This window comes from Numenius arquata, chromosome 9 (genome assembly GCF_964106895.1).
Source record: "Numenius arquata chromosome 9, bNumArq3.hap1.1, whole genome shotgun sequence".
NCBI lineage: Eukaryota > Metazoa > Chordata > Aves > Charadriiformes > Scolopacidae > Numenius > Numenius arquata.
The window spans coordinates 61,018,943-61,158,585 of NC_133584.1; the positions used below are offsets into that span (position 1 = coordinate 61,018,943).

The 139,643-nt window shown below is 52.6% G+C and overlaps 4 protein-coding genes across 6 annotated transcripts in view; 2 read left to right on the forward strand and 2 right to left on the reverse strand.

Moving 5' to 3' along the window:
* Positions 1 to 11,622: 11,622 nt before the first annotated feature.
* Positions 11,623 to 16,553, reverse strand: CIMIP2C (ciliary microtubule inner protein 2C). The gene is made up of 3 exons (XM_074153989.1): positions 16,419 to 16,553; positions 15,522 to 15,634; positions 11,623 to 11,767 (listed from the first exon to the last, which is right to left on the reverse strand). Exons 1-3 carry the CDS (start codon positions 16,551 to 16,553, stop codon positions 11,623 to 11,625), a joined length of 393 nt encoding a protein of 130 aa, XP_074010090.1.
* Positions 16,554 to 24,368: 7,815 nt separating this feature from the next.
* Positions 24,369 to 106,779, forward strand: OTOF (otoferlin). Of its 3 annotated transcripts, XM_074153966.1 has the most exons (48): positions 24,369 to 24,447; positions 30,326 to 30,384; positions 34,045 to 34,133; positions 44,790 to 44,889; positions 49,458 to 49,669; positions 61,689 to 61,718; positions 67,287 to 67,301; positions 67,576 to 67,649; positions 70,599 to 70,725; positions 71,174 to 71,228; positions 72,713 to 72,844; positions 73,300 to 73,362; positions 74,320 to 74,404; positions 75,413 to 75,572; positions 76,841 to 77,027; positions 77,643 to 77,829; positions 78,530 to 78,753; positions 79,050 to 79,158; positions 79,633 to 79,816; positions 81,075 to 81,195; positions 81,770 to 81,870; positions 82,335 to 82,425; positions 83,661 to 83,777; positions 85,325 to 85,477; positions 85,955 to 86,144; positions 86,508 to 86,632; positions 87,172 to 87,306; positions 87,773 to 87,934; positions 88,544 to 88,663; positions 89,766 to 89,927; positions 90,220 to 90,382; positions 91,376 to 91,446; positions 93,104 to 93,133; positions 93,760 to 93,903; positions 94,834 to 94,900; positions 96,843 to 96,967; positions 97,739 to 97,873; positions 98,476 to 98,613; positions 99,862 to 99,989; positions 100,179 to 100,349; positions 100,888 to 101,048; positions 101,744 to 101,886; positions 102,377 to 102,465; positions 104,051 to 104,149; positions 105,007 to 105,248; positions 105,619 to 105,797; positions 105,952 to 106,052; positions 106,599 to 106,779. In XM_074153966.1, exons 1-48 carry the CDS (start codon positions 24,369 to 24,371, stop codon positions 106,777 to 106,779), a joined length of 6,015 nt encoding a protein of 2,004 aa, XP_074010067.1. The 3 variants fall into 3 exon arrangements, with proteins under 3 accessions (XP_074010067.1, XP_074010066.1, XP_074010068.1); XM_074153965.1 differs by lacking the exons at positions 61,689 to 61,718; positions 67,287 to 67,301 and having other exon boundaries at positions 91,316 to 91,446; XM_074153967.1 differs by lacking the exons at positions 61,689 to 61,718; positions 67,287 to 67,301.
* A 7,400-nt stretch (positions 106,780 to 114,179) lies between these two features.
* Positions 114,180 to 121,481, forward strand: LOC141468787 (interferon-induced very large GTPase 1-like). The gene has a single exon (XM_074153963.1). The coding sequence runs from the start codon at positions 114,180 to 114,182 to the stop codon at positions 121,479 to 121,481; it is 7,302 nt and encodes a 2,433-aa protein (XP_074010064.1).
* A 7,979-nt stretch (positions 121,482 to 129,460) lies between these two features.
* Positions 129,461 to 139,643, reverse strand: part of SELENOI (selenoprotein I) — a 10,301-nt gene continuing 118 nt past the window's right edge. Inside the window, exons 2-9 of the mRNA XM_074153986.1 lie at positions 139,305 to 139,413; positions 137,131 to 137,205; positions 136,411 to 136,673; positions 134,891 to 134,999; positions 133,526 to 133,574; positions 132,790 to 132,970; positions 131,863 to 132,045; positions 129,461 to 129,526 (exon numbers count right to left, since the gene is read on the reverse strand). Coding sequence (XP_074010087.1) covers positions 129,461 to 129,526; positions 131,863 to 132,045; positions 132,790 to 132,970; positions 133,526 to 133,574; positions 134,891 to 134,999; positions 136,411 to 136,673; positions 137,131 to 137,205; positions 139,305 to 139,413 — 1,035 coding nt within the window. The remainder of the gene's footprint in view (positions 129,527 to 131,862; positions 132,046 to 132,789; positions 132,971 to 133,525; positions 133,575 to 134,890; positions 135,000 to 136,410; positions 136,674 to 137,130; positions 137,206 to 139,304; positions 139,414 to 139,643) is intronic.

Sequence of the window (139,643 nt, forward strand, 5' to 3'; positions counted from 1 at the left end):
CCCTCATCCCACTCCAGCCATGGAGCAAATCAAACTGCGCTGGGACGTCTCCCTCCTGCTCGTCTCAGGCGGGATTTTTCTGGGATATTTATGATCTTCAGAAAAAAATATATTGTTTCTCCTGGCAGGTAAAAACTGAGCCACCTTGCCTTTTCTACAACCAGAAAGAGTCTCTTGTTGGGACTCATCCAGGTTTCCTCCTGACGTCAAGAGCATCCATCACCTGTCCGGAACATAAAATATGGGAAACCATACAAAGGCAAACATCCAGGCTGGAAACACGCTCCTCTGTCCCAAGGAACAGCTGAAAAAGTCAGAAGGAAAAAGATTGAGTTGTGCTTAAGGAATCAAACAATTGCTCTGGAGGATTTAATTAAAATCCAGGAACTAAATATCTTTAGATATGCTGTCAGTCTGAATTACACTGAGTGTCTTTGACTTTCACATGTTTAATTAAAGTTCCTTGCGTGATGGGCTGCACAAATCTCACGGCTCAACTTTACAAGCTCCTGGAACAAATGCTTTAAGAGTGAAGAGCTCTTGGAGGCATTAAAAGTTAAAAGAAAAGTGAAAAAATGGGAAGGAAGAGTGGGGTGGAGGGGTGTGTTTTGGGGAGGTTCTTTGCTTTCTGGATATTGATTGATATCAATGGACCCCGGACCATACCCACCCCCCCGGCTTCCTGATGAGATTTGGGGGAGATGCCCCATTCCCACATCCCCATCGGATGCTGCACTTGTGTTTCAGCTGGGACAGAGTTAATTTTCTTTCTAGTCCTTGCTGTGTTTTCATATTGTGGTACAAAAGGAATGTCGATAGCGTACACTGTTGTAGTTTGTTGCCAGGCGATGTTGATATTTTTCCAGGACTTTTTTTTCAGCTTCACAGAGGAGCTGAGAAGGAGCATAGACAGAAGGACGGAATGGCCAATGGAATATTCTGTACCCTAGAAATTATGCTCGGAATATAAATGGGGTTAGCCGGGAGGGTGAGTACTCGGTGTCACTGCTTGGGATGGCACCAATTCATCAATTTACTGGGTAGTGAGAGTGACTTGTGTCTTGTCTATTCTTTTGCCATTATTATTATTATTATTATTATTATTATTATTATTATGCTATTTTCCTTTTCTGATGTCGTTCTACTAAACTGTCATTATCTCAATCCACAAATTGTTTTTTTTTTCCATAGAATCATATAATCCTAGAATGGTTTGGGTTGGAAGGGACCTTTAAAGCCCCCCCAGTGCCACCCCCTGCCCTGGGCAGGGACACCTCCCACCAGAGCAGGTTGCTCCAAGCCCCATCCAACCTGGCCTTGAACCCCTCCAGGGATGGGGGGTGACTCCCTTTCTCCTCCTTTTCTCCCTCTTCTCCCTACCCTTCTGGGGGAGGGAAAAGGGGGGTAAGTGAGGGGCTGTGTGATCCTACGTGCCATCTGGGGTTAAACCGTGAGAATTTGGTACTCTCTGACCACGGTGTCCACATCCCTTCACCCCAAGAGCCCCGTGGTGAGGTGGCAGCAGGGACAGGGACAGGCAGCATCACCATCCTGCCCTCCCGAAGCCCTCCTGGGCTGGGAGAGAGCAACAGATGAAGTTGTTTATTCAGGGCCAAGGTGCTGGTGCCAGGCAGTGCCCACTCAGTGCCCCACCATTTTTGAGGGGAAAAAAACACATTTAAACCAAACTCAGTGATGCCAAAACCAGCTGGGCCAGGCGCCAGGTGGCTTTCCCCCCGTGCCCGCTGTCACCACGGTCACCCCCGCCGCTGCTTGAGAGCCCGTAATAATGACCCTGTGTTTTAACATCCCTTCCCGCTGTTTTCGCCTTCCCCACTTGACATTTGGAGTTATGTAAACACACCCAAACGGGGCAGACTTTGTGCTTTTTCTTTCCACTTCAACGGCACCGCTAAGATCACCCCCGCAACGGCGGCGGCCAGTGGCATCTCAGCCAGGAGCATTGCCAGCCTGGCACGACTGTGCCTCCCCCCAAAATGCCCTGCATCCCCCCAAAACACCCTGCCTCCTCCCCTGCTTCCCCCCAGCATCCTCCTCCATGGGTGGGAGCATCCCCATCCCCAGCCCTGCTGCTCAGGGAATTCTTGCCCCGAAAAGCAGATTTCCTCTGGGGAAGGCTCACTTGGAGCATCCCGAGGCTGGGCTTTTTCTGGCTGGGGGGAGAGAGGAAAACATTCAGTCCTGATCCATTCCCAATGGGCAATGCCTCTTGGTTCACTGATTATTTTTTTTTGCAGCCCCTTCCCAGAGGCCAGGAATCGTGCTGGTTCTTAGCGATGAGCTTCTCCTGATGTGATAATTAATTTATTTTTTTTTCTAGCAGAGGGCAGCTCTGCTGCGCCGTGCACCACCACGAGCACAGATGCCTCCTACACAGTCACCCCCCGGCCAGATTGTACATCTCCCTGCTTTGCTGCACCCTCTGAAATCATCAAATCATCAAATCGTAGAATAGTTTGGGTGGGAAGGGACCTTAAAAACCATCCAGTGCCACCCCCTGCCCTGGGCAGGGACACCTCCCACCAGAACAGGTTGCTCCAAGCCCCGTCCAACCTGGCCTTCAACCCCTCCAGGGATGGGGCAGCCACAGCTTCTCTGGGCAACCTGGGCCAGGCTCTCACCACCCTCACACCAAAGAACTTCTTCCCCACATCTCATCTCCATCTCTCCTCTTTCAGTGTCAAACCCTTCCCCCTCGTCCTGTGGCTCCCCTCCCTCATCAAGTCTCCCTGGTCTTGTCTAGACCATGCTTTTGCCAGGAAAGGTTGGACCAGGTGATCCTTGAGGTCCCTTCCAACCTGGGGTTCTATGATTCTACCATTCTGTGATTCCATGATTAATTTGGGGTGCTGGCCTCAAGGATGCCTTGCAGCTCTCTCCCTCCTCCCCAGCAGAAATCTTCCACCCTTGGGAAACCAAACCAGCCCCCCTCAAGGCGAAAGGACAGGCTCTGAGCATCCTCCACTTCTTATTTATTCCTGCAGCATCCCCGGCATGGAGTGAGGGGGAGACGGCCAGAGTCTCGTCTGGCTGCACGTCTGCCATGGATCATTTCAGATGAGCGCTTTAGCATTTCGGGAGGGCTATAAAACGTTCCAGCCAGCCTCTCCCTGGGGCTGCCGCTGCAGTCATTAACCCTCCGAGCAGGCAATAAAGAAGACACAGCCGTGCGTGTTCCCCTAATAGCAGGAGGGAGGCAGCTCGGGCTCCCCGCCTCGGTTGCCAATGCAGATAACCCACCCAGCCCCAAGCACCCCAGCTCCACCAGGGAAGGGCTCTGGTTTGCCTTCGTACAACTGGATTTTGCACAGAGAGGGGGGGGGCAGAGAAGATTGTTGTTTTTTGTTTTTTTTTTTTTCATGTTGGGAGTCGGAAAACAAACGCTTTATTGTTATTACGGATCATTTGTTTTATGCAAATCTCCAACAGCCCTGCCTAACACCAGGCGTGCTTGGTGGTGCTGGCTGGCTGCAAAGGCAATAAAACACATCTCCCAGCCCAAACCAGCTCCAGTCTAAACACGGGAAGGTGGGGGCAAAGCCAGTGTCACCGGCTCAGGGAGTGGAGGGAGGAGACGGAGCAGGGAAAGATTAAACAAGTTGTCAAAGATGGTAAAAGAACATCAGATCGATCCTGTAAACATCCACCTGCCCTGCTTCCGCAGCCAGGAAAACACGGCGGGGGCTGTCAGGGTGGGTGCAGACCTGGGTTAACCCTTGCCAGGTTAAACAGTGCCAAACGATGCCTGGGCTGGTGTCTAGGGGGGACACCACTTTGAGGAGGGGTCTGGGATGGGATCTGGGAGCAGATGGAGTGGGGAAGGGGCAGGGAGAGGAGGTTTCCCAGGGGCAGAAAAGAAGGAGGAGGAGAAGGAGGAAGAGGAGGAGGAGGAGCGGGGCTTGCTCGGAGCTAATCTGGGTCTGGACAAAATCAACCTGTGTTTGAAAAACACTGAGCCTGACTTAATTAATGGGAGACACTGGAGGGTGGGAAGAGGGCAGTAAACAACCCTGTCATTTATCCCTGACGTCTCTGCTGCGGTGGATCACAGAATCACGGAATGGTTTGAGTGGGAAGGGACCTTTAAAGACCATCTAGTCCAACCCCCTGCCATGAACAGGGACATCTTCAACTAGACCAGGTTGCTCAAAGCCCTGTCCAACCTGGCCTGGAATGTTTTCAGGGATGGGGCATCCCACACCTCTCTGGACAACGTATGATGAAGAAGATGAAGGGTTTTCCTTCCCTTTTTCCACTTGCTTTCTCCCCATGTTTGTGTGAAGGGCAGGAATCTCTGCCAGTATTCAGGGTATACTCAGATTTTCCAGGCAGGTTTGACCAAGAACCACAGCAGATGCTGTGAAAGCCACTTAGATGAGCTGGGGCATCCTCCTGTGGCTCTAGAGATGCTTGGAGGCCAGCAGATAAAGTGAGCATGGGTGGGCACGGGTCCTCCTCCCAGCAGCTCACAGGTGACGTGGCTTCCAGGTGACAGCAGCTTCCATCAGTGCTCACAGGTGACATGGAAAAGTGGCACCAAGTGGGCTGGGACACCCCAAACCCAGCCTGCAACTTGGCAAGATGAAGAAGGAGCTCCCACTGGGTGAGCTGAGATGAGCAGCTCCTCACCTCATCCTGTTCAAGAGCAGCCACCCCTTCAATGTGGCCAACACAGCACCCCAGGATGGTGGCATGCACGCTCTGGTCCCCAAACAACAGCCACAAGGATGCATCCAATCCCATGTAGACCTCTTTGCCATGAAACCTCGCTCAGGGTAGAGGAACACCTTCACTTGCAGCTTGGAGGAGCTGGTGTCCCCTTCCCTAGAGCTGCAGGAGAGTTCTTGGGATGTCCCTTAGGTTTAATGTGGATTTCAACTCTCTTTGTGTGTGTTGGTGTGTTGGTGACGCTCACGCTGTCCCCGTCAGTGGGCGATTCTTCTCCATCAGCACTGTGACCATGTCCCTGTTCCTCCTCCTACATCCAGTGGTGGATCCCACCAGCCAACAGTGCAGTTCCTGGACCTGGGAATCACAGGGTGCTCCCGGTGACACCAGGGTCACCTTTGAGGTGGTGGCCCTCGAGTTTCTGCTGTGGCAGCGCACCTTGGAGCTCCCTGGCGTGTTTTAACGACTGACGACATTGTACCAGCTACGCACCACCTTATATAGCCCTCCCTGACACTTTGGATTTTATCCCTTCATCATCATTTTGATGGTTGGAGCTTTTCCAGCCAAGTGAAATTCTCCCGGAAAATGCGGTCCCTGGAGCTCCACGTTTCGCTACGTTTTTTTTTCCCAGTATCTCAGGTTCAGTGAACTTTTACTGGTTCCTGGGGCTCTGCTTGGCCTCTCTGCAGAGCATCCCGGGATGGGGGACCTTCTCCTACCACCTCCACCTCCAAGCCATAAATCCAGCTTGGCTCCAGTGGTCCTTGCAGGGCAGGGCACTGGGTCCCTGCTGAGGGTGCCCTGGACCACCAGCTCCTCCACCCAGGTGTTGTAGAAAAAAAATTAGTGGAAATTTAGCACCATTCATGGTTTAAATATGAACAGCCAGAGTGGACAAGGCCTATAGATGGTGGCGTGTCAACTGTAACCATCCCGTTAAAACACGCCAGATGGCTAATTACAGAACCAGCTGAAACCTGAACTAAGAGATGGATGTCATAGAAGGTGACCACGTAGCAACTGCTTAGAAACAAAACAGCAAACGAATCAAACCAATAACAAGCAAGAAGACCCCAGACCCCAATATTACTCTTGGTCCCAATCATGGCATGAGGGGTGGGGAACTTCCATTGTAAGGGTATAATTGCCTGGGCATCTCTTTGTTTGGGGTCCTTCTTTGGAGATACCCGGATCTGGAGCTATTAATAAAAAGTATTTTCACAAAGGAATCCAGGAAGTTGTGGAAACAGGGAGTCAAGCCCCATGATGGTGGCTGGCACGTGGGATTTCCATAACAGGACCCCCCAGCAGGTTTCTCATGTCTCTCATGGGGTCTACAGGTAGCCCCCAACACCACCACCTCCTCAGGGACCTCCTTGGGATGAGCCTAGTGGGGCTTCCCGGGGGGGCGGGGAACTCAGCACGGGCAGGTGTCAAGAATGGTCTTTAAGGTCCATTCCCACCCAAACCATTCTGTGGTTTGATGTCCTCGTGGCACCAGCAATGGGATAAAACACGAGCGGAGATGCAGAGAGGCAAATTTCATGTCCAGCTGGGAAACCAGCCCAAAGGACTGGGGGTCCCATAACCCACCTTCTGCCTGAGGTGACCACTGAGCACAGTTTGTGAGCTGCTGGTGCCCTCTAAAGGGAGAAGCGCAGGGGAAAAAAGTCCCAGCAGGCTTGTCCCCAAGACAGACACCCCACTGCAAGACAGATGTCTTCTGCTTTGGAAACACAGCAGGGATTTGGTTAGTGGGGGGGGTGTCTCCTTCCACCAGCAGCATCACCCCAGCACCCTGGTCTTGACCCTGTGAGATGCCAGGGCTGCAGAGCAAAGGGACCTGACTATCGCAGTCCTGATGAGCCGCAGAAACCCTGAGAGAGGTTTTAAGGATATAAATTTGAGGTGGTTTTAATTTGCTGCTTCTTCTAGGGAGAGTTTTTACAGCTCCAAATGGCCAAAAAAAAATTTAGTGTATTTCATCAGGATGGTGTTATTCCTCAGCCCCCCAAGATTGCCAGCCTGCTGGTGTGGTCAGCCCATCTGCTGCAGCCCCAAACCCCTGTGCCATGAGGGAAACACCAGAAAACAGGGCCGTTTGCTGGATCTGTGCCACTTGGGAAGAGGGAGGAGAGATGCTCCCACCCTCCTGGGCTGATGGAGAGCAGATATCATGGGTGTGAGACCTCCAGGGAGGGGGCATGGGCTGAAAAAGCCCATAATTCACCCTAATGCTCCAGCTGCAGTGGGGAAAGCTGGGCAAGGTGATGCTGCAGGACGTTGGCCTTCCTCTACCTTCAATATTTCCTATTAAAGACATTGGGAAACGTGGCGAGGATGGAATGCACCCTCGGGAGGGTTTAGGTGCTCACACACTGCAAACATCTTCATTTCTCCTTGTGCTCCAGGGCTGCTGGAAGGGGGAAACACCAGAACTGCCTGTTCAAAACATCTCCTGGAAGGGCCAAGGAGTTCTCAGTGCCTTCACGAGGGAGGTGGAGGGGAGAAGAAGCCAGGAAAGCCATTGAAGCTGCTCTTGCCTCCGTTAGACAGGACACAATAATTGCCAGCTTGGTTTAAAGCTTGGAAAACCCACCTCGATGTTCTCAAGAAGGTTTCTTCACCACGGGATACTTTTGAAATTTGTTTTTATTCGCTTTCCTGTACTTCATCCCTGCAGGGTGTGTTCAGGCAACCCTCTTTTCACTCCTGCCAGGCACTGGACCTGCACCATCCTCTCCGGACACCATGGTCCTGCACTTGAGGATGTGCCAGGCAGGAACAAAGCTTGCCCCGGGATAAAAATAGTCCCCATGGCGGGTATTTTCGGTAAGATCACGTCCCCTGCCAGCTCCCTGCTGGGCAGCCCTTCCTGGGGTCGTGGTGAGGGACAAGTCATCTCCTGGGGACGTGGTTTGGTAACCGCTGGGCTCCCTGACTGCTGCCACCATGGATGGGTGAGAAGAGGGAGAGGTTTCCCCAGGATGGTGTGTGGGATCCCCCAGATAAACAGGTTTGGGAGCACAAAAGGCAAAACTCATATGGCTTTGAGAGATGGCAGCCCAGAAAGCCCCCTGCACCCTGGGCTGCATCCCCAGCAGGGTGCGGGGGGGGATTCTGCCCCTCTGCTCCGCTCTGGGGAGACCCCCCAGTGCTGCCTCCAGCTCTGGGGTCACCAACATCAGAAGGACATGGACCTGTTGGAGTGGGGCCAGAGGAGGCCACAGAGATGCTGGGAGGGCTGGAGCCCCTCTGCTGGGAGGACAGGCTGAGAGAGTTGGGGGGGTTCAGCCTGGAGAAGAGAAGGCTCCGCGGAGACCTTGGAGCCCCTTCCAGTCCCTCAAGGGGCTCCAGGAAAGCTGGGGGGGACTCTTGATGAGGGAGGGGAGCCATAGGACGAGGGGGAACGGTAACTTCCCAAGGATTAGGAGGCCTTACGTGAGAGAAGGTGATTAAGGAACACGTGTATGGTACCTGTCATGCTTTAAGATCATAATTAGTGTACTCTTTCAAGGTATTAATATCTAACACGCTTGTGGTTTGTGTTAGGACATTCCAAGAATCACTTGTAGGTTGTAATAGTGTGTCCCATTAATTACTTTTTAAGCTCCAAAAGTGCATTCCTCCTTCAGATCCATAGAACCCACAATAGGTATTGGACCTGGGAGTGAAGTCCAAATAAATTCTTAGTTTGAACCTTACAGTGAAGCCTCTCTCTTCTCGCCCTCACAGATGGCGAACCACCTTGTAGGGTTTGGTGCTCTGACCACACCGTGCAGGAATTAAAGACCAGGGTTTTCTCTATGTGCCAGGGCATCTGGAAGGATGAGTTCTTCTTGGAAGTCTCGGCCAGAGCCAAGAAATGAAGAGAGATTTGTTTGCAGCACCGGCTTTGATGTGCAGGGGAGCTGCGGGGAGCTTCAAGGACAGGGTTATGGAACTCCTCCAGCATCTGCAGGGAGGGGGCTGGTGGTGTTGAGGGACTCAGGCTGAGGGTGAGGAGCTGCACAGGGGGCTCACAAGGGTGTTGAAAGGTGATAAAAAGGCAAAAACCATCCTCACTTGGCATCTAAAAATGTTGGATTCCGAGTTGGCCGCGCTCCACAGCCATCAAGGAAGGAGGATTTGGGCTCAGACACCCCAGGATGGGAGCTGTGAGCTGGGGAGAGCAGGCACGGGGTCTCCATGAACCCCAGAAGCCTCCACTAAACCCACCAGAGAGCTCCTGTGAGGGGGGTGAGGGCTGAGATACCCACAGCCCCCCTCTGCCGCCCAGGTAGGGTAGGCAGCTGCTCCGTTCCCATCCTTTTCAGTGCCTAAAAGCAATTTCCAGCATGAGACCCTGGACCTGCAAGGGGTGACCCCTGTGAGCTGCTGATCCCCACCCAGCCTGGGTCTCCAAATTAAAGATCTTGAACCTCTTCTTTAATTCAGGGGTCCATCGTATGACACAGCACCCCAACATGGACCTCCCTGGGACAGCAGCCACATCAGGGACAGCCTGCAAAGGGGGGCAAATGAAATTTGGTGGAAATGATGCCACTAGGGAATTTTTGTCTTCTAGTCCAAATAAATAGATGTCTCCTGGTGTTTGGCCTTTGCACCACTGGCACAAAGCGAGTTTCTTCACCTGGTCCGGTGGGAGGTGTCCCTGCCCAGGGCAGGGGGTTGGAACTGGATGATCTTTAAGGTGGTTCCACCCAAACCATTCTGTAATTCTATGGTTCTTCCTCATGGCTGCTGGATACGTCCTCCCTCCCCTGTACATGCTCCCTGGTTGATCTTGGCCAAGGAACAAGCCCTAAAAAGAGTGCACAGCTCTGTCTGACTGCGAGTGGTGACCCGACTGGAGTTTAAAGTGATTTTAGAAATGCACTTAAAAAACAGAAGGACTTTCCTTGGTGTGTTAAACCCGAGCTTTTGAAGGGCAGCAATACTTAGCCCCCATCAGCTGGATGGAACGTGCTGGCCGGGGAGTCAGGAGTAGATGAGTTTAAAAGGGTTATTTCGCTTCAGGTGTCAGCGAGTGGAGGGAAAAAAAAATCAATAAAAAGCTGCTAAAACCCCATCTCTGGGTTTCCAAAATAGCTGCTGCAAAGAACCCCTTGTTTCTGGCGTATTTTTGTGTTTTGAATCGGGAATGGGAACCAGACAGGAGAATGGGGTTGCAGAGGGGCGAGGACATGAGTCTTCTCCTGTCCCCCCGTCTCCTGCCTCTGCCTCCCTCCCAGCAGGGCAGGAGATGGAGCTCTGGTGCAGAAGAGGGGTCAGGGCCCCTTCTCCAGCCCCATGGGCAAAGGACACAGGCTGGCACCCAGGGAAATGCTCTTCAGTGGTAACCAGATGTCTCATTCTTGCACGGGAGCTCGCTGGTGGCCCAAAGGTGCCAGACCCTTCATGGATGGGTGGCACACAGGGGCAGGGCCCCCAGTTGTCACCACCAGTGACAGACCTTGTCCGTGCCCTACCACATCACCCACTTCCCAAATCACTGGAGGAAAAAATATCTTCTCAAATAAATTAAACGTTGCCTCTTGCCCATGCTGGGACACTGTTCTACCAACCCTGCTGTGGCTTAACCCATCCTAATGTGCTCTTCAGGGAGCACGAGCCCCTCCAGAGGATGAAGGAATTAAGGTCCCCTTCCTCCCGGCAAAGCACCCCCTCCCCAGCCTCAATGTCCCTGTAGTCAGTCATCCTCAGAGTAGTTTTCTTCCACTGGTTTCTCCAGCAGCTTCTTGAAACCATGGTGAATTTTTCTGCGTGCAGCAGCCTGGGAAGGGGAGCCCCATGGTTGAGAAGATTCACCCCATTGGGTTTGCTTTGAGCCTAACAAGTGGTAACCTCCCGGGGTGTTGTTCTGCTCTTGTGTGGGTTGAGAGAGTGGACAACCAACCCCACCGACCTTCTGCACTGGCCCCCCAACCTCTCTTTTCCAGGCTGATGGGCTCTGGCTTGCATGGCTGTTTCTTGCAGGGATGCTCTGTGGACTTCCAACTGCTCTGATGTCCTTCTCTAAATCCTCTCCTGCTCCAGCATCTCCTGGAGGCAGGACAGCCCTGTCATGCACAGGCAGACAGGGAGGTCTACCCCCTGTTGGCCTCCAATGCTGCCTGCTCTCGTCTCCACTCTTCTCTTAATTATTCGTGCAGGCTGATTTGCTTTTTTGACCACTGCCAGCCACCCACCTGCTGGAAACCCATGGTCTGGTTGCTGGGTGGTACGGCTGGGCTGGGACCCTGTGAGTCATTCAGCAGCATCTTCCTTAGAGACCCTCCTGCAGCCTTGTCTTGGTTACCCTGGAGGATTTCATGCCATCCACAAGCTCTTAGAATGGTTTGGGTCGGAAGAAACCTTAAAACCACCCAGTGCCACCCCCTGCCCTGGGAAGGGACACCTCCCACCACAACAGGTTGCTGCAAGACCCCTCCAACCTGGCCTTCAACCCCTCCAGGGATGGGGCAGCCACAGCTTCTCTGGGCAACCTGGGCCAGGCTCTCACCACCCCCACAGCAAAGAACTTCTTCCCCACATCTCATCTCCATCTCTCCTCTTTCAGTGTCAAACCCTTCCCCCTCGTCCTGTGGCTCCCCTCCCTCATCAAGAGTCCCTTGTGACCCCATCTGAGGTTACTGGTGACTACACTGAAGTCTGTGTGCTCTTCCCCACCATCACAATGCTGCAGCAACCCCTCCAGCCCAAGTGAGAGGGTCCTGGGTGACCTTACCTCATGGCAGGAAAGGCTGCCTGGTGGGCAGTTGTCCCCTCACCTTGGAGGCCACAAAGACCATCCCTGCCATGTGTGGGCAGGTCCCCATGGCACACAGAGCCCAAGACAGCATTCAGCTCCCTTGCCTTTATTTTCCCGTTGTTTCTCTCCCGGCTGGAAAATAAGGTTTCCACCGAGGGCAGGGTGGACACCGTGGCTTAGGCTCGGCACTCGAAAAAGCTGTCTCGCATGGCTCTTTCCTTCGAGGGGACCCTCTTCCCTGAGGGGAAGGTCTGGTAGGCCCGCAGGTTCGTCGGTGACAATCGCAGCAAATGCCAGCGGGTCTTTGCACTGAGGGGTGGGCTGGGGAGGAGAAGAGCATCAAGGATAGTTACAGAGGTGGAGGCAGAAGTAAGGAGGCTCAGGCAGGGGTTCCAGAGGTGCAGGCATGCCTTTGGACCTAGGGGTGTGCTCCAAGATCACACTGGCACCCTTCACCCCAACAGAGCCGCAGAAGCTGGTGAGCTTGCAACGTTGTCCCCCCAAGAAGACATGTTCGATCTGACTTTGCACTGGGCTAATGCAACCCCAAGGCTCCCGATTCCCACCTCCATGGGCCAAAGCCAATGGTGTGAGGTTCAACACGGCCAAGTGCTGGGTCCTGCACTTGGGTCACACCAATCCCATGGATGCTCCAGGCTTGGGAAGAGTGTCTGGAGCTGCCCCGTGGAAAAGGACCTTGAAGGTGTTGGTTGACAGCCGGCTGAATATGAGCCAGCACTGTGCCCAGGTGGACAAGAAGGCCAAAAACATCCTGGCCTATACCACCAATAGTGTGGCCAGCAGGAGTGGGACATTGATGGTCCCCCTGTCCTGGGCACTGGTGAGGCCCCACCTCGAGGGCTGTGTCGAGTTTTGGGCCCCTCATGACAGGAAAGACCTTGAGGTGCTGGAGTGTGTCCAGAGAAGGGCAACGGAGCTGGTGAGGGGTCTGGAGACCAAGTCTTGTGAGGAGCGGCTGAGGGAGCTGGGGTTGTTCAGCCTGGAGAAAAGGAGGCTGAGGAGAGACCTTCTCACTCTCTACAACTCCCTGAAAGGAGGGTGTAGCCAGGGGGGGTCGGTCTCTTCTCCCAAGGAACAGGCGATGGGAGAAGACGAAACAGCCTCAAGTTGCCAGGGGAGGTTTAGGATGGATATTGGGGAAAATGTCTTCATGGAAAGTGTTGTCAAGCTTTGGAAGAGGCTGCCCAGGGCAGTGGTGGAGTCTCCATCCCTGGTGGTATTTAAAAGACAGGCAGACGTGGCGCTGAGGGACATGGGTCAGTGGTGGTTTGGGCAGTGCTGGGTTGATGGTTGGACTCGATGATCTGAAAGGTCCCTTCCAACCCAGAAATTCTGTGATTCCTGCTGGCTCTGCTGGCTCCTGAGTCCCAAATGTCACCCAAAGCCTTGTCCTCGGGGATTGCACAGGCACAGGCATCACTCACCACCAAGTGCAAGGAAAAGAAATTAGAATTGGGAGATTTTTGCCTGTGCCATGTCCAGAGCTGCTGCTGCAAGGCCAAGGGGTGCTCTCCTCTTTGCAAACACTACTGACCTCCAGGCCACAAAGGTTAATGCAGAAGCAGCTCCACATATTGGCAATACCCAGGTGGGTTCAGTCACAGATCTGCATGAGGAAGGACCCTGGGGATGAGGAAGTGTTTGAAGGGACAGAAGGACGGTAGAGATTCCTTCCAAGGCCACAACTGCTTGTGCCCCTTTGGGGACACGTTGCCTGACCCTCCAGAAGCTGGCCAAAGTCAAATCACTTCCATGGGGATGGGTCAGGGAGCAGTGAGGACCTCAGCAGCAAGGAGCAGGGGTGCATAGCAGCAAGTCAGGGTGAGGATCAGGTCTGGAGATGGTGGTGAGGGTCAGACCCAGCCCAAGGGCTACTCAGCAGTGAGGTAGGTCTAAGGTCAAGCCCAGACCCATGTCCGGGTTGAAGTGGAGGAGGTCCAAGCCTGGGTGCAGAGCCAGCTGTGGTTCAGCTGCAAAGGTGGGGGCTGGTGGTAAATCTGGAGCTTAAAAAAAGTTCCCAAAGGAATGGAGGTGCTCGCCATCACCTCCAGCTTTGCTCACAACAGCTTTTATCAGCCAGGGCTGACCTTGCCCTGTGCCAGCTAAATTCCTGGAAGGGGGATGCGCTCGTGGCCCTGACAGCATCTGGTTTGCTCCATCCCCTTCCATCTGTCCTCCTCGTCCCACACGTTTCTCCCCCTTGCCATGAGACCTGCCCTGGGTGAAGGACAGCCTCCCCCACCCCTGCTTATTTCTCACAGGCAGCCGAGGGTTGATAAGAAGGCGTGAGATAGTCACAACACTCAGCCAGGATGAAACCTTCCATGTCCATCAATTTAACCCTCCATGGGCTCATTTAAGCAGCTTCTCTGAGCTCCACACAAAAAACTTTGCAGATTCATGGGCTTCCAGGGCTGGCCATAGCTCACAGCTTGTCTGTGACATCCCCTCAAGGAAGGTCCAGCAGCCTGCTGGGCTGTGCAAGCTAGACAGTTGTCCATGGGGCAGAGGGAGCACCCAGCCCCCCTGGGCAGTGTCTCCAGTGCTGTGGCTGGTCCGAGGCTCCCCCATGCAAGGAAGACATGGACATGCTGCAGCAAGGGCCACCGAGATGGGCCAGAGCACATGATGTGGACACCACCTGGAGCCCTGTGTCCAGCTCTGGGACCTCAGCACAAAAGAGACATGGACCTGTTGGAGCAGGGCCAGAGGAGGCCACAGAGATGCTGGGAGGGCTGGAGCCCCTCTGCTGGGAGGACAGGCTGAGAGAGTTGGCGGGGTTCAGCCTGGAGAAGAGAAGGCTCCGCGGAGACCTTGGAGCCCCTTCCAGTCCCTCAAGGGGCTCCAGGAAAGCTGGGGAGGGACTCTTGATGAGGGAGGGGAGCCCTAGGACGAGGGGGAAGGGTTTGAGACTGAAAGACGGGAGATTTATCTGAAGTCCTCTGAAGGTGACTAAAGGCTTTTTTTTTTTTACACTCCTGTTGAGCCACAGGGATATAGCACTAGAGGGCACCCACGTATTTCTGCTGGCGGCGGCTCCCACCACAGCTCAGCTCCCGGCCCTGGGCTGGCAGCTCTGTGGGTGCACTTTCAGCCCCATTTCGGGTCCAGTCAAATTACCGCAGGAGACCAGTGCTGTGCTCGGAGCTCCAGGCGAGAGGGAATTTTGGATGCCAGGTATAACTGGCGTTGGTTGAGAGTGATACATCCCTCTGATGGCTCCCCTGGTCCCCGGCGGGCTGAGCAGGGTGCTGGGGGCTGTCAGTGTTGTGGGTGTCCATCCAAAAAGGTAGTGGGATATTATCCCAGGCTGCGTCACAGAGCATCCCAGGTGGTAATGCACAGCCCATGGCTGTGGAATTAGGTGGTCTCTGTTGGTTTTAGAAACATAGAATCATAGAATGGTTTGGGTGGGAAGGGACCTTAAAGACCATCCAGTGCCACCCCCTGCCCTGGGCAGGGACACCTCCCACCACACCAGCTTGCTCCAAGCCCCCTCCAACGTGGCCTTCAACCCCTCCAGGGATGGGGCAGCCACAGCTTCTCTGGGCAACCTGGGCCAGGCTCTCACCACCCTCACAGCAAAGAACTTCTTCCCCACATCTCATCTCCATCTCCCCTCTTTCAGTGTCAAACCCTTCCCCCTCCTCCTACGGCTCTCCTCCCTCATCCAGAGTCCCTCCCCAGCTTTCCTGGAGCCCTTGAGGGACTGGAAGGGGCTCCAAGGTCTCCGCGGAGCCTTCTCTTCTCCAGGCTGAACCCCCCCAAGTCTCTCAGCCTGTCCTCCCAGCAGAGGGGCTCCAGCCCTCAGAATGAGATGCCCCCTTTCCAAAACCTGGAGCTGGGCTGGGGCATGCTGCCCACCTACCTTTCCCTTTCAGGTTATTCTGGTTTATTCTGCTCTCGTTTTTTCTGAGGACAGAAGGTTTGGGTGAAGAGGGGAAGGAGGATCAGCTGTGGGGCTGGCTCTCCCCTACACCTCTCTGTTTTCATCCCACCAGCCCAAGCCTTTGGGAATTGGGTGCCACCATGTCCTGGGGACATCGGTACTCACAGGTCGAGCGGATGAGGATATCTGTCCTTTTCCTTCACAGGCAGCACAAAGTAGGGAACAATCTGCAACATCCCACTCTTGTCCCGGTAAAAATCACGGTGCTGCTGGCTCAGCTGCAGATAAAGACAAATATCCCAGTGGTTCAGCCTGAGCTCAGTGCTCTGAATCTTGTTGGCAGCAGGATTTTGCAGGGGTGACCATTGCAAGCACAAGGCCATCACCTCCCCGCTCTATCCATGGAGAAATGCTGGCCACAGCCGTGGTCCTCAGCTGCCCTCACACACTGGGGATGCTGCCCTAACCGGGAAAATTAATAATCATAGACTCATGGAATTGTCCAGGTTGGGAAGGACCTTTCAGGTCATTGAGTCCAACCATCAACCCAACACTGACAAACCCACCTGTCCCTCAGCACCACGTCTGCCCGGCTTTTAAATCCCTCCAGGGACGACCACTCCACCACTGCCCTGGGCAGCCTCTTCCAAGGCTTCACAACCCTTTTGGGGAAGAAATTTTCCCCAATCTCCATCCTAAACCTCCCCTGGTGCAACTTGAGGCCGTTTCCTCTTGTCCCATGGCCTATTCCTTGGGAGAAGAGACTGACCTCCCCTGGCTACACCCTCCTTTCAGGGAGTTGCAGAGAGCGAGAAGGTCTCCCCTCAGCCTCCTTTTCTCCAGGCTGAACCCCCCCAGCTCCCTACGCCGCTCCTCACAAGACTTTTGCTCCAGACACTCAAGATGCTTGAAGTCAGATGTGGCAGCTGAAGTGCCATCCCTGCCTGCTTGGTTTTGGGCAGGGAGCCTTGCAGGGGAGGGGACATCTGTCTCCAGCCCTCAGTAGCCACCAGGACCTGTGGCCACCCAGGCTTCCCTCCATGGTCTCCCCTCTGTCCTCACCTGGTAAAACCTGCTCAGGACCTGGGATCGGCCACCATCCAGGTTGAAGCGGGTGCGTAGTGGAATGTGTGGGTACAGTTCCTTGTCCTCTGCTTGGTATCCCGTCACGGTGTGGGGAGCTGGGAGGTATCTCATGGTGGCGTTCCTACAGATGTTTCTGAAAGAAAATGCTGGTTTTTATAGAATCATAGAGTGGTTTGGGTGGGAAGGCACCTTAAGGACCATCCAGTTGGGACTGGATGGGCTTTAAGGTCCTCTCCCACCCAAACTGTTCTATGGTTCTGTGTGTGGCCAGTGACCTTGCCCTGCAATGCTGTTCACCTCTACCGGTATCAACAGGCCACAAATCCAAAGCAAAGCAGTAAATAAAGATATCTGATATGTAAATATCCTGTTTCTTGCCACCCTTCACAGTGCTGGGAATATTTGTGTGAACTGCTCCAGGTGCCAGTACTGGGGGATGCGATTTAAGCCCGCGAGCCCCCGTAGAGCCAAGCCCAGCCTGCAGCCCGGGGGCAGGCAGGGAGGAGCCCATCAGCCGGGGCATTTCTCTGCAGCCTGGCTGCCATTTGCTGGTTGCCAGAGCGACTGAAGAAGACGAAAAGCAAGAGGTTGGGCAGCAAACCCTCTTTGGGGGTTAAAGGGGTGAGATGTGAACCGGGACAGGGCTGTCAGCCAGAGCTGAAAATGATGCTCTGAAAAGACCAGAGGAAAAATTTTTTATATATATATATAAAAAATAAATATATATATATTTATCTCCTACAAATATAGCTTTGCCTGGAAGGAAGAAATGGACTCCAGCAGCTCAGAGAGCAGCAGGGAGAGGGATGGACTCCAGCCATGCACAGAACCCCACCATCAAGGAACCTCCAGGTGCAGCTCCTGGCTGCACGGGACACACAGCCCTGGCAGCCAGGGTGGCTTTATATCAGGGGAAATCTGCCAGGGACAGGCATTCTCACCCAGGGCGAGGGTTGCCCGGGGCAAGGGCATCCCCTGGCAGTTTGGACCAGCCCTGGCTGCGGCATGAAATCCGTGGTTACACAAACAAAAGGAGACGTGAAAGAAAACAAGAGAAGAGGGGGAAAAAATGGGTGAAGATGGGAAGGGGCTGGGGGAGACGCTGTACCTGAGAGGGCAGGGGGAAGACAAGCCAAAAATGAATGCGGTTCACTTTGGCAAGAGACATTTGGGGTCCATCGAAGAGAGAAAAAACCCCCCAAAATCCTCCCAGGACTAGAGGAGTGCGTTAGCAGGGAGCACGGGAGATGTCTGCCTCTCTCAAAGGCTGCATGCATTATTCACTGCCCTCCTGCGATACACATGAGGAGGTGAGGAAATCCACCCTCTGCAGCCACCGATAAAAAGGACAACCCGTGACCCATGTAAAACAGCCCGAGGAAACACGAAGAGGTGGGGTTGTGAGGGCAGAGCGGTCAGGAGATGGAGTCTCTGCAGTGCCTGGCTCCTACAGCCCACATTAAATGCAGTTTTGTAAGAGGATGGGGACAGGGTCCATGGGGCAGGGTGCAGGATCCATGAAGGGTACAGGGGTTTTGGAATGGGGTGCAGTATCCACGAAGGGTGCAGGACCCATAAAGGGTGGATGCAATGGAGTGCAGGACCCATGAAGGGAGCAGGATCCATGAAGGGTGCAGGATGCATGGGCCAGGGTCCATGGAGCAGGGTGCAGGACCCATGAGGGGTGCAGGGTTTTTGGGATGGGGTGAAGGATGTATGAAAGGTTCAGGAATTTGGGGCAGGGTGCAGGACCCATGATGGGTGCAATATCCATAGGGCAGGGTGCAGGATCCATGAAAGGTGCAGGACCCATGAAGGATGCAGGGTCCATGGGGCAGGATACAGGACCCATGAATGGTGCAGGGTTTTGGGGCAAGGTGCAGGACCCATGAAGGGTGCAGGGTCCATGAAGGGTGCAGGATCCATGAGGGGTGCAGGGTCCATGGGGCAGGATGAGGGTCCCTGGGGCGCCAATCTGTCCCTGCTCAGCCCCTACCTGCTCTCAGTCCTGTTTGGGCTTTGCAGGGTTCCTGTGCTGCAGCTGCCCCCAGATCTGTCCTGTTGGGCTCTGCCTGCCCCAGCTGGGTCACAAACACCATCACTGGGCAACTGTGGGAGCCTGGCAACACCCCACAGAACCCCCTACACCACCCCCCCCCAGCACCTTTAGATCCCTGGCACAACCCAACACCCTCTCTTGAACATCCCCTGCACCCAGTGCCTGCACCCATCCATCCCTCACCACTGCCCTCACCCCTCCCCAACAATCCCCACACCCCCTGTCCTCCACAAACATCCCCAGATTGGCATTTTTTAGGCTTTTGGGGTTTTTTTCCCCAGCTCCTTGTGTAGGGGGAATAGTGGGTTCTGTTTCTGCCCCAGGAGGGCAACGAGGGACCTGTCCTGCAAAGGCTTTGGGAAGGGTCAGCTACCTACTAAGAACTAAATTTAAAAAAATTGTCTGCATGTTCTATTAAAATAATCCATGTTAAATGATCCTTGTTTGTAAGGGGCACTGGGAGGTGTGGGAATTGGAGAGGCCGTTCTTGATTTGCATCTGAGCCCTGAGATATTTCAAATTAAAAAAAAAAAAAAAAAGAAGAAGAAAAAGAAAAGTGAAGAAAAAGAAAAGTGAAGAAAATAGAAATCCAGGGGCTTTCAGCACCTTCCTCATGTTAGGACGTTACAGTGCCAGCTCTGGGAGTGTCCAGGCCACCTTCTCTCCCAGGTGGGTCATGCAGCAGAGGTGTCTATTGGTCTCACCAGGTTCCTCAGCCTCAGGATTCAGCATTCCCAAAACCCATGGGACATTCCTTTCCTGGAGGATGGATCTGCTGGGGAGTCTATGGGTTAAGTCCTGCATCCCCATCTCAGTGGCCAAGCTCCTGCTGTCGTTTTCTCTAGTTCCCACTGAGATGTGGATTCAGCCACCACGGGACTGGGGAGACACTGGGAGGGCTGGGATCCATCACCGGGAGTTTGCTATGGGTACAGCAGACCCCAGGCAGAAACCCTCATGGCTGGGCTCCTCTCTGTGGGGCAGAGAGATGAGGAAAGCTCAGTTTGCTAATTGTGCCAAATTCAAGAACGTGGGAAAAAATCTCCATGTCAGAATTTAAAAAATAATAATAATAGCAAAAAAAATTCCACTCTTTGAGAGCTGCTGCTTTGCTTCGGGTGCTGAGAAACAAGAGCAGCTCTGGCATTTCAGAAGACGTGAGAAGGTTGTCTGCCTCTCTGCAGGCACCCCCAAGGTTTTCCAACCTATCCTGGGGGATAGAATGGGAAAACAAAGAAAGTAGATGGAAAACAATGCAAAAGGCCAAACGGATTTACCAAAAGTCAGCCCTGCTAAGAATGATTTCTTTGAAAACTGCTGATTTTCTGACTGGGGAAGGGGACTGTCCCTCCTGCAGCTGGGGTTAGGGCAGGGGAGAGGGGCTACTGGTGGGACAGCAGCTCTTGAAGGGGGTGAAGAAGCTGCTGAGGAAGAGAAGAAGGGTTGTGGTGGAGGGAGAGGCAGCTTGAGGAGGAAGGTTCTTGGGGAGCCAAAGGTGGGACCTGCTGCATTCAAGGATTTCTCTAGGGAGAGCGGGTAAAGCTGCTGAGGACGTGCTGGGAGGGTCCCAGACCTGCAAGGAGATGCCACCCAGTGCCAAGCTTGCCCCAGGATGTTTGTGCCCTGGACCATGGCCTGGGGAGATGATGTGGAGCCCCAGGTGCCACCCTGCTCATCCTGGCCTGAGGAGCTGCACTGGTGAGGCCCCACCTCCAGTGCTGTGTCCAGTTTTGGGCCCCTCACGACAAGAAAGACCTTGAGGGGCTGGAGCATGCCCAGAGAAGGGCAACAGAGCTGTCCCCAAAACATGCTGTCCCCAGAGATAATTTTCCCCAAAGCTCATTGTCTCCAAAGCTCATTGTCCCCAAAGCCCACTGTCCCCAAAGAATGACGTTCCCAAAGCAAGTTGCCCCCAAAGCGAAGTCCCCAGAGCTCAGTGTCCCCAGAACACACTGCCTGCAGCCAGCAGGGCACCAGGACCCTCCTCGGGGCTCCGTTGTCCACATCACCAGGCTCTGCCTGCATCCTGCACCCTCCCAGAGTGAGGAGAGCAGGCGGTGGGGTGGGATGTGTTCTGCTGGGACAGCTGATGGCTCCCACAGACAGCCACCTCCCCATCCGTGCCTGGTGGGGGGAACCCCCACTTACTGCCCATTTCATTAAAACCCCAAATTCCTCAAATAGCGTCACTGCTCCAGTCCACAAATGCAATGAAAAGAGGACGGCTGAGGTGTCCGTTAAGGCTTTCTAGCAACCGGAAGGAAATTTGGAGCCGATTATTTGGCACATTTCTTGCAGTTGTGTTACTTGGAAGGAAAAGTGCCACCTTTTGGTGGTGTCATCTCAGCCTGGATCTGCTTGGGCTCTTGGGCACCTGAGGATTTCACACAGCAGCCCCGAATGGCACGAGAAGAGCAACAGAACACGGGAAAATCTACAGCTCTGTAGACGCACACACACACTTACACGATATATTCACATCCCCCATCAGCATCTAAACATCACTGGAAAATCACACCCAGATTTTCCTGCCGATGGAAGGGGCCAAAATCAGCCCCTTTGTCTGGCTCTCAGTCACCACAAAAAAAAAAAACAACAAAACCAAAGCTGAAAAAGAAAAACATGGCAACTTTCTGTAATTAATATGAAAGATTTGAAAAACGGGGAGGCTGATATGATTTTTCCAAGCGTGGGAAGAGAAGAGCTGGGGGAGAAAAGAAAAAAAAATAGAGAAAAAGAGTTAAGAAAAGAAAATTTCAATAATTTTGGACTTAACATTCTGTAGCATCATCATAAGACTATTGCTTCAGCCTGTGCAATTTGGTTTGTTTTAATGGGATACTGGTGCTGTGGGAGGCGCACGCGGAGGGACGGATCCTGCCGTGGCAAGTAGTCCTTTCCCCTTCGCCTTTGGTGTAAAACCGTAGTAAATAAGAGCAATCATCAGTGATTCAGAGGTGGGTGTGTGATTTTATTCACATGGAGCGAGGTGAAAATTGCAGAGACGCTGTGAAAAACTGAAATTAGTGTTTATAATGAGCATTTTCTCATCTTGCTCCGTTAATGGCAGGGAAGCCTCCGTAGACCTCCAGCTGGAGGGAACAGTTGTTATCCCCCTGTTCTGTGATTCCGTGATTCTTTGACAGCCCTTGTGTTCCTGTGGCTTCCCTGCAGCTGGGTTCCTGTGCCGCTCCTGCTCGTCTTCATTACCCAATTTAGGGGTGGAATTGGGTGGATACATCACCAGGGCTGCAAGTGAAGAGCTTCCACCACTTAGAAGAGCATTGAGCTGGAGGTCTCCAGTGATGAGCAGCCAAACTTTGCTGGGCTGTGGCCTCCTGAGAGCATGCTGATGTCCAGCAGCCCAAGGGCAGTGGTTTCTTGTCCTGCTTTCAGCAACTCTGGTCGTCAGACTGCAGTCAGATTTAATGCCACCACATTAAAGTCCCATGTCGATGTCGTCTTCTGTCCCAAGTTCTTCTTTAATGCTTTTCTGTGTCTCTTTGTTTAAGCCTGTGAGTTAAAACCAGGGGTTAGCACTCCCCAAGAGCCCTCCACCTGTACCTTTACAGCAGGAACAGTTAAATCATGTCTGGGATTTCATGCAAAATAAAATCAGGAAAAACAAAGTCACAACCCTCATCAGGTCCTTCAGGCTGGTGCTTTCGTGGTGGCCATTGAGCATTACTCACCTACCACTGTTACAGCTCTACGTGAGCCATCCTACTGCCTCTTGTGAGGAATATCTTCAGTCAACACCCCTTATGCTGGAGTTTTCAAACTTCATTATCCACTTTCTGATATTGAATAAGAGGTTTAAAATTAACTACGTGATGTAGAAGGTGTTTTCTGTCATACTTGTGCTTCTAGGGCAACATGGGTTGCTCTAAAGGTGCCTCCTGGAAACAAATGTTCCTCCTGGAAACGATACCTCCTGGTGTCATTTTCTTGCTATCAAATCAAGTGAATTTGAGAAGTGGAGCTGGGGAAGATGAAAGTGGGGACATCTTCTGCTGGATCACTCTAAAAGATGGGCAGTATGGGACTAAGGGGCTTCATCTGGCTGTTGTGTTCCACCAGAGCTGCTCAATGACAAGGGTCAGAACAGATCTCGGGTTGACGTTCATAGAGCTGCACATTGACTACACAGCAGGGGAGAGCCAAGCACCTCAAAAAGGTCAGGCTACGTTCAAAACTCATGCTGCAAAACCCATGAGAGCTCCAGGATGAACCTCAGAGAAACCCTCATCATCTCCTAACTCCAGCTTTTCAGCAAGACTGAAGGCAGAAGGGTGAAAGGGGTTGCAGAAGCAGCACCAGCCAGGATGGCTCAATGAGAAAGACCAACCAGAGGCAGAGAAATGCTGGTTTAGCAGTATCAGTCACACGGGACCCATCTCTGGCTTCTGCATGGTCTCACCTCCGGAGCTCTTGCATGGCCCCAAGCCCTCATTCACACGATGTGGGCCAAGTTGGGCAAGGCTGCACCTTCCCCTCCCGATATTATCCCAACCCTGCCTTCTCCTGAGCCCCCAGCAACAATCAGCACCCAGGACCCTGCTGTCTTCCCCACCATCTCCTCCGGGCCCTGCTGCCAGGAGGTAATTAAGAACCTAACGAGAAACAGCACACACTGTTAATCCCCACAAGTTTCTTCACTCTCAGGCACTTATGAGTGAGCATAATGATCTTCTCCACTGGCAGGAGGACAGCAATCCAGCCTCCCTAGCAGAACCTGATGTGGTAGATGGAAAAGGATATCTTATTTCTAGTGCTTTATTATCCATTTATGAAGGTTTCACCCTCGCTTCCGTCTCTCTGATGGTGCTAAAGCTCTCCTGGGTTCGCTCTTCACCACAGATGGTTTTTTTTTTCCCGGAAGTGCCCGAGCAGGAAAAGAAGACTTGTGAGGCTGAAAGGCCCTTGTGTCTGTGCTCTTCCTCTTCCCAAATGCATGCCTTAATCATTTTCCTTGAAATAAAGGACAAGTTTGGGGATGGAGGGATGGAGAGCAGCCCTGCAGAGAAGGAGTTGGGGGTTCCTGGGGGAGGGAAAGCTGGCCATGGGCCAGCAATGTGCTCTGGCAGCCCAGAAAGCCCCCCGCACCCTGGGCTGCATCCCCAGCAGCGTGGCCAGCAGGGAGAGGGGGGGGATTCTGCCCCTCTGCTCCGCTCTGGGGAGACCCCCCCCAGTGCTGCCTCCAGCTCTGGGGCCTCAGCACAGGAGAGACATGGACCTGTTGGAGCGGGGCCAGAGGAGGCCACGGAGATGCTGGGAGGGCTGGAGCCCCTCTGCTGGGAGGACAGGCTGAGAGAGTTGGGGGGGTTCAGCCTGGAGAAGAGAAGGCTCCGGGGAGACCTTGGAGCCCCTTCCAGTCCCTCCAGGGGCTCCAGGAAAGCTGGGGAGGGACTCTTGATGAGGGAGGGGAGCCCTAGGACAAGGGGGAAGGGTTTGACACTGGAAGAGGGGAGATGGAGATGAGCTGTGGGGAAGAAGTTCTTTGGTGTGAGGGTGGTGAGAGCCTGGCCCAGGTTGCCCAGAGAAGCTGTGGTTGCCCCATCCCTGGAGGGGTTCAAGGCCAGGTTGGAGGGGGCTTGGAGCAACCTGGTCTGGTTCCCTTCAGGGAAGGGAAGGGGGAGAAATAGGGGGAAAGGGAGGAGAGGGGAGGCGAGAAAAGGAGAGGGGAAGGAGGGAGGGGAGGAATGGGAGGGGAGGGCCGGCCACGCCGCTGCTGAATAACTAATCACTGGGGGTGGCACCGCTCCGCGCACCGGGTTTCGGAGCGCAGCTGGGAGCGCGGCACCGCGCATCGCACCGCATCCCCCCGCGTCCAGCCAGCCCCGCATCGCCCCGCGCCGCCGCGCACCATGGCCCTGCTGCTGCAGCTCCGCACCGTCTCCGGCCTCCGCGGCAGAGCCGACCGCATCGCCAAAGCGGCTTTCCGAGGTACCGGGGACGGGGGCGACGCGGGGGGGCGGGGAGGGAGAGCGGAAACGGGGGATCCCGGCACCGGCTCTGCCCTGGCGCCATCGTGCCTCAGTTTCCCCACCATGCTTGGGTTAGGAAGGAGGGACGTGAGCCTGCCCTTCCCTCTCCCCTCTGTTCCCCCCCCCCCCCCGCCCTGAGCTGCTCTCCTGGGGACCCCTCTGCCTGCCCGCACCCGGTGTGGGACACTGCAGCGCCCCCCGTCACCCCACCACGGGCAGCCCTTGGGAAGGGAGATTCGTCCAGGTGAAGTCCCAGGGTGACAAACCCACCCCCGGGAAAGGGGCTGTGCCCCAGCTGGGGGGAGCTGGGCTTCAGCCCTAGGGTCACGATGCTGTGCCACCAAGAAAGTGTCACTGGAAGGGCCAGGAGGGGAACTTGCCTTGTGCCGGGACCCGGCATCTGCCTGGATTTCTTCTAAGGATGCTGCAGCTTGGCTTTTTCTGCTCGGATCCACCCCAGCTCCAAAGCTTTCTGAGGGAAGCTGCAAAAAAAGAGCAAAAAAAACTCTCCAGGGGTGCACAACCCTGGCAGCTGCCGACCCTTTTCCGAACCCTCCGAGGGCTTGGGGCAGGCTCGGGGTGAGGTCCCTGCGTGGGGCTGGATCCGTCCCCCCGCAGGTGGGAGCCCACTGGTGGGCAGAGGCAGGTGTAGGATGGTTTGGCAGGGATAGCAATTCCCTTCTCCTGTGGGAAAAGCGGGGGAGCAGGTATCTCCATCACCTCCCAGCCAGCACTGCCCGAAGTGGCCCTCCCCACACTGCCTTAGTGACCATAATGTCATTAAAAAAGTGTAATTACCCCCTTATTTCCTTGTCCATGCCTCCCAGCACCAGTCTCTGGGAACAGGTCGTACTCCTGGCCGGCTTGAAGCCCAGAGAGATCCCAGCCCTAAGCTACCCCCTGGGGACACCCCACCACCTCCCTTGGCAGTGGGGAGGGGGCATCTGCAGGAGGACCAAAAGCCACCACAGGTTTTCCCAGTGAGCCTCAGGAGGACCCACATTTCCCATCCTGAGCTTGCCTGGTCCTGAACCCAGCGCACAGTCCCTGTCAGACTGGCAGGATCTGTCCCTTCTCAAGATCTTTGCGCCACCATGAGACCTGATGGTCCGACCCACGGGTGGTGGGAATGGCACCCTCTTTGGGGTCCTGCCTTGTCCCTGTCATGTCCATGAGGGTCCCCATATTCCCATCCCCGTTGTTCTCCCAGGTGTGAGCTGGCTCCTACCCCGTGCGGGATTGCCATCACTGTCACACCGTCCAGGGAGGACGACACTAAACTTCACAGTCATTTCATACAGTCGTAGAATCATAGAACAGTTTAGGTTGGAAGGGACCTTAAAGACCATCCAGGAGCTCTGAGCAACCTGGTCTAGTTGAAGATGTCCCTGATCATGGCAGGGAGGTTGGACTAGATGGCTTTCAAAGGTGGCTTTTCCAACCCAAACTATTCTATGATTTTATGATTCTACGATTCTGTGAACATCCTGGTGTGGATGGTTGGGTTTTGGTGCCACAGTCTCCAGAGGGAAGAGTCTCCTGCCTTTCTCCAGTGCCTCTAGAGGGAACTTTAGACCCCTTTAGTGTGGAGTGTGTTGGTTTTCACCAGCCTGGCCTCCCTCAGTGCTCCTTACAGCAACTGATAGGTCGGGTGTTTTGCTGATACTCCTCAGCGCCCCGGTTTTTCTGGAGCTACTGAGCATTGCAGAGAGGGATGCTCTTCGCTAGTCATGGAATCATGGAATGGTTTGGGTTGGAAGGGACCTTAAAGACCATCCAGTCTAGTTCCAACCCCCTGCCCTAGTGGCAGGGACACCTCCCACCAGACCAGGTTGCTCAAAGCCCTGTCCAACCTGGCCTTGAACCCTCCAGGGATGGAGTCGAGCTACCACCCATCCTCCTCCTGCAGGCAGCACAGCCTGGGGGTTCGGGAAAAGCTCCTCAGGTGAGTGTCTGCTCATTCAGCCAAAATCATCTATTATTGCGCAAAAAGACATTAAAGAAAAGAGTTGGACCCCGGTGTGACAGGCTGCCATGTGCATCCCTGCGGGTGGGCAGCACTCCTGAATGCTGCTCCGCTTCAGCTCAGGTGGGAGACGCATAAATCACAACCTTTGATAAAAGCGTCCCTGAGAGTGACAGCCGTGTGGGATGGCTACGGGAGAACGCTGCTCCTCTTCTCCCAGGGATCCCCGCGCTCCCAGCAGCCCCCACCAGCTATAGCTGCACCATTGGCGTTTAATAGGAGAAACTGAGGCAGGGGCTGAAGCTCCCAGTTCTGGACCCACCGGGGAGAGGTGCCAGGTTATCCGGCTCCCGGTCTGGAAGCGGAAGGGGAGAGGTGGGCTCTGCGAGGCGGCCAACATCCACTCCCACCCCTGAGCATCAGGGACTCATCTCCCACCATCGCCTTGGGTTTGACTCTCCAAACTCCCAGGGGATGCTCCTACCCCTGGAGGTCGAGGTGAGGGGGGGTTTAACTAATGAGATCCCTTGCCTTGATGACCCCCCCCCCAAGTTGTTCACAGGAGATTTGGGGCTGGTTTTGAAGTCCAGTGACCCATAAGGTGCCCATCACTCCCCAGCAGCCACCCTGTGCATGTTCCAGGTTGGCTGAAAAGGGCTCCAACACCCCAAATCTGTTGCTGTTGCAGCTCTCCACCTCTGCCTCTTGGCTCTGCTGGTGAAACTCAACTAGGGAGGAATCTGGCATTTTCTGCAAATCCTTGCTCTTCAGGCAGGCTGCAGGGGAAGAACAGAAAAATAGTGGGTTTTCTCCAGCCTGCCCATTTCGGGGGTGCGTCGTGGCCTGACCGTAAAAGAGTTTTCACTCTTAGACCAGCCTAATTGCATTTGTGAAGGAGAGGACTTGTGCCCTGGTGCAATTAGAGAGCTTGTCAGCTAATTGATCACAGATGGAATTATAAAGAGCTTCTTGGAGAGGCCTCCTCTCTGGATTTTACACATAAATAAGGGAGACCTTTCACGGATATCCCCTGGAGCACCACTGGGCACTGGTGGATAATGATACAGCTGTAATTAAACATGGCCATGATGCTTGCTGATTGGGAGAGGACGGAGTTGGAAGGGTCCCACCGTGTTGGCTTGTCTTAAGCCATGCCCTTAGGAGAAATATTTCAGGTGGCAGATTGTCCCCCTTGGAATGTCTTCTCCCAGACACTGCTTCCATTGTGTGTTCCCATACAGCTGATTCACCCCCTGACCTGTGCACGTCTCCTCGTTAGGTTTGGTCCTGTATCTACGTGAGGGCGCTCTGCAGCCTCCCCTTGAGCCCACACCAAGGCTGAGATGCTGATGTGCCTCTGGCACCTGGTGCCTGTCCCATCACCTGGGAGGCTGTGGGGTCCTAGAATCATTAAAAGTGTTGGAAGGGACCTTAAAGACCATCCAGTGCCACCCCCTGCCCTGGGCAGGGACACCTCCCACCACACCAGCTTGCTCCAAGCCCCCTCCAACCTGGCCTTGAACCCCTCCAGGGATGGGGCAGCCACAGCTTCTCTGGGCAACCTGGGCCAGGCTCTCACCACCCTCACACCAAAGAACTTCTTCCCCACATCTCATCTCCATCTCCCCTCTTTCAGTGTCAAACCCTTCCCCCTTGTCCTAGGGCTCCCCTCCCTGATCCAGAGTCCCTCCCCAGCTTTCCTGGAGCCCCTGGAGGGACTGGAAGGGGCTCCAAGGTCTCCCCGCAGCCTTCTCTTCTCCAGGCTGAACCCCCCAACTCTCTCAGCCTGTCCTCCCAGCAGAGGGGCTCCAGCCCTCCCAGAATCTCTGTGGCCCTACTTCTGGTGGCTTCATCCCAGAAGAGGAGTGGACCCATTCCTATTACGGGCCCCTTCTGTTGGGTGAGGTGGGGTGGGCTGCATCCCACTGCAGCTCCCATCTCACCCCATGGAAAGCAAGGAGGGAACCAGCACTGGAAGGCAGCCAGGGAGGTTCTTAGATCTTCTCCACCCTTACCCAGAGTCACCTGGCATGAAATTAATATAGTGGTGTGCCTAAATCCCTGAGAAACTCGTGCATCCTTGGTGAAGTGATTCAGGGCAGGGCACTGGGAGGGTGGTTTGGGACACAGGATGCACCTCCTGGGTTTGCTTTACCCAGGTCAGATGCAGAAAATGTGACAAAATACTTTTCTGGCTCTCCTTGTGTGATAGTTACACGGAATAGTTACAAGGAACGAGCTATGGGGATGGGGCATCCCCTGCCAAGAGCCGTGCCATCAGAATATCCCAAATTTTTGGTAAAATGAAGTCAAAGTTGACCCCACAGAAGTAAGGGGGTCCCTGGCACCCCCTTTCCCCGATGACACATTGTCTGTGCGATGCTGGTCCCAAACCAGGCTCATGCACTCAGGTTGTTTTTTAATTACCCAGGAGACAGTTTTCCTTTCTGGAAGGGAAAGCCTCAATTGTGATTCAGTGATTAAATATTAGCATTTTTATAAGTTTTCCTCCTGCAGAGTTATGAAGTGGATATTAACTAGAAATATTGGTTTGGGGCGGGGGGGGAGCGTGAGTGGGTAAGGTTATCCTACCGAGAGCTGCGGGAAGCACGGGGCAACCTTTGAGCTGGGGCTCCCTGGGAAAACCTGATTATTTTAATAACTAATGCCCAAGCTTGGCTGCTCTCCCTGGGATTCCCCTCCCCAGCAGCTCCTCTTCTTGTCCTGCTGATGGGAGGCTTTCGAGGCCCCCCTGCCTGCTCAGGCATCGCATCCCGAGCTCCTGGTCCTCCCCAAGTCCCTGCCCCGGGGCAGTGCTGGTGGAGGGATGCTGCCATCGGGGTGGGAACAGGTGGCTGCATCCCTGAGGTTGCTCTGTGTGGACCCTCTGCTCTGTGCAGGAGCTGGGGTGAGTTTTTGGGGGCGACAGCTGGTGCTAAATCTCATCCCTTGGCTTTGAGGACACTTCTGGTGTGTGTAGACCCAAAGCTTGAGGAGCCCCTGTACAACCAATGTAAAAGCCACGGCAGATGCTGCTGCCATCCCCATCCCTGTGCTCTGTTTCATCTGCTCTGCAGTAGATGGGACAAGACTCGAACACAGAACAATTAAATGCACTCATGAAGAACCTTCTTAATTAGTTCTTAAAGCAGGTTAATGTGGTGTTTAGTGCTGGTGTGGGGGAGAAGAAGGTGGATTCAGACTCTTTCCTGGGCTGTGTCCTGTCTGCACCATCTTTGCACACACACACACACACACACACACATCTCATCTCCATCTCCCCTCTTCCAGTGTCAAACCCTTCCCCCTCCTCCTAGGGCTCCCCTCCCTCATCAAGAGTCCCTCCCCATCTCTCCTGGAGCCCCTTGAGGGACTGGAAGGGGTTCGAAGGTCTCCGCGGAGCCTTCTCTTCTCCAGGCTGAACCCCCCCAACTCTCTCAGCCTGTCCTCCCAGCAGAGGGGCTCCAGCCCTCCCAGCATCTCTGTGGCCTCCTCTGGCCCCACTCCAACAGGTCCATGTCTCTCCTGTGCTGAGGCCCCAGAGCTGGAGGCAGCACTGGGGGGTGTCTCCCCAGAGCGGAGCAGAGGGGCAGAATCCCCCCCCTCTCCCTGCTGCCCACGCTGCTGGGGATGCAGCCCAGGGTGGGGGGGGCTTTCTGGGCTGCCAGCGCACATTGCTAGCCCATGGCCAGCTTTCCCTCCCCCAAGAACCCCCAACTCCTTCTCTGCAGGGCTGCTCTCCATCCCTCCATCCCCAGCCTGGATTTGTGCTTGGGATTACTCTAACCCACCTGCAGGACCCTGCACTTGGCCTGGTTGAACTCCATGGTGTTTCACTGCAACCAACCTGTTTCTCCCCTCCCCTCTCCAGGGCTCTCCTTCTACACCCGAGTGCTTGAAAACTGCGAGGATGAGGCCAGGTTTGATGAGGTAAGAGAAGATGTGTTTTCCTCCCGGTGCATCTCCCACATCTGGTTTGTTTTGTTGTGACTGCCTGTCCGGGTGGACGTACCCATTCCCTGATTTAAGTGTGTTGGCATCTTCCTTGTCTGCTCCAGGGTCTCTCCTGGCAGGTTCCAAATGGGTCTCTTGGCTGTGGTCTGGCTGGGGCTCAGGACACAGGGTGTCCCACGGTGTAGGAGCAGCCCTACAGCATTTCCCTTTGGGGTGGTTAATTAGAAAACAGATAAAGAAATTCATGTTGTTTGCACTGAAGTTGCAGGAAAAATTGCTTGTCGCCACTGGGCAAATCCCACTGGATTCTTGGCTCTGCTCGTCCTTGCTTCAAGGGGAAAAAATCCTCTTTCTTTCAAATTCCCGGAGCCTCAGTTATTGGTGCTCAGCCCCCAGTCTCCCCAACTCCATCTGCATCCTTTGGTTCCTTCCAAAGGTGACAAACCGATTCACCTGCTTTGGGTGCCCATCAGGTGATGTGTCAGCCTTCAGTGCTCGGCTTTGGGCTTGGAAAGGGAGGGAGAAGGAATTGAAACCCAAGTTCTGGGTGGTTTTAAAACGCAGCCTTTTCTTAAGCAGTTGCCAGGAAAATATTCGGAGCTGATTGAAATCAGGGCACCCACACAAGCAGGGAATGGAGGTGCTGCTAAGAAGTCGCATTCAGAATGGAAATGTGCTTTCAAAAGGGAATGGATGTTCCCTCCGATTGCTTTGTGTTTCTCATGGAAGAAAACCCGTTCCCAGGGGCTGGAGAACACAAGAGGCTATGAGGAATATTAAGATCTTTAAATTGTTTATCGCTTTCTAACACTTTCCCCACCTTTAGAAAAAATAAGGTTTCATCCTGGTTCCAGGCACGGGATGTTTTTGTGGGGTGATGAATCCTGTGGTGGTCCCAGCCTGCGTGGCCAGAGGCACACCCAGCTGCCCCTGCTCCTTGGTGGCCTTGGCACGGGTTAGTCCTCGCCCCAGGTTTTAGGGGAAAAGCTTAACCTCAGGCTCCCCTAAACTTCCTGGGAGGATGAAGGGGCAGGAGAAGCCCAGGGTGCAGGTGGGGTGGGATCTGCCACCACAACCCCCAGGGTTGCGGGGGGTCGGTGAGGCACAGCGAGGAGGTGGCTGGAGATGTGGCTCCAACCATGTTCCTACAAAACCGAGGCAGCCGGGGGAAGCTGCGGATGCTAATGGGATGCAGATTTCTATAGATCTGCACACGGCAATTTGTTAGTATAATAACTGATTTGAATAACAAACCACGGAGGTGTGCACCGGTGGAGCTGCCTTGTATCTCAAAACCCTTTGTGATTTGAATGAGGAGATCCTTCCCTGCCAGGGCTGAAGGGCTGGAGGCTCCTCTTGCTCTGCCAGGCTTGTTGGGATGCCAGATGCCGGCTGCTGCAAGTGATTGGTGCTGCATAGCGATCGTGGAGCATCCCAGCAGTGCTCTGAGCATCCCAGCAGTGCTCTGAGCATTCCAACCACGCTCTGAGCATCCAAACCAAGCTCTGAGCATCCCAGCCACTGCCCAGGGCAGTGGTGGAGTCGCCATCCCTAGAGGTATTTAAAAGCCGGGCAGACGTGGTGCTGAGAGACATGGGTCAGTGGTGGTTTGGGCAGTGTTGGGTTGATGGTTGGACTCAATGATCTGAAAGGTCTCTTCCAACATAGGAAACCATGATTCTATGTCCTACATGATTTAGGCAAAACCAGAGGATCTGTAACAGAATTCAGATCTGAGCCCCTTTCCAAAGCCCAGTGCCAAGAAACCAGGGACAACACCATGAAGGGATGATTTCTGACAGTGAAAAATGGTGCCCTGTGTTGCATTCCCCAGGATTTTTTGGCAAAACTCTGAATGCTTAAAGCAAATTGCGTTAGTGGCTCAGGACAGGCAGGTCCCTCTGGAGCTGGAGGTGTGCAAGGAGCGCTCCTGGGACAATGGGACAGGTCGCAGAGCACGGCAGATGGACAATGTTCCTCCAAGCCACGCATCACTTGCTGCCCCCCGGGGTTTGCTGCTGATGGGCTGCGGCGTGAACATCCCTGGACGAGCTTCTCGGTGTGGAAAGCTGTCAGCGCGGCTGTCCAGCGGGGATCCGGGGAGGCTTTCTAGGCCACCGCACTTTCCAAATGTGTTATTTTGCTGCCTGATAAAACCTGTAGCCAAGACGGGGGTGCCTACACATCCTTATTTCTGTACCTTATCTTGGGAGCCACACTTGAGCTGGGGGGTCTGCTCAGCGTTGGACTCAATGATCTTAAAGGTCTTTTCCAACCTGAATGATTTTATGATTAGAGAGGACCGAAGTGTAGAGCAGGACTTTGAATCAGAGAATCACAGAATGGTTTGGGTGGGAAGGGACCTTAAAGACCATCCAGTGCCACCCCCTGCCCTGGGCAGGGATACCTCCCACCACACCAGGTTGCTCCACGCTCCCTCCAACCTGGCCTTGAACCCCTCCAGGGATGGGGCAACCACAGCTTCTCGGGGCAACCTGGGCCAGGCTCTCACCACCCTCACAGCAAAGAACTTCTTCCCCACATCTCATCTCAACCTCCCCTGTCAGTGTCAAACCCTTCCCCCTTGTCCTAGGGCTCCCCTCCCTGATCCAGAGTCCCTCCCCAGCTTTCCTGGAGCCCCTTGAGGGACTCATATGCAATGCAAATGGTTGCATTTATCCACCTAGCCAGTACCAGCTGGTGGAGCATCAAAGCAGTGGGCAGGAGTGAGCAGAGAGCAGTGCACATAGTGGAGGGGCAGGGCTGGGTTCCATCCCCACGATGGAGAGCCCAGAGCAAATCCAGCTGCGGGATGCTGGGCCATAAGCAAAATTATATCACTCTCGTGAGGCCATTTCTAGTTCTCTTATCTATTTCATGGTGGTGGTGGGTTTTTTTTTTTTTTTCATTTGCTTCCTTGACTCACTGCAGAAAACTGTAAAAATAGCTTAAAAACGAGTGCTGGCATATTTCTGAAGAGTCACTAATTTCTTCCTGTGAAGTTGCTCGATAAGCACTTCCCTTTCAAGACCCTGAACGTGAGCGACGCAGGGCTCAACCCTGCTGCCTCCACAGCTGGGGCGTCACCTTCCCACCCGGCCATGCCCCACGAGCAGCCTGACCACGGGGTGTGCTTGGCTTCAGGAGCCCACAGGAGACCCCTGCCTTGGAAAACTGAAGGCAGCTCAGGTAGTTTAGCCTGGCAGATGGACTTTTTTTGCCTTGGGAAGTGAAAAAAATAACAGAAATGAAAGTGATTTTTATATATATACATATATATTTTTGATATATCTATAGATGTATAAACGTAAAATGTGTCTCTCTATATAATATATATATAATATATATACACATTTATACAATGTGTATATTCATACAATGTGCATTTATATTCATACCATTCTATTATATGATTCTGTACTATATATATAAAATATTTGGCATCAAGGCACATTCTTCCTGAGACTCCTGTAAAACAGACCTGGCTGCCTTTTTGCTGGGGAAAAGTTAGGCTAGTTAACCCTTTTCCACAGTCATCTGGCTAGTTAGGCTGGTTAACCTTTTCCATGGTCATCTCAGCTCCATCCCCATCACCCTGAAACAAGTCTGACATCTCCCTCCATCCTTTCTCCGCAGACCTTCCGCTGGCCGGTGGCAAGCAACATCGATGGGAACGAGATTCTGGAGATCCAGGTGTTCAACTACAGCAAAGTCTTCACCAACAGGTGAGAGCGTGGTCCATCCTTCCCTCCCACCGCCCCACCAAGTCCTCTCCGGTGGGAAGAGGGTGCTCCTGCTTGAGCAGGAGCCACATCCCTGTTTGGTGTAGAGGTTGGAGGGTAAGGAAGAGTTTGGTGGTGTCTCCTGGGAAGGGCAAGGAAGCTGAGATGCAACATGACATCTCAGTGAGTGAAGATACCAACCACCAGCAACTTGATGGTGGTCAGTGCTGTGTCTATGCCATGGTTCTCCTAAGGTGCTGCCATTTGTTTTAACACAATTTGCATGTGCTTAGGAAAAATGAAGTCTTTTGGTTAATTATCAAGGTGGAAGTTGATACCTAAGTGTCATTCCCCAGCTCTTGCAAATTCTGCAAGTGTTTATTTATCTTATTCTTCTAATTTTTTCTCACATAGATACTCTGGTGGTTGCCAGGACTTAGGTATTCTGTGCAAATTTATGAACATTTTTCAAGGTTTCTTACAGACTAAGTTTTGCCCCCACATTAACAGTGAACACGAGAGAAGGAGAGTTTGTCTGTCCCTTCTGTCAGCCTTAGTGTGTTTCATACCTTTATCCATGCTGTCGCTGCAAAAATATGGGTGCATTTCACAAAAGCATGAAGTGGAACACGTGAATTGTCATACAGAACAATTACACTGACATTAAAGAGGGAAAAGGGTAAAAAGAGCCAAGGAAGGGCTCTTGCTTGTGATTGGGCGTTGCAATAACATTTTTCCCTTGAAATACGGCTCCCCAGCTGGAGCTCAGCAGGGTCTCCTCAACATCTCCCAGGCACATGTTCATGCCAGAGCTTCCTTTAGAGTTGAAAAAATGAGGAGGCAGCCAGATGGCACGCAGGGCAGGCATGCTAAATATACATGTTTCAGATAGTAATTTTTAAATGAGTGGCCTTTTTGCCTGGCTCCAGCACATCCCGCGGTCCCTGCTGCTCTGCCCGGCCACCTCCGCTCTCTCCTGGTTGACTGCTCTGTCAGTCTTCCCGTTATCTGGAAAGTTGATTGTAAGTTATTTTTACATCCCAGTCACCGATGTAGTAGTCATGGGCTTGATAATGAAATTGCTCCGCAGCGCTGTCGTTCAAAGAACATTCTCAGCTGATGCCCCGTTTTTAGAGTTTTTCCATTAATCTGCTCCTATTAGTGTGTAACGCTGATTGCAGGCAGGGCTGAACCAAACATTTTGCGAGAACCTGCTCCTTTCCTGCCGTTACCAAACAAACCGGCTCCGAGGAGGCAAACCGAGCTTGTTTTGACAGACCCTATCTCCTCATAAACCCACCTTGAATCCCATCGATAACACTCCAGTTTTTAATTGCTTGTTCATTGGATCCTGTACAAGCTTTCCTATTCTTTTCCCAGGCTGGCTGCCAGCTCAGCCCCGCTCTCCCCGTTCTCCCTCTACGAACTCTTTGCTGTGCTGGGATTTCTCTGCTATTCCAACTCCATTAAAAATTGATATCGGTGGATCAGAGGCTGCTGGTTCTTTCAGGATGATTATCCACAAACTGCCCCTGGCCTGCAACAACCAACAGAAATATTTATCCAGTGTATTCACCTGCTTTGCACCGTTTCGGGCTGGAACAGCAGCTGCTGCTCCGGTTTCTGGGATGCATTTGCCTTGAAATCACAGAATCAGAGTGATTTGGGTGGGAAGGGACCTTCAAAGGCCATCAAGTCCAACCCCCTGCCATGATCAGGGACACCTCCCACCAGACCAGGTTGTTCAAAGCCCCTCCAACCTGGCCTGGGATGTTTCCAGGGATGGGGCATCCACCACCTCTCTGGGCAACCTGAGCCAGGGTCTCACCACCCTCATTGTGAAAAATTTCTTCCTTACATCTAGTCTGAATCTCCCCTCTTTCAGTTTAAAACCATTACCCTTTGTCCTATTGCTACAGGCCCTGCTAAAAAGTCTGTCCCCATCTTTCTTATAAACTCCCTTTAGGGACTGAAATGCAGAGCTCATCCTCCCCAGTTAGAGTCTCCTCTCACCCCACTGTGGACCACGCTAGACCAGCCCAGGGCAGTGGTGGAGTGTCCAGCACCTCCCTGCAGAGCTTTGCCAGAGTTTAATTACCCATTCTCTCTCTCTCTCTCTCTCTCTACTAAATTAAAAAGCCCTTCATGTTAGAAACAGTTTCCTCATGCTGGCATTTACAGGCAGTGGTAGAATGAACCCCGAAGCCTGTCTGTGGCAGTGGTGCCTTCAGTCTGTCCCTCAGCAATTAAGAGACCCAGCCCAGTGTCCTCTCCTCGCTGCCTGTCTTTGCTTTGGGCCACTGGAGCAGCTCATCGCTGCAGCCCAGCCTATGAAAGGAGCTGGGATCAGAGAGACCCTTCAGCAAACACCAAACAAGACATCTTCCCTGGGAAGCAGGAGCCCAAAAGGGGCTTCATCTCCTCTCACTGCATTGAAGGTGTCCATGGGGAGTTAGGACTCAGCTCAGGTGCCCACATGGATCTCCAGCGCCCTTTAAGTATCCAGCTTCCGGAAAGAAGATCCAAAGAAGATCTGTAGATCCAAAGCTCCCCAGCCCTGTGTTCGTCTCAGACATCTCAGGACATCTGTGTGGCAACAGGTACTCACGTTTAGGTGGTGGAGCTGAGCCCCCAGTGGCTGGAGAGGGGTTTGGGAGAGTCCGGAGCAGCAAGGCATGTCCTGCCCCAGGACTGACAAGCTTTGGGTACAAGGAACTGAGAACTGGCTGTGCCTGAAGGACGGGCTGAAAAGGCTGAAGTTCCCTGAAGCAGAAGACAACCAGAATCCCAAAGGGGGCAATGACGGTTACACCAGGGGAGGTTTAGGATGGTTATTAGGAAAAGTTTCTTCATCAAAAGGGTTGTGAAGCCTTGGAAGAGGCTGCCCAGGGCAGTGGTGGAGTCGCCATCCCTGGAGGGATTTAAAAGCCGGGCAGACATGGCGCTGAGGGACATGGATTAGTGGTGGGTTTGTCAGTGTTGGGTTGATGGTTGGACTCCATGATCTGAAAGGTCTCTTCCAATCTGGACAAATTAAAGCCCAGGGTCACAAGCCAGTGCTGTGGCTACAGCCCATCCTCCTTGCACAGGAATGAGTTCTACGAGGAGGACAGACAGACATAAATCTTGGAGAGGAGCGGGGAGAAGCAGAGCCCTGGCGCTGGTGTTTGGAAAGGTGAGCCATGGTCTCTGTGAATAATTCACAGCCAGCTGATTAGTGCTATTTATCAAAGCCCCAGATAAAGGCGTGACACCTGATGCAGGTCCACCCTGAATAATGGAGGGGGCCAGTGTCCAGACGTGCCCACCCGGCTCACTGAGTTGCTTTTGTTTCCTGCCTCAATGGCCATCAGCATGCAGCTAATTAGCTGGTAAAATAATCCTTTCCTGGCCCAGCCAGGTGCCTCAGCCTCCTTAAAGCAGCTGATTGTGTGCTGGCTCCTCGGAGGGGCTGTGGGCTCCAGGGGATCTCAGCTCTGGGATGGTGGCTGTCCCTGGAGCCATTCCCTGGAGCTCTGCATGTCTGAGTGCCCAAAGAAAGAGGGAGAGCATGGAAGTGGGGAGATAGTTCATGAGGACAACTCAAATGGGATAGACCAGTGGTTCCACCAGCCCAGAAACCTGTGTCCAGCCCCTGACTGGGCAGAGCATCCCCAGGCTGGGACTCTCCAACCCAACCAAGACCCATCCAAACCATCCCAGGGATGCCCTGTCCCAGTGCGGGTGGATGAGTGACAGTGCCACATCCTGCTCATGATTAATTTACTAGCTCAAAATGCTCCACACAAGAGAAGGACCAATAATCATGGGTCCTACACACCTATCCTGCAGACATGAGATGCTTCATCTGATGCCATGTATCCCACCCTGGAAAGCAGGTGGTGAAGCCCAAGAACTGCTGCATGGTGGGATGACCTGGGTAGAAATACCAAGTTCCAACTGGAACTCAACTCATCTCTGTCCTTTCTTTTCTGGTCACCTGGGAAGATGCTACAAAATACCTTCAAGATGGGTGAAAATTCATAGCATGTGGTCCCCCAGTGAAGGGCCCTGGAAGAAGGCATGCGCAGGAGGCAGGTCCACGATGTGAGGTCCCAGATGTGAGTGTGTCTGAGCAGGAGAAGACACTGCGGGACAATGTATGAGTGATGTGAGGTGGAGGACTGTAGGCACAGGAGAGGCAGAGATGCAAGAAGCAAGTGGAGGTGAGACACCAGAGAGGATGGCTGTGTGGTCCAGTGGCCATGGAGCATCATCCCTGAGGCAGGAGGTCCAGTCCCTGCTACTGCCCTGCTGGGACAGCCTGGACAAGCCTCTTCTGGACCACATGTTTTCCTTGTGCATAAAACAAGGACAACACCAGTCAATGACCCCATCCCTTAAGGACGAGGAAGGCTTCACAGAAATGAAGAGCTTTTGCCTTGAGGTGGTTTGTTTCCCTCAGTGTCACCGTTTTCCTCTCCAGGGTGAGCAGCAGTAACTGGATCTGGCCAAAGACCAAAAGCCACGTTACAAACCCGTCGGGTCCCCGACGGGATGGGGGCACAGATAACATCCCCCTGCAGAAAACTGATACCCACAGGGAAGAGTCAGGAGCTGGCTCTCCTTACCTGACAGAGAGACAAAGGGACTAATAGCAAAGGCTTTTAATAAAGCCAGGATAAAAATAGAGCTTTGTTTTGTCCTTTGTGTCCGACTTCTCTGGCAATTAAGATCTTTGCAGAATTCAAGTCTTTTGTATGAAACTGCCTCCAACTTGCAGGAACCAGGGTGCTCACCATTTTATCCACAGAAAATAACCCCCTGCAGAGTCACTGTAGGAAGAATGTAATGAAGAAATTATTAACTCCGGTGCAGTAGGTTTCCCCTCTCATCTGAGTGTCCTCCGTATACAGAGCAGGGCTTGGAGGGGAGATGCCGGGCAGGTAGGATGTTGCAAGAGCTGCCTTTTGCAAACCAGAAGATGCCACGGTTTCCTTGGACCACAGCCAGGCAAGCCTTTCTGCTGCCCATCTCGCTTAGACGTTGTCGGGGTCTGAGTTGCAGCCTTTGGGGCATTGTCAGGGATGCAGGAGATTTGGTTCTCCCCACCCTTGGAGCATCATCAGGGATGCAGGAGATTCAGTTCTCCCCACCCTTGGTGTCTGTGGTACATCTACAGCTGCCTGCTCCACAAGCAGATGTATCATATGATGTTTTTTGTCAGTGTTTGGTTGATGGTTGGACTCGATGATCTGGAAGGTCCCTTCCAACCTGGACAGTTCTATGATTCTATGATCATCTACCTGAAACCTTTCTCCTGCGCGAAGCCCCTTGCAATAGGATGGCTGCAGCAAACAAGTCTGAAGTCTCATTAAGACTTTCTAGCATCAGCTTCCATGGAAGGTAAAAGATAGATGGACAGGGTGTGCTTGGTTATGACCTGAGAGGACAGATGTCACCAGGGGCTAGAACCTGGAGAGGCAGAAGTTTCCATACCTTGTCAGAGACACAAGCTAATCAGCCCAGATGTCTACAAAGGTATCAACTCAGCCTTTCTGTGAGTGATACCATGTCGTACAACTTGTCCAGCTCTGCAGGGCAAGGCTGGCACATGAAAAAAGAGCTGAAATGCTGAGCCCTGTGGAGGAGAGAAGCTGCAGAGACAGAGACGAGCAGAGTCCAGGCTTCCCAGGAGGAACTACAAATCTTCTTGGCTCACTGAGAGCCAGAGTAAGGGGAGAAGGCAGCTGGGACTGCTGGCTCAGCTCAAGTTGAATGTGGCCAGCAAGGGGTGATGGGGCTTGTGTAGTGCAGACTGTGCAGGGGAAGAGGTTTGAGCTCTTTCTTTCATTTCTTTATTACCTCCCGAGGCAGGTTGGATGCTTGGCTCCTAAGTTAAATAATACTTTGCTGGCTTTCAAACTGCTTGCTTTTTGTGACACTGGAAATTCAGATCCTCTGTCTAGAGGTCTGGAGGGGTTTGTGTTTGGGTGCTTTCAAGAGGAGACCCGATCACAACCCAACAACGATGTGCCAAACATGACTTGGTTTGTCACGTGGAGGTCGGCTGTGCGTCTCCTCCTTGCCCCAGCATGTCCCATCCCTCTCTCCTTGCAGAGTTTACGCGTGCTGAGTGTTTTGCCTCAAAGCCTTCCCTTCTTCTGCAGACCTGGGTTGGTAAAATGACCCTTCATGGGTTGCAGTCATTTCCATATAGCTTCTAGATTTCCGCAACTGAAAACCCAAGCCGTCCTTTGCCAAAAGTAGGTTGAAAAGTTGAAAAAAGTTATTTTTTTCCTAGCTATTGCAGTATTTTAAAGAGTTATAACTTCTCTGTCTCCCAGCACAGGAGGATGCATGTGCTGGGACGTACAGCAGGGGCTAAGCTGTGGGCAGCTGGCCTCCAAGAAAGGTTTCTTTGCTGTGGGACTTCCTTACTTCTTACCAGCAACCCACAGCCACAGCTGTCCCTTGGCTTTATGGTGCTTTGCAACCAGGTAGGGCTAGCCGGGAGAGCAGAGAGGTGCGTTTGGAAGCTCCAACACTTGCATTTGTGTACAAACCCGTGTTTGGGCAACACCAATAAATGCAAACCCCTTCCTCTCTCAGCTTATGCAATGAGTGCCCTGGGGCTTGGGCCAAAACAAAGAGCCTTTTCCCCTGACTAGTCAAATTGCAGCTTCACCTGTAATCGCCTGCTCTTTAATTTAAAACTTCCTAAATCACTTTCCTCCTAATTACCCACTTTGCACCCAGCCTGTCAGAGTGTATGCAATTATTATTGTTTTGTAAACATTTGAATAACCTGGTGAAATGCAGGACACAACAGCTCTTCCAGCTCAGCAGCCTCCAGGTCTTAAAAGTTCTTCAGTGAATTAACTTTTTTTTTTCAGCAAACTCTTGCAAAAAAATCCTCATTAAATATAAATGGATTTTCTTTTCACCCTGGAAGACACAAGGAATAGCATAATGAGTGCCAGTCAGCCCTGTCATATTGAAATATATCCTGTCAGGTAACTAATTTGGGGTGAGATTACAGATCTGGTTGCTGAAGTGGTAATTTGGGTATACTTAGACTTCTGCACTTGTGTTTGACTCGGTGCCACGCAATATTTTGATTAAGAGATGAAAAAATTCTGTAGGGAATTTGACATGGCGGGTGCTGGAGGTGTGAATGCACAGGAGCAGAGGTTCCTCACTGGGGACGCTGGCAGCCGGCAGAGCCCTGTGGGGACTAGAGCCTCCTCACCAGGGATGCTGGCAGCCGGCAGAACCCTGTGGGGACCAGATCCTGTCGTGCATCGGTTTGCACTTCCCCAAGTGCAGGGATTGGTCCTGGCTCACAGCACAGTCAAGGATGCCGAGCATGGGAAAGCTGGTATGGAGCTGCTCCAATTGCTTGGCAGCCCAGGAATAACAGAGTTATGTGCTCCGTTGTGGTCCGAAAAACAAAAAAAGAAGTCTAGTTTCAGAGCCCACCGGGTCAGAAAGGTGCTGGAAAAGTGGGGTTGGTCAGAGAGGAGCAGCCAGAGCCATTGAAACCTACCCCGAAGCCATCAGCAGCTCTCTTTGGTTTATCAGTAAAGAAAGGAAGAGGTGGGCTGGTCACAGACCAAGAAGTGGGAATTTGGGGCCCATCACTCTTGGAGCTGACAAATCCACAGAGTTTCATCATCTCAGTAGATTTTAGCTGAGTAGGGCTGAGCCACATGGTCATCTAAGACCCATTGATGGTCCAAACGAGTAGCATCTCCCACGATCGCTTCCTTGAGGAGCCCAGGCATTGGTTGTGTCCCTTGCTGCTTGTTTTGCATTAATTTTGCGTTAATTGAGGGCAGACTGTGCACTGGGCAGGCATTTGGGAGAACTCTCCCTCCCCTCTATGTCTCCAGGTTAGAGACTGTCCCCCCATGCTGTCCCCAAGGACCAGGAGCCCCCAGATCTCCTCCTCCTCCTTTGCAGGTGCCAGGTTGAGTGGGATACCTGCGAGCAAGGTGGTGCTCTGTCTGTAATCTGGGCTGTAGCCACCATGCAGGAGTTTGGAGATGCTGCTTTGGGTTGGGGGGTGTAACCAAAGCTTTGGTGTTTGCAGGTTGTAGTGCCAGGGGGTGGTAAGGCATCCCAGCAGGGGGAAGGAAGCAGGAAGATGCAATGGCTGCTCCTGCCTGCCTTAATTCCCCACACACTATTCCTGGTTTTCTCTCAGACACCCTGGAGTATGATGAGCACTGAAAGTTCTTTTGGGTGGGGAGCAGGTGAGGCTGGAGGTGTGGGTTGTATAATGGTCCAGCATGGTCACTTTTTTTAATTTTTCTTTTTTTTTTTCCTGTTTTATATTAGATTACAATCCTAATTTCAATTCCATGGCTTTATTTGGGTATGACTCAGTTTCTCTATCCATCCTTCTGCCCTATGCAGACATGACCAGGGTCCTTTTCTGTCCTGAGCCCCCAGCTGGGTTGGCCATGGCCAGGCGGGGAAGCTCTCCTCTCTAAACCGCCCTGGGGCTGCCCAGCCCTGGGAAAACCCCTGCCCCTGCATCCCTCTGATGGGCTGGGGGCCACTCATTGGACTGGTCAACCCTGGCCAGCAGTATCTCAGCATGGATGGGTGAGGGATAGTGCCCAGCCAGCACCTAATTCCCAATTTTAGATGGAGCCAACAGCTCCAAGTGGTTCATGAGCAGGAGACCAGCTGTCCCTGAGGTCTTTAACTGCAGGTTGGATCCTCCCTTGGGCAGCTCAGTCTTCATTCCAGTCTCCTGGGCTCTTGCAGCGGCATCCGTCTGCTTACCCCACCCTACCTTGCGAGGGGTGTCTGGAGGTGGGGACCAAGCCAGGACACAGAAGCAGTGATCTTGCCTTTTGTCACTTCCCAGGATCTGATGATGGATGGATGGAGATGCCACCACCCCACCAGAGGCCCTCCCTGGCTGCATGAGCAGAAAGTGCCCAGGGAGCAAACAGCATCTGAGGGCTGATCTAGCAGGGAAGGGAGGAGAGGACTTCATGAGCTGGAGGATGCTCTTAGCAAAGCCAGATGCATGTCTTGGCCTCAAGAGCCCTTTCTTGGACAGTGGGCACTGCATAGTGCCTGGTGGGATTTACTGTCACCCCCACCCACTTCAGGCACACAGATGTCTTCATTGAAAGATGGCACGTGCCACAGGGGCAAAGAGCAAAGCGTGGCATGTCGTGGAGTTGCAGCAGTCCCAGGCTGCCCCGATGCGAGGCTTTGAGTGAGCTCTAAGCACCGAACTGGTCAGGCTGGGTTTGAAACAAGAGATGTCCCTACAGTCTGATAAAATTACGAGTGACCCAGAAAAACTGCCTCTCTTTCCATCAGCAGAAATGCCAGGGAGGGGAGCGGGGCACTTGATGAATTATGAAACACTTGGAAATGAAAGGCTGTGTAGACAAGTGCTGAATATTTCATTCCCTCTTCCTTGGCTCTTGCCTTCCAGGGGAAGTGGGTTGGGAGGAGTCCAAGGAAGGAGCACGTTATCCCAAGCCTAAAACAGGGGCATCTTCCCAATAATTCACACTCTTGCAGACGAGCTGGCCTGAGGTCTGCGAGCAGGGTTGGGGAGTGAAGAAGGACATAAGCCAGCCTGAAAGGGTTGCAAAATGTGCCAAGAGGACGATGAAAGGACCTATATCTCACCTTCTGGAGAGTTGGGCAGAGAGGAACCTAACGAAATTCAACAAGGGCAAATGTAGGGTCCTGCACCTGGGGAGGAATGACCCCCTGCACCAGTAGAGGTTGGGGCTGACCTGCTGGAGGGCAGCTCTGCAGAGAGGGACCTGGTAGTCCCACTGGACAACAAGTTGCCTATAAGCCAGCAACTTGCCCTTGTGGCCAAGAAGGCAAATGGTCTCCTGGGGGGCATTAAAAAGAGCGAGTCCAGAAGGTCTCAGGTTGATCAGCAGGTGGAGGGAGCTGAGCAACCTGGTCTGGTGGGAGGTGTCCCTGCCCAGGGCAGGGGGTGGCACTGGGTGGTCTTTAAGGTCCCTTTCAAGCCAAACCATTCTGTGATTCTATGAACATCCCACCACAGAGTGCGGGGAGCTCTTGTCTCCTGCTCTGAAGTCACGTCTTGATAAATCAGTGCGGCAGTAAAGCAATGCCTTAAGGTTTGCAAAGAAGAAGCTTAATCAGCAGCAGCTTTCCCGCTGGCCCCCGCCGACAGAGCACTGCAGACATATTCCTGGTGTGCTGTCTAATATCCCCGTTGTCATCTGGGATCACAGCGCTGGAGATGACATGCAAGGCAGATGGTGTAAGGCAGCTCCGCTTTCACCGTTTCAGGGCTTTTTCCGTGTCAGGAGTCACTTGTTGATTCATAGCTGGCTCTTCTCAGGCTGGGAAGGTCCCTCTGGTGTAGAACATGAAGAACATAAAGCCGCAGCTCCCTGACAAGCCATGAGCTGGCAAATAAGTAATGACTTTTATTAGAGAGTGCTGGGGTTCTCTGCTCAATGTGGCATCTATTTGGACCTGTAATTTAAGAAATGTGGCTACTTTTGGTACATGGTGCTGCACTCCCTGGTTGCAATAATGAGCCCAGGCAAGAGTCACTAAGAGCAATTAGATGCCTTCATCATAGAATCATGGAATGGTTTGGGTTGGAAGGGACACACCACAGCTCACCTGACCTTTCTCTTCTTTGTTCCGTAGGCTCATTGGCACTTTCCGGATGGTCCTGCAAAAGGTGGTGGAGGAAGGACAGGTAGAGGTGACGGACACGCTCATAGATGACAATAATTCAGCCATTCAGGTAGGTCATGAGGAATAAGTCGTTGCTGCTGCCCTTCAGTCGTTGGTCCCTCTCTCTGTATTTCTGCTGACTCTGTGGAAACAGAGAAGTCTGCGTGGTGACAGAATCACAGAACAGTTTGGGTTGGAAGGAACCTTAAAGATCATCCAGTGCCACCCCCTGCCCTGGGCAGGGACACCTCCCACCAGACCAGGTTGCTCCAAGCCCCCTCCAACCTGGCCTTGAACCCCTCCAGGGATGGGGCAGCCACAGCTTCTCTGGGCAACCTGGGCCAGGCTCTCACCACCCTCACACCAAAGAACTTCTTCCCCACATCTCATCTCCATCTCCCCTCTTTCAGTGTCAAACCTTTCCCCCTCCTCCTAGGGCTCCCCTCCCTCATCAAGAGTCCCTCCCCAGCTTTCCTGGAGCCCCTTGAGGGACTGGAAGGGGCTCCAAGGTCTCCACGGAGCCTTCTCTTCTCCAGGCTGAACCCCCCCAACTCCCTCAGATGCTCCTTACAAGACTTGTGCTCCAGACCCCTCACCAGCTCCGTTGCCCTTCTCTGGACCCGCTCCAGCACCTCAATGTCTTTCTTGAAGTGAGGGGCCCAAAACTGGACCCAGCACTCGAGGTGGGGCCTCACCAGTGCCCAGTACAGGGGGACCATCACTGCCCTACTCCTACTCTTTATACACCTCTGGGGAAAAATCAGGATAAGAAATAGCACCCGCTCTGGGTCTGCACCCCTCATCCAGAGCCCCCCATGCCCAGGGAAAGGCTTCCTCTCTGCAGAGCAGCTCCCCTGTAACTCACTGCGTTTCCATCTGGTTAACGCATCTCGGGGGAGCTGTTTCCCATGGAGACTGAGTTTTATAACACGCTTGGAAATGCAGCTACTTCTGATCTTCTCGGGTATCAAAACCCTGGTGTTTTCATTAAAAAATAAAAACTCAGCTTCCCCCACTCCCCTTTTCTTGTTCCTTTACAAGCTGCTTCCTACACTCAGCATAAAGGAAAAGCGCAATTGCATGCAACCCTCTGTGCTAACAACAAGCAATTAGCAGTGAAAAGACGAATGGTTTCATTAGGAGAAGACAGGAGGTGACTTTTCTGGGGGTAGAGGGAATTAAACCAATAGAAGTACAAGGAAAACAGTCCTGAGGAAGGAGAAAAAATGGAGGGGCTGCAGACCCAGGGTGCAACAATAATTTCAAGGTCAGAAAAAACAGTTCCTGCTGTTCTCTTAGTTTATCAGACTGAGAATTTGCCTGATTAAAGTCCACAGGACCCTCCAAAGGAAGAAAAACTCATGTTTTTAAGACCCTTCAGTAACATAGCAGGGAGAGAGGAAAATCAATGGCTGAAAATTAAATACATACAACTTCCTGATGTCAATAATACTGTCCAGTTTCGGGCCCCTCATCATAAGAGAGACGTTGAGGGGCTGGAGCATGTCCAGAGAAGGGCAACGGAGCTGGTGGGGGGGTCTGGAGACCAAGTCTTGTGAAGAGTATCTGAGGGAGCTGGGGGTGTTCAGCCTGGAGAAAAGGAGGCTGAGGGGAGACCTTCTCGCTCTCTACAACTCCCTGAAAGGAGGGTGTAGCCAGGGGGGGGTCGGTCTCTTCTCCTAAGGAACAGGCGATGGGAGAAGAGGAAATGGCCTCAAGTTGCCAGGGGAGGTTTAGGATGGATATTGGGGAAAATGTCTTCATGGAAAGGGTTGTCAAGCTTTGGAAGAGGCTGCCCAGGGCAGTGGTGGAGTCCCCATCCCTGGAGGGATTTAAAAGCCAGGCAGACATGGTGCTGAGGGACATGGGTCAGTGGTGGTTTGGGCAGCGCTGGGTTGATGGTTGCACTCCATGATCTGAAAGGTCCCTCCCAACCTGGACAATTCTATGATTCTATGTCTCCTCTGTGTCATGACAGTTCTGCTGGAGTTTTTTCAGTTGGTATCCACAGGGTGCTCTGGAAAACACAAATACTGACTCTATTGCTACAAAATCAGGGCAGCCTGGGCAAGGCAGATTTTACAGGAGTGCACATCTCCCGTGGGTAAGACAGTAAATCCTCCCATGTTCTGCACATCCCGTGGTCAGTTGGGGTCAGCTGTCCCATCCATGTCCCCTCCCAACTCTTTGTGCCCCCCAGCCCATCGCTGGTGGGGAGGGATGAGGAGCACAGATGGCCTTGAGAGCTCAACCACCAGTCTTCTAACACCATATCTCATCCCAAGTCCAAACCACAGCACTCCACCAGCCGCTGGCAAGGAAGTCAACCCCATCCCAGGTAAGCCCACAGCAGTTTTGAAGTGTGTCCAGCTCCGGCCATCATCCCCCAGCTCTGGATGAAGGCAGAGGCGCATCTTCACTGCCCTCATTTCTCAGAAAGCACTTTCCATGCGTACTGGCATCTTTCTGTAACCAAATGTGAAGGAAGGGTTGAAATCTGTTTTCCTTTTTCTGGGCTGGCTGAAAAACCTCACTGGCAGCTTCCAGCCAGCCCTAACGTTATTGACTTGCCCGAGCAAAGAGATTGAAAGAGCCAGGAATTGTAAAGCTGGGAGGGATATTACGATTGTGTCTCCTGGCCTCCTACAAGAGAGGCTCAGGGATGTCTCAGAATTTGTTATTATCTCAAGTGGTGAAAACAAACAAAAAAAAAAACCAAATAAAAATATTTTTAAAATGTCCAGTGACAGAGCGATCCTCCAGCCCTTCAGTCAATCATCCCGCTCATTAATCAAGAGTTTTTGTTTCCAGTGTGAATTTCTTTTGGTTTCAGCTTACACCTACTAATTTCCCTTCAAACAAGTGATGGTTTTATTCAGCCCAAACCAAGATCTTTCAGTTTATTACACCCCTAATTTTTCTTTCCTTTTAAAGGATTCTTAAACCTTTAAATACAGTTTAAAAAAAGAGATTTCAAAATCAAATCTTTCACAACAGCATCGAGGTGGTTGGAAAAATGTGAAAAACTGATGTTTCAACTTGGTTCTTTGTCTCTACTCCGCATTTGCCTTTTTCAAACAATCTGAAACAGCTTGGTGAGGTCAGCACAGTGCGGCAAATCGCTTTGATTGATTGACTCAAATTTGTATTTTGCCAAACGAAGAACGAAATCAGTCAAAACCTTCCACAGAGCTGTTTCCAGCTGGGGTTTGAGTCACCCCTTTAGCTGTCATTTGCTAAATGCACAGAATCCTTCCAGGACACCTCTTGTATTTTCCAGCCTTTCCTACCATCCCTCTGAGAAGCTGTGGCTGGAGCGAGTCAAGATGCTTTACCTCCTCTTAAACATATAGCTGAAGAGAAAAAAAAGGAAGATTTTCTAATAATTTTTCCTGCTCCAGTTTCTTAGCATTTTCATTTTGTCCTTGTGACTAAAATCAATTGCCTGTGCATGGAACATAACTCACAATTTCTCCATAGAAGCTGAGTGGAGGTGGAGAAGGGGTTTTTGCTTTTGCTTTGATCTTTGTAGCAGCTGTTTGCCTTTCAAAATAAGGTATGTTTTTAGGAGAGAGTTTTTTTTCTGTCTGCTTTGTCCAAAGCTGTGGTTTTTAGAAGGACTTTGGACATGAGGGCAAAGGTAGTGCCAGCAGTTCCTCTGCAGCAAGATGAACTCTCACATATTTGATCACAGTTTAAATCCAGAGAAAGATATTTTTGGGGAAAAATGTTTGAGAGCTCCAAACCTGAATTTTCTGCAGCAGCTTGGTGCAATCCTGCGAGTGTAAGTGGGAGTTGAGCACATAGAAGAGGGAGAGGACCTTACTCGGTTCATCCAGAAGAAGCTTTAGATCAAGCTTGGACAGACCCAGTGCCAGATCCCTTCCCACAGAATCGTAGAATCACAGAACGGTTTGGGTTGGAAGGGACTCTCCAACTCTCTCAGCCTGTCCTCCCAGCAGAGGGGCTTCAGCCCTCCCAGCATCTCCGTGGCCTCCTCTGGCCCCGCTCCGACAGGTCCATGTCCTTCTTATCTTGGGGGCTCCAGAGCTGGACACAGGTGTGCTGGTCATGGCCAGGCTGGGAGAATCTCTCCCCAAACCAGGATCTATCCAAACATTCCTGGGGATGCCCATCCCTTGCCAAACCCTGCCCTGCCAGGGGATGGGATGGGGCCAGGAAGGAGCAAGGGACCCTGCATCCTTGGGGCTTGGCAGCCCAGGACTTAACAGCAGGGCACAAGCTGATGCACCACAGAGGAAAACTCACCAAGATGACTTGGCTTCATCTGCTTGTGGTGCCTTCAGCTGCTCTGAGGGTTTGTCTGCTGTTCAGGGCTTTTGGTGTCTCTCATATCTGATGTAGCTGGTCTGGGATGTACCAACAACTCCAAGTGATCAGGTCCCTCAGCAGGAGGGAGGCTGCAGCACCATGTCTGAGCAGAGTCGGACCACCTCCTGAAGCCAAAGACCTGCTCTCCAACTCTCTCATGCACTAGGAAAGAAGAGACTGTGGGGTCAGTTAAGGCTCAGAGATCAAGAAGCTGATGCAACAGCTCTTCCTGCCCTTCAGATTTTGCAGGACCTTCCTTCCTGTGCTGCCCCTGGGTGCTGATTGTGTCTTCATTGTGTGTTGCAGACCAGCATCTCCATAGAGATCAGGTACCAGGCTCTGGACGGGACAGTGGGCACGTGGAACGACAAGGAGTTCCTGGAAACACCCAGTGTTCACTCAGAGGGAGATGGCAGGTACCCTTTAGAGACAGACAGCCTCCTCTCTGGCCACCGGCAGGGCTCGGATATCTCCCCAGGCAAATCCAACCAGCAGTCTGCAGAGAGGAGCTTCAGAAGGTAATGTGGTGCTCAGCACTTGGAGATGTGTGATGGCAGTAGGGGTGGGGAGGGCTTGGCTTGTCATGAAAGGTCATCATTGCCCCAGTGCTCCTCTAAGGTTCATCACATATCCCATCCATCAGAAGACCCATTATCACAGCTCAAGGTGTGGAGGGGCTTTAAGCATCCACCCAATGGAGCCAGCAGGTCCCTGGTGCTCCATCACGGCTGCCCAGCATGGAGCTGAACCTTCCAACAAGCACTGAGGTCTGTAGCACGCATCCAATGCTGGAGAGCAATTGTAGTTAAGTACAGATTCAGAAAGGATTAAAGGTCTGACCATCGGTCAGGCCTCATATTGGATGGGATTAGAGCCATGTGTGGAGTGTAGAGCCATGTGTGAGATGTAGAACCATGAGTAGGGTGTAGAGCCATTTGTGGGGTCTTGTATCTTGATGGAGCTCCTGATTCTCCCAGAACTAAGCTGGAGATGTGCTGAGGGGCAAGTGCATCTGCAGCCAGGGGCCGGGGGAGGAGGGCATGTTGGTCACAAAACCACACCAGTGTGGATTCTTCTGGGGTGGAAGGTGACAGTGACAGCACCCTTGACCCAGGTTCATGTGCTGAGGGGCCTCATCAGTGTGCACATCCCATGGCAAGGCAGTTGGCGCAGCAGAGGCTGGAGGAGAAACCAGAGACATTGTGGCACACGGAGGAAGGGATGAGCCCTTGCACCTCCCTTGCAGCATTAACCCTCAATCAAACCCTTGGTTTCTCAAAGGCATTTTCAAACCTCCCTCTACAATGGTCTGTACCTCACCGGGCTTAAATTAAATCCCCTACCAAAGGCAGCACCTGGGCAGGTGAGCCCTGTTTGAACCATCTGAGGGACCCCTCATCCTGTGATGGCAGGTGGGGACACCTCCAGTTCTTCTAAGGGATGCAGTTACCAGCTTTCTATTCATTTAAGAGTCCTTAGCATCACCCTTGTGTCTTTCTAAGCTCATGGGACTTGACACTGGATGAAAACAAGCCCAGGGTCTGTATCCTTCCATTTCTTGACACAAAGCTGCTGTAACCAGTTGCAAACCCAGCCTGGTGACTGGGATGGGTGGAGAGTGATCAGGACTGAAGATGCTGCAGTTCTTCCTTGTCCTATGGCTCCCCTCCCTGATCAGGAGTCCCTCCCCAGCTTTCCTGGAGCCCCATTAGGGACTGGAAGGGGCTCTAAGGTCTCCCTGGAACCTTCTCTTCTCCAGGCTGAACCCCCCCAACTGTCTCAGCCTCTCCTCATAGGAGGACAGTAGCTCTTGAACCCATTGGCCTCTTCCATTTGGAAGACTGGAGACATCAAAGTCCTGAATTTCCTAAAAGTCTCATGGAAAGACATCAGCTGGTAGAGGAGACTCTACGGGTGGGACAGGCAGAGGGTGCAGGCAGCCCAGGCAGATCTGGCTCCTCAGGTCACCCACCGCTCTCCTGGCACGAGGACAGCCCTTGTCCGAGGGCTGCAGTCCCAGTCCCAAAGAGGGACAGCCCTTGTATTTCCGAATCCACTGGGGAGCCTGGCCTGGGGCTGTGAATCCAAATGCACCCCGAGGAATCGGCTGCTTTTCCAGCAGCATTTACATCCCGGGCACCACGGCAGCTGTGCATTCCCCACACTGGCTTCGTGCCACCCGGCAGCATTGGCTTTCTGTCTGGGTTTAGCACTTTATTGTGGCCATATAAGGGCGGAATTTCTTTTTTTTCCCCACTGTGCGAGACTGAGGGAAGATATCCCCAGTCTCCTGCATCACTCCTAGGCAGTTAATTAACTGTGTGAATTGGGCTGAAACCTGTGAGTTTTCAAGCAAATGGGAAGTGCAGATTTGTTTCCCGGCTCAGCGGACCATGATGCTGCTGAACAGGGAAGATGCTGGAGGATTTCCAAGGGGGATGGCAGGGTCTTGTACCAGACACAGCCTCGCAGAGGGCGTTCAGTCTGTCTGTCCACCCCGTATTTTGGGAAATCACCGTCCTGCCTGCACCACATGGACTTTGGAGCATGATGTGAGGGTGGCTTCACTCTCACCGGAGACATAATTAATGCCATGTGGCTGATGCATCACCTGATGATGAGTTGAGGCTCTGGGTTGGGTCTCCAGGGGCTGTAGAGTAGGTCTAAGATGAGAAGTTCCTCTGGAGGGTGAGGACAGACACATTTGGCAGGTGAGATCCCACCCAGGTCTGCTGAGCATCCCTGCCTGGGGGCATGGAGCTGCGCGGTGGCTTAGCAGAAGGGCTTTTTGAGGTCGGTTTGTATGTAGCTGGAGAGATGAAGCAAAAGCACCATTTTATAGAGGCAGCGGGGCTGTTGTGGAGGTTAAATACACTTGTGCCACCCACAAATGGTACCCTGGCACCCATCCTTGCTCTGCGCTTCCCCCGCAGGTCAGCAGCTCTCAGCAGGTGGGAGAGCGGTTCCCAGTGGTCGCAGTTTGGTGAAAGTCCCTTCATATTTGGCTTCGGTTTCTCCTCAAAAAAAAAAAAAAAAAAAATCGCTTTGTGCACAGGGCTTCCACTGAGCGAGGCCATCGGGACCAGCGCTGCCCAGAGAACCATTGTAGCCCCTTCCCCTTGCTTGCCAGCCCCAGCTCACAGGAGCAGGGTGGGCAGCTCTGCGCTGTAGGGAGTGTAGCACACAACTGCTTTAAAGGAGGAGCGGGAGGAGCATCCCTTGGCAGACATGCCAAAAAAAGCAAGGGATGCTGGTCCCACCATCCCAAACTTATGTTTCCTTGTGGGCATTTGTACCAAAACTGTTTTTACCTGCTGCTTTCGTCCCAGGGAGCTTCCCCCCCCCTCTAGTCTGGAGTCATGTCCCACAGCAGGTCATTTTGAGCGCAGGCTTGGCTGTGTCTTGCTGCCCTGCCCTCACCTCTGCCAGCCCCACGGCCCATGGTCATTAATGTCACCACCACCTACTGTTATGATTCCCCAGGAGGGAAAGGGCTGATGTTTTCCATGTCACACCCCCACAGCAGGATGGAAGAGGACGAGATGTATTACCACAGTGAAGATGAACTTCTGGGAGAGGGGGATACCCTTAGCCAGGGATCCCTCAACACGAGGTAGGGAGCCGGTCAGCACCCACTGGTGCTGGTGGCAGTGGGGTTTGCAGTGCTGTGTTGCTCCTGCTGTGTCCCCGGGGATGTCTCACAGGCATTGACCCTGGATTCCCATCTCTTGGCTGCAGGAGAGCTGGTGGGGAGAAGTGATGGAGCAGCTGGAAAAGCATCTTTGGAAAGGATGCTCAGGAGGGGTGGTGGGATGGAGAAAGGGCCTTGGGGTGAGACTGCAGCTGGGGAAATGCCTCGCCTTGGAGGTCCCCTTCCTTCTCCAGGTCCCACCACACATCAGGGACAGCTTTCCCCAGACCCAGAGATCAGCTGTGTCCAGTGCATGGGGAAGAGCTCCAGTTGGTGTGCATGAGGATCTGATTCCTGTTTGCAGTGGCTTTTCTTGCAGTGCGGTGCTGTCAGTTGTCCCCCACCATGTGCCAGGAAGAGTCTGGGGAGGAGCTGCAAAAATGAGAAGTTCAGGTAAAACCCAGGGACCAATCCAATATCTCTGAGAGCAGCTCAGCCAAAGGAAGGAGCATTCTGGGGGGGGGGTCTCCTCAACTCATGTGGGTCCAGTGATGGCAGAAAGTACATGAGGGTGGTTGGTCCTACACACAGCTCTTCTAGGGAGCTTGTTTCTTTTAGTACCTCTCCATGCAGCCTGTCACTGAGTGCCTCAAGCTTATAGAATCATAGAATTGCCCAGGTTGGAAGAGACCTTTCAGATAATTGAGTCCAACCATCAACCCAACACTGACAAACTCACCACTGACCCATGTCCCTCAGCACCACGTCTGCCCGGCTTTTAAATCCCTCCAGGGACGGTGACTCCACCGCTGCCCTGGGCAGCCTCTTCCAAGGCTTGATAACCTTTTCAGTGAAGAAATTTCTCCTAATATCCGTCCTAAACCTCCCCTGGCACAACTTGAGATCCTTTTCTCTTGTCTCATCACCTGTTCCTTGGGAGAAGAGACCGACCCCCACCTCTCTACAACCTCCTTTCAAGTGGTTGTAGAGAGCAAAGCTTGTAGAGAGCAAGCTTCCCACCATCGTGGGAATTTGTGGCCACCTCTGTACTGGTAAACACCTCTGGCAAGTGTCATTAATTAGACAGTGCCAGGCCAAGCACCTGAAGTGCCCATAACATTGATAAATCATTAGGACAGTTTCTGGGAAGGTTTGGGCTACCTAGCACCGTGACCCGAGCCATCCCCAGGCAGAGTCAGGAGGTACAGCAGCCACGGGCCAGTCCCAAAGGGCAGATCAGGAGTTGCCCATCCAAACCCTTTCTTTGTATGGGAAACATCAACATGGGTTTGGCTTCAAAGGCAGGGAGCGTTCCTTTGAACTTTTAATTTCCATAGCGTAGAGGTACATGGCTGTAGAACATGTCCAGTGAGCAGGACTCTCCAGAAGCATGTCTGTTCCTGCTGTGGATGGATCTGGGATGTCTGGGTGCCTGGAGATGAAGGGACAGTTGTGGTGTGCTGACAAGGCTGCTGGATGCCTGGGAGTCCCCCAAAAGCCACTCGGGCCAAGCGCAGAGTAGGAGCCGTCAGGCCATGCGTTAGATGGGGCAATGTCTTCAGCTTCCCGTGGGTACCACTGCTCTGTGCCACACCAACCTTTGGACCTGGCCAAACCAAGGAAGCCAAGTTCAAAGCCAAGTCACTCTCCCACTTTACCTTCAAGGGTTGGGTCGGGTTCAGGGTGAGCTGCTCATTGTTTTGGCACAGAACAGCCAAAAATCAGATTTCTGCAAGGCGGCAGTGAGACATGCTGTAGGGATAAGGAGAGAGGAACCTCAGGTCTGACTGGGAGGGGGTTCATCTCTCATCCCTGGAGATGCTTAAGTACAAGCTGGATGCACATCTGAGGAAGGGTTTGGGGTGACCTGATTCCCCTTGGGGAAGACGTTGGAGTTGAAATCTTCTTGGCAGCCCCTTTGCCTGTAATTCTGTGTGTCTCCACAGTCTGTTTCCAGCCTCTGCATCCCCCTGGGGGGGCTTTGAATCCGAATGAAGGCAGTGGAAAGATCTCCCTGAATTTCCACAGGCTTTCTGTCAGTGTTGTCTCCCTCACAAAGCTGTTTACCTCCTCCCCTGGCTCATTAGGGACATTATTTTGTTATTCAGCTGATTCCCTTTCCTGAGGGGATGCAGAAGGGAGGGGGGAAACAAACAGACCTTGAAATGGGAAAAGCAGCAGCAGCAGCAAGAAGGAATGTATAAATAGCGCTGGGCTTGCCAAGCTCTTCTCAGCCTTTTGCTTGCAGCCTAATAGAGGTGTTGAATCCCCCCCGAGGGTGCCGTGCAGGTTGTTGGCAGGATGGGGCCTGAGTTTGCAAGCTGTGATGTTTGTTTGTATTATGTTGGCCTCGTGTCCCCGCTGGGGGGGGGGGGGGGGGGGGGGAGCTGGTGGGCTTTGGGATAGCTAAAGCCTGGCTTGATGCCCACTGCTCACACACAGCGCTGCAATCAGCCAGGATGGGGCGAGGGCAGGATTTTCCAAGGGAAAAAACAGCTGGTAATTCATCTTACCTCCTTCCAGCAGACACAGCACTGACCCAACACAGGTTTTTTTCCAGCCAAAGCAGCTTTTCTCTTTGAGCAAATTCACCCCAAGCAGAAGGGAGGAGGGGAAGAAGGAGGTCAGGGTGGAGGGGACCAGTTCCCTGAAGCTTAGCTGACCAAATAGCCACAGAAAACCAGTCTGGGTCATGCATGGACCCTTCAGGTGCAGCTAGGAGTGGCATGAATTGAGTTAAGCTTGGATGGATCCAGCCAGTGTTGGGTGGTTGTGGGTTCTCATGCATGGAGTGGTTTGCTGTGATGGTATGTTCTGAAGTTCTTCCCGTACTTCAAAATGCTAACGCAATGGAAGAGCTCTCCATCTTCATATCACTGTGGGTTTTTTTTTTCCTCTCTCTCTGTAAATGCCCCAGCCTTGGAGACGATGCAGAAGAAGAGCAGCACATTAGGTAAATACCCACACCAGCCCTGCTCAGATGGTGGCCCTGAAAGCCAGCCTCTGCAGTGCTGAGGCACGTTCAAAGTCTTGCTCTCCAGAGACAACTTCCAGGCTTAAAAACTCAAAACTTGGAGGCTCAGATCTGTTAAGTCAAGACTTATGTGTTTCACCAGGGTTCATGGGCTAGGAACCTGCTGACCCTACACAGCATCCATATGATGAAGCAAACCAGGGCACTGCGGACGGCACCTTCCCATCTGCCAGGTCGTTAGGATGGTCCCTGGCATGGCTTTGGCTCAGTGTAGGTCTGGGATGTCACAGGGACTATGATATAATAGACCAGGGACCACCTCCAACAGTCTGTGGAGAGAAGGGACTTTACCTGTACAGACACAAGCTGTGTCATGATCAAAGAATGAACCTCAGTCCATTTATTTACCAATATAGACGTACCCTTAGATTTGCTCTGTGGCCAGAAAGAGAGATGAGCACTTCCAGGAGTGGTTCAGAGAGAGCAGAGACCCCACCAGCCTGCCAAAATTTGGGTGGGATAAGGCCATGCATGTCATGGCTCCTGACCACCCTGAAACTGAGACCCCAGGAAGCACCACCTGATAGCTGTTGACCTTGAAATATTCATGGGCAGGACAGAGCTCTGCAGCCAAAAGCAATCTGGTCACGGTGAATTATTGATGGTGTCTTTTCTTGTGCGTGCCCAATGGATCCAAGGTACGTCTGACTGGGTTCAACCCTCTGCCTGCCACTAATTAGCCCCTGGATCACTTGCTCCAAAGCTGGGGTCATTGCCAAGCACTGGAGTTGAACTTGGTGATGAAAATATCCATAGCAGGACGGTGGGAGAGGGAGGACTCCCTTCTTCTGTCAGGCCTGGGCACTTTGATGGTCATCCTGGGCTGGTCAATGGTGCAAACACATTTGCTTGGCACTATTGCTTCTCATGGAGGCTTTCCAGAGCTGCTGTGTCTATGGAGAGGTAGAAATGAGGTAGTGCAGTGAGGTGCATCCCAGCACCATCCTGCATGGCCCTAGGAAGCTCAGCAAGGCTCTTGCCATCATCCCGATCTTCCCAGGTTGCCCCTATAGTCAAAGGAAGGAGGAATCTCCCAAGGGTTGTTTGCCCACATAGGATCTGACTCAGTCTTTAGACGTGTCCGTCTCCATCCTTGGCTCTTGTGGAAGACTGCTGTGGGCAGTTCACAACCTCCCCATCCAAGTAGATAAGGAAGGTTCAAAATTGCTAATTCAAGTGTGGCATTTGGGCACACATCTTAGGGATGTCACATACCGGACCATTGCCTCCATCAGCATAACCAGGCAAGTCCAAAGTCTTTTCCATCTTGAGCAAAGAAAAGTTAAATGATTTCCCAAAGAGATCTCCCCTGTCAGGTTTCCCCCATCCTTTTTGCAACCTTTCCAATGTGCCATTAAATTTGTGGGAAAAAATGCATGCTGAGGACCCTGAAAAGCAATAAAAGGGCTAGGAAAAGGTGTTCAAAGCTGAGTGCTGCGGTGAGTCCTAAGGCAGAGCCTCCAAGAGCCTGAGATATTTCCTGGAAGCCGTTAGGACCTAGATTGACCCCAAACTGTTCCAGTGTAGATCTTCCCCATCTAGCAACAGCAATGGATGGTGCTGGCTGTCCCAGGGTGGTGATGGCTCTTGTGCCCCGTGCCAGAAGTGCAGCTCCTGTCACCAGCTGGGGACAGTGTGAGCTGAGAACCCCAGGCTGGGTGCACACAGCTGAAATTACCGCCCCATCAGCTGCCTTGGAGCACCCAGTGGTGGGGAACTGTGGCTTGGACACACCACCACCCCTCCTGGGAAGGGATGTCCTGGCACTCACCAGGTTCCCTCGCTGCTGGTGGGATGCTTCAAGAAGCCTGACCCTGTTTTTTTTTTTCTCTCTTTCCCTTTGGTGCCTCACTCAGGATTAAGTTTAACGATGGATACAAGTCAGTAGCAAGGTACCAAAATGTCATGACTGGTGGGATCTTGGCGTTTTCTGCGGGGGGTGGTTGCTCTCATCCCAGCCCATCCCGGTCACCCCACATCCCATGAATATGTGACTGTCCAGGCATAAATACACCAAAGATCTGGAATACAGACCAATCTGGTTTAAGCTCCAAATCATCCTTAATTCAAATTAATTTTGAAATCTTGAGCCAGGAGAGCAGAGTATGTGATGAAGCCAATGCTTCATGCACCAGCATCACAACACTGCACCTCAGCAAGTGCAGGACAGCACACACCAGTGCTCTGAAGCTGGGGTTGAAGCCTGCAAGGGAGGAAGAGCTGGAGAGTAGCACATGGGAGGAAGAGCTGTTTGGTAGCATGAGCCCTGTGCTCCGGGAACTTTCTGTGGGACCCAGCCCCACCTGCAGAACTTCTGCACACCACATTAAAAAGGAGAGGCAGGTCCTGTGGTCCCTCTACAGCCAAATCCCACATAATATGACGATGGTCACCCTGTCTGTAGCGCTGGTGGTCTCCCAAAAGCACCATGAATAAGAAAACATCTGTATAAATAAATTTGTCTGGCATGGGTGAGTCTAGGACAATGGTCCCAGCCCCAACCCATCCCTGTAAGTCTGTTTTTCATTGCTGCTGCTCAATGTCTGGGGGGAGGTGGAGAGGATGCAGAAGAAACCTGCAGAAGGGAGCTGGTGCGCCACTGGCAAGCAGGACCTGGGTGGTGGCAAAGAGCTGTGGGACAATGTCTCCTCAGTACGTCGCCACATAGTGCCGGCCAGGGCCAGGGTGAGACCTTGCCCTCTGGTGTGCATTGAATGAATCTTCCCAGCATCAGCGCAGGATGATCCTTCACAGGGGTGGTGGCAGCCATTAGCCGCAGCCCCTGTCCTGGCCAGCTCCCATGGGCCATGGGGGGGTTATGTCTGTTTGGATGGGTTTGTTTCTTCCTCACGTTCATCCTCCTGGTTGCGTCTCTTCCAAACAGCGAAGACCCTGAAGATCCCAGGTACTGGGCATGGAACCCCCATTTTGCTCAAGCCCTTTGGGCATGCTGTGTGCGTGCATGTGACATGCGTAGTGGTGTACTGATCCCTGCATGGCATTTGGACCCAGGGAAAGGTCCTAACAGCTTCCTGCCCTCTTCTTAATGGGGGGCAGAGCTTTCTTGTATTCACCCCATTCCCTCCTCCCCAAAGGGCTTCTTTGTGTTTGGTTTGTTCTCTCCTATGCCCAGCAAGGACACAGTTCCTTCTACTCAGAGGCTTTGAGGATAATATTTGCCTGTCTGCCCATCCATCCATCCACCCACCCATCCATTCATCCCAATGCAGTTCTCACCAATATGTCCATCTGTCCATCAGTCCATCTCAGTACAATCCTATCCATCCATCTCATTGCATTTCTTTCCATCCATCACTGCAATTCTCACCATCCATCCATCCATCCTTCCTTCCTTCCATCCATCCATCCATCCATCCATCCATCCATCCATCCATCTTCCCATCCATCCTACCATGATACCATCTGTCCCTCCATCCTGAAGCAACACTCTTTTTCTGTTGGTTGTTCTCTTGTTTGTTCATACACTCTCTCTTCTCCCTGCTCATTCCAGCCACCACCAGTCCTGTTGCTATCTCTGTACCTGGTTCCCCGGATGCCAGTGGGTTAGGAAGCCCCGTTGCAACACACTCTCCCCCTGGGATGCTTGGGAATTGGCTTTGGTTGACTGGTGCATGCTGCTGAGGGGGTTTTGGAGGGGAGAAGGCGGGCAGGGGTCTTCATCACCGCAGCAGGATGAATCACACCTGAACGAACTGCTCTTTGTGATTGCAGAGCTAAGGCTAAGGGGAAAGAGAAAAGACACCTCGTGCTGCCATTCAGGTACCCTGATTCCCTCCATCCCTGCCTGTGTCCGGGCTCGCTCTCCAGCTCCAGCTTCCATCCCTTGGCAGCAGTGCTACGGCCTCCCCCCGAAACAGCTGCAGGGCAGGACCATAAGGTCCTCTGTGCCAGAAAGAGTGTTCAAGACCAAGTTGCTTGAAGGCATAAAATGAGAGTTCTCCAGTGGTGCCACTAATGGGAAATCTGTGCCCTTTTCAGGCCCCCAAAGCCCAAACCGTGGCTGTCTGGAGTCACAGAGGCAACTTTTGCAGTGGGGGCTGGCATGGAAGGGACAAGGAGGGGAGGGATAAAGAGTAATGTGGTGTTAGCTGCTCCACCAGACCCTTGGAGAGGGACCTCTGGGCATCTCATGTAGTGCAATCACCTCATTCATCCAGGCGATAATGATCTGAGTGCCCAGGACCATGCATTGCTGCATCCAGGAGCCGGGAGAGCAGGGAGATGCAGGAGGAGGGGGACACTCAGAGCACGAGGGCAGCCACAGCTATGTCTATGTCCTTGCATCCCTCATCCACGCCACATTGACAGCAGGGAAACGAACAGGGAAGGGATGCAGGCTCAGGCATCCACCCGAGGATGCTGGTCCCCATCCCGGCATCACCCCGCAGCAGTGTGTCGCTCGGGGAGATGCAGGTGCTGGTCCCTACAAGGATGTTAAGGGCTTCTGTGTTCAGATCCAGCCAAACCAGCTGTGCTCGGGGTGAGGTGGTGATTTGCAGGGAGCTGGGACCACATCCACCAGATGCAGGAGAAAGCACGGAGTGATTTAAATCCTCTTCTGGCACTGGGCAGGGGCACCAGAGCAGCTTTTACAATGCAGATGAACCCGCTGAGCTGCTGGCGTTGGTGTTTGCTAGCTCCCGTGAGGAGCTCAGCTGGTGAGGAAAGGATTTCTGCTGGTTTGCTTGGAGAGCAAGTGTCTGTGCGGGGAGAGAGCAGGGCTGCTCGCTTCAGAAAGCAGCTTCTGGATGGGTTTCCTTGGCTGTTTTCCAGCCCAGGCTCACTCCAAGCTGGTCCCTGCCCATGCTGGGCTAGATGGGAGGACCCTGCTTTTCCCACACTCCCACCCAGTGCAGGGTCCCACCCACTGGAGCTGGTCTTCTGGACTTCACCTCTCTAAAATCCCATCCAGTAACACATCACACAAAAACGTTGGGTTTTTTCTGGGTGGTTTCCCAGCAGCTCAGCACAGAGGGAGCTGGAGCTTCAGGCTCTGAGGCCACGCTCCGGCCCCGTGTCCCCAGCACAGACATATGGCCATGGGCTGAAGTGGAGTAACGAGCTGTAATTAATAACCAGCCCTCCTAATTACTCTCTAGAGCTGGTTAATTGCTTTCTCCTCCCCACTTTGCTGATGCACAATGAGGGAAATTAGCCAGGGAAGAAAGAGTGACTGGGGAGGAAAACAAGGAGGCAGGACCCAAATAGAGAAGTGTGGGAGCCACCAGAGAGGGAAAACAGATTTGAAAAGCCAGAAAGCAGGGATGGAGAAGTTTGCACAGCCAAACAGGGAGGTGAGGAGTCGGTGTTTCCTGCATAGTGTCAGGGCAGGAGGAGGCAGAGTCAGCCTGGGCAGGGATGAGGACCCCCTGATCCAGCCCATCTCCTCCAGCTGAGCCCTCTCTGGAAGCAGGACATGAATCCAGCTTTGTGGGAGGGTAAGGAGGACCGAGAAGCAGCCTTGTCTCCTGTCCCGGCAGCATCCCTGGTCTGTGCACACACAGCTGTACTTATTTTGCTGGCCCCATGCACACATCCAGTGAATGCTCATCACCTCCAGCTCCTCACGCAGGGACCTGTGGTTCCCCTAAGCTCCTCTAGCCTAGCAGAGGGTCATGCAGAGATGTTATCCACCTAAATTACAGATGCGGGCAGGACAGGGGTGTTTGGGGTCAGCCCTGTTGAGGAAGGTTGCCCATGCCCACAGCCTGGGGATGGGATGCTTGGAGCTCTCCTGAGGAGCAGGGAAGCTCCAAGGGAAGAGAAGCCTCTTCTGGTGTTATGGTCTGGTTTGAAGCACACTGAAGCTTATTTGCCTTTTTTTCCCTTGATGTGCGGCCACCGGCTCCAGCAAAGGCAAAGAGAAGATGAAGGAGCACAAGTAGGTTTGATCTCCTTGCTCCTTCTCCTGCTTCTCACTTCCAGCTTTCCTTCCTCGCTCATGTTCTGGCTGATCCCGCACATGGTGTCCTCCCCCTTTCTCTAAGTTTGTCAGCTCTGGAGGAGCTTAGGTCTCTTGGATGGGTGGCCTGAGGTCTCAGACCCTGCAGGGAATATTTATCTACAGCAAAAGCCAAATGTAAAAGACAGGTTTGGAGTGGTCCCTGGACAGCCTGGCCAGGGCTCAGGGCAGGAGAGGGTCTGGACACAGGTCATCAGCACAGGGCTGGGCAAATGGGACTTAGCACCAGCTTCACAGCGCTTGTGCCCATGGGCCATCCGTGCAGACAAGTTTCTTCAGGTCCTGCCTTCCTTTTATCCCCAGCTGCTTGCACTGGTACCAGACCAGAGTGTCCCAGCTCTCTGGCTAAGCAGATCTGCTGAAATTTAAGCTTGAGTCTCTTGCAAGCACAGGCTCATCTCCTGCTCTCCAGGGGATGATCCCTGCAGCCACCGCAGGGCACTTCCCAATCAGGGAGGCCTCTTCTGGCTCATATTTATCCCCAGCTGCATCTGAAGGACCAGTTTATGGCAGTATCTTACTGATGGACCCTCCTGATGAGCAGTGTAAAGCAAGGAGGTGGAGATGAGGTGGGGAAAGGAGAGAAATGCCTTCAAGCAGTCAGCAAGGAGGGGGCAGACTCAAGAAAAAGTGGGAAGAGATCTCCTTGCACCAAACAGCCTGGTCCTTGCTGGCTCCCCTCCCCAGTTTGGCTGTGCTGGGAAGAGGCAGGCTGGATCTGAGGATTGGGGGTCTTCCCTGGGCTTGAGGGGGTGACTCTATGGGGCTGGCAGTGGGGTCTGTCCTCAGTGCAGGTGGGAGAACTGGCAGTCTTGTTAGCTCGAGAGCGATGGAGGCAGCACCCCCCCTGACGGGCATAATTCCTGCAAAGAAACGAGCCATGGAAACTCTGTTCCCTGCTCCCAAGTCCCCAGTAAAAAGCAATGATTAAAATGTCCTTTTTGGCCATGAATAATTAACCGGTAATCTGCAACCTTATCTTTAACTAGAAGCTGGTCAGGGAGAGACTGCTTCCGCTGCCCTGCCTGTGCTTCAAAAACTGCCTTTCCCTCCATGCTCCCCTCCTGGAGAGCCACTCGGGAGAAACTCTAAAGGACAAACCCAAGTGCTTCTGGGAGGATTTGTGCTCCACCATCAACCATTCATCTGCTCAACCCCATATTAGACACTGGAAAATCCAAGGGGGGAGCACTGTGGGAGGCTGGGTGGATACTCTGGTGTCTAATAGAGGTTGAAGCTTGCTTGGAGGCTTGTCCCTACTTGGGAACAGAGTGTAGGTGTTCAGTTCTTCACCCTCAAACTTACAAGACCCCAAGTCTTGACCCTGCTGCCCATCTGGGTTGCAATGTTTGGAGGGGAGGGGGCAGCAGCATCCTCTCCGGTGTCTCAGTTCTTTGGGAAACCAGGCTAAACCCAGGCTTAGGCAAAGTGGGGGGGCTCTTGGTGCCACCGCCCAGCCTGTGTCGGCATCTCAGGTTCACGGGTCCTCATGTAATATTCATCTGGGGACGGTGTCAGCTCTCCACCAGCGCCGGCTTCCCATCTGTGCCGTCGGATGCCCGGCAGGAGCAGCAGAAGGGTTGGCACTACCTTTGTTTAACACTGCAAAGACCTTGCTGTGCCCGGAGAGGAGCTTGGCTGGTGTCCCCATCCCTACTCGGTCCCCACCTGCACGTGGGGCACCAGGATGGCCACCCCACACTAGACGTGCCACTGGCCACTCTCCTGTCTCAGCTGCTCTTCCAGCATCTCCTCCTTGGGGATACCAAGTCCTGGATGGCCAGCGGGTGAAGGTAGTACCCCTGAGGGATGGGAAGGGAAGGGGGGGGTGTATGGGATGTGTCAGTCCTCTTCTGGCTTGGAAAAGGTGACAGATGGGGCTTGGGAAGGGGCTAGGGGTCGAGGGTGAGCCACTGGCATCTGCCTCTGAAGCATCTGGGTTGGCTCCTTCCGCATCCTTCTCTTGCTTCTTCCCTTCTCCTCAGCACATATCAAGTATGCTGAAACTAAGACACACCAAAATCCACTTTCCTTCCTTTTTTTCCCTTTTTTTCCCCCTTCTTTTTTTTTCCCCCTTCTTTTTTTTTCCCCCTTCTTTTTTTTTCCCCCTTCTTTTTTTTCCCCCTTCTTTTTTTTTCCCCCTTCTTTTTTTTCCCCCTTCTTTTTTTTCCCCCTTCTTTTTTTTCCCCCTTCTTTTTTTTCCCCCTTCTTTTTTTTCCCCCTTCTTTTTTTTCCCCCTTCTTTTTTTTCCCCCTTCTTTTTTTTCCCCTTCTTTTTTTTCCCCTTCTTTTTTCCCCTTCTTTTTTCCCCTTCTTTTTTTTCCCTTCTTTTTTTTCCCTTCTTTTTTTTCCCTTCTTTTTTTTCCCTTCTTTTTTTTCCCTTCTTTTTTTTTCCTACTTTTTTTTTTCCCTACTTTTTTTTTCCCTACTTTTTTTTTCCCTACTTTTTTTTTCCCTACTTTTTTTTTCCCTACTTTTTTTTTCCCTACTTTTTTTTTTCCCTACTTTTTTTTTCCCTACTTTTTTTCCCTACTTTTTTTTTTCCCCACTTTTTTTTTTTCCCCTTCTTTTTTTTTCCTCCTTTTTTCCTTTTCTCAGTGACCTCCAAACTCCATTGTTCCCTGGATATTTATCTCCCTGGGACTCCAGTTCACTGCAATAATACCAGTAAGGGCAGTGGTGAAGGAAGGAGGCAGTACCAGATGTGGTAACTGGGGCTGGGAAGAGCAGCAGGGAGGTGTGGCCGGGGTGTGGGCATGGGGACAGCCCCTCAAGTTTTATGTCACTGAGGGACCTTGTGCCCTCTGGACTCTGCTTTCTGAACCAGCTCCGGCTGAGGCTCATCTCATGGAAGTGGTAGAGGCTGTGGGGCTGTTTCCCATTTCTGGGACCTTTTCTGCAGTAAATCTGCCTTTGGGGACACACGAGAAGCTCCTGCCAGCCTCTCCATGCCAGGGATGTCGCCAGCGCCTTCTCTGAGGCTCAGCTGGCAGCGAGAAGTCATCACACCAGGAGGAGATGGGGATGGGGGTGACACCAGCTCCCAAGTGCATCCCCCTGGAAGGAGCTGGGTTAGGCTGGTGCTTCTAGGACAGGTCTTGGTGCATGTTCCTTGGACCAGGTGCTTAATCCCAGTCTTGGCCCAAAACCAGCTTCATGTTTTTATTGATTGGGACATCAGATGCTGTGCTACCCAGGAGTCACCGTGTCCTCACTGCCCATGTGAGGACCTTGTTATTTTGGGTCCTGGTAGAGGACCCAAAGTGTCCTCTAGTGTCCCCAAAGAGCCTCCCGGTGTCTTCCCTGGAGAGTCCTACTGGCTCCATCACCAGTTGCTCTCCTGCTTTGATTTACTTCCCAAGGAACCTCAGAAACTCCCAGCACAGATACAGTGATTTTATTGCTAACCATCTACAAGCCAATTGCCCACCTGCCAACTCTGGGGCTGGTGGGGCTTTTTTTTCCTACATTTTAAATGAATTAATTGGAAAGAAGGGAATGTAATGTAACAGTCCCTGGAGGTGTGCTGTCTTCTGGAGGGGCTGTGAGTCAGCTGGATTTCGCACACTCAGCGGTGGAGAGTGGTCTCAGAGCAGAGTTTCACAGTCTGAGCTGTTATTACAACATTTGCTCATGAAAAAAAAAAGAGTTTGCAAATAGCTTAAAAGTGTTACTTCCTCCCATAGCACCTCAAGGCAAATGTTCCCTGGCAGGACTGCAGGTACGGAAACACAGCCCTCATCTTTCTTCCTTCTGTCCATTGAGAAACTGCCCTTTCACTGAGGATCCCATGAATTAATCACAGCTCCCAGAGACTGCCTTGAGGCCCGAGCATTGCTTTAGTCCCAATTAAACCTCGGCTGTAAATAAATTCCTGTATCTTATGCTGGCCTTCTGCCCTGATCGAATTTCCCCCTCCCTTGGTGAATACATTATCCTCCTATTCTCTTTAATTTTCTTCTCATTTGCTCTGGCTCCATGAGCAGCCCATAAACTTCCACTTGTTATTTAAGACAACAAAAGCATCGGGCTGGCTGCAATGCCAGAATTTCTCTGGTGTGCAAAAAAATCCAAAGGTGCAACTTCATCCTTTGGCCCCGGCCAGAGGTGATCAAAGCTGAGACTGGGGGATCCTGCAGTTTTGATGTTGTCACTGGGCTCATGGGCAGCACATCCCAATCCTGCTGCGTCCAGGGCTGGTGCTGAGCCCCGGATCCCCTGCCCTGGCAGGCAGCTTGGAGGTGAGGTTCAGGCTTGGAGGTGTGGTCCAGGTGTGAAGGTGAAGTCCAGGCTTGGAGGTGTGGTCCAGGCTTGGAGCTGAGGCCCATGCTGGAAGCAGGGTCCAGGCATGAAGTTGAGGTCCATGCTGGAGGTAGGGACCAGGCTTGGAGTTGAGGTCCAGGTGTGAAGGTGCAGTCCAGGCTGGAGGTGCGGTTCCCTGGCGCTTCCAAGCTGGCCCAAGAACATGTCCTTCAAGCCTGCAAGGTTTCTGCAAAGAGCAATGCTTACAGATAATTGGAATTTTCCAGTAAAAAAAAGTCCCCTTCAGCTTTACCACCTTCTGCTTTCAGGACAGTCACAGGCCATTGCCTTCAAGTCTCTCTACAGCTCTTTAACACTAGAACAGGGTTATCGCATGGTCTAACTTGTGCTTCTTGCTGGTGTCAGTTCTGCAGATACTATGGAAGTTTTTTCCTACGGAGGGTTTTGGCTGAGTCTTCAGGCTAAAACTCTGTGTTACATCCAGACTCCATAATTTTCACCAGGATGACTCAGAACCTCTCTCCTCTTTGCAACAGCAATGTGGACTTACCTCCAAATAAGAGGGAATGGCCTCCTGAAAATATCTGCAAGGCCTTACTGTCCTTAACAACCTCTGCCCATTTGCAGGATATGCATTTGAGAGCACTCCCGACTGTGGGGCAGAAATCCTCTCATTTACCAAAGGCTGTACTTGTGTGTATTTGCTGTACGTGAAAATAACAAACACAGGAATCCAGACTGTCCATGCTCTTGTGGTTGGGTGGGCTGATTTCTGAGCTGTAGTGATGGTCCTAGCCCTGCTGAAGCACTTGGAGCTAGAAGATTTACTGCTCAAAACTACCTTGAATTGATGGATATTTTTAGAAAGCAACTGGCAAGCCATTCTCAAACCACTATTTTATCAACCGATCCAGCCCAAACTGCCCTGAGAGGACTTGACCCCAGCCTAAGTTGCAGATGGGGAGCTAAGACCGACCTGGTACTGGTGGTTGCCGCGCTGGAAGAGGAAAAATCGCATTGCTGCAGTGGGCTGCTTGAAAAAACTTAGGATTTTCACATTTTCTGCTGATCTAGGTGAAGAGGTTATCGTTTTTTCACAGCAAGGTGGTGGGGGAGGCGGTCGGATGTTTTAATTTTTAGTAAATGGTTTTAGGTGACTGGGGAGCAACTACAGGAACAGGTCAGGAGGGATGAGACATCTGTGCACGGCAAGGGCCAGCAGAAGAGATGGGACCCATGAGTCAGGGGGAAGAGTTGGTTGTGTTTTCTCCCAAGTTGAGGCATCCCCCGAGACAAAGGAAACGAGACACAAGACTAAAAGGCAGTGCTTTTAGCTGCGACCTTGACTCTGCCCTGTTTGCAGCAGCCTATGCTTGGTCTTTCCGCTGGTGTTTCCTCTCTTGCTTTTCAGCTGTGAAAGGCTCCTCCTCTTCTCACCCCCAAGTCCCAGAAAACAGTATTAAAATGTAGTAATTAGTATTTGTGGTTTTTTTTTTCTTCCTCTCCTCTTCCAGAGCCGGGAAAGGAGTTTTTTCAGCCATGAAGCTTGGCAAGACGCGTCCATCAAAGGATGACCATCGGAAACAAGGTATGTCATTCCAGATAGGAGGTTGTTCCCTTCTCCAGTGCTCCTCTTTGGGTGTCCTCTACATCCCAGGAAAGCACATGAGAGACCCCATAGACTCATAGAATGGTTTGGGTGGGAAGGGACCTTAAAGACCATCCAGTGCCAACCCCTGCCCTGTGCAGGGACACCTCCCACCACACCAGCTTGCTCCAAGCCCCCTCCAACCTGGCCTTGAACCCCTCCAGGGATGGGGCAGCCACAGCTTCTCTGGGCAACCTAGGCCAGGCTCTCACCACCCTCACAGCAAAGAATTTCTTCCCCACATCTCATCTCAATCTCCCTTCTTTCAGTTTATAACCGTTCCCTCTTGTCCTACTGCTACAGGACTTGCTAAAAAAATCTGTCCCCAAAGTGGCTCATGTTGGGCACAGCCAGTCAGTAACTTGTGGATTAGACGAGGAGTGTTGGGTGCTCAGGAGGAGAGCTGGAGAGAGGGGCTCCATGGGGAAATGGGGAGTAGGAACTGATGGAAGGGAGTTTCCTCCTGAAAGCTTGGCCAGATATCACCCACCTTGTGGTGACACCTGAGCATCATGCAGGCACCTTCCAGCTTATTTGGCCAGGTTGGATGGGTCTTTAAGCAACCTGGTCTAGTGGGGGGTGTCCCTGCCCGTGGCAGGGGGGTTGGAACTGGATGATTTTTAAGGTCCCTTCCAACCTAAACCATTCTATGATTTTTAGGGATGATTTCCAAATGTGACAATGGAAAGCCGGGTTTAGCCCTTACTGGGTGCAGGCTGCAGCAGCAGCACCACCAAAGGAAGGGCTCAGCTGCTGCAGGCGCTGAAATCAGATGCCTTTCTGGAAACACACGGGGAGGGTCAGTCGTCGGAAATTCGTCCTTGTTTCCATTCAGACCAAAGGATTGGATTTCAACAGCAAAGAAATGGGGGAATGTTTGCAGGCAAGGACAAAGCGTTGCTTTAGAGAGTGTGTCCAGGGAAATCTCCACTGATTTTCAGCCAGGTTTGAAGATGGGAAAAGGGGAATTTGCCCTGGGACATGAATGTGGGTAGAGGCATTGGCAGCCTGGGGGAAGGCGTGGTGTTGGAACCTGGGTGGTCTCCCTCTCTCCCCAGTGCCTGGACGTTCATCCCATGGTTCAAGCTTCATGTGAGGCCATGGGGAAAGGAGGTGGGATGCAAAGGCAGGAGCAGGATGTGCTGGCAGGTAGTAGAGGGCCTTCAAAGATGGAGATTTACCTGGCAACCACTGGAAACTGTGGTGACACAGCCACTTTATTGCATGGTGTGGTCAGTGCCACACAGCCATGGGGCTCCCTCTTCCACCTTCCCCCTCTTTCCCTGCACTCCCTGGCAGCTGATATGAACATGGCAATTGCTTCTTCCAGTTTCAACTGGAAATGTTCAAGGCCAGGCTGGACGGGGCTTTGAGCAACCTGGTCTAGTGGGAGGTGTCCCTGCCCAGGGCAGGGGGATAGCACTGGATGATCTTCAAGGTCCCTTCCAACCCAAACCATTCTATGATTCTTCCCCAGCTATCCACGTACCTCTGGCTTTCAGACATCCTCCTCTCAGCCTCGGTGCTGTCTCGGTTGTGGATCCTGCCCTTGATGTGGCCAGCTGGTGGTGGGATGGGGTGGGTGGTTGGCATCCTCCCATCAGACTACACGCTGCAGTGCTCATCAAGCTTCCCCAGGGTCAAGTGTTGACTTGCAAGCAAGGGAGGTGCTAGCACAAGGTGTGAGATTGCAACAGCCTTTTCCCAGAGCTTCCCAGGAGGGGCACTACCTGTTGGCCAAGCCAGCATCCCTCTTGTACCATGGGATGGTCTCCTTTAAGCCATCCCATGCAGACTGCTAGTCCTGCTCAGGTCAAACAGACCCACTGAGTCACTGAAAACCAAGCTGGGAGGGTGTTGGTCTCTCTGCCCACCCCCATGATGGTCCTTAGGTCCTGCTTAGGTCCTTCCCTGTTGCTGTGGCTCTGACTCAATCTTGAAAACTCCCAGTGGAGTTGAGGAAACCCTTTCCCCACCCAACCTGCAGCAGTGTGTCTCTCCACCCTGCTGGAAAGCTTTTCCTAACATCCAGCCTTCATCTCCCTCACTTCAGCTGAAGCCCATATTACCTCAGAAAAACAGGCCAGAATATAATTAAAAACCCAATTTCTGGTCTCCTGGAGCATGCCGACCTCCTGGAGCAAGCTACGAGCTTGCCTGGGTTAGTAAAGAGGCAGGGAACTTGTTTCCCAGGAGCACTATGGGTGGATTTGGTGCTACCCCCTGTGCCACCAGAGCAAACCAGTGACCCAACAGTTACACTAGTGGTTTTGGCCCAATATTTTAAAAAAAACATTGCCACTTAGTGGTCATTTCTTGACCAGAGCAAAGGCGGGAGGGGCAGGCAGGACACACACATGGATTGTGCACAAGAAAGGAGAATCTCAGCAGCTTCTTCCAATAGAAATGCAGACCGGTGGACAAGGCAGCTATGTCTCAGTACCCATGGGATCTGGGGGTCTTGACTCTCCCTGCAGCAGTTTTTCTTCTTGGGAAATGACCCCTTTCTCCTACTTTTTCTCTCTACCCGAAAGCTAGATGGTTGGTTGTCTTTGCAACTGCTCTTCTGGCACTTAGAGCTGCAACGCTTGCCCAAATGCTCTTTCAACCCTTGAAGTCTGGGATGTTTGTTATTTTTCCATTTTCTTTTTTGCCCTCACAAAGCGATACGCCGGCAAACTGCCCAGGCGGGATAACATGTCACAGGAGGCAATACCTCTCTTTTTTAATCCCTTTTTAGACCACGTTGTCTGTGACCCGACCTGGTGACTATTGTTCTTTCTATTATCAGGGTGAGGTTGATAGGATGTATTGGTTACCTTTCTCTTTGCCTTTAATTATTCACCAAGTGGAAACAATAAAAGACATTCTTTTGTCTCCTTTATGCAGATGAACCCGCTGTTTTGGAAGCAGAAGACCTGGACCGAAAAGCCATGAGACAGGCATGTGGCCTGGAGCCAGACACCATCTCCTTGGCCTCCGTCACAGCTGTCACCACCAATGTCTCAAATAAAAGGTGAGGTCCAGGCGTGAGCTTGTCCAAGCCAGGAGGTGAGGACACGCTGGCAGACACCCCACAGCCTGGTGTCCCCTGAGGTGGGATATGTTGGAAATCACACTGCCCCACACAGCCAGTGGGTTTTTTTGGCAATACCTGACCTGGTTTGAAGAGCACCAACGTTCAGTGGTGTTTCACAGCCCCCACGGTTTATGTTCCTCAGATTCCAAGAGGGCAGGAGCTTCGAGGGGTGACCCTGAAAATCGTAGAATGGTTAGAGTTGGAAGGCACCTTAAAGCTCATCCAGTTCCAACTCACTGCCATGGGTAGGGACACCTCCTACTAGACCAGGTTGCTCAGAGCCCCATCCAACCTGGTCTTGAACACTTGAAATGCTCTTCAATGGCTCTTGCTTGCAGCAAGTCCATATGTGGTTTGACTGAGGGTTTCTTCTGCCTCTCCAAAGGTCCAAACCTGACATCAAAATGGAGCCAAGTGCTGGGAGGCCGATGGATTACCAGGTAGGTGACAACTCTGTGTCCCCAACCTCGGCTCATGGAGGTGACAACTCAGGGGGTGGAGGGACCCTTTTGCAGGGAACAAGTTCATGATGGATTTCAATGCCCTGCAGTCACGAAGAATGACTTCCCAAAAGCTGGCATTTAAATAGTCGAGCAATTAACTCAAGATTAATAATTAAGGTTTTGCTCTCCATCACATGAAGCTCAGAAAGCCTGAATTAACTTGTGATTGAAACAGGCTGTCTCCAACACATTTCATAGAATCAGAGAATGGCTTGGGTGGGAAGGGACTTTAAAGATCATCCAGTGCCATGCCCTGCCATGAGCAAGGACACCTCCCACCAGACCACGTTGCTCCAAGCCCCTTCCAACCTGGCCTTGAACCCCTCCAGGGATGGGGCAGCCACAGCTTCTCTGGGCAACCTGGGCCAGGCTCTCACCACCCTCACAGCAAAGAACTTCTTCCCCACATCTCATCTCAATCTCCCCTCTTTCAGTGTCAAACCCTTCCCCCTCATCCTACCCAAGAGTTTTCAATGTGCTGGTTAGTGTTCAAAGTTGGTGAGCCCTGGCTGGCCGTAGGCTGCTCACTGGATTTCCTCGAACAGGCTGGTACATGGCTTCTGTTCAGCGATGCTCCGTTCCTGCCACTTTATCTAGAGCTGGAAGAACCGCACATTTAGCTTCCCAAGGCTCAGATGGTCCCTGCTGCTCCCTTTTCTTTTATTAGTTGGTGCCAGCGTGATTCATAAATTGGCTCCTCTTCCCATGTTCACCAAGTCGTGCTGATTCAGCAGCAATTCAGCTTTATGTCCTCACCTCTCAGCACAGCAACACGTTCCTGGGGATATCTCAGAACAATACAAATAATGATTTTTGTTAGAGGTTTATTGCAGAACATTTGCAGCGCCCACTGCAGCCTGAATTTGTGAGGCTTATAGGGAATGAGCGTGCTTGGTTCAGGAGGGGGGAACATAAAGAACATCAAGAGAAGGGGGAAGGCGCAAAACAAATTGCAACCAAGAGGAACACAGAGCCCTCAGAGGCTCTGCTGTCCTTTACCACCTGCCTTTTAGGAGCAATAGAATAGAATAGAACATTTTAGTAGGAAGGGACCTACAATGATCACCTAGTCCAACCCTTTGTACTTTCTAGCAGAAGTGAGTGAAGCCAGATAGGGTCTCACCAACCGAGCTCTGGTCCCCCAGCTTAGCTAAATCCATTTGACTTTCCAGCTCACATGAAGCCCCCCATGCTCTGGGGCTGAAGAAACAGGGATGCCTGGGGTCTTCTGCATCCCACCCCACGTTGCAGCATGCTCAGGCTGGTCCGAGCAGCCTGGTGTCTTTGGTGTGACCAGTAGACCCCAGAGGTGCCACCATTGCACTGAAAATGGCTCAAAAAATGGGAGGTGGGGAAATGGGTTACAGCAGCGAGAGGCATGTGGTGCTGCTCTCAGAAGGTGCCCAAATCCCTCTCCCCAGGTCAGCATCACCATCATCGAGGCCCGGCAGCTGGTTGGGCTCAACATGGACCCTGTGGTCTGTGTGGAGGTTGGAGAGGAGAAGAAATACACGTCCATGAAGGAATCGACCAATTGCCCGTACTACAACGAGGTGAGTCTGTCCTCCAGTGACACTCGTGGCTCCTTGGGGTCTACTTTGCTGTTAGTCAAGTAAATGTAATTTCTTGTCACTTGGCCTTTTTTCTTTATTTCTTCTGTCACCTCTTGTCAGAATAAGATGAAATCTGAAACCACGCAGAAGGAGAAATGAACCCTTTTGCCCTCTGGTATTTTGCAAAAAATGGTTAAAAGTGCACCCACTTGATCTGTGCTAAATTCTTCTCAGTTTTTCTAAGGAGTTAGTGCTTCCTTATAGTTCCTCAGTCTGCAGAGGCTGTCAGTGCTGGGGCTCACACAGGTCCATCTGTGCTGTGACATGTTCTGTAGGATGCTCCTCTGGGCAGTCACCGCTTCTCCAGCTGGAGTGTGCGCCAAAATACTGCCTTTCAACCCAAAAAGAAGCTCACCCCGGCTCTCCTGCCTTCATGACTGCTCTTTCCCTTTCAGTACTTCGTCTTTGATTTCCACGTCCCCCCAGATGTCATGTTTGACAAGATCATCAAGCTGTCCGTAAGTGAACATGGTTGCCTTGTCCTTTTCCTGGGGCTTTGGAGGAAACCAGCCCATTTTGCATATGCACTGATGATGGCTTTGGGGTCCTTGATGTGAGACCCCCCTCGGTCCTACAAGTCCCACCTCTTTTGCAGACCCCCAGTCCCTCTTTCCGTTGCTGAGCTTAACTGCTGGGTCCACACAGCTCCCATCCTGCATTTGCTGTGTCCCTCCCTGGCTGATCTAAACCTGTCTAGGGAGGTGTTTAGACCTGGGGAGAACCAAGACCTTCCCAAGCATTCCAGGGGATCTCCTGGGATATGAGACTGGCAGAGATGTTGTGGAAATTTTTGGAGGACCTTAACGGGGCATCTAGTCTGGTTCTCCGCTCCACAGAAAGATTAAGTCTTTCTAACACCATCCAAAAGGCACTTGAGACCTTAAAGACAGAATTATAGAATCATTCAGGTTGGAAAAGACCCTTAAGATCATTGAGTCCAACTGTTAACCTAACACAGCCATGTCCACCACTAAGTCCTCCACGGAAGAGGGCAATGAACAAGATTTGCCCATTCACTGACCAAAGCACACTAATTAGGAGCATCCATATCTATCCCATGCACAGACCAGCTGTACAATTTCTCCCACAAAGGGAATTAGGTTTCGAGCATCCTAAAGACCCTTTCTTCAGGTAGATGTCCCAGTGTTTGTTGCCGTAGCGGCTGGAAAGCTGCATCTTGTTTCAAAGACTAATTTATTTGCATTTTTTCATATTCAATCCAAGTATACACTTGTTTGCAATGCTGCTGACCCCACCATGCCTCTTAGTGTCCTCATAGAGACCGAGGTCCTACACAGACCAAGGAAAATGCATCAGAGCCTTTCCCATCTGACACCAAACACCTCTGGAAAGAGCCTTATGGCTCCCCAGGCACAGAAAAAAAGTCTTTTTTTTTTTCTCCTCTTGATTTCCAGGTGATCCACTCAAAAAACCTCTTGCGCAGTGGGACTTTGGTAGGCTCCTTCAAGATGGACGTTGGAACTGTTTATACTCAGCCTGGTAGGTAAACACCGTTTGCAACCAGTCCAGCCAAGAAAGGTTGGACCAGATGATCCCTCAGGTCCTTTCCAACCTGGTAGTCAATGATTCTGTGATGATTCTGTGATGATTCTATGTGCTCATTTGCGCCATTGAATAAATGTCCCCGCAAGGTAGCCAGGCAGGCACTAGTTTCCTTGGGTGTTGCTTATCTAGCTTAACTTTAGCATCTTAGATATAAGCAAGTCACTTGGGCTCCTCTGTGGTCAGGAAATAGCACTCAGCACCTCCAGAGAAGGTCGTGCCCCCCATCCTGAAATCAAGGCTGAGATACCCTCTGGGTGTGGTGGTCTCTCTCCACTGACCTGCTGAGGAAGGAAGCCCAAGGTGACTTGCTTAGGCAAGATAGCAACCTTCCAGACAGCTTAAGCTCCAAAATACCTGTGATTTTTTTTTCCCCTTGCTCCTATATGACACCTATTTCAGCACTCTGCCTCTATAAATAAGCCTGAGAGCTAAGATGTAGATGAAACCTCCAGAGTCTGCACTTGAGGGGTTGTCAGCAGATGAGGAGGAGGACCTTAAGGGAGCATCTAGCCTGGTTCTCCGCTCCACAGAAGGATTAAGTCTCTCTAACACCATCCAAAAGGCACCCGAGGCCTTAAAGACTTAGAATCATAGAATCATTCAGGTTGGAAAAGACCCTTAAGATCATCGAGTCCAACTGTGAACCCAACACTGCCAAGTCCACCCCTAATCCGTGTCCCTCAGTACCACGTCTTCCCAGCTTTTAAATACCTCCAGGGATAGAGACTTCCAGTGATGGAGACTCCACCCCACTTCAGACAGTTCATCCCATTGCTTCTTTGTCTTCAACATAAGACACATCTTCCTAATGAGTTTTTCAGGGGGTTCCATCTGAATTCCTCACACCTGAAGATGTCTCTTAAGCATATGGGCAGGTCCCCCCACTCGAGTGGATGCTGTGTCTCATTCTGATAAATGACTGTCATGTCCCCTGGCTTCCAGAGCACCAGTTCTACCACAAATGGGCCATCCTTTCTGACCCTGAGGATCTCACTGCTGGGCTGAAAGGTTACCTGAAGTGTGACATCGCTGTGGTAGGGAAAGGGGACAACATCAAGACGCCACACAAAGCCAATGAGACGGACGAGGATGATATTGAAGGGTAAGGATCTGCAGAGCCAGCTTCACGTAGCCTTGCTTGGGAATGACTTTTCCTGTCCCTTCACTTTGGATTGCGTGATGGGGACAGCAGCATCCCTTCTGGATGAGGCTCACAGCCCTTCTAGCACCCATATTTACCTTGTGCAGTGAAACCAGAGGGACAAAATCAGTTGCTGAAAAGAGAGAACAGGGCAGAACTGGTGCAAATCTAGGCCCTATCAAGTACAAACCAATCATTTCTGTGAGGTCAGACCATTTGCTGGTTGTTGAGTTCTCTATACCACCAGCAGCCTGATGTCAACCAACTTGATGGCCCCACTGTTTACCTAATGCTCCTCTTGGTCCTTGGATGGCATGGGGTATGATGGGGTCTCATCACTTGCTGCCAGAGATGCCTGGATGAGGTTTCCCAGGCTGTGTGGGTGGTCAGGGCTCTCTGAGTCCCCAGAGCATCTAAAAGGCCATGGAAGAAAAATCAGGAGAGTTTAAAACTTAGTTCCAGCTCCAAAACATTTCAGGCTAATTAAATATCTCGAAGTGCAACCACAGGCTTTCAAGTCAACCTCACAGCATCTCACCATGTAGTCAGAATCCCAGACCAGTAGCAAAATACCAGTGCAGCTTTCTTGACTGGCTGGGGGGACCAGTGGGCTCAAGGCACCACCTGAACTGTTTTGGGTCAGTGTTCCATATAGTAGTGGTGATATTTTCCCACTTTTTCACTGACAACTCCAGCAATTCCTCTAGAAATTGTTTTGTTCACAGCCCGCCCCCCCCCCCGGATCTAATTTCTTCCTCCAAGAAGAGGAAATCCAAATATGCCAAGAAAAACAATTTGGTGGAGTTCAAGTCTCCCCCCAAAATAATCACCCCAGTTCCCCTTGTGCCCTGATAAAGAAAAAGGGCTCTTCTAACATCCCATCCTTGTGGCCTGCTTTGGGTGTCAATACTAGGCTGAGTTTAATTGTCCTCTAGACTCCACTGACAATAATGATTCTATTCCTTTAGTTGAATGTGCACTGTCCCAGGGGCACCTTAAGGGGCTCCTCTAAGTTTTTGCTTACAAAACTACCACTCCCCACCCCAAAAGAGGAGGATGGGCAGAAACAGGACAGCCATGAAAGGTGTGGCTGCAGAAATGGTCGTCTTTTCACCTCCGTGGAGCCTGTGCTCAGAAAGTGGGGCAGCTTCTCCCTCTTTGGTAAAGCCTCTCCTGACAAACCTGCCAGTCGCAGCAGCTGTGTCCAAACCTATGTGTTGATGTTGCAGGAATCTCCTCCTCCCAGATGGGGTTCCCCCAGAGAGGCAGTGGGCTCGTTTCTACATCAAGATCTATCGAGCAGAGGGACTGCCCCGTATGAACACCAGCATCATGGCCAACGTGAAGAAGGCTCTCATTGGGGAGAACAAGGACTTGGTAGACCCCTATGTGCAGGTGGTCTTTGCAGGGCAGAAGGTGAGGAAGCTTCATGCAGTTCCAGGGTGACCCTGGGAGGTTATATGAGCGGGACCAGCCATTATGCATATGGCCAGAAATGATCTCAGTTGTTCTGGCATGTAGACGTGGAGATGCATGGCAAAGCTTCCTTGTTCACTATGTTTCCCCTCTTTTGTGCAGACTATGATGGATTTGCAGCACTCTCCAGTTGGGGAAAGGAGCTTAGAATCATTGAATCATAGAATTGTTATAGTTGGAAGAGACCTTTAATATCATTGAGTCCAACCATCAACCCAACACTGACAAACCCACCACTGACCCATGGCCCTCAGCACCACGTCTGCCCGGCTTTGAAATCCCTCCAGGGATGGGGACTCCACCACTGCCCTGGGCAGCCTCTTCCAAGGCTTCACAACCCTTTCCATGAAGAAATTGTTCCCAATTTCCATCCTAAACCTCCCCTGGTGCAATTCAAGGCTGTTTCCTCTTCTCCCATTGCCTGTTCTTGGGAGAGGAGAGTCACAAGCCAGAATGAATGTTTCAGTGGTAATTAGTGAGGGAGGAGTTCAAGTTGTGAGGGATGGCTTGGGAGCTCAAACTCTTGGCAAATATCTATCTCCTCCCACTCGGCAGGGGAAGACATCCGTACAAAAAAGCAGCTATGAGCCTCTCTGGAACGAGCAAATAGTCTTCACAGAAATGTTCCCTCCGTTGTGCAAGCGGATAAAGATCCAGATCCGAGACTCGGACAAAGTCAATGATGTGGCCATTGGTACCCATTTCATTGATTTGCGGAAGATCTCTAATGAAGGAGACAAAGGTAAGGTGGGGGGGCAGGCTGATCTACCTTCTTCATGGTAGAGAGACATCCCTTTGGCAGAGAATTAAGCAAAATAACCTGGCCTCCTTCCCCACCCCTGGAGATAGCTGCTTCTTTGTTCCCAGCTAGAGAGACTTTGATTCACTGCAGTGGTCTTCTGAGGATGCCGAACACACACTCTTTGAAAACCAAGCCCCGTCACAAGCCTCCAGTCCAACACCTGAAAGCAAAGACATCCAAGAACACCTTGCCCTTCCAAAAAAATTTATTGCCATGAATGGATGAATATCTGACAGGGTCCCCCGTTCACACACACATGAACACACCAGCACATGTGGGCAGGAGCAATGTAAAACCAAGGATGGCTCTAGGAAGGGGACTAATGGGTGTTCTTTTGCCTTGACTCTCACTTGGGGTAACTTGCCCAACAGCAGACTCACCTTTGTCTTTGGGCTGGTGCCCTGCGCGGTCCCCATCACTGCCTCCACTGCAAAACTGCCTCCATGCATGTTGCAAACATGCATTTCCAGGTACACACAGGTGCATATTGAAGCCCATGTCACTGTACATATACCAATCCATGAGTGACTTCTTATCCTGAGGCAAAGACATGTCCTCCTCCTTGCCCATCCCCTCCTCCTTGCCCATCCCCTCCTCCTTGCCCATCCCCTTCCTAACGTGCCTGTTTGCTCTGCTGCAGGCTTCCTTCCCACCTTTGGCCCCGCGTGGGTCAACATGTATGGCTCCACTCGGAACTACACCCTGATGGACGAGCACCAAGAGCTGAACGAGGGTCTGGGTGAAGGCGTCTCCTTCCGGGCCAGGCTTTTGATGAGTCTTGCTGTGGAGATCTTGGACACCACCAACCCGGAGATCAACAGCTCCACCGAGGTGCAAGTTGAGCAGGCCACGTCAGTTGCTGATGTAAGTTGCCACTAGCTCTACAGTGGCCAGTGGTGAGTCTTGAGACTTGAGCTTTTTGGGTTTTTTTGTATTTAGTATCACAAACCAAGGATTTAATTTACTGTTGTCCCAAGTGTTCTGGATCCAGCAGCACAATGAAAGCAAATCTTGCAAGGATTGCAGATTTTCTGATCATTCAAATGGTCACCTCTCTTAGGAGTGCTGGGCAGAAGAAATATCTGAGGGAGGGAGGATCCTAAACTTTGAAATGTTTCTCTAGTTGGTGTCCCTCTGGCTGACTGTGATTTCTCCTGCAGAACTGCACTGGGAAGATGGAGGAGTTCTTTCTCTTTGGAGCTTTCCTGGAAGCTACCATGATCGACAGGAAGATTGGCGACAAACCCATCAACTTCGAGGTCACAATAGGTTGGTTGTTTTTTGGGGAGGGTGTTTTTGAAACATGCCTGGTGGAGAATGCAGCGTCCAAGGCTGAGAGCAAGGTTGACTCCCCATTTTCCATCCCAACATGTGCTAGAGCACACAGGGCTCTCAGTTTAGGGAGAAGGTGATGGCCACTTTACCGGCACAAGCTACGTGGGGCCCCAAATCATCTATGGATTCTGTGCTGTGGCCAGTGGAGCTAGTCCCTCTTTCACCCTGGCTTTGTACCTCCTGAGACTGACCACCAAAGGGAGGGTGTGTATTCCTATCAGCTCAAGAGGGGACATGAGCAGGGGACAGAGATCCATTACTAATTTATGGTTCCTGGGCATGGTTTCAGAGTTGAACTCCACTGTGTTTCCTGCAGAGAAAACTTCTCCCCAACCTGAATTAAAGCCAAGAGACTGAGCCCGATCAGAGTTACAACCCTGTGACTTTATTTCACATTTCTTTCCTGAGGTAACTATGGGAACCAGATCGATGGCGTGACCAAACCCATGCTACGGAGGAAGAAAGAGGGAGGGGATGGGGAGGAGGAGGAATCCGAGCTGCTCCAGAACTCAAGTGAGGATGAAGGTGATGAGGATGGAGAGCTGGTCTCTGTTTCCTCATCTCAGCCCGTGAAGCCCCTGGTCACAGACAGGTAAGCGTGCCCGCCTGCCCACTGAGGTGCCACTGGGCAGAGAGGTGGCTCTCAATTCAGCCATGGTCTGTAGGGGTTCCCACCTGCCCTGGGTGCCTGAGCTCAGAAGTGAAGTTACAGGTGATGTCAGTGCCCTCATGGGGCCTGGAGTCATTTGGCCAAAGAGACGTGGGAACAGCAGTGGGGACCAGATCTCCATTCCCCGTAAAGGGAGATTACATACCACCTGTATATCACCTTGACTGAGATACCACAGTCTGCCAGCTGAGCCCCCACCCCCTTCCCTACACTCGTCCCAAGCAGCTGGATCAGAAAGTGCCAAACTGACCAGGATCAGCACACACACCTCGGGATGTCTGGGCTGGGCTTCAGCCACAGCCCAGATTTGAATACAAAGGACTAGCGCTAAGGAAAGCTAATTGGATTTAACCTGATGAGATATACTTAAAGTGGATTTTAAGCATGTTATACATAGATAGATGTTAATAGAATTAACTGTCTGACTTAATTCCATTTGAAAATGAAACAAACCACGCTAAATTGAGGGTATTTGAGCTCCAGATAGAGGTGTCTACCTGGGGGTTCCGGCACCTGTTCACCAGCTCTTCGTCAAGGTGAATGTCCAACAGGGATGAGAAGCACCGATGGTTTTTGAGCCTGTCCCCAGGCTCTGCCTATCATGGTCTCTTCCCCTGTCTCTATCCCCTGGGCACTGGGAGCCTCATGCTCAACCATGGGGCTCTGCTGACATCTTCTGGCTGGAAGTGCCCTGATGGCTTCAGAAAGATGAGCTGAAGCTGGTTTTTAATTAAGGTTGTCCCAGGTGCAGCAGGAATCATAGAATCACTTTGGTTGGAAGGGACCTTTCAGATCATCGAGTCCAACTGTCAATCCAGCATCGCCAAGTCCACCACTAACCCATATCCCTCAGCATCACCTCTGCCCGGCTTTTAAATACCTCCAGAGATAGCAACTCCACCACTTCCCTGGGCAGCCTGTTCCAGTGCTTAATAACCCTTTCAGTGTAAAAATTTTTTCTAATATCCATCCTAAACCTCCCCTGGCACAACTTGAACTGTACCATGACTCTTACCACTCCGTCCCACCAGCATATGGAAACCTCTCAGGTCTGCAAAGGGCAGGAGGTCTGCCTGCTGTGAAGGCCAGGATGCTATAGGAGATGCTCGACAGCGTTCAGAAAAAGGGTGTTAGGAGATGGGAGCATTACCACCATGGAACATCTACCTCTTCTTGGCAGGAACTACTTCCACCTGCCGTACTTTGAGAAGAAGCCCTGCATCTACATCAAGAGCTGGTGGCAGGATCAGCGCCGCAGATTGTATAATGCCAACATCATGGACAAGATTGCGGACAAGCTGGTCAGTATATGCTGGGGAGGGAGACAGCTTGGGGCATGAGGCACCTTCAGGCTCCCTGCACATCTCTGCTTGTCACAAAGCAGGGACAAAGAGTGCAAGGATCCATGAGCAAAGTAGTGCCAGAAAGGGAGAAGCTTCCCAGTGCTAAACACTCCACAGTTTGAATGTCCAAATCCTAAGAGCTCATTGAGTTTTCTGTGGGTCAAACCCAGCTGTCACCACCAAAGGGAAGCTTTGTCCCCCTGGGAAAACCACTGTGTGTGGCAGAGCCTCCTCCATAGTCTCAGATACTTCCCAAGGAGCCTTTGTGACAGCTCTGCGTTAGCAAGGTCATGGCAGGATCTGCAAAGGGGGAGCCTGGCAGGTCCAGCCCAGATGGGGTAGACCTTGGCCAACCAGCCTCATGGAGGGTGGTGGACCCATTCCCATCCCCCAGAGCCAGGTCCCTGCAGCCAAAAGTGTGCCAGCTCCCACAGGGCTGCTCTACGTAGGGTTGGACCTTGGGAGACACCTTGCCCCATGGTGGGGCTCTGTCCCACCACCCCCTCATCACTTCCCCCCGTTGATGCTGCAGGAGGAAGGGCTCAATGACGTGCAGGAAATGATCAAGACGGAGAAACCGCACCCGGAGCGCCGGCTCCGAGGGGTCCTGGAGGAGCTGAGCAGTGGGTGCTTGTGAGTAAAAGATGGGCAAAGGTGGCACACTGCAGATCCCTGCCCTCTGCAGGGCTCTGGGCAAGGTCTTCAGTGTAAGCCCACCTCTCCTTATCCTCTGAATGGTGGGCAAGTGTTTCATCACATTGGCACAATGCCGTATCAGCTGTCCTCTGTCTTGGAGCATGGGTGAGGCGGTGCTTACATCTGCACCCCAAAGGCTCCAAACCAGGGTTGAAAGCCTCAATCCTGTAGCCTCCACAGGCTGGTACCTGATCAGCACCTACTCCCTGTGCAGGACACTCAACATTGGGTGCAAACAGGCCACTTGGCCCCGATTGCATTGCAGACTTGGGGGGAATGAGGACATTTTCCTCCAGGAAGGTGCTCTCCTCCTGGCAGGTATCCATCCAGACACGGCTCCTTGGGGAGAGCCTGTGGGGTCCCACGGGGATTCATGCTACTGAATCCTCCTTTCCCAACAGGCGCTTCGTGACATTGGCTGACAAGGACCAGCACCACTCTTCCCGCACCAGGCTGGACCGGGAGAGACTCAAGTCCTGCATGCGGGAGCTGGTGAGCAGGATTCAGCCAGGCAGGGAGGGAGACTCATGAGCTGGACCTTGTCGATGTGGTGGGGAGCTTTGGTCTGTAGGCGTGCTGGTTTCCAGTCTCTGTGGAGTGATGGTTTGAGGTTTATTTCTGAAGAGAGGAGCCCAAGAGCACTTGGGTCTTAGAAACATAGAATTGTCCAGGTTTGAAGAGATCTTTAATATCATTGAGTCCAACCATCAACCCAACACTGACAAACCCACCACTGACCCATGGCCCTCAGCACCACGTCTGCCCGGCTTTGAAATCCCTCCAGGGATGGGGACTCCACCACTGCCCTGGGCAGCCTCTTCCAAGGCTTGACAACACTTTCCATGAAGAAATTGTTCCCAACATCCATCCTAAACCTCCCCTGGCAACACCTGAGGCCATTTCCTCTTGTCCCATCACCTGTTTCTCAGGAGAAGAGACCAACCCCCCCTGTCTACACTCTCCTTTCAGGGAGTTGTAGAGAGCGAGAAGGTCTCCCTTCAGCCTCCTTTTCTCCAGGCTGAACCACCCCAGCTCCCTCAGCTGCTCCTCACAAGACTTGTGCTCCAGACCCTTCATCAGCTCCATTGTCATTCTCTGAACACACTCCAGCACCTCAAGGTCTTTCTTGTCGTGAGGAGCCCAAAACTGGACCCAACACTCGAGGTGGGACCTCATCAGTGCCCAGTCCAGGGGGACCATCCCTGCCCCAGTCCTGCTGGCCACAGTGGTCCTGATACAGGCCAGGATGCTGGTGGCCTTCTTGGCCACCTGGGCACTTGATGACCACTTGCACAGGTGCTGAGTGGCACTTGGGTCCACACTCCCTTCCACCACACTCTGCTTTGCCTTCAAAAGAAATCCAGGAGTAGAGAGGAGGAGCTGCATTGCTGTCAAAGAGCTGAGGAAGCTGGCAAGGATTGACTTAGGAGAACCCTGCAGAGCAAAGCTGCTCCAAGGATAGATATGGCCTTAGATGTTTGGGGCTGGTAGCCCAGCTCCTTGCAAAGGAGTTAGACGTGCAAAAGAGGTGTACAAAGAGCGGGTGGCTTATCCACCTGGCACGGCCAAGGACACCAGCTTCAGTAGCCAGCAGCATCCCACAGAGCAATGAATTTAACCCGTGAAAACTTCCGCGTCCCCTTTTGTGAACTGTCAGGTCCTGAATTAGAGCAATGCTCCCTTCTGCTCTTGCTCACATGATGTCCTGGGCTCCCCTTTAACTGCAGGAGAACATGGGGCAGCAAGCTACCACTCTGCGGTCGCAGGTGAAGAAGAACACCATGAAAGACAAGCTGAAGCTGGTGCAAAACTTCCTGCAGAAGCTCCGGTTCTTGGCAGACGAGGTGGGTCCCTCTGCACGGAGAGAGGGTGTGAGCTGGGCCAGCAGCCTGGGTTGGATGGAAACCTCTCTGCAGACTCTGTAGGTGGGAGAGGTCTCTGGTCTTGTGCAAGGAGTCACTCCAAGTCTACACACTGCCCCATGCCTCCAGGCTTGCCCATGCTCTGCTGGATTGGAACGAGTCAGCCCTAAAACCAATTTATGAGCCCTTCCCAAATAGTAACAGGGCTGGGTCCTCTTACAGCTAAGCTGAGGGCAGTTTTTCCAGCCTCAGCCATGGCCAGGCCATGCAGTTCCATGCAGGATCAGTCATCGGAAGGTAGCACTTGTCCACACAGCACTAAAGTCAGCAGCAGGGACCTGCTTCTGATCCTGGCTGGGCAGGGAGTCATTAAAGTAAATGACTCTTCAAAGGGCAGTGGGATAAAGCCCCATCCTCTTGCAGAACTCAAATTGTCTAATTTTTACTGCTGCAGCAAACTTTTGCTTCACTCCAGCTCATGGGTAAGAGATAAGAGTCCAACATATTAGAGTTGAGCTGCTCACAGTATTTCCAAAGGAAATATTTTCCAAATAGTTTCCAAATACCTGCAAAATATTTTTTCCTTTCTTCAAAAAATTACACCATTCCTCCAGTTTAGGACTGGGTCAGCCATTGGGGGGTCATTGGTCCCCATGGGAGCTGTGGCTCTTGCACGTTCTGTTCTCATTGCCCACAGCAGGCTCCCAGCCTCCACTACGTGTCCTTTTCTACAGCAAGATCTTCCTTGGCTTTGACTCCTCACAGCAGAACATAGAATCACAGAATGGTTTGGGTGGGAAGCGACCTTAAAGATCATCCAGTGCCACCCCCTGCCCTGGGCAGGGACACCTCCCACCATACCAGCTTGCTCCAAGCCCCCTCCAACCTGGCCTTGAACCCCTCCAGGGATAGGGCAACCACAGCTTCTCCGGGCAACCTGGGCCAGGCTCTCACCACCCTCACAGCAAAGAACTTCTTCCCCACATCTCATCTCCATCTCCCCTCTTTCAGTGTCAAACCCTTCCCCCGCCTCCTAGGGCTCCCCTCCCTCATCAAGAGTCCTTCCCCAGCTTTCCTGGAGCCCCTTGAGGGACTGGAAGGGGCTCCAAGGTCTCCCCGGAGCCTTCGCTAACATGAACCAGACTATAAGGCATGATGGGACCTGTCCAAACAGGGACCTTCTTCCACAGTAAGGAATGAAGGTATGGCTCCTGCCCTACAGTCCCCATGGACACTGAATGAAGAGAGAAGGAAAATCTTTAGTCTTCTAATGCAAAATTATTATTTTTTTTTAAATTAGAACAAATGTAAATCCCAGTTTCTTTCCCACTAGGCTTTACCCTGCTGAGCTTAGCTCTCAGAAGTGGGAGTGGGAGGCTCAAAACCATTTCAGTGGCCCTAATGTGGCAATAGGTGCATCCATCTCCTATGGTATCTGTTGAATTTGCCTTTGGAAGGTCTCCAGGCCCGCTGGTGCCTCAGTGGTGAAGAGCTAAGACACCAACAGGGCTCTTCTCTGCCGTTCACAGCCCCAGCACACTATTCCTGACATCTTCATCTGGATGATGAGCAACAACAAGCGCATCGCCTACGCCCGTGTCCCTTCCAAGGATATCCTCTACTCCATTGTGGATGAGGAGATGGGCAAGGACTGCGCCAAAGTGAAGACCCTCTTCCTCAAGGTGCCGGTCTGTCTTCCCTGGTGGGAACCGCAGCCACGAGGAGGGAGATGGAGGAAGGACAGACTGGGAGGTTGGGAGATGGAGATGAGAGAGCTGGGTATCCGTTTTTGCTGGGGCTTGAATATTAGGCAAGACAGACCCATGTCCTATTGGTAGGGGTGGAAGTCTGCTGCTAGGAAGTGTGAACCACTGATCTCACCCAGCCTGGTAGGTAAGAAATGTCTGGAAGGAGAAAGATGTTTGATCCAGACACAGAAGAGGATGCTGGCTTAGAAAGAGAAAGCCAACATGTTGGGAAGAAGGTAGTGCATGACATGGAGTAGTGTCATGATCCAAAATGATGAGGGCTGGGTCCTCGGTTTTAAGGGGCAGCAGTAAAAGCAATGCACCAGGAGAAGCTGGATGCTGCCAGAGGTGGTCTGTCATCTCTAAGGCCTTCCCTGTATCCATGTAAACTCTTCTTTCCTTTGTCCCCAGCTACCTGGAAAGAGGGGGTTTGGACCTGCTGGCTGGACTGTTCAGGCCAAGATGGAGATGTACTTGTGGCTGGGCCTCAACAAACAGCGCAAAGACTTCTTGAGTGGCCTGCCCTGTGGCTTTGAGGAGAAGAAAACCACCAGAGGCCAAAACCTGCCATCCTTCCCACCCATCAGCCTCCTTTACACCAGTAAGAACCTCCTGCCTGCAGCGGGTCTGGGGACAGGACATGGAGAGGGAAGGAGGGAGCCTGGCTGGACACCACTTGGACCAAGGGCTTCCAAGAGCTAAGGGGGAAATAATTCCAGTTGTACCAGTGTGAGATCCATGGGGAGCTGGGGTTGGGAGCTGTGCAACCTCTTCTTTATCCCATTCGGAGCTGTCATTCTGCACATGGAGAGCAGGATGCCAAGGAAGTCCATATCCATTTGGGACTCATGCTTTGAGCCTATATCCCTCATCAGTGCTGGCCCAAGACCTCTCTCTGCAGGCTGAGCCCCATGGCTGTGCTCCAAGGTTGTGTATTGAGCTGTCTCACTTCTCTCTCTTGCAGAGAAGCAGGTTTTCCAACTGCGAGCCCACATGTACCAAGCCAGGAGTTTATTTGCAGCCGACAGCAGTGGCCTTTCAGACCCCTTTGCACGGGTCTTCTTCATCTCCCAGAGCCAATGCACTGAGGTAAATCCCATCTCCCGACCTGAAGGGCTGGGTAAGGCTCTGGTGTTGTGTGTCCCATCAAGCCTCCATCCTGCTCCCCTTCCACAGGTCTCATGATGGCTAGTGAATCAAGGATTAGGTTGGTCATGGGGTCCTGGGGTGGGAAAGTAGCCACCGCAGTGGGACTTGAGTGTCTCCAGGATCCCCGTCCCCAGGAGCACTTTCACGACATGTCCCTCACACCTGTGTCCCTGTGGCCATGATTCACCTGCCTGGTTAGGAGAAACTGGAGCATGTTGAAGTGTTTCTTGTGTTTTCCCTTCCTGGGCTGAGGGCTGCCAAGATTTAGCAAGCCTGGCAGATGTTGGAAATAATTAATGTCTGCTTTCCTGCTGTTGGGTTGTTTTTTTTTTTCTCAGAAGAGTCCTTGGAAGATACCCCATGGTCCAAAAAAATGTGCGGCAGCCCACTAGTGCTGCCAGGCTGACACCAATACCCAGTCTGCTGCCCTTCCCCTTAGCCCCTCTCTGGAGCAGTAAGTCTCTCTCCCATTCTTCCAGGTTCTCAATGAGACCCTTTGCCCCACCTGGGACCAGCTGCTGGTCTTCGACAACGTGGAGCTCTATGGAGAAGCCCATGAGATGCGGGATGACCCTCCCATAATTGTCATTGAGATCTACGACCAGGACACAGTGGTAAGATGGATCCCAGCAAAGGAAAATGTTCATGATTTGGATGCTGCGATCACTCCTGAATCGGAGGCCAGGCAGATGGTGCAGCTTTTCTCCTGACTCCTGGAAGATGGTCCCAGCAACACATTGCCCATGGCATGAGCAGCCTCTGCTGCTCATTACACCTCAGACTCAATGATATCTTATTTTTGGAGGGTGAAGCAAGAGCTTTTGTGAGGCTGGAGGCAAGGAGGACATTACCTGAGTCTTTGCCCTTGGAAAAGCTGCTCAGCCCCGGCCTCCTTGCTGTCCCAGCCCTAGGCCACCTCCTTCACCTTACTGGAAGAAGCCAGGAGTGAAAGCTGTCGCTGAGCTTTCGTGTCCCAGGCCCACTGGGACTTGTTCTGACCACAATGGGGAGAGCTGTGGGGCTGACTTGGAAGACCTCACGTTGGGTCAGCAAACCCAAGTGCTCTCTTTGCCTCTCCAGGGCAAAGCTGACTTCATGGGCCGCACCTTTGCCAAGCCAGTGGTGAAGATGTCAGATGAGCACTACTGTCCCCCACGCTTCCCCCCGCAGCTGGAGTACTACCAGATCTACCGGGGCAACTCCACAGCAGGCGACCTGCTGGCTGCCTTCGAGCTGCTCCAGGTACCAGCTGGCCAAAGCCACCCCAGACCAAGGAAGGGAAAGGATGGGATGGAAGGGACCAGGGATTAATCCATGCTTATATATCTCAGGTGCTGCAAAGAGCAGGTAGTTCATGCATTCTAGAAGAGCTCAAAGGGTTTAGCACAGCTACAAACCCAGGGAGAGTGTGCTGAGGCTCCAGAGCTGAAGGCAGCACTGGGGAGCGAATCTCCCCAGAGAGGCACAGGGGCAGAATCCCCTTCCTCACCCTGCTGGCCACGCCTGGGCTGAGCTTTTGGACCATTTCTTCATCTCTTCACACCCAGCCCAGGCAGAGGCAACTCATTGGGGTTGGGGTGCATTGGTGGGCTGAGAACTTTGCTCTGCTGCTGGGTCCGTGTTGAAGCACAGCCCTGCCCAGCACCTTCTTCTGATGTCTACCCCTTTTCCCAAAGGACCTCAGCTGTATGCTCACCAACCCTTGTTGCTGCTGCACCCTTTGAGACCACACAGACCCAGTGCAGGAGACCAGGGTGTGCCAGTTATAGCTGAGACTGACAAAAAATTGCTTCCCAGAAGCTGAGTACCAGCTCAGAGGAACAGTCCTAACCCAGGCTGCATCTCTTCCAGATTGGCCCAGGGGGCAAGTCAGACCTGCCCCCCATCGATGGCCCCACGGACATGGACCGGGGCCCCATCCTGCCAGTGCCACTGGGGATTCGGCCAGTGCTGAGTAAATACAGAGTGGAGGTAATTGCCTTGGAGCACCCAATTTTAATGTTCGTTGTTGTGTAGGGCAGGAGAGACTCTCCATGGGTTTTTGGAGGTTGGGAGGAATCTTTGAGGCTCTGATGACTCACTGGGCACTAAGACCAGGTGTCTACACTGTATGGTCTCTCTGTCCTGGCCGCATGGGGAGTGCCTTAAGAGAACAAGGAACTGGGTCACTCTTTGCTGTCTTGAGTGTGGGCACCATAACACGTAAATGGCACTTGGGCTGGTACAATGCAGGGCACGTTAGAGGCACACGTGTAGTACATCTCCACCCAAAGCAGTCACACAGGTCAGGTGAGCTGCATCCCACCAACCTCAGGCATCAAGTGCGGGATGACTCTCGTGTATCTGTAGATACCTAAAGGGTGATGCATCCAATCAGGGTCCCTCTCCCTTGGTTGTCTTGGTAGACGGTGGTGATCCAGGCAGCACAATAGTGATGGTGGTACCGTGGTGGTGATCCAGGCACGTTTAGTGCACAATTCAGCCGTGGTTGTAGGTATCTCTGTGCAGGTGAGATGCTGCTGACCAGCTCTCCAGGTTTCTAAAGGGATCATGGTCTCCTCGTCTTCCAGACATTTGCATCTGGATACTGCCATGGGGAACCAGGAGGTGGAAAATTCTCAGTTTAGGGGAACTTTTGATCATGGTGGTGGTCAGTTATCCCAAGAAGGGAAAGACAAGTTTCCCCAGTGATACAGATATCATTTTGACAAGATGATGGCAGTCCTGAATCAAGAGCCACTGTGGGTGGACAAAGCTGGTCTGGTCCTGCTCTTTGGAGTTCCATGGCAAAAAAAAAAAAAAAGGCCAGAAAGGGAAAAAGACAGAAAAGGGAGTCAAGGGGCACAGGTTGGAGAGCAGGCATGGGGTAAAGTATGTGAGGTGTCAGAGAGAGACTGTGCTGCAGCCCTGAGCCACGTGGAGGAGGAGAAGACTCCTCAGGGATCCACCACCGCCAAGGCAATGACACTTGCAGTCAGGTCCCCGCTCCTGTGGGGTATGGAGAACCTTTGACTCCAGCCAGGGGCAGGTCCCTCTCACATTCATGCTCTTCCTTCTCCTCCTCCTGCCCTAGATCTTGTTTTGGGGGCTCAGGGATCTGAAGAGAGTGAACCTGGCCCAGGTGGACCGGCCCCGTGTGGACATTGAGTGTGCTGGGAAGGGAGTCCAGTCATCCCTCATCCAGAACTACAAGAAAAACCCCAACTTCAGCACTTTGGTCAAATGGTTCGAAGTGGTGAGTGTTTCCTCTTCCCCTGGAGCCCTCAGCCGAAACCCAGATTTTCTGGGGCCCAAACAACGGTTCCTAACCCCTTCCTTCAGTTTCCCCACAGCAATGGAGGACATAAGCTCCATCCCAGTCAATGGTAGCCTTTCTCTGAGGGCTCCCAAGCCATGCCGGCGCTCCTGCAGACCTCTTCCTCCAACAGAATCCTTGTTTTAGTCCCTACTGGCCTTTCTGACCACCAAAGTAGATATCCCACAGCCCACATCCATCCCTTGATAACCAGCACACCTTTGCTTCCCAGGACCTCCCAGAGAATGAGCTGCTTCATCCACCTCTCAACATCCGGGTGGTGGACTGCCGGGCTTTCGGGCGTTACACCCTGGTGGGGTCCCACGCTGTCAGCTCCCTCCGAAAGTTCATCTACCGTCCACCAGACAAGAAAGCGCAGTACTGGAATATGACAGGTACCAAGCCTGGGGCCATGGGAGCCTGGCTGGTATGGTCCATCGGTGGGGCATTGCATGTGGAGAAGGGGGAGATGGGTAGAAGGTTGTAAGCACTATGGGATGTTGCCTGCTTGTTGGTTAAGCAAGCAGAGCTTCAGGGTTTGGGTCAAGTGGGTGAGAAGGCACAGGGTGAGGCCATGATTCCCCTCTGATTTATTGATCTATGGGCCTCACTGTGATAACTTCATGCTCCCCCTGATATCTGTAAGAGAAAAAGGGCTGGTTCACCTCTAACGTTCATGGCTCTACACTCCCCAAGTGTTCCTCAAGACTGGGAGATTAATTTGCCATGCTCTGTGCCTGATGCAGCTATTATTTGAGTAAAGAGTAAAAAAGTAAAACCTACAGACTGAGGCCACCCTCTCAATCCCAACTACCACTCCATCTACCAGCACCCACAGCAGAAACCATCACAAGCCCACTTTCCCTGCACCCAGCAGAGCAGCCAAGGGCTTGGAGAACCACAGGAATTGCTCATCTCCTCCCAGTCCTTGGTGGAAGTGGAGGCACCCTTGGCCGGGCAAAGACAGGAGGTCTGTGGGGGGATTGCCAAGGGCCATCCCTGGTTCCAGATGGAGATCTGGACCTGTGGTTGTGTCCATGGTGGCTGATACTTTTAGGGAAACCACCTTCTCTGCATCTTCTCATCTGGAGGCTGGCACAGGTGAACAAAAACCCATTCCTTTCTCATCCTCTGCTTTCCTTTGCTATGGAAAGGTTTTTTAATCACGCTGTAAAGGTCTGTGCTCATTTCCTCCCCTCATCTTCTCTGACTGCGGTGGTCACATATCACTCCTGCATGAATCCTGTAGGATCTCACCTGAGCTCTCAGTTTCTCCTCTACACTATCCTCCTCTCCTCCTTCTTTCTCTTTCTCTGTCCTCTGTCCAGCTAAACACCTCAACGGCTACCTGGCAATGGCCAACGGGGCCCATCGCTGTCGCTCCACAGGGGAGATCGTGGTCAATATGGAACCTGAGGTTCCCATCAAGAAGATGGAGACGATGGTGAAGCTGGAAGCTGTGAGTATCCGTATGTCAACACCACTTTAACATCTCTTTCCCCACTGAATTGCTGATCTCTGAGGGATTCCACCCAAACAGAGGCTGCCTTGTCGTGCTGAACACAGGGTTGGGCTGATGCCTGGAATGAAGAGCGTTGTGTCATTGTCAGTCCTTCAAATTGACCTTTTTCTGTCCTGGTTTAAATTAGCCAGTGCTTGCTGCCCAGAAGAGGGCTGTACTGGGCTATGTAAATTTGACATCTCTATGTTTTCCTTCAAAAACAGTCAGATGGGAATGAACACAACCCTGTCCCTGTCTGTGACTGACGCAGACAAGAGGGACCCATCAGAAATTCCTCATCTGCACAACTGCAGTGACCTCGTCCTTTCAAATCACTGCACACTCTCTGCAAGCAGCCAGGGTCATGCAGATTTCCCTGGTGTTTTTTTTCCCTTTTCACAGTGGTTTTGAGGCACACAGATAGCTGTGTCAGCTCTCTGAAATGCCCGTTCAGCAGTTCCATTCAGGGCTGTGTCGCTGCACAACAAGCCTGAGCTGTACGCGACATGGGAGATGCTCATGGCATAGAGCTGGTCCAGCCACACAGAGTCACTCTGAGGCACCCAAAGCTCTTCAGACCTTTTTTGCTTGCCCTGAAAGTTTGGCACTGTGGGCACTGGACAGGCGATGTGTCCCGGAGGCATCAGGCTTTGTTCACACACTGGACGTGCCTGTGCCCATCTTCTTGCCCAGAATGGGAATTTCAGCTCCTTCTTATACCCTTCTGCTCCAGAGCTTCCTCCACAAATAGAAACGGATTTCTTTTTGCAGGGGACCCTTTGCAGCAACATAGAATCATGGAACGGTTTGGGTTGGAAGGGATCTTAAAGACCATCCCGTGCCACCCTCTGCCCTGGGCAGGGACACCTCCCACCAGACCAGGTTGCTCCAAGACCCCTCCAACCTGGCCTTGAACCCCTCCAGGGATGGGGCAGCCACAGCTTCTCTGGGCAGCCAATATGCACACACAAGCAACACATGTCCATACGTGTGCCTACAGGCACATAGTGAGCATCCAAATTTGCATGGCCCCTCATGTGTGCACATTAACAGGCAGGCTACAGCACATACGAAGCCTCACAAGCACACGTGTGCAGATACATACGTGTACACACACCCCTCAAGGTCCCTGGAGCATTCACACCTCTGCACCTGTACGTAGAGGTCCTCGTATGTGCACAAGAAGCTGTATCACATGTGTTTGGTCACACAGTTTCATGCAGGAGGATCTACAGGGCATATGTCCATGGGTATGACTGGAACGCCCCAGCACCCACATGCTTCTTAAAATCCACCACAGTAGCCTGCAGACCTTCCTGGATAGACAAGAAGAGCTCCAGGAGAGCAGAGAGGTGTTCCAGACTCAGTCCTTCTGTGCAAGAGAAACATCTCCCACATGGAGCTGGGTTTGGTGTGTCAGGGCAGACATCTCCTCTGTACACAGAGCTTTTCTAGCCAGGGTTCTTCATTCAGGGCGTTCGGTTGCTTCATCCCTGGGGAGCTTTCTGGGACTTCTCATGCACGCATGTGCCGGTCTGTAGTTGTGCTCGGCTGAGGCTGCGCCACTAACCTGTTCTCCCTCTCCCTCTTCCCTTCCACCCCTCTTGGGCGGCAGAACTCCGACGCGGTGGTGAAGGTGGACGTGGTAAGTGGTGTATCTGCTCTGCATCCCCGCTCCCAACCCTCCACACCCTATCCTACCCTTCTGCTCGGCTTTCAATGGACTGTGCATCCTCACCAACCCCAAGAAAAGCGAGGACCAGCATCCCTTCCTCCCATGGCAGAGATGGAACAGTGTTGTCTCATCATAGATATGGCAGTGGCCTGGTTCCTGCAGCTTGGGAAGCTCTTCTGGGCCAGCCCTTCTCTGCCCAGCTGTGCCAGGAGGAACAGGGTGGTGGGAGAGATGCTGGTTATTCCCACCACAAACATATACGAGTTGCAAAAGGCTTTATGGCACCACTAAGTGGACCCAGGGCACTTTGCTGTGTGGAGGGGAGGGTTGGTACCATGAAAGATTCCAGGGAAACCCATGGAGGAAAGGGATGATGGAAAGGAGGAGATGCCCCAGGACTCTCACACCGTGTCTCTCTCAAGCCTCGGGCATCTTGCATCAGTGTCTGAGGCTGTAAATGAGGGAAAAGTGCTAATGAGGCTACCCAGCCTGGAGGGTTCTGCCTTCTTAGGGGCTTCACCCACCACCTTTGCCCTTCAAGAGACGCTTTGCTTTCATCTGGCCCTTCATCTTCTTCACTTCTCTTGTCCCTGCAGTCTGAGGAAGAGAAGGAGAAAAAGAAAAAGAAGAAGAAAGGAGGAGGAGGAGGAGGAGGAGAGGAAGTAGAAGAGGAGGAGCCGGACGAGAGCATGCTGGACTGGTGGTCCAAGTATTTCGCGTCAATCGAGACAATGAAGGAGGTGGGTGCGGAGCAGAGGAGGGGTGTACAGAGGGTGCGGGTAGAGGAAAATGCTTCCTGCCTGCGAGATCTCACTTATTTCCAGCTGCTTCCAAAGGCTCAGGGCCATGCTGTTTTCCCCAATAACTTTTTCTGACAGTCAGGAAGGCTTTTTTTCACCTGGTGGAGCTGAGCAGGATTCCCCTTTCTTGAGATGCTCTCGGGGTAGGCTGGTTTGTGCTCAGGCACAGGTATTTAACATTTATCTAAATAAAATGAGAGCAATTAATATCTGGGCTGATTGACTGAAACTGAAAACACCCGACAGATATGTTCTCTTCCACCCCTCAAAAAAAGGGGGTTTTGAACCCACTGGGAGTTTAAAACTCACTTGTACCCAGGTCTAATATAATACCTAAAATTGAAGTAATTGTTTTAAGTTTTCTAGTATTTAATAGAAGTTACCATATCACTTTTCTGTCTTACCCTAAAATTGTGTTTTCATATTATTTTTCAATAGAAGACACTTAATAGACATCTGAGGAAAACAATACAATACAAAGCCTTAAGGGTCTTTGCAAAGCTGTCTTCTTTTTCTTTTGCAAAGTAAAAAAAAAAGGAGTGATTTTTATTTGCATTTATTTGAAGTGCCGTCAGTAAAGACACAAGAATAGTTAAGAAAGCAAAAAAAAATCTTTGGTTTAGCCTTCCTGATCAAAGTCTTCTGTCAAGTTCTTTAACATCTCCAAGTCCTGTTCATTATCTGTTGGGTTTGGGCTGGAGGTGCTGGAGGCTGCACTTGAGCAGCTTTGGTTTCTCCAGCCCTGCCAGAACCTCGCTGGCAGCTCAGGCGGGAGGAGAGGGCTGTCACCCTGGGTTAGGAATGCCCGGTGGGCACAAAGAGACCCCGGCACCAGCACCCACTCCCTCTTCACTTCATTTCTCCCCCCAGCAACTCCGGCAGCAGGAGGCAGCTGCAGCAGAAGCGGAGGAGAAGGAAGACATGGAGATTGCAGAGGGTAAGCAGGTTGTGAAAGAGAGAGGGAGCGTGGCAGGGAAAGGTAGAACCAGGACTCCTCTTGGTTGCTTGGGCATCCCGTTCAGAGCCTACCACCGCTCTTCTGCCCAACCATATGTTCCCAGCATAACCAGATATTCCCAGCTTGTCCATCCCCATGTAGGATCGATTTTGGTGAATGCAAGCCTAGTGTGGGCTGTGTTGGGCAAACATGCTAATTCCAGGTGAATCCAAGCCAGAGCATGGTATCGGGGCAGCCTCCAACCCATCAGTGCTGGGGGGGAAGGCCACGTGCAAGTCATGCAGACTAGTGACCAGGATCCCTGTCACTGTCCGAGGACACTTTTTGTGCCATCACAAGTCAGTATGTCATTGAAAGTCCCATCACTTTGGCCATGCAGATGTGTTGGTTATAGGCTGTGTGCTTGAAGTCTGTTGACCAAGGAATAGATACTTCTAGATCACCTTCATGGAGTTTTCCACCCTCGTTTTGCAGGAGGCATAAATTTATTTTTATTTTGCTCCAGTTTCACAAGGGAAGATTCAACCAGACAAAAGGTCTGGGATTCCTCTAATCTGACCGCTTTTACCTGCGTGTAGAGGCCTCCTTGTCTGCTGCTCTAGCGCAGGCAGTGAAGAAAAATACTCACTTTTAGGGCAAGTTCTCTGACCTATTTTCAATACTATGGTACAATAAGGTGAATTTTGCCCTAAATGTGTTTTTCTCTGAATGAAGTCAGGGGTCTGTAGCTCAGATGGGGTGTTGCTGATGTCTGAAGTTGGATGAGATTAATTTTGTACCACAAGTGATGTGAGCCAAGAACACTGGTGAGTTGGGACATGTTGATAAAGGGCGACTCTGTCCGTTTGCAGTGTGAAGGCTCTTTGCCAGTCCCACCAGCAGGGCCTGGAGGGGTTTCCATGAGGACTTTCACCCATGCTCCCCATGTGTTCCATGTCCCCATGACAGCAGGTTGCTGTCATGCCTGAGCGATGCAAAATCCATTAGCTGAGAAAAATGCAGAGCCTGGTTTGTTTTGGAAGACTAGTCTTCATGTCATGAAAAAGATGATGCCATGTTCTTGCTGAGCTTGGGGACAACTCTGAGCAGCTTCTTCCTGGGCTTGCTGGTCACAGCAGGGTTGCTGGGGACTGTCTGGTGATCCCCAGTGTTTTCTCTCTGTCTTCTGAGAAGGATCCATTTCCCCTTGGCGCTCCCATTCCTTCCTCCTCTCCTCATCCACATCAAGTCTTTGTCATCTGTCTGTCCCCATCAGCATCGCCCAGCAGTCATGAAAGCTGGCAGAGGCAGTGAGGGATGGGGATTGTAGAGGGGTGGGAGAAGTTTTCTTTGAATGTGCCTTTCCAGGCACCCTGTTCTCGGTCTAGTTGATGTCCCTGGCTGGTGGTTGCTCTGAACAGAGACCCACACAACCTGTTGTTGCAGCTAGTCATGGGCAGCAGCCTGTACTCCGGTGCATCAAGCACTGTCCCCTCTGCAATACCTGGGCTGGGGTTTTATTCTCCAGGCTGCACACAGCAGGAAGAGCCTCAAGGAGAAGGAAGACAAGGAGATGCTGTGGGCAGGACCAGGTCTTCTCACTGCTGTTGAAGCTAGCCAGTGCCTAGCACTCTCAGTTCATGTTTCGTAGTCCTCCAAATGACTTCTGCTCAGGTCAGCTTTGGAAGCTCCCTGCATAGAGACTTCTGGGCTCCTGGAGATGCTGTGACCTGGGCAGCAGTGGCCAGAGTCAAGAAGAGGGCTGGGGTGGGAGGTACAGGCAGTAGCAGCTGTCAGCTTTCATGCTCCTCCTGTTTGAAGGACTTTGATCAAGTCCCCCCTCCTGTCACCTCCATCCCTCCTCACCCTCATTTCCATCTCCTCCCTCCCTGCCGCTTCCCCTTGGACTCAGAAATCAAACTTGATGACTCTCCCATGAAAGGCTCCAAGGGTCAGGGGAAGAACAAGGAGAAGTCCAAGGCACCCAAAGAGGATAAGAAAAAGAAGCAACAGTCACCCCCTGAGCTTCCCGAGAAGAAGAACAAGCAGAAGATTGATGAACTGAAGGTGGGTGTGTGTTGGCAGGGGAGGAGGAGAACTTGCCTGTCTGGTGGGAGGCTGGAAGTCTGGCAGCATGGCAGTCCCAGCCATCTGGAGATCAGAGCATTGATAGATCAACCCTGCCTGAGAAACCTTGCCTGAGGGGTATCTAACCCTAGGTGAGATGTGCCTTGGGACTGCTAACTTCTCCCCATAGTTTGAAGGAGTCAGAGACAACAAGCTTTACAGAAAAGGGTTTGCCCTGGGAAGGATCATCCTCAGGTTGGACAGGCTGCTGGGTCATCTTGTCAATACCATGCTTTTGCCAAGAAAGGTTGGACCAGGTGATCCTTGAGGTCCCTTCCAACTTGGTATTCTATGATTGGGGCAGCTTGGATGTGCCCTCGCTGGAGGGGAGAGTTTTCCGGCATGGCTATGGCTGGCCCAGCCAAGACTTGGGGCAGGGATGGGCTCTGGTCCAACATACTGGCCCATGGTCTTTTTTAGGATTGATGTAGTCTGTGATTCTGGGGTCCAGAAGGGGTGCACAGAGCGGGGACGGCCACCTCACCCATTCAGCTGAGCTTCCTTCTTGTACATTGTCAGTTCGGGGAGGTTCTTGTGGCATCAGTGTCCAACCCAATGGCCCTAGAGATTCTTTCTCTTCCTAGAGAACTGGGAACTGAGAGCAGAAGTGACCACATTCCCACTGAGTTGACTCAGGTAGTCACTGTATCTTTTCCTCATCTCTTTTCTTTATTTACCTCATTCACCTCCTTTAACTTTCTGTCATCTCAGGTCTTCAACAAAGAGCTGGAAACAGAGTTTGATAACTTTGAGGACTGGCTGCACACCTTCAACCTGCTCCGTGGGAAGATTGGGGACAACGATGACAACGCAACAGAAGAGGAGCGGATAGTGGGGAGGTTTAAGGTGAGTTTGGCTTCTGAGTCTGGCCAGGACAGGGACAGCTTGGGAAGCCCTTGCCAACAGGTTTCTCTGCTGAAGCTGGTTTATCAGGAAGAGGTTGGATGGAATACAAAGGGTCACGAAGATGCTGGGAGGGCTGGAGCCCCTCTGCTGGGAGGACAGGCTGAGAGAGTTGGGGGGGTTCAGCCTGGAGAAGAGAAGGCTCCACGGAGACCTTGGAGCCCCTTCCAGTCCCTCAAGGGGCTCCAGGAAAGCTGGGGAGGGACTCTGGATGAGGGAGGGAAACCCTAGGAGGAGGGGGAAGGGTTTGACACTGAAAGAGGGGAGATGGAGCTGAGCTGTGGGGAAGAAGTTCTTTGCTGTGAGGGTGGTGAGAGCCTGGCCCAGGTTGCCCAGAGAAGCTGTGGTTGCCCCATCCCTGGAGGGGTTCAAGGCTCATGTAGTGGAGGAATTTTTTCCAGATCTGGTCTGTCTGCTCCAGCACATGTCTAGAAACAAGGATATTGACTGGGGGTCCCCAGGGAGGGTGGTTTGGGATGGGTCTGCTTACCCCAAGTCCCCTGGGCAGCAGGACCCTCACCAGGCTGTGCACTCCCTTGCTTCAGGGCTCCATGTGTGTCTACAAAGTGCCTCTCCCTGATGATATCACCAAGGAGGCAGGATACGACCCCAGCTTCGGCATGTTCCAGGGAATCCCCAGCAACGACCCCATCAATGTGCTGGTCCGAGTCTATATCGTGCGGGTGAGTAGAGCCGTGTGGTGGGGTACAGCCTGATCCTGTGCTCCATTCCATGGTGCACACCCAGGAACTGGTCCCAAAGCTGCAGGAACAATGGTTTTCAGCTCTCAGTGCATCAGGGCACTGAGACAAGGGCTGAAACAACTCATTGATGGGGACTTGAATGGGGTCTCCATAGGTGTGTGCTGGGAGCGCTGGGAGCTGGGAGCAAGCGCTCCCAGAGACCTTTCTTCTGGTATGTAGGATGGACCAGCATGTCTGTCCTAGTGCTTAACTCAAGTTGGATAGTTTGGATCAGCTTGGACTGTCAGGTGCTCATTCTTTACACAGCCGTACCACCTTGGTGAAGAATATGCAGAGCTGAATGGGAGGTGGAAGGGTCTAGTAGACCTGATTAAAGAGCATGGCACCTCCTTGAACATGCACTGAGCTAACGCATGTTTCTTCATATGGAGTGTGCTCTGGAAAAAGTCTTTTCCTGCCCCCTAAACTAGTCCTCCTTGTGTCCCCAAGCATGTGACTGAGGTATAGTGGCCAGGAACTTGAGAGGGATCTCAATCCTGCTAGAAGAACCTGGGGTGCTCTTTGTCAGTACCTTGTCCCGGTGTTTTACAAATGCAACAACCTACTTTTGGCTACATTTCCCACTTGCCTGATTCTCCATCTAGTGCTGCACCCCATTGCCCAATGGGGTAACGAGTCTCCCCTCCCATCTTTAACAGACTGAGGCTGCAATGGTAGATACCAGCCTAGTCAGCACCAACAACCACCAGCACTGGCTGAACATGTCCTAGCATGGGCCATGATGGAGGCTGGGCCTGAAAAGTTTGGGGATACTCACCCCCTTTATGGGGAGAAGCCAGAAGCCCTTGGCCCTACTGTAGTGAGTGGAGAGAACACGAGGGAAAGGGGAGAGTTTTCTTGACATCTTGGTCAAGTTGTTTCTCTGGGGCTTTCTTTAGAGGAGCTTGTTTCTTTCCACTGATGAAAGAGATGCTAAAGGAGACTGTGGTTATGTCTCTCTGAGGGGACACGGCCAGCCCCAGCCCCTCCCCAGATCAGGACAGGGATTAACACAAGGCAGGATTTATCCCCAATTTTAACCAAGACACTCTGTTTTGGGGGACCAAAGTGCTCAGCCGCATGCCTGTGGCCAGGCAAGGCCAGATGGTCTCAGGGATGGAGAATGGGCCACCCCTGAATTCTTCGCTACTGTGGATGCCACTGATATATCTCATCTGTTCTCTGCAGGCCACGGACCTTCACCCAGCTGACATCAACGGGAAAGCTGACCCCTACATTGCCATCAAGTTGGGGAAGACGGACATCAAAGACAAGGAGAACTACATCTCCAAGCAGTTGAACCCTGTCTTCGGAAAGTGAGTTGCCTCCAGCCCTGTGTCCTGTCTGCACCTGGAAGGGGTGAGCTAAGCCTGAGACAAGCTTGCCAGCCCTTGGACCTGCACCTGCACTTTGGTCCACAGCCTGGAGCAGACCCACCTCACCCATGTGTCCGTCCTGAGTAACATCCAAACACTTCAGCAGCTTTTCTCTTCCCCCTGGCCTAGATCTTTTGACATCGAGGCCACCTTCCCCATGGAGTCCATGCTGACAGTGGCAGTGTACGACTGGGACCTGGTGGGGACCGACGACCTCATTGGAGAGACCAAGATTGACCTGGAGAACCGCTTCTACAGCAAGCACCGAGCTACTTGTGGGGTGTCACAGACCTACTCCATGTATGAGCAAAGCTTTCCCTGCCCAGCCTTCTGCCTGGACCTTCTGCCCATCTCATCTTCTACACTTAGCCTAGACCTTCTGCAGGAGTCTCCCCCCCTTTTATTGCCTGTGGTGGAGGAATATGTGCATGTCCTCACTCTTAAGACAGGTTTTGTGACCAGGGCAGCAGTGCAGTGGGTTGTCAGGAGCCCAGGGCAAGGAGGAAGGGACTGAGGGACACTGGTGGGACAGGGTAGAGGGCTGACACCAGAGCTGAAATGGCAGCAGGACCAAAGGAGCAATGGTGAGCATCAGGAGTCAAGTGGGGTATGCTGGGAATGTCGGGGCTGGGGTGGAAGGGTGCGAGCAAAGTGTAGAGAAGGGTCACAGAGGGACCTCTTCTGCTCTGAAGGTTCACACTTTCGGCCTCAGATCCTTCCCCTCTGAATCCTGGGTCCTTCATAACAGCAGCACTTGTTTTGCCAGCAGAGGGGAACGAAATCCCTTTTTCCTCCATATCTTGCTACAAATTGACTGACCTGGCCCTCCTGTTCGCAGACATGGTTACAACACCTGGCGTGACCCCATGAAGCCCTCCCAAATCCTGTCCAAGCTGTGCAAAGAGGGGAAGGTGGATGGGCCACACTTCGGGCCAGGAGGAAGAGTGAAAGTTGCCAACAGGGTCTTCACCGGCCCCACAGAGATTGAGGATGAAAATGGTACTTGCCCCATGGGATGAAGGTTGTGGAGGGGAGCAAGGGTCTGGGATGTCCCCTCGTCACCCAGGATTGAAGACAGATGTAGTGGCCTCATCAGCCTAAAGCAGCACTGCAGTCACTCTCCATCCACCACCTTAAATGGATCTCCCAGCATGTGGCGAGTCTTAGAGACCTCCCAGGCCAGTGGGTTGCTCTTAGAATCACTCATGGGCATCCATGGCACAGCATCACCAAAGCTGCCTTTGAAAATTTCCTCCTGGAAGCATATGCCCAAGGAGCAATGACGGCAGCCCAGTCTGGCCTTTCCAGGGTTCAGGAAGCCATTCCCCATGTAACTGCACCTCCAAACAATGGTGGTGTCCCAGTGCACTCATGTGCACTCAATAAAGATGAAGGCAGGCCAGCAGGGGCGCAGAAGAGGAGAACATGGTCAGTGGTTATGGAGCTGGTTCAGCCTGGGAAAATGCAGACTAGCAGGGGATCTGGACCTTGTGTCAATGTCATGGGTTAGAGAGAGGAGAAAGACAGGAGTTAGGAGATGTTGGCTGAAGGACAAAGTGTGCACAAGGGAATGGAGAGAAGTAGCAGGTAGGCAGTTCTGCCCCTTTGGAGTAAGGGTGGAGGAACGGGGTTGTTTGCCATCCCTGGAGTCTCTCTGCCCAGATCTCCAAGCTCAGCCCTCCCTTTGCCCACAGGTCAGAAGAAGCAGACAGATGAACACCTGGCCCTGACTGTGCTGCGCCACTGGGAGGACATCCCCCGGGCAGGCTGCAAGCTGGTCCCCGAGCACGTGGAGACACGCCCGCTGCTGAACCCCGACAAGCCGGGCATCGAGCAGGTCCTCAGAGCCCCAGAGCAGGAGTGGAAGCTGCAGAGCCTCCAAACAGCAAGCTGGGATCTCAGCTGGGCAGACCAGCCATAGCCCACCTTGTCATGGGCAGCAGAGATGGGGGAGGCACCCTGCAAAGTGGCACTTAGGCATCAACAGCCCTTAACAGTCACCTGCTGACCACAGAAGACTTAAGTTTTCAGTGCCCCTCCTGCTCCAGCCTTCATCCATGTCATACCGCCAAGTCCCTTGGTCCCCTGACTCCCCTCGGCACCACGTCATGCCATGAGACACTTCTGCAGGGGATGGAAAAGGGCTCACGGCATGGAGGAACCCTGCCTTGCTTCATATCTGGCAGGGTTCAGTTCTGAAGGCCCTGCCTCACTTCTGGCATGGCCAGACTGATGTTGAAGGGCAAGAAGAGCTGGGAGGGCCCCTGAAGGGTGGGGTGGGGCAAGGAGGGATCTGGAGAGCTGACTGCATCTCTTCACCCTTGCAGGGCCGCCTGGAGATGTGGGTGGACATGTTCCCCATGGACATGCCAGCGCCTGGCCCCGCCATTGATATTTCTCCCAGGAAACCAAAGAAGTAAGGAACCTCCTGGCCCACCAACCCCGGGGAAAACCAGAGGCTGGGGATGGAACCCTCCCTCTCCCCTCTCCTGATGCTGCTCCATGGCCCAGACCAACCCTCTGCCTGGGTACCTTCCCCACGCTGGCATTTCCAGAGATCCCAGGACTGGAGGCATTGAGAGATGTCTTCTCCTTCCAGAGCAGCTCCTGAAGGGCGGTATCCCGCCTGTTCCACCCCCTGCAGCTCCCCATTTCTCTCGTCTGAGTAGACTAGGAAATTAATTAGTTACCCATTACCCCTGACTCCCTCCCGGGCAGGGGAAGGGTCATCCCAGGGCATCCCCGGGGACGTTGGATGGGCCCTTTCCCAGAAGTGATGGCAGGGAAGGTTGCTGGGACAGAGTTGGTCAATCCAAGCAGGACAGAGCAGGCAACAGGCAGTGTCATGAAGAGTCCTTCCCTCGCCACCCTGCCCTCTCCCAGCTCATTTAGGGAGAAGAAAGACATTTCTTCCCTCGACATCCCTCCCAGCCCTGCCTTACCCTGCCGGACTGTGTCCTTGGGCCCCTTTTCCCATCCCCAGGGCCGGGATACAGGGACGGCATCGGGCATCCTGGTGGGATTCTCCTGCACCCCGTGCCCAGCAGACAATGCCTTGGATAGAGAGAATGTCCCTTCAGCCCAGTGGGCTGCAGATGGGGTCTGAACTAGGGGAAAGCTGAGGCCAAGGGCAAGGTCCAGACACCATCACGGACTGGAATAGCAGAGGGTTGTCTACAGGACAGCCTGGGACAGCCACGCTCAGCAGTGACCCATGGTTATCAAACACTGGAACAGGCTGCCCAGGGAAGTGGTGGAGTCGGCACCCATGGAGGGATTAAAAGACATGTAGAATCATAGAATTGTCCAGGTTGGAAGGGACCTTTCAGATCATTGAGTCCAACCATCAACCCAACACTGACAAACCCACCATTGACCCATGGCCCTCAGCACCACGTCTGCCCAGCTTTGAAATCCCTCCAGGGATGGGGACTCCACCACTGCCCTGGGCAGCCTCTTCCAAGGCTTGACAACACTTTCCATGAAGAAATTGTTCCCAACATCCATCCTAAACCTCCCCTGGCAACACCTGAGGCCATTTCCTCTTGTCCCATCACCTGTTCCTCAAGAGAAGAGACCAACCCCCCCTGTCTACACCCTCCTTTCAGGAAGTTGTAGAGAGCGAGAAGGTCTCCCCTCAGCCTCCTTTTCTCCAAGCTGAACAACCCCCAGATGTGGTGCTGAGGCTCAGACTGGTTTTCAGGCCCCGTTTTAGCCACGAATCTGCCAAAGACCAAGCCTGGGCTGTCCCTTCAAGCTTTTGGCTTGGGCTTTGTAGAGGTTCTCAGCAGAGGGAGGTAAAGCCCCCCCTTGCTGCTCTGCTTACCCTGAGTTCATGTGGAGACCTCCTTCCCGTCCTTGCCCTCATGATCCCTCAGATAAGGTCCCTGTGAGCAGTTCCCTGCCATCTCCGTGCCTGGCCCTGATTTCTGGTGGTGTCACCCCCATCCCCTCCTGCCCCTTCCCCTGTCTCACCTCCTTGTCTCCCTTCCTCCTGCCAGATATGAGCTTAGAGTGATAGTGTGGAACACAGACGAGGTCATCCTGGAGGACGATGACTACTTCACTGGCGAGAAATCCAGTGACATTTTTGTCAGGGGGTAGGTACAGCCTGGTGTGCCAGTGACACCTCCTCTGCTTCTCCTGGGGTTCCCAGGGTGGTCTTGGAGTGGGGGGGGGGGGGGTGGGGAGTGGGGATACCACCATGGACTGCAGTGCCATCATCTTCTGTGCTGTGTTTCTTGCCTCTCCGTCTCTCTCTCTCTTGGCCACCCAGCTTTGAGTTGCAGGTGATTATCTGGAACACCAATGAGGTGGTTTTGGAAGATGATGCTTTCCTGGCAGGAGAGATGTCTGACATCTATGTCAGGGGGCAACGGCCGAGGCCTCGCTGCTTGGTCCCCTCTGCCCCTTTTTTTGAGCTTGTCTTGGTCCCCCCAGTTCTGGAGCCAAATTGTGGTTAGTTCCCATCTCCACTTCATCCTCACCCAGCAGTAAGGGAAATCCCCTTCCAAAACTCACCCATACAGGGATGAGGGGACCCACCTCCCCATAGCCCAGCTCTTTACAGGACCTCAAACCAATGCAATGGCATTCCAGGCTGGTGGTTGACTACGTGGTGGTTTCCTACCAGTCTCTTAACCTGGTGCTTCCTCTGCAGCCTCTCCCAGCAATTCTCCTTGCCTCCTGTCCACCTCTTCAACATCCTGCCCAGAGAAAGGCCCCAGACAACCCACCTGCAGTTCTTGCTCTCAACCCACCCTGTTCCTTCTAGGTCCCTTCTGCCCCCATGCCCGTTCTCCCCCTTGGAGATGATGCTGCTGCATTCCCAGCTCACACCATTTAGGTCCTTACAATTTGTTCTGGAGACAACCTGGCTGCATGGACAGGATGGTCCTGTGCCCTCCCCTCCCTCCTGTAACATGTGCCACCCCTCTCACTCCTCTGGGCCCTGCAGGTGGCTGAAGGGTCAGCAGGAGGACAAGCAAGACACAGACGTCCATTACCACTCCCTCACCGGTGAAGGCAACTTTAACTGGCGCTACATCTTCCCCTTTGACTACCTGATGGCAGAGGAGAGGATCGTCATCTCCAAGAAGGAGTCCATGTTCTCCTGGGACGAGACCGAGTACAAGATCCCGGCTCGCCTCACCCTGCAAGTCTGGGATGCTGACCACTTCTCAGCCGATGATTTCCTCGGTAAGTGGAGGGTCCACTGAGCTGGGGCAATGGGACAGCCAGGAGCCCATGGATGGACAAGCAAGGAGCAGTGTGGGATGAGACAAAGCTTGCATAGAGCAGAACCTGAAAGGGCAGCTCTGCTCCTTAAATCCACAACACCCTACAAACCCCCTTTAGATGTTGCTGGTAAGAGCAGGCGGGACGAGAGCCCTTGTCCCCACTGCTGGTGTTCAAATGTTGCTCCTGTAGCAAAGATGTTGGCTTTTTGGTTCCCAGACCTAGTTCAAAATTCCTCTCCAGGGCAGGAGATTCTGGCCCAAGCCACCTCCAGCCAAGGACTCAACGTTTTGGGGGTGCCAACATCAGTGCTCCCCTTTTCTCCTGCCAGGGGCCATTGAGCTGGACCTGAACCGCTTCCCCCGGGGAGCCAAGACGTCAAAACAGTGCAGCCTGGAGATGGTGACGAACGAGGCAGAGCTGCCCATGGTCTCCATCTTCAAGCAGAAGCGGGTGAAGGGCTGGTGGCCATTCGTGGCCAGAGATGAGAATGATGAGCTGGAGATCACCGTAAGGATGGGAAACAGGGAGGGATTTTGCACCCTGGGGATTGCACTCTTTGCTGACACCCTCCACCACTTGCCTCTGTTCCCTCAGGTCCCCTCTGTCTTGGGGGGGCTGAGGTGGGGACCTAGGTCTCAGCACCACTCTCTGCTCCCTGCAGGGGAAAGTCGAGGCTGAGCTGCACCTTCTGACAGCAGAGGAGGCAGAGAAGTCCCCCGCTGGGCTAGCTCGCAATGAGCCTGATCCGCTGGAGAAACCCAAGTAAGGTGTAACCACCTTGGGGTGGTCCTCGGGGAGGGAGCTAGACATGGGGAGGTGAGGAGGGATCACACTGGGGGATGTAGCAATGAGGATCATGGGCAGAACTATCTCTACTGGTCCCTCCCATTGCCTGCTATTCACTGCCCCACTGATTTCCCCTGCTCTGTTCCTCCTCTGCCTCTCTCCTTGGCTCCATCCCCTTTCCTTGGCCTCCCACCTCCTCCTCTCTGGTCCTTATCACCTGATTCCAGCTTCGACTGGGATCCTCATGCTCCCTCACGAACATGCACTACTTATCTGACACACATCCCCTTCTCCACCCTCCTGGTCCTCCTGGTTGGGCTCTTTCCCTCTGTGCAGGTTTACCCAGGGAAGGAGATCCTGCACCTCCCTTGGCCCACCATGTCCCTTGTTGCACTGCCTGCCATGCATCCCTTAGAATCGTAGAATTATCTAGGTTGGAAGGGACCTTTCAGACCATCAAGTCCAAACATTGACATTCTCCATGGCCATGGCATTAATGATGGGTATTTTCTTCCCCTGCAGCCGCCCAGACACATCCTTCATCTGGTTCCTGAACCCGCTCAAGTCCATCAAATACCTCATCTGCACACGCTACAAGTGGCTCATCATCAAAATCGTGCTGGCCCTGCTGCTCCTCATCATGATTGCCCTCTTCCTCTACAGCATGCCAGGCTACATGGTCAAGAAGCTGCTAGGAGCATGAAGCTCCCATGTCCCCAGCCCCACAGCACAACCTCCCCCGGCCCCATGCCCTTCTCCTCCCTGCCTCGGGGGACATCTCCTCCCTGCTGCTGCCACTGCTGGCCCTCCTCTTTGCATTCCTCCTCTGTGGGTCCCATTTGTGGCTTGAGTCCCAGAGAAATGGGGCTGAAGGGATGGTGTATCCCTCACCGGGGCTGTGGAGGTGCCCAGCTGGCTACTGCTGGGCAACCAGCGCTGTCACTGGGGCCAAGGGTCATTGGAGGGACGTTCAGAAACAAGGATGAAGCAGGGACCTGAGATGGTTTAGGAGACGCAAGCCCCACCAGTGTGGAGACAGCACAGAGTGGCCCCAATGCCTGTCCCCACTGCCAGCACTGTCCCTGCTCCACTCATGGCTCTGGAGGTCTCTGTCCCCTGATGCAGGGGCTCATGCCACCATGGGGGACAGCAGGTCCTGCGCCCCAGCAGCCACCAAAGCCCTGCAAAGAGCCCTGGGGCTCTTCCCTCCCCATGGCTCTGGCAGCGACAGGGATGTGTCCAACAGCTCAAACACCTTCCAAAGGTTCCTGACCCAGAGGTGGGGGTGGCTAGACATCCCTGGGGGCTCACAGGGAGCCAGAGCCCCTGGCCCCTGGAGTGTGAACTCCATGTGGCCTTCTGGATTCTCGGTTTATGTTGTTTGGGTTGATATGTGTTGCAGCTGGAGCCTTTCTTGCCGTGTATACTGGGGAAGGGCTCTTTTCTCAGCTCACTGCGATAGCCGGCTGCGGAAAAGCCACCATTCCCCACTTCCAGCGTGCAAGACCCTCACCGAATAACTGAGGAGATCTGGGGGAAGTTTTCAGGATACTACTGTTTTAATCAGTCAATAAAAGTCGACTTTCATGTCTGTGTTGCATCCGTCTCCCCACTGCTCCCCAGTCCCAGCCTCTTTTTCTGCAGCCTTTCCCCAGTTCCTGTGCCTGGGGTGGTAGCCTGCATGGGGACCAAACCTGGCTGAGACCTGCCACCCCTCTGGGCAGGACGGCAGTGGGCAGACAGTCATGTCCTGGGGACATCAGGGACCGAGAGTGGTGGTGATGGGCAGGGGACTCCTAGTCACCTTAGGATCACAGACGGGTTTGGGTGGGAAGGGGCCTTTAAAGGCCATCCCAACCCCCTGCCCTGGGCAGGGACACCTCCCACCACACCAGGTTGCTCCAAGCCCCCTCCAACCTGGCCTTGAACCCCTCCAGGGATGGGGCAGCCACAGCTTCTCGGGGCAACCTGGGCCAGGCTCTCACCACCCTCACAGCAAAGAAGTTCTTCCCCACAGCTCAGCTCCATCTCCCCTCTTTCAGTGTCAAACCCTTCCCCCTCCTCCTACGGCTCCCCTCCCTCATCCAGAGTCCCTCTCCAGCTTTCCTGGAGCCCCTTGAGGGACTGGAAGGGGCTCCAAGGTCTCCGCGGAGCCTTCTCTTCTCCAGGCTGAACCCCCCCCAACTCTCTCAGCCTGTCCTCCCAGCAGAGGGGCTCCAGCCCTCCCAGCATCTCCGTGGCATCCTCTGGCCCCGCTCCAACAGCTCCATGTCCTTCTGATGTTGGTGGCCCCAGAGCTGGAGGCAGCACTGGGGGGGGGGTGTCTCCCCAGAGCGGAGCAGAGGGGCAGAATCCCCCCCCCGCCCTGCTGGCCACGCTGCTGGGGATGCAGCCCAGGGTGCGGGGGCGCTTTCTGGGCTGCCAGACCACATTGCTGTCCCATGGCCAGCTTTCTTCCCCCTCGGGCACCCCAAGCCCTTCTGGGCAGGGCTGCTCTCCATCTCTCCATCCCCAGTCTGGGCTGGGACCAGGGGTTGCCCCCACCCAGGGGCAGGACCCTGCACTTGGCCTTGTGCAACCTCATGGCTGAGTGCAATGGCTGCCCACATCACCTCCCCAGCCTCACCCAGCTCCCGCCTGTCAGACACAGCTCCTGGTTCACCAAATGACTCTGGAAATCAGGCAAATCCAGGAGCTGGGTGTGGACCGGTCCTTCTCCAACACCTGCGCATCACCCACCTCCCACCAGCTGTGTGGCTCAGGCTTCTGGGGGTCACACAGCTGTTTCTTGGAGCATCGTCAAGTAGAGGTTAGTTCTCCTGCACCAGCATGATGGGAGGATGCAGGATTTGTTTTCTGCCTCCCCCAGAGCTGCAAGCATCCCCACATGGGCAGGACCGAGCTCCATCTCCCCTTTTCCACTCGCCCACAGCAGGATTTACTCATCTCCAATGGCAGGTACAGCCCCTTCCCCTATTTCACGCCCCAAATTAAGTGATGAATTAGTGAGTTCTTATACAAAGGGGATGGAGCCCTTGTTTGTTTGATTTGTTTTCGAATAAGCTCATAAAAGGAAGTTTAATTGACAGAGTATGTTGTCCTGTAGATCTGAGAGGTCTCAATGGACCGTGAGAGCAGCCTGGGCCCTGGTGCACTGCCCAAACGCTGTTATTCTTAACAATCCCTTAAATATACTACACCTACCGCACCAATCCTCTTAGAGGGAGACGGCTGATAAAAGACAAGGCTTAAACACACCTAGGCTTTAGCCCCAAGGGAAAGCGGGTGGCCCAGGGCATGGGAAGGGAAGGCGGAGCTCCTGGGTTCTGCCCAAGGTTTTACAGCCTCCTCCATGGCTCCCAGGGCAGCTCCAGCTCTTGGGGCTCTTTCACACCCACAGTCCAAGGGCAGGTTGGTCGGGGCTTGGAGCAACCTGGTCTGGTGGGAGGTGTCCCTGCCCAGGGTAGGGGGTGGAACTGGATGGTCTTCAAGGTTTCTTCCAACTCAAACCATTCTGTGATTCTACATGTGATATACATGTAGAATGTGATTCTACATGGGACATGGGAGGCCATCTCCAAATCCTCCAGGGGCACGTGGAGGACAGGGAAAGCCCCCAGGCTGGATCAGGGACTCACAGCCACCCCACCCTGGACAGAGTCCCCCAGGGAAATCATCAGAACATCAATTTATGAGCAGCCAAGGGATAATCAGGTGAGACAAAGTGGCTGGTGCATATAGATATGCACACACACACACACGTACACCACCGCATATGTACATGCATGCACATGGCCACACACGGAGGCACTCAATGTCCAGGTGGAGATGGGTGACACGTGGTGTCCCTCAGGGGTCCATACTGGGACCAGCACTGCCCAATATCTCCATCAATGACCTGGACAGTGGGACCGAGGGTACCCGCAGTGAGGTTCCAGGTGACACCAAGCTGAGTGGTGCTGTTGACACGGGATGCCATCCAGAGGGACCTGGACAGGACGGAAAAGTAGGTCTGTGTGACCCCCGTCAGGTTCAACAGAGGAGGCCACAGATGCTGGGGGGGCTGGAACCCCTCTGCTGGGAGGACAGGCTGAGAGAGTTGGGGGGGTTCAGCCTGGAGAAGAGAAGGCTGCGGGGAGACCTTGGAGCCTCTTCCAGTCTCTCAAGGGGCTCCAGGAAAGCTGGGGAGGGACTCTGGATGAGGGAGGGGAGCCGTAGGAGGAGGGGGAAGGGTTTGACACTGAAAGAGGGGAGATGGAGATGAGATGTGGGGAAGAAGTTCTTTGCTGTGAGGGTGGTGAGAGCCTGGCCCAGGTTGGCCAGAGAAGCTGTGGCTGCCCCATCCCTGGAGGGGTTCAAGGCCAGGTTGGAGGGGGCTTGGAGCAACCTGGTGTGGTGGGAGGTGTCCCTGGATGGAACTGGATGCCCTTTAAGGTCCCTCCCCACCCAAACCATTCTGTGATTCGACGATTGCAGCCCAGACCCCCAGGTGCTCCCCAGCCCCTTTCTCCTCCATCGCCGGCAGCAGCTCTGTCCTCTCGGGAGCCCCGGGCACCCCGTAGCCCGGGACGGGATTTGGGAGCCCGGGGGGTGCTGCTGCCATGGGGGGTGTCTGGCTGATCTGCAGCACGGGATGAGAGCCAGGTTTCGCTTTCACTCTTCTCCAGTAAATGGCCTGATTTCCTGGAAGGCAGAAACCTTCCTCGCTGCTTAAAAACAAAAAAGCAGCACCCACTTCGGGGGGGGGGGGGGGGGGGGGGGGAGATATAAATAGAGGGGGTTTGGGGTGGGCTGAGACGAGTCTGGGAGCTGCCGAGCACCGGAGGGACAACGGTAGGACCTTGCTGACGAGGGGGGAGCCGGGCACAGAGCGGGGAATCTGGTTTGGCTTCTTGCTTCGCGTTTCGTGTTTTCCCATCTCTTGGGGGATGCCAGGAAAAGCGGGGAAAAATAGGGGTTTTTAGGGCAGCAGAAAGGTCTCTGCAGCCTTTGCTCTCCAGCCTGTTTGAGGGAGCCCCGGGGGGGGGGGGGAGGGGGCTGTGTGTGCTGGGAGGGTTGTACTGGGAGGGTTGAAGGATGCAGGGGGGGCCTCAGAGTGGGAGGAAGTGGGGAAGGAGGAGGGATCCGGGTGGGATTCAGGAGGCTTGGGGGCCACCCTGATGTCTGCAGATGTGCAAAGCCTGGCTTCAAGAGCTGGCAGTGGGGCTGGATGGGGAGGGACCCCCGGCTGCCCCCAGGGACCCCATCCCCAGCTGGGAAATGCTCCCCCCAGCCAGGGCTGCTCCTGCCCGGCCCCATGGTGGGTCAGGGTGGCCGTGCTCACCCCACGCCCAGCTGTGACAGGGGACAGGGCTGTGTGTCCTCCTGCACCCTGATGGCATTTGCTGCCCTGCTCTGGGGACAGGGCACCGGGCTGGGACGTGTGGGAGGGGAGGTGGGATGGCAGCCCTGCGGGCACCCCTGTGGCCTTGGAACTGAACAGGATAATTTGGGGAACATCACGGATAATGCCCTTTTCCATGGGGTGCAGATCCCGGGCTGGTGGCTCGGGCACCTTGGGTGGTGGTGCTCCCTCCCGCACCTCTCGTTAGAGAGAGTGGGGTAATGAGTGGCATTCGTGGGATGTCCTGCTCTGTCCCCAAGCCTCGGGGGACACTTTTCCCTTTTCCTTTCCATGGCGTGACGGTGGGATTCACCTCTCCCAGCCTCTCCCATGGTCTAAACTTCACCACCCAAAGTGCTCTGGTCCCTGGTGCACCCTCCAAGGCACAAGCGTGTCCAGAGCGCAGTTCCCGTGGGGCTGGGATGGGGAAAACACTCGGGAGGGGGCTGTTCCCGTGAAATGGGGTGCAGGAAATCCCATGGCCAGCCAGCAGGACTGGGGCAGGGATGGTCCCCCTGGACTGGGCACTGGTGAGGCCCCACCTCGAGGCCTCGTTCCAGTTTTGGGCCCCTGACACCAAGAAAGACCTTGAGGGGCTGGAGCGTGTCCAGGGAAGGGCAACGGAGCTGGTGAGGGGTCTGGAGACCAAGTCTTGTGAGGAGCAGCTGAGGGAGCTGGGGGGGTTCAGCCTGGAGAAAAGGAGGCTGAGGGGAGACCTTCTCACTCTCTACAACTCCCTGAAAGGAGGGTGTAGCCAGGGGGGGTCAGTCTCTTCTCCCAAGGAACAGGCAATGGGACAAGAGGAAATTGCCTCAGGTGTTGCCAGGGGAGGTTTAGGATGGATATTGGGAACAATTTCTTCATGGAAAGTGTTGTCAAGCCTTGGAAGAGGCTGCCCAGGGCAGTGCTGGAGTCCCCATCCCTGCAGGTATTTAAAAGCCGGGCAGACGTGGCGCTGAGGGCCATGGGTCAGTGGTGGGTTTGTCAGTGTTGGGTTGATGGTTGGACTCGGTGGTCTGAAAGGTCTTTTCCAACCTAATTGATTCTGTGGTTCTATATTTGAACCTGACCAGAGAGCACAGACATTAACTGGACAGCCTGTGTATCTGGAGCTGGGACTTTTCTGGAGGTCTCCAGGCTTTGGTCTCACAGATCAGCTTGCTCTCCATCGCTCACCCTTCTCTCCATCCTTCCACATCTTCTCCCCTCAAGAAAGCAGGTGTGAGCTCCACACCCTCCCTTGCTGGTGGCTGCAGGGTGGTGGCAGGAGGGCCAGTATTTGAGAGGTCAGCAGGTGGTAGGGCACTGGGGGATCATTTTTAATCAGACTGAGCTTTGACTTCATGTCCAGGCTTGGTCTTCCTCCCCATGATGCTGCTGTCTGTCCTGTGCCACTCCTAGGCACCTTTTGCTGGGTGCAGAAGAGACTCCAAAAGCAGGAGATCTGTCCTGTCCCTGGGCTAACATACACCAATGGGATGCGGGTTTAGGTCCCAGGTGAAACCCTAGTCTGGTCGCCACCCCAAAAAGGCCCTGATGAGTCTTTGCTGGCTGGGCAATCATCACTGAAGAGAAGGGATGGCCTCCACCACTGCCTGGAATGAAACCTCTGCATTGATGGGTTGTCATCTCCTGACTGTCTGGTTTTCTCCTTTAGGATTTTGGGCCTTTCCTTCCCAGTGTTTTTCCTTCTGAACTGTTGAGGTGGTCCCCATCCTTGTCTACTGGGCCTGCCCTGTGATCGTGTGCTGTCTCAGTTGAGCTGGGGGACCTTGGCTGGCTGTGACCTCTGGAAAGTCAAGTGTCTGGCCAAAAGGAGCATCTGCTGTGAGGTGAGGTGAGCCAGACCCCAGGTCTATTCAGCTTATTGCCTAAATCTTCCCTGACTTTAAAGGAAAAGCTGAGACTAAAGGCTCCGAAACGGGTCCAAGAGCCCGGCCATGAGCACCTTGGATCAACACCAGTGTTGGGGAGGCTTTGTAAGAGCTTTGTGTCCTTGGTGGGACGAGAGCTGAATGCACAGGAAGGGTTTGTGCACTGAGTAAATCTCTTCAGTATCCAACAGAACTGAGACAGAATTCCCCCCACCCCTTCCTTCTTCCCGGGCTCGACTCCACTCCCCATTTCTCTCTCTCCTCTCCTGAGCAGCGCACGGGGAAGGGCTACAGAGATGATGAGGGGCCTGGAACATCTCCCTTATGAGGAAAGGGTGAGGTCTCTTTAGTCTGGGGAAGAGAAGGCTGAGGGGGAATCTGATCAACACCTATAAATACTTCAAGGGTGGGTGTCAGGAGGATGGGGCCAGTCTTTTTTCAGTGGTGCCCAGTGATAGGACAAGGGGGAACGGGCACAAACTTGAACATAAGAAGTTCCACCATGAGGAGGAACTTCTTTCCTGTGAGGTTGTCAGAGCCCTGGAAGAGGCTGCCCAAAGAGCGTGTGGAGTCTCCTTCTCTGGAGACATTCAAACCCCCCTGGACACGTTGCTGTACAACCTGCTCTGGGTGACCCTGCTCTGGAACGGGGTGGGAGGAGATGATCTCCAGAGGTCCCTGCCAACCCCTACAATTCTGTGATTCTGTGAGAGCCCCAGGTCATGAGGTGTCCCAGGCTGGGCTCCAGCAGCCAAGTAGGAGGAATCCCTGGGCTCCAGCTGCTGGAGAGAGGCCGTGGCCTCTTATAACATACTTTTAAAAGGCCTGTTTTTCTTTTCCGCAGCCATGGGTTTACAGGAGGACTTACTAGAGGATGAGAAAAAGGCTAAAAAACTACTGGCAGAAGCATGTGAGAAGGAAGGGCTGGATTATGCATACTGGCTCCCCAAACTGTCGGAGAAACTGGGTGTCAAGTCCAAAGAAGCCCTGAAACACCTGCAACATGAAGACTACCTGAAGCTGGAGTGCGAAGTACGGTACCCCTGGGAAACAAAGGCGCTCCAGAAACTCCTGGAACTAACAGACAACAAAGGAAGCTTTGAGAAGCTGCATAAGGAGCGCTTGGAGATGATAAAGAAGACACAAGAAGAGGCCAAGCAATTGCTGAAGGAGCTGAAAGAAATGCGCAAGAGCCACAGCCACAACAAGGACGTTAGAAGACAGAAAGAGGAGGCTCTGTGGAACGCCATGGAGATTCCCAAAGAGTACTGGGCCCCACCGGAGAAGTCATTGCTGGACATGCTGGAGAGCATCCAGAAGCAGCTGGAGCAGCAGGAGTCGTCAGTGGGCAGGGGTGAGAACGTCTCGGACATGGAGGTCCTGAGGCGGGCGTCGGGGGGGCTGGCCCTGCAGGGCATTTACAAAACCAGCAGGGTCGATGATGTGCTGGCAAAGCGAGACCAGATCATCAGGGTTCCTGATGGGTTCAAGCTCACGGGTCCGGAGCAAGGGTCGCTGCTTGAGAGGAAGGAGTTCTCCTCCTCTGCAGAGGAAGCCTCTTTCACCAAGTCCATGGAGCAGCTGGGGTTCAGCATCAGTGTTTGTGCCAAAGCCGGGTTCTGGGGGTTTAACGCTGAAACTGATACGGATTATAGCAAGTCCTCGCAGTCGGAGGCCACCCGCCAGTCCCGGTCTGAGCAGAGCTACCTTTGCACCACCAAGTACCAGTACATCCCGCTGGCCTCCTGCTACTTCCAAAAGCACCAGCTCTGCCTCTCGGAAGCGGCCCTGCAGGAGCTGCAGGATATCGAGCACCTTCTGAGCATCACTCCGGAAGGGGACAGGCCCAACATGCTGAAGAGCAGGTGCGGGAGCTTCTTCAGCAGGTTTGGGTCCCACGTGAACCAGGGGCCCCTCCACTTTGGGGGGATATTCTGGTGGAAGGCGTCTATGGAAGGGTTCCGGGTCGAGCAGCGGGAAGAGGTGAAGCGACAGGCGTCGGAAGCCCTGAACAGCTACATCGGGGCCAGCTACAGCGGCTTCGCCGTCAGCGTGGGGGTGGACGTGGAGGTGTCGAAGTCCAGTTTGCAGTCTTCTGTCTACGGAAGAGATGGAAAGAGTGCCCACACGGCGGTCCATCTCTACGTGACCAGCACCGGGGGCCCAGCAGGGACGGATTCTCTTCCTCAGTGGAAATCGGGGCTTGTGGCTAATAACTCAACCTGGTGTGTCATCGACCGAGGGTTTCAGCTGACCCCGGTGTGGGATATAATCCTCTTCAATCACAGCAATGACTTTGAGTCGGCCTATCAAGTGAGCAGCAGCCTCAGGGCTGCGTACGAAGCGCTAACGAACCGCAGTGCCATCCCCATGTTTGGAGAGGAGCTGGTCAGCGCGGTGGAGGAGGCCAGGGCTTTCGTGGAGTACGTGAAGGACTGGGACAGGACAGTGGATGAAAAGAAGCTGCTCGAGCTGAAAAATTTCAAACAGTTTCTGAACGAAAAAACCAAGAACCATAGCGTCTGGATCAACATGTGCCTGTCGGACAGAGCTCTGCAGGAGTTCCTGGTGAACATCGTTGAGTTTTGCAAGAAGTCACCTCCAGAAAACATCACCTATATCAAGTTTCTGCTGAGGTGCCTCCTGGATCCTCACATCTACTCTGTCAAGGACTTCCCCAGGTCTTCCTTCATTATGCAATGGATCTTCCATATCGAGAAAACGCTTCCCGAAACTCCCAATGTTTCTGAGCTTGAAGATCTCACCAAGACACTGCTGCAAATGAAGGAGTACATCCAGGAAGTCACCTATGCACTGGAAACCTCTGCATCTGCTGTTCACGAAGCAAAGATAAAAGCCACCTTGACTGCAAGCCTAGCGATTTATTCCTTGCTCCAGTGTCTCCAGGAAAGGAAACAGAAAGACGTAGAACTGTTGGTGCTCCTAATTACGACCAGCGTGGGATACCAGATGGAAAGCAGCACTTTTCAGTACCTCCTTGGATGTCCAGAGATTAACTTCATGACAACTGAAATGCAAACGGGACATCAGGAGTATCTGAATCTGAAGGAGCAAGACCTTTACAGAGCCCAGGCCCACCTGCTGCTGACAGGTCTGACTGTAACGCCCGAGCATAAAGCGGTGTCCCCGGAGCAGAAGAAGGAGCGTTTAGTTTTCATGGAAGATCACATGAAAAACTTATGGTCCGCAGAGATAAAAACTCTCCTCGAAAAGCACCGTGCACTCAAAGACTGGGAGATGCTGGAAAGCGGCTTGCATTCCCTCATCAGTGGGCACCTGGATGACACATGTGACGAAGCGAAGAAACACAGCATAATCAAAGACATGGAAGACACTTTTCAAAGAGTAGAACCTTCCAGTCAGCCCAAACCCACACCTGACGCCGGCAAATCCAACCCAAGTCAAGCCGTTGCAAACCAAGAGTTCCTCCACTTACTCAAGCGCCTTGGACTAGAAAATCACTATCCCAAAAAAATGGGGACGGAAGATTTCCACATCATATACAAGACGTCTTTACACGACAGCCAGCCCAGCGAGGACAAGGAACTACCCTTTTACTTCTTGCAAAAGCTATTGACGGTGGACTATCGGGTGAGGTACCTGACTTGCCAAGACAAGACCAACCCAGGACCCGCACCCGGGCCAAACCCCACAGAGCGAGAACAGGAACCCTCGGATTCCTTTGATGACTTTTTCACTGGCTTGGAGGAAGAAGCTCCCAGATCTGCAACCGGGGAGAGCCATGTGCACCCCATGGACCTCCAGATGGCAATTTTTCATTGCGCCGACGATTTCATGAGACAGTACATTTCGACAAAGCTTGCTTTCTGCCAATTTGCGCTACCTCTGCTGGTACCGAACCCCTGCACTTCTCAGATCGAGTTCCCCATCTGGTCCCTCAGCCAAATCAAAAAGAGCTGGAAAGGGGCTGAGAAGTCGGGAACGCAGGTGAGAATTAACAATTACAAAAACAAACTCATTTACCAGGCAGAGACGCCCATCGTGTCCTTCATCCGCATCGGCAGTTCTCCCTCCTCTTCCAAGTCTCAGATCCTGAATGCTCTGCTGAGCAAACAAAAGCACGACACGTTCTTCCACCGGCACTGCAAAGGCAGCACCAAAGACTGTCTGCTGATGAAAGGGGTGGTGGAGATCTCCTGGTACTGTCCCCGGGGCAGCGACGACGACAGCTTTGGCTGCTGCGTGGCTTTCTGCAACCTGCACGGAGACGCGAGGGACCACGATGAGCAGCTGCAGTTTTTGCAGGAGATATCTGCTGTGAACGTGGCTTTCGTGTCCGAGGCTGACCAGAGCGACAAGAGAGCCATGAAAATTTTGCGCGACCTGTGGCAGTCGCAGAGGCCTTTGGTTTGTCTTTTCACCGAAAAGGAGAATGTGGCAGCTGGCCGATCCAGCCAGAACGTAAAAATCGGTATGAAGAACAGAAACGAGGCAGAATTAATGGAGGAGCTGAGAAAAACAATCAGGGATCTCCTGGAAAAGTCTAACACCCTTTTCAGCCTCGACGCCTGCCTGGGCAGAGCCCGCAAGCACGGGTTCGTAGTCGACGAGGATACAGACGCGTGTGTGACAGCCAAAGGAAAGGCTGAGGCGCTGGTGAAGCTCCTGAAGGAAAAGAAGTTGTTTGAGATCAAATCCCAGCTGCTGCCTCTTCAAGGAAAACTGTGGTACATGTGGTGCAAAAAGGACAAGGAGCTCACTCGCTTGCAGGAGAAGAGGAACAAGAGCATCGAGCACCATCGGAGCCAAATTGAGACGGAGAAGTCAGTGATAAGAAGAAAGCAGCTGGAGAAAGCGTTCCCCCTCAACCAGCTGATGAAATCAGTCCTTCGCTTTCTCCAGTCGCAGCCAGCAGACAGCAAGAAATACTTCCTGCAGTGGATGAAGGTCTTTATGGATGACCTGTCCTCCGACCGCCTCGACGAACTGAGGAGGCAATATCACCAGTTATGGTCTCGGATCCTGGCAATAAAGAAAAACAGCGAAAAGATTGATATGAAACCTGTGCTGATGAGTGAGTTAGAAGCCCTCTCCAATGAGATCAACGATTCCTCCATTGGCCTCGAGCATATCTTGAGAGAGGTGGGGCAGATCTATGAAGCTCTGGAATCAACTACATCAAAGGATAAGCATTTCAACAAACTGCCTGAAATTGCAGCTGCTCTGATGGTTTCGGGGTATCCCATCGAGCTGATGGATGGGGATGCTTCTTACGTACCATTGCGATGGGTCGGGGCAATCTTTGACAGTTTAATCGAGAAGCTCGGAGACAAGCGAGTGTTCGTTCTCTCGGTGCTGGGCATCCAGAGCACAGGGAAGTCAACCCTGTTGAACGCCATGTTTGGTCTTCAGTTTAATGTCAGCGCAGGGAGATGCACCCGGGGAGCGTTTATGCAGCTAATTAAAGTGGACGAGAAGCTGCAGCAGGAGTTGGACTTTGATTACATGCTCGTCGTTGACACAGAGGGACTTCGCGCCATCGAGTTGGCCAACAAACAGTCCCTGAATCATGACAACGAGCTGGCCACCTTTGTCATTGGCATCGGCAACATGACTCTCATCAATATCTTTGGAGAAAATCCTTCAGAAATGCAAGACGTCCTTCAGATCGCCGTGCAGGCTTTCCTGAGGATGAAGCAAGTAAATCTTTCCCCGAGCTGCCTGTTCGTACACCAAAACGTGGGAGAAATAACTGCCAAGGAGCAGAACATGGAAGGACAAAGACGCCTGCAGGAGAAGCTGGATGAAATGACTGTGATCGCCGCCCAGCAGGAATTCTGTGATGTCTCCTGCTTCAGCGATGTCATCCACTTTGACGTCAACACCCACATTCATTACTTTGCTCACCTGTGGGAAGGAAACCCCCCAATGGCACCGCCCAACCCCACCTACAGCCAGAACGTCCAGGAATTAAAGAGCAAAATCCTCCAGGCTGCCAAGAAGGAGGCGCAGGGCAGCGTTTTGAGGCTCTCGAGCTTGAAAGCTCGAATTAGTGACCTCTGGAACGCTTTGCTGAATGAGAACTTCATTTTCAGCTTCAAGAACTCGGTGGAGATCGCTGCATACAAGAAACTGGAAACCGCCTTTAGTAAGTGGACCTGGGATCTGAGGAGCCACATCTTAGACTTGCAAATGAAACTGGACAACAAAATTCGGAACGGGGACCTGCAGAAGGTCACCACAGACTACCTTGAAAAACAAGTGCAAGAGAAAAGCGATGACATCACGAAAGACATGGAAAAGTATTTCAGCCAAGACAGAGACTGTGAGATCCTGGTCCAGTGGAAAAGCAGCACGGAACTGAAGCTGAAAGAAGTGAAAGAATCTCTTCTTCTCGAAACAAGGAAGAAGTGCGAGAACCTTATCGAACTGAGGAAGAACCAGTCTAAACTGGATGAAAGGAAGTCAGAATATGAGAACGAGCTCCTGAAAAAGAGCAGGGAGTTGGCTCTGTCTCTAAAAGGCCAGAGATTGAGTGAAAGAGAACTGAGAAACAAATTTCTTTCTCTCTGGGCAGGCTGGATTTCTGAAGTCTCCTCTGCTGCTCCCCCTCTGGAAAAGGTTGATATCGATGCGGAAATAGAAGGAGTCCTTCTAGATCACTTTAAGGAGCCGAAATTGCATGAAAGAATCAGGAAATTTCTCAGACGCAAAGAATTTTCTGTGGACTTGAAGAAACATATTGCTAAGAAAAAACAGTATGTGATCTTCAATAGGAGTATCGATGATGCCGACAGCAGCACAATGCACCGCATTACGGAGAACATCATAGGCTGCGTGAAGGCAAACATTGATAAGAAGGAAAAGGAGAAGAGGGATTACAGCCAAAGTTTTATTCATGAAATACTAAACGAAGTACAGAAAGGTATTAACTCTGTCCCTGACAGTGCAAATTACAGTTTTAACAAGGATTACGCGATAGACTTGTCGCTGTATCTCTGCGGAATGGCCGCAGAGAGGTTTAAAGCCATGCACTCGGCATTCAGGAAAGCAAATAATCCCACCATCTACCTGGAGAGCAAGAGAGAAGATTTCTTTACCTGTTTCCAGATTTCCTGCCAAGGAGCCACTTCTGTCACAACATTTGCCATTTTCCTGTGTGACAAGATTGGCCCAGCTCTCCAGCAGGCGGTCTATGAGAAGACAGCTCTTGCCATAGCTCGAGACATGAAGGGTAAAGTCCCAGATTTCAGCGGCAACAGAGCCTCCCTGGAGGTTTGCCTGCTGAGGTACATGGCAGAAGAAGAAAAGTTTGAGAATTTCAGGGAGTACCTTAGTTCCCCACGCGACTTCTTACAGAGTTACATTCGGAAGCGTGTTGAGGAGTACTGCTCTGAGAACAGGAGGCTGGAGAGGTTTTTAGATGACTCCCTTACCCACTGCTACGAATGCATCCTCTCAGCCGTTTCTGCATCAACCAACGTTGTCAAAGACCGAATAGACAGAAATGACAAAATCTCCCTTTGGCTGGATGCATTTTGCCAGGAACTTGGAGAGGTGCTAAGCTTGCCCAGAAGGGACCTGAAGGGCATCGAGCACCAGGAGGTAACAGACATAGAGTTCCTGAATAAAGCCGTGACAGAATCGCTGTCTGCCATGAAGGACCAGCTCAAGAAGGAGCTCGCTACTGCTGAGATGAGCTCCTTCGAAAGGCAGCCTCACGAAATCCTGGCGGAGCAGTTTTCAGGGTGCTGGGAGCAGTGTCCCTTTTGTGGGTCTCTCTGCACAAACACCATGTCAGACCATGACGGGGACCATCAGCTCGTCTTCCATCGGCCAGAAGTTTTGGGGGGATCCAAGTGGCATAACACAGACAATCTGGTCATCGATATTTGTTCTAGTAGCATCACAAGTGAATGTTTATTCAGCATTGGTGAAGACAAATGGATCCCCTACAAGAGATACCGGGATGCAGGACCTCCTTATTCCACTTGGAACATTCTTCCTGATTCATCCATGCAAGCGTACTGGAAATGGTTTGTGTCTCATTTCCAGGCAGACCTAGAAAGATGGTACAATGGGAAATTTCAAGGCAAAGGAGAAATCCCTGATTCGTGGCAGAGAATTACAAAGCAGCAAGCACTTGACGAGCTGGAGCAGCGTTAGGCCCTGTCAATATGAAGGAAGAACCACAACTGCTTTGTATTTTAGAAGAACGTGGTCCAAGTCTATCCACAAAATATGGTTATCATGACTACAACCCCAAGCCACACAAAAAAAACGATGTCTAATTGTGCACAAAGTTGGGTGAAATAAGGTGAGACACTCCTGCCATCGCCCAGAAACTCTCTTCCTTCATCCTGAAGTCAACACCCTCTTCCCTTCTTGCCATTTACCTCCACTTTGTCTTAGAGAAAAAACCCCAAAACTCCTTCCCTGCAGCAAGCAGTCATATGGCCAAGATGAAGACCAAGTGGCAGGTGAAGAGCAAAGAAGCATTCCTTTGCAGGTCCCTGGGCCTGGTGAACTTTCCTCCTGCTCTTAGCCAAGGTAGCGACTGCTCTTGCCATTTGCTTCGCCATTGAGCAAAAACCCCCGTAAGGCCAATGTGGAGAATTCTGTGTCTTTGCGGCTTCCTCAGCAGCCATCGGTGGTGTGTGACATTAGTGTTGGTGCTGTCAAGACAGGCTGGTGGCAACGGAGCCGTGGTCTGGAGAACATGGAACCAGCTGGGACAGCACCGCTGAGGTGGTTGGTGGCTTTTGCTGCTGGAAATCCAAGAGCCAAACCCTCCCGTGGAGTTGCTAAAGTGGCCGTTCCAGTATAATCCCTTGTAGTCTTGAGTGTGACTTTGGGGTCAGTGCGGTGGAGACAGGCAGGTGATGACTGGGTCCATGGAAGTAGAGTGTCTGCTCCTTTCAGGGGCTCTGGTCGCGGACCTTCTTCGGTGTCTCAAGGGATAATGGGACGGGGAGGACGCCATCAAGAACATCTGGTGAAACAAATCTGCCTGACAAAGGGTCAGGGGGGCAGTGGTGGGAACCAGGCCTGGTCGGTCACACTGACTGAGGAGCGAGAGGGTGAGAAGGTTTATTCCAGGGAGGTGAAGTGATCAGGGACCTGGTCAACTGGGAAACCAAGGGAAAAAGGGGGAAACAAACCCAAACTACACCCAAGACCCAGACCTGACAAATCAGACATGGAGATAATGCCAGCTACTGGGGTGAGTGGGGGCGTCTCAGTGCAGGGACTGGGGTGAGTGAGTGGGTCCCAGTGCTGTTTCTGGGTTGACTGGGCTGGTCTCAGTGCAGGTACTGGGGTGAGTGGGGGGGGTCTCAGTGTCAATTACTAGAGTGAGCGGGGTCCCAGCAGAGGTACTGGCGTGACTGGGGGGTCCCAATGCAGCTATGGAGAAGCAGCAAGCCCGAGCCGGTACCCGGCAGCTTCTGGGGTCAGATTAAAATATGCTCAATTCAGAAAAAAGAGACGGGCCGTTGTTGTAGGCAACTCCATCCTGAAGGGAGCTGGAGGCCCCCCATGCAGACCTGACCCACTTCTCAGGGAGCTCTGCTGTCCCCCCCGGGCCCGGGGGAAAGACAGAAAAAGAAAACTTCCTTCCCTGGTAGGCCCCTCAGATTATGACCCTTGTACTCACTCCTCAGGCAGGCAGAGACGAGCTGTTAACAAGAAACCCGAGGGCCATCAAAAGAGACTTCTGGGCCTTGGGACAAGTGGTCAAGGGGTCAGGAGCTCAGGTCGTGTTCTCTGAGGAAAGTAACCAGAAGAGCCAGCAGATCAATGCCTGGCTCCCAGCCGGGTCTCAGAGGCACAACTTTGGGCTTTTTGAGCACAGGAAGGTTTACACGACACCAGGCCTGCTGGAGACAGATGGGGCACACCTGTCTCCAAAGGGGAAGAGGGTCTTTGCGCAGGAGCTGTCAGGGCTCATCAAACGGTCTTTAAACAAAGTTTGAAGGGGGAAGGGGGGGGAATCCATCAGTGGAGACACGAGGGCCATCCATGGGTTAGGAACCATGGCTGAGCCTGGGAATGGTCAGGTAGAGGTTAGGCCTTCCTACGCCAAAAAGGTGATGGGACCGGTAGCCCAGCTGAAGTGCTTTTACACTAATGTACACAGCGTGGGCAACAAACAGGAGGAGCTGGAAGCCATTGTGTGGCAGGAAAGTCCAACCATCAACCCAACACTGACAAACCCACCACTGACCCATGGCCCTCAGCACCATGTCTGCCCGGCTTTTAAATCCCTCCAGGGATGGGGACTCCACCACTGCCCTGGGCAGCCTCTGCCAAGGCTTGACAACCCTTTCCATGAAGAAATTGTTCCCAATCTCTATGCTAAACCTCCCCAGTGACCCACTGCCTCCCCAGTACTGCCCACTGCTCTCCCCTCCTTGCTGCTAAGGACCAGCCAGTGAGTATGGAACCTGCCCTGAGGACCCCGTCGCTCCAGGGAGAGCCCACAAGAGCTTTCCTACCTCTGCCAGGGCCAGCCCAGCTGCTCATGGTGGGGTTGGAGCTCCAGCACAGGCAACACTGCCCAAAGCAGCCTCTGGCATAGGGCTGCCAGCAAAAAAGAAAAAAGAAAAAGAAAAAGAAAAAGAAAAAGAAAAAGAAAAAGAAAAAGAAAAAGAAAAAGAAAAAGAAAAAGAAAAAGAAAAAGAAAAAGAAAAAGAAAAAGAAAAAGAAAAAGAAAAAGAAAAAGAAAAAGAGGTAAAAGGGAGAAAAGAGGAAAATAAAAAAAGAGAAAAGGGAGGGACGAAAAGGGAGGGAAAAAGAGACAAAACACTATTAAAAGGCTTGGAAAATTTTATTCTTTACTGAACTTCAATATGTTTTTTTGTTTGGTTTAACCACAATAAATATCTCAGTAATAGCGTTATTCAGCCCGTAATTCCAACCCTCTGCAGCACCCCAACTCCCAGCGCCAGGACTCCAGGATAGGGACAGGGGGAGCAGGACCCCTGCCCACGGCCTGGCTGCCTTTGGGGGCAACCCCATCCCAGGGGACTGAGCCTGGCAGAGCTCCCCCAGCCCCAGGGAAGCCAGGATCCCGTCAACCTCCTGGCAAAGGCTGGATGGGGAGGGGACAGACCCAAACCCACCCCACCGGCACCAAACGCATCTTCCCTGCATCATTTCACAGCCCCGTGGCAGCAGGATGGCCACCGGCAGCTTTGGCTCTCCAGCCCCACCACGCTGGGGGGCAGTGGGAGAAGAATCGGGCTGAAGAGTCTAAGTGGCTCCAAATTGCTTCTAGAAAGATAAGGAGATGGCATCACCAGCTCCTTCCCCACCCTGCCCAGGAAAAATGAGCAAACACATGGCCACGGGCCTTCAAAGATGCTCTGAGGGTTGCAACAGTCACATGGACCACCTGGAGAAGATGCTCTGAGGGGTGCAGAGAAGTTCCCTGCCCTGCACAAGCAGGAGCCCAGAGCAGGAACCATTCACAAAACCACTCGGGGGAAAGCGTTGGGTCTGAAACACCCCGTTTCACCCCATCTCTGGGGGTTGGGTTCGACACCGCTCCCCTTGCTTTGCCTTTAGGTGCAGGGTTACTTGGGGGGAAGAGAGGATTCAGCACTTGCCCAGAAGACCAGAGCCAAAACCAGGCCGGGACCCACCACCCTCCTCTGCCAGAGGGGATAGAACCAGCACAACAGGGACCTACCAAACCCAGCAGCCAAAAGCAGCTGAAAGCACGAGGGACAGAAGAAGGTCAGTCTGAGACACTGGGGGGGTATATTTTGATTAATGAGATCTCCAACCCAAAGCACAGCACCAGCTCCTGCCAAAAAGCCACTACAGATGCTGAGATGAACATCACCTCGGAGGGTGAGCAGCCAATTTCACCGAGAACAACTTCTCCTGGGGCAGTTTCACTCTGACCACCTCCTCGGAGACCAGCCTAGAGACCTCTCAAGCCAGGTCTGACCACGCCTGGATGGGCCAAAGGGTCTTCTACTAAGTAACAGTGACCTTTCCCAGAAGGAAAGAGGTCTCCGTAGCACCCATCATCACCGTGTCTCACCAATAGCAGCCTCCAGGTCACCTCAGCCACCATTCTGTCACCCCACGGTGAAGCAGAAGAGGTGGGGAACAGCAGGAGGAGCCAAGTTTGCAGCCCGGCACCAGGGGGTTGCAGATCTGCACTAGAAAAGCCAAGAGTCAATGAGCTTTTGGCCAATCCAGCTCCATCACCGCCAAGGCAAGGCTGACCCACTGCACCAAGAGATTTTGGGGTGGGAGGGAACACTGCTGGAGCCCAAGGACTCCCCCTTCTCAGATAAGCAAAGCACGTTAAGCAAAAAGGGAAAAATAAACACAAAACTGGAAACAAGACCACTTTGGAGCAGTTCCTGCAGGTTTGGGAAGGACACAGAGACCCCATGCAGAGTTTTGCCGTAAACTGAGGTGACCAGAGGCCGGTGACACCTCCTTTGCGCAAAAATCAACTGTTCTCTGGGATCTGTATATGGAAAAAAGAAAGATCTGAGCTCGTTTCCAGAAAGCACCACTTCTCCAGAGACTTCCCAGCTCTATCCCAAGCAGGGGCAGATGCTCCCAGAGGAGAAGAGTTTTGGGGCTTTGCTGGAACTGACCCAACTGCGATCAAACCAGCTCTGTGGCTACAAACTCCACGCCCCCAGGGGGGTAACATCAAGCCAGGTCTATTTAAGGAGCTTAAGTATCTGTTCCCAGAGCCCCAAAAGCTCACGCTTGCACCATTCTGCTCTCCTGGCCCTGGCAAAGCCACCGTTATCGGGTGGCTGGTGTTCAGAGGGGACACCGTGCCAAGCCCTCGCAGTGACTGACCACAGAACAGAGGAGTTAATTGTGGCGCAGACGCACCAGGGGAAGGAAGAAGCTAAAACCACAGCCATATAGAAGCTGGGTTTTCGCCATGTTTGCACGCCCACGGGTCAGCCGCAAGGTCTGTACTCGTAAAACGTGGCTTTTAGTGCAAGAGGTGGTTTTACCCCAAACCCCAGGAAGTCCCAAAACCTGCAGGTCACCTCCGGTTCCTGGTCCCTGGAACCACAGAACTGAGATGAAAAAGGCTGCGCAAGTCCCACGGTGACACAATGGTATGACCCACCAAAACCTGCTTCAGAGCAGCGTGGTGAGGACCAGGAGGAGCCAGTGGCGTTGCCCACCTCTTCCCACTGCACAAGGACCTGCCTGGAGCCTGATGTCCCTTCATGTGGGACCTGAAGGACAGACTTCAAACCCCCCCCCAGCCCCAAACAGGTTTTTTCCTGGTAATACTCTGTGTGGAGATAAAATGTGCAAAACAGATTTAGGAAAGCATAAGATGGTCCCATTATCAGTAGGTCCACCGGTAATTAAGGAAATATGATGATTAACACTGTCCCTGGAAGAGGGGACAACACCGATCAGCTCTCCAACACCAGGCAGGAGGAACCGAGCGAGCTCACGACCCTGTCCCATCCATCCCAAGGAGCACATCCCACAAGACAAACCACCACCACAGTCCCACAACCACCCCCAGATGTCGTTAGCAAGGCAGGGAGGCGTTTATTCTTCGGACTTCAAACCATTATTATTCATAAATAGTGGGTTTCTCCGCCTGCCACAGGGGTTGGGTCTCTGGGTTCCAGCCTCCCACATGTGCCCCGAGCCCAGCCCCGCTCTCTCCTCCCTCCGGCCACAAGCCTCCCGTTTCCCAGTACTGATTTAAGGAGATATTTTTCTAGCTTCAAGGTGCGATAAATTAAGGCACCAAAAGACCCAGGGCTCCCCAAAGATGCAGGCAGGAAACGGTTCCAGTTTGTAAGAGAGATCCTTCTCCCACAGCACGCCGAGCACTTGCCGGATTGGAGAGAGGAAGCCCGGATTCCGGGTGTCTGTGACTCCTCAAAAGGGGGGGTATTTCCCAGGGGGTATTACGTGGTGCAAAAGCCCGGCAGCTCACAGCCAGGTGAGACAACAGACAGACAGCGCCGTGCGGAGACACAGCGCCATCCCAAGATTTAAAGATCAGACGGTTTCTCCCAGCGTTCAGCCTTCGGGGCCCAGCAAGGCTCCCGGGAGGAGAGGGGACGAGGCAAGCGCCAGGTTTGGGACCCCAGAGCTTGGCTGGAAGCCCCAGGGAACAGCTCAGTTATTCCCTGGTCCTGCAAACACGTAACTAGAATGTAAATCATCCAATCTCCACTTTTCATCAGCGTTGCCGGCACAATTTTGCCGCCTGAACACCTTATCCCATAGGATAAGCTTGTGTCCCATGTTAAAATTCCCTACAATTCTCATGCCAGCGTGACTTAAATTTATTCTCCCTTTCATAATTACGATAGTTCATTAAATAGCAATTCATTTTGTACACTTCGGGGTTTGGTGGTTTGTTTTTTTTCCCCTGTACAACACCAGTAAAATATATAGGAGTTAAGCTGTTTTATTAAATAAACTCTGAAAATGATTTGCGCCCCCCCTTCTCCTGGATTAACCAACCCTTCGGGAGCCGCGGGAGCTGTGGGGCCGGGGGAGCTCCTCACAGGGCGTACCGTGAGCTCGCCTCAGGATTTCAAGTCTGCACGACAGTGATTCAAATTTACAAAAAGAAGAAAAAAAAAAAAAAAAAAAAAAAGAAAAAAAGCATTAAATAGTAGTTTACACTTCGAAGGTTTCCTAAAGCAGGCAGAGTCTCCGACCTGCCGAAGGAAAAGGCGGTGACCAAGCGTCTAGGAACCACGTTGCACAATAATCAGTGTGAAAAGCGACTTTGTTCCCATGGTAATTACATCTGCCCAATCTGCTGTGCCTGTTCGCTTCCGGATGCAGCCTCTCCAGAGCCTGGGTTTAAGCTACACTCTTCATTCAAGCACAGGTTCTTCATTAAATAAAGTGAACGGAAAAGAAAAAAAAAAAAAAAAAATCAGCGTTCAGTCTTCGCCACCCCACTCTTAATTACAAAAACAACTTTAAAAAAAAAAATAAATCAATTCAAACACGTCTTTTACAAATGGACAGTAAACAAATATATCCCTGGATGAGAGATGCAGCCGCTGGGGACAACGGTTTGGAAAAATCAAAGTGATATTTGGAAAAGACCCCGCCACACAACCGCCCATCAGCTTTCTGAAAGTGCACACACAACCAACACAACGCTCCTTAAGGTGCTTCTCTACGCGGTGGATTTGCTGCCGCTGAGGGTCTGGTGGGAAGGGCAATGTGCAGCCCGTGCTGCTACACCAGGAGAGGCTCAGGCAGCACAAAATGACCCAAAACGGCGAGTTTGCGGTCAAAACAGGAGAGGGGGGAGCAAGCCAGGCTGGGGTCAGCCGCTTTGTGCTGCCCATCAGAGCCCGGAGCCCGCTGCCAGGTGGGGAACACAGACGGACACACAGGAACACGGCCCAGATGTGGTCCCAGGCACCCACAGCTCGAGCAGGGGTGGCAGAAACCACCTTCCCACTTTTACAGGAAACAGTCCTGATTTTCCGAGCCCCCCCCTCCCCCCCATAGAATATTACTAGAAGTTTTGTGTGTTGTTCTTTTTTTCCCCTCTTAAAAAGAAAAAAAAAAAAAAAAGGTGCAAGTGTTTACCCAAACAGGTGACTGCAGGACAGAATGGGGGACAACTGTCACCATCTGCTCCCTACGTACCAGCCCAGGACGAGGGATGTCCTGGCAGGATTAGGGACAGACAGGAACTCCCCTTTTCCCCCCCACAACCACCAGGATGTTCCCCTGACCTTGTAGAAATCACGTTACGTTGATTTTGGTGACGGGTCACGACGCTTTGCTCAGGTAAAGCCATTCGTATCCCCAGCCGGCTTTACCTCAGCAAGAGCTGGAGTTTGAGGTTTCACTGGGAACATTCAGCTGGTCTAATATACAGTAATAGTGACCTGAAAAACTACCTTCCTTGTCCAGTTTCGCCCCAAAAACCCCAAAGCTTGCATTGGAAGAAGAGCAGCGGAGGCTGCCCCGTACCAGCCGTGCCCCAGCTGCCGCGGATACCGTGCGTATTTTGCCCTGATGTCTGTCCAGAGGAGAGGTTTAGATCTGTGGTGATGGTCGAAGTATTTACAGGGATTTGCAGCAGTTATTTACAGTACTTCTGCAGACCGCAAGCTGATTTTCTCTTCCTCCACTCCTAGTCAATCTGCCGTGGGCTTCTTTAGCGAGAAGGGCCGTATGTTGAAGTGCCTGCTCAGCTGGCTCACCTGGGGAGGAGGCAGACACCAGGACCATGTTAACCAGGAGGAAAGCGGGCAGAGCATCAGAGCAGTTCCCTGTATGGCCCACAAAGCCCTAACACATTCCTGCACCCACTTTCCCCACCATTGCACACCCTGCACCCACTTTCCCCACCATTGCACACCCTGCCACCTGCCCGCACCCACTTTCTCCACCATCATCCCTCCACTACCTTCCTGAACACACTTTGCCCACCATGTCCCACCCTGGCATCTTCCCACACACACTTTCCCCACCATCACCCCTCCTGCCACCTTCCTGCATCCACTTACCCTGTCCAGGAACAGGATCCTCTCCATCCCTGCCCTCCTCAGGAAGCAGAAATGCCTGTCCTGAGCCCAGGCACGCAGGATTTTACCCTGCGGTGCTGCTCCCTGTCTGCCCCTTCAGTAGAATTGTTAAAAATTCGCTTAAATTAATTTGATCATCTCCAATATCTATATAGAATCATAGAATTGTCCAGGTTGGAAGGGACCTTTCAGACCATCGAGTCCAACCATCAACCCAACACTGACAAACCCACCACTGACCCATGTCCCTCAGCACCACGTCTGCCCGGCTTTTAAATCCCTCCAGGGACGGGGACTCCACCACTGCCCTGGGCAGCCTCTGCCAAGGCTTGACAACACTTTCCATGAAGAAATTGTTCCCAATATGCATCCTAAACCTCCCCTGGCAATACTTGAGGCCATTTCCTCTTGTCCCATGGCCTGTTCCCTGGGACAAGAGACCGACCCCTTATATGAAAAAATCAGTCCCTGAATCCATTCACAACCCAAGCTGGGGATCGGGAACTGTGCCTTGACCACGCAGACACAAACAGGAGGGAACCCAGCACTGCATCATCAGGGCCCTTTTACAGCAGCCTCTGGAAGAAGATTTCATCACCTCTTTTGAGGAGATGAGAAAATAAAACCAAGGGATTGAGAGGTGCCCCAGGAAACAACCTTTCAGGCGTGGGTCAGACAACAGCAGACGGGAGGATAAAATGGATGGTGTGGCATCGGAATCTGGTGACTGGAAGGTGACAGTCACTGCAGGACCAGGAGGGAGCGCTGAGCTGGGCACAGAGACAGGGCAGAGGCCTTATTCCAAATCATTTCTCCCAATATCTGAGCAGTTTGGTATTACGGCCCAGTCACAGAGCCTTGAAATCTTCTTCAGCTCCAATTTTCTTTTCCCCTGGAAGAGGAGACTGCACCGAAAGCTGGAGGGGGGATGGAGTGGAGCAGAGCACTGAGCAGCTCGGTGCAGGCGATGGGCAAAGCCAGGCAAGAGGATTACACCACCCGCTCTGTCCCCGTCCCCAGCTATGATTCCAAGACCAAATTTATTTAAGCTTCTTAGCTATTCAAATCCTTCTTGCACAGAAGCCTCATTACACTAATTGGAAAGACAAGACAACCTGGCTGTTACTCCTTTGCTGTAATTACAGTTCAGAATCCACTCTGGGGGCTCCCCATTAGAGCTGGTGTTCCTAGGGGACAGGGCAGCAGCCACGCAGGGGACAGCAGGTTCCTTGCCCTACATCCTCGGCAGCTTCCCAGGGCATTTCTGATGGGACTCGGGTCTCCTCCAAGTTTGTTTTCTCTCTTAATTAAAACTTAGAGAGTCGGGCACAGAGCAAGGGGAGCAAATCGGTCCCTGGATCTCCACTGCGCAGCAGGGAAGGTGACATGGCAGCTGTGATGTCCCTGTGTTCCCCAGCAGGGACGTCCCCACTCCATCCTGGCTCTCCCAGTGTCCTGAGGGACACAGGACTGACTTCTCTTCTAACGCTGGGGAAAACTCTACTTTTGGAAAACTCTAATGTTTGAATTGGTGAAAATATTTACTTTACAGCCAGCTGGGCTGTGTGGGATTCAAGGTCTCGATGTATTCAAGCCTTGCCTGGTGCAAGTGCACAGCTTCCTATGTAGCTGCGGCTGCCCCATCCCTGGAGGGGTTCAAGGCCAGGTTGGAGGGGGCTTGGAGCAACCTGGTCTGGTGGGAGGTGTCCCTGCCCAAGGCAGGGGGTGGCACTGGATGGTCTTGAAGGTCCCTTCCCACCCAAACCATTCTGTGATTTCAAGCTCATCTCTACTACAACAGCCCCCATCACATTGTGTGAAGTTCATTTCAAACCCACGAGCCTCTCGCCAGGAAGTCACTCAAGGTGTACACAGTCACAAACAGCACGAGGAGAGCTTGGCCCTCACAATTATTCTCACTGATTTCTTTCTTTTTAAGCCCAGAAGGGCAGCAGCCCCCAAGCATAACCTACAGCCAAGAGCAGGGCAGCCAAGGCAGCGAGTTGACCTACCACGACCACCCCGTAGTGGATGTGGGCCAGGGTGAGGAAAGCCGTCAGCAGGTAGAGGAGCAGCGTCTCGCTGTCGGGGGCCAACCCGGACATCACCAGCAAGAGCGCGGCCGCTATGGGCAGCAGCATCCAGTTGAGAGGCTGGCAGCGGGTGCTGCTCATCTGGCAGACGATCAGTTGGCACTGGAGGAAGAAAAAAGCCGTCAGTTGGGGGCCCTGGTATCGACTCTGCAAGCCCAGAGCTGCCCACAGCACAGAGAGGACAGACACACACGTGCCAACACTCTGCACCTACAACTACCAGCACACAATTTCGCTGAGTTTCTCACTCGGGGTGTTTCTTTGTGTTAGAATTCCTGTGGGACACGCAGAGCAAAGCCTGGCGAGGCAGGAAGGCAAGAGGGAAACCAGTATCAAGGCCATCTTTAAAAGCAAAAAGGGCTCCCTTGAGCCGTGCCAGCGTTATCTGCAGGACATCCTGCCCAGCAGCAGCGTGAGGCGCCAGACCCAGGGCACGGACACACGGAGCTGCACATCTACACATCTGAGGCGATGAGCACAGGACCCTTTGTTAAGGTCTCAAGCAAGAAAAAGCACAAAATGCAGCTACATTGGAATTTGACAAAAGCTTTAGTCCTCCTGGGTCCATCTCAGAGGACACACGTGTGTGTAGACACGCTCAATTTAACTAATTCTCCAGTTTCTCAAGAGCGAGAGCCACAGCACAAAATTCACACACCCCAAACCCTGTCTACTTCCCCGTTTGATCATCCAATCCCAGCAAAACAGAAAAGCTGTTAAATTAACCTTTCCACCTCCCTTCTCTCCTCACACTTGAGCTGGCTTTTTCCTTCCTGCCTCCCAAGCGTCCTGGAAGGCTTCACGCTCCCTGGGGATAAACCAGAGCATAAAGCAAAAGCCACTTACAGAAATGTTAGCAAAGGCTGTTCCAACCATGAAATAGAAGAGCCTGGGATGGACCTCCAGGATGTCTGTCGGGGACACGAAGATCCACGTGGTGCAGAGGAGGAAGAGCAGCACTGGGGAGACCAGTGGCAGCAGGATCTCATACACGGAGTGGTGCTTCAAGGTTTTATTTTTGTAGGCCCTGAAAGGCAAGCAAATAAATGAAAACACTTGGAAGCACAGCTAAGAAATACCTCCTCCCTGCCTTCAGGAGACAGCCGCAATACCTCATGGGCCATTCTGCTCCCCAAAACTGCTGATATCGGCCGAATCTCAGGGGCCATTCTGCTCCCCAGAACTGTCGATATCGGCCGAATCTCGGGGGCCATTCTGCTCCCCAGAACTGTCGATATCGGCCGAATCTCGGGGGCCATTCTGCTCCCCAGAACTGCCGATATCAGCCAGATCAACAGCCAGATGAGGAAGATGCACACCTTCATTGTTAACCCAAAAACTCTCCGGATTATCTGGCTCTCTGGGTTGTGACCAGCAGGAGAAGTCCACAACAACCAGGAGCCCTCCTGCAAGACCCCACTGAGGAAGCTGCCACTCCTCAAACTGGGACCTTCTGGTGTGTCAGAGCCATTTAGTCACACTGGAGACCATCGTTTGAAAAACCACTAAGGAAATCAAGTTTCTAAGAGGCTTTTGGGAGGCCCTGGTGCAGGGAGGGAGGCTTGAGGACGGAGAAACTCACTTGTAGAAGTTGTAGAGGCTCATGGGCAGCGTCACCGTGAGGGCACAAGCTGGAAGAGAAAGAGCCACGTTATTGCCCCGTGACAGAGGGAGACCATCGCGTGCACCCCACGAACGGGAAGGTGGTTGTGCCCTGGTTTAAGTTGCCGGCAACAAAAATAGCTCAGAGTTGCACCCAGAATAGCTCAGCACGTTAAAAAGTAGGTGCTTGTCATCCTGGTCCAAGAGCTGTAATTACAAGCGAAGGTCTGCTATAAATTAAAGACACTTCCATTTTTAAAAAGCTGCATTAATCAGCCCAGTGTTATGCTTTGAACAGTTACAAAGGTTAATTATAATACAGTCTGTAATGAGACAAGAGGCGAGTTCAAACTCCACAAGTGACGTGGCTCTGCACAACAGTTTCCAGTCTTTATAGTGAAGCCAATTTGCTGCTTCTCCCACTGTGAGCAAGGATTTGGGGTTCCCACTGCTCAAAAAAATAGTTCTTGTCATTTAGCCTGACAAATAACACAAAGAGTCTAAATAAATTTGAAATTCTAGACCTCAAAAGGGAACATCATCCCCCCGAGAGTCTATCACAACTCCTCCCGTCTTTATCCAGCAGCAGGTATTTTAACAGGGCTGGAAACATTCCTGCTTTTAATAACCCAGCTCCCATCCAAGTGCACAAATCCAGCCACAGCAGGCATCGTGCTCTATTTCTCACAAAGGAAAAATGCTTTTATTATTCATACACTGAGTTATACGGCTGCCAAAGGCAGGCTCAGGATATCCACCTGAGGAAGAAAAGTGCAAGTGTGAGGTTTACACAACTCGAGACATACGGACTTGGTGTTAAGTAGCTACAATTAACCCCTAAAGAAAGGGATATAGGCTAAGAAAAATTAAAATAAGAAAGAACTTCTGAATAAACGGAATTTCATCAGCAAAGACAGCTCTCCCCCACTGAGCTCCACCCCCATCACTCTCCCCTTTGCCATGGCTTGTTCTGACCAACCACTGGAGAGAAAAGGCTGGGCTTTTATTTAACTTTATTTATTTTTTTAATGTATTTTTCAGCATGGGCACAAAATACATCCGAGGTGCAAGCGCAGCACTCCGCTTCCTTGCTCTTTTGGACCACACAGACCCAGGTAGACTGGAGTTAAACTCCTTCAAAGTAAGAAGGCAGCAACACTCTGAAATCCTGGGAAAGAGCAGGGTGCTCTTAACCTTAATTAACACCCTTAATTAATCACTTCAGTAACAACCTACGGGAGCTCCCATTACAGCACACACAACAGCGTCAGCATAGAATTAAGACATTTGGGTTTGGTTAAAAAGGTGGAGTTTAAAAGACAGGCTTCAACATGGAGTTTCTTACCAATAATCATTGCAGTGAATAGGTCTCTATATAAGAAATTAAACAGGAAAGGTGCATACCAGGCCTCAACTCCCACAAAGGCTGTCACTATGTAGACAATGGAAATGGTCTGGAAGAAAGCAGAGGAGAAGCAGGCGTGAGCCACCCCAGGGGCAAGTATGCCTTGAGACACATCGTGGTCCCTTCTCCCCACCAGCAGGAGGGAGAAAAATTAATAAAATTTTAAAAAGCCCACAAATATCCCCGATGTTCCAAGATGAGGTCTAATTAGCGCAATAGCTGAGAAGGACACAACCAGGAGCTGCTCCTCACACAGCGTGAGCTCAGGAGATGCTCAATACTACACATTGCAGAGACCCTGGAAGGTTCATATGGGGACTCTTTGTGATCCGTCTGGTGAGGTAATTACAGAGACAAAGCTAACGAGGGTATTTCAGTTCCAACAGTAACGCCGAGGCTGGGTGAAGCATGCTGCGGGGCAGCTCAGCCCTCCACCCCCTGCCCTTCTGCAAGAGGCAGAGATGGGAAAGCATCAGGGTGAAGCAACACTTCTGGAGAAAGGGGTCAGAGCACCATCAGAGGGGACCAGCCACGCTCTCCTTTTACAGGCAGAGATGATTATTGTAATTAGTGCAGCTGCCTAAATTGAACTCTCCTTCCAACTTGTTACATTTCCCACACAGCGCCTGATAAGAATCGTAGAATTGTCCAGGTTGGAAGAGACCTTTAAGACCATCGAGTCCAACCATCAACCCAACACTGACAAAGCCACCACTGACCCATGGCCCTCAGCACCACGTCTGCCCGGCTTTAAATCCCTCCAGGGATGGGGACTCCACCACTGCCCTGGGCAGCCTCCTCCAAGGCTTCACAACCCTTTCAGTGTAAAATTTTTTCCTAATATCCAATCTAAATTCCAAACTTGAATTTACCCACACTGGTATAATGCAGAAAATTAACTAGAGCAACAATTTAGGTGGCCAAAACATGCCTCTCAGGACAGCAGAAACCAGGTGGAGGGAACACAAAGCAATATCCGTTCTTCAAGCGTTGTTTCTTGCAGATAGTCCATCTACAACAGCTACTCAGAACAAAAAAACCAAACCACACAAATTTCCTTGGATTGAATGGTTTCAAGCTGGTGAACTCTAGTGCCATATGAGCCCAGCTCATTAAAGCAACTAAAGCTCAAAACTCAGGCAAGTGGTCCTGTAGAATCAGAGAATGGTTTGGGTGGGAAGGGACCTTAAAGCCCCCCCAAGTGCCACCCCCTGCCCTGGGCAGGGACACCTCCCACCAGACCAGGTTGCTCCAAGCCCCCTCCAACCTGGCCTTCAACCCCTCCAGGGATGGGGCAGCCACAGCTTCTCTGGGCAACCTGGGCCAGGCTCTCACCACCCCCACAGCAAAGAAGTTCTTCCCCACATCTCATCTCATCTCTCCCCTTGGGAAGCTCCTCTCCTCCATGGTGCCTGGAGACAGGATACTGAAGCCGAGCAGTGGCTGTGGCATGGACTTACCACCTGGCTGATGTCATATCCCCAGGGCAGGAAGAGGATCCCTGTGTTATACTTCTCCCAGTGGGAGAGGATGAAGGAAAACAAGACCACCCATAAGAGGAGGTAGAGAACGAAGACACTGACGCCCGTGGAGCCCCGTCCGAAGGTGGAGTAAACTGTCACCACAAAGTACACGCACGCCCAGCTGTCCAGGCCGTGATCAAAGAGCTCTCCCAGGGGCGTGCTGGAGTTGGTCCTGCGAGCCTGCTTCCCATCAACGCCATCTGGGAAGAGAAGGAGAAATGGGGAGTTTTGTTGAACAGCCCCACGCAAGGCAACAGGCCGGTTTGCGGCTGACAAAGCGTGGAGCCAGCAAAGAGCAGCTTTCACCACCTCCATCCTCTAACAGGGAACATGATTCCCACCCCCCTGCTCTACTTGAGACTAAAGATGCAGTAAAATCTGACTAAATTATATTTATTTAAACCAGACCAAAGACAGAATGTCACAATTCGTCTTGAAGTCAGCCCCAGCATCCTCTTTCACATCAGCTACTCTGGGACAACTTCCTTCTATCCCTTGGCCAAGCAACTGACCCGATGGGTTAGTGCATGGCAAAAGCCCAGAATCGAAGATTTCTCAATGGGTTCAGAGATAAGACAACACACCGGTCATGCAGCCACAGCGTGAACAGATGCCAGACACAATCCCCCCCCAAAAATCAACTAGATAAAGTCTTACCTAACGTGTAGGCAATGAAGTTGAGGAGGCCCACAACGACCCACACGCCGTTTGGAACGTGCTGGTGATCAGGAGCTGCAGAGATCAGAAGGACCCAAGTCAGGACAGCTCGGAGTGGACTTTGGATGAGTTTATTTTGAGCACAAGGGCCAGGAGCTCACCCAAGACAAAGCACCCACACAACTCAAACAGTGGAACTGAGATGTCAGCTTTCCAGGACATTAGGGAAGAGCCAGGTCAACGAGGACTTCGCTTTCCTTGTTCTCTGTCCCCAGCTCTCCAAAGCCATGGGATCTAAGAACTGGTGATGGCACCTGTAGCCCAAACGCATGACAAGGAAGTGTGTGCAGATCAGACTCTCCTCAATCCCCTGCTCATAGTGCATCAAGTGGAGCCTCTGAGATGTGGTAACACCCTGGGGCTCTGCAGACACACGCGAGGATTCCCCTCCCAGTCTCCAGTCTGCATCCTGCCAATCACACCAGTTCCTCCTTAATAACCTCCCCACCTCCTCCAGCCCCATTCGGGCAGATGGCCAGCTCAGATGTCTGCAAGGAGGGGGCCCAAAGTAAAAAAGGCAGGAAGAGGCAGGACTTTTTGGCAGCAGCCTTGCAGGAGGCCACATGGAGGTCTCCTAGGGAAAACAATGATTCCCTTAAATGCCACCTCCTGCTTCCTCAGAGCAGCATGATGGTGCCTCTCCAGCAGCAAAGCGAGGGTATCGAGTCTACAAAAGCATCCAATGAGGAGAGAAGGCACAAGCTCCTGGAGGCCTCACCAGCAGAAGGAAGAGTTCTCCTTCCAAGCAGGACACGCATAACACGGATATAAAAGGGTCCCAAAGCACAAGCTTCACCATCCTTTTGGCACAGCCCAAGTTTTTGGATGGGTGATGTCCTGGGGATTCTCGCACTGAACTTCCCTCCCTGAGCTACTGTCAGCTTTTCTTCTCAGGGCTCATGGACCAAAACTCAGCTCAAATCTCAGCTAACAGCCAGTGACGGAGCAGAGCTTTGGGAAGCCTGGCATATTGATAAACTACTCATCTACCTGACGATACAGGCAATCCCAAGAAAGCACTATTTTTCCCTCTTAACTGTGTTTTGATGATTGGCCCAGTTTTAGAAATAAATGAACTCTTCCAAGCAACCCAAACCAAACCAGGCAGAGTCAAAGGGACAGAAAAATAGAGAGAGGAAGCTATTGGTAACTGACTGGAAATTATCATGCTGTATTAATCTTTTCCCTGGGACACCCCCAGGAGGAAGGGGACACAACCAAACCTTGGGATTCCCAAACAGATGAACATGGGTACAGCTAAAATAAAGCTGTGCATATCCTTGCCTTTTGCAGAACAGTGAAACCTAGAAAGAGGATTTTGTCTCTGTTAACCTGAACGTGGTGCTGGCTCGTTTTTGCAAGAGAGTAATTAGCCAGGATGCAAAGAACAAGGCTCTACCTGCTGGCTTCAGGGAAGCACGAGTTTCCCACATTACCCCGTGAGGTTTTAAAATAGACCAGGGGCATGAGAAGATTTAAAAACCTTGTCTGCTCTGCAGGCAAAGCCAATTCCTACTGAAGATTTCGGCCATTTCCTCCTCCCTCACCCAAATGCTGCCAGCCAGGCACACGTCCACCCAGCAGCCAGAGGGAAGGCGAAGTATTCATAGAATCACAGAATGGTTTGGGTTGGAAGGGACCTTAAAGACCATCCAAGTCCAACCCCCTGCCCTGGGAGGGCAGGGACACCTCCCACCACACCAGCTTGCTCCAAGCCCCCTCCAACCTGGCCTTGAAGCCCTCCAGGGATGGGGCAGCCACAGCTTCTCTGGGCAACCTGGGCCAGGCTCTCACCACCCTCACACCAAAGAACTTCTTCCCCACATCTCAGCTCCATCTCCCCTCTTTCAATCTCAAACCCTTCCCCCTCCTCTTAGGGCTCCCCTCCCTCATCAAAAGTCCTTCCCCATTTCTCCTATTCAGACAAGTCCTTGTCATGAAGCCCAGGAAGTTCAATCCCTCAACCCTGTCCCTCTTCTGTCCCTGCCCCTGGGAATGCCCAGACTAAGAGAGGCCTCATCAATCAACAAGCACCAGAAGTCACAGCAGAGGAGGTGACGGATTTCACCGCTCCGATGCCTGGCATCCAAACAGGAACTGCGGCGCAGCCTTACCAGAAGCATAAAAGTCAGGGTCGAAGTATGCCATGAGGAAGAAGTTGAAGACAAGCAGCAGGAAGCCAGAAAACGTTATCAAATTTGGGGCCAGCCAGGTGGGGAAGATCTATGGGAAAGCAGCAAAAGACATTTCGAACCGGTTAAAATGTGTAATAAGGAGCATGTGCTGCTCCCAGCCACAGCAGAGACCGGGTTACAATCGTCTGGGCGTTAGACAACACCATTTAGTCGCATCCAGCAAATGGTGGGGCAGCAGGAAGCTTTAGGCTGCAATGCAGGGAGCTCGGGGCAGGCTGCAAGGCAGCACCCTTTGCAATTAGTTGCACCACTAATGAA

Coding starts and splice junctions, on each gene's coding strand:
- CIMIP2C (XM_074153989.1), bottom strand. CDS start 16,553: ATGAGATACCTCCCAGCTCCCCACACCGTGACGGGATACCAAGCAGAG. Junction 15,635..16,418: donor TCCTGAGCAGGTTTTACCAG/GTGAGGACAGAG, acceptor CTTTATCTGCAG/CTGAGCCAGCAGCACCGTGA. Junction 11,768..15,521: donor TATCCTCATCCGCTCGACCT/GTGAGTACCGAT, acceptor TCTCCTCCCCAG/CCCACCCCTCAGTGCAAAGA.
- LOC141468787 (XM_074153963.1), top strand. CDS start 114,180: ATGGGTTTACAGGAGGACTTACTAGAGGATGAGAAAAAGGCTAAAAAA.
- OTOF (XM_074153965.1), top strand. CDS start 24,369: ATGGCCCTGCTGCTGCAGCTCCGCACCGTCTCCGGCCTCCGCGGCAGA. Junction 105,798..105,951: donor ATGATGAGCTGGAGATCACC/GTAAGGATGGGA, acceptor TGCTCCCTGCAG/GGGAAAGTCGAGGCTGAGCT. Junction 106,053..106,598: donor GATCCGCTGGAGAAACCCAA/GTAAGGTGTAAC, acceptor CTTCCCCTGCAG/CCGCCCAGACACATCCTTCA.